The 123,765-nt window shown below is 43.9% G+C and overlaps 1 protein-coding gene across 4 annotated transcripts; it reads left to right on the forward strand.

Moving 5' to 3' along the window:
* Window positions 1–2,130: 2,130 nt before the first annotated feature.
* Elovl6 (ELOVL fatty acid elongase 6) lies at window positions 2,131–103,292 on the forward strand. Of its 4 annotated transcripts, none has more exons than XM_055628081.1 (5): window positions 2,139–2,244; window positions 2,396–2,516; window positions 71,293–71,424; window positions 93,211–93,362; window positions 97,903–103,292. In XM_055628081.1, exons 2-5 carry the CDS (start codon window positions 2,428–2,430, stop codon window positions 98,331–98,333), a joined length of 804 nt encoding a protein of 267 aa, XP_055484056.1. In that variant the 5' UTR covers window positions 2,139–2,244; window positions 2,396–2,427; the 3' UTR covers window positions 98,334–103,292. The 4 variants fall into 4 exon arrangements, with proteins under 4 accessions (XP_055484057.1, XP_055484056.1, XP_055484054.1 ...); XM_055628079.1 differs by lacking the exon at window positions 2,139–2,244 and adding an exon at window positions 11,277–11,374 and having other exon boundaries at window positions 2,411–2,516; XM_055628083.1 differs by lacking the exons at window positions 2,139–2,244; window positions 2,396–2,516 and adding exons at window positions 26,772–26,823; window positions 26,923–27,102.
* The last annotated feature ends 20,473 nt before the right edge of the window (window positions 103,293–123,765 follow it).

Here is a 123,765-nt window from a genome sequence, read left to right on the forward strand (position 1 = left end):
TGTGTGTGTGTGTGTGTGTGTGTGTGTGTGTGTGTGTGTGTGTGTGTAGGTGGGGTTCCTTCCCTGTGCAGGGGAACAAGTCCATGAGGACACCTTGGGGGTATCATTTCTCAAGGCTTCCCCATTTTCCTTTTAGAGATGGGAGCCTAGCTCCAGTTTCATGTTTGAAAGGCAGGCCAGCAAGCACCAGTTTCCTCCTGTCTCAGCCTCCAAGGGTAGCCCTGAAGGCATAAGCTTCTCTGGCTAGCTTTTTGTAGGTTCTAGGAATGGGAACTCGGGCCTCACGCTGAGCCACTTTCCCAACATGGTGGTGCAACGCCTTTAATCCCAGCACAAGGGAGGCATAGGCAGGTAGATCTCTACATTGGAGGTCCTGGTTTACAGAAGGGTTCTAGGAAAGCCAGGGATACAAAGAGAACCTTGTCTCAAAAAACAAAAACAAAACAAACAAACAAAAAGACAGGATCTCCCTCTGTATCCTTGGATGACCTGGAACTAGACCAGGCTAGTTTCAAACTCACAAAGAACCAACCACATGCTTCCAGAGAGTAGTGGGACTAAGGGCATCTGGTTCCTCCCTCGTCTTTTTGAGTTAGTGATGTCACTGTTAAATCCAGACTGACCTCCAATTTTTTCAGTTTCTTTCTTTCTTTCTTTCTTTCTTTCTTTCTTTCTTTCTTTCTTTCTTTCTTTCTTTCTTTCTTTCTTTCTTTCTTTTATTTTGAGACAGGGATTCTCATGTAGCCCTAGCTGTTCTGGACTCGCTTATGTAGACCAGGCTGGCCTGGAACTCACAGAGATCTGCCTGCCTCTGCCTCTGCCTCTCAGGTGCTAGGACTAAAGGTGTGTGCTCCACCAGGCTTTCTGGCAGTTTTACTAGCATCAATCACACCAACCTTCCTGCCTCCAACATCATGCTGGGATTACAAGAAATTACCTAAATTTGAATGAAGTGCTTTCATATTGGTTGGTGGGTGGGGAAATGCACATCACAGAGGGAATTTTCTTTCTGGTCCTAGTGTACATCTTTAAACTAGTAGGTTGTTGGCTGGGCTGTGGTGGAACATGCCTTTAATCCCAAACTTGTGAGTGAGGCATATTTAGGCGGGGGAATGTTTGAGTTCAAGGCCAGCCTGGTCTACAGGGCAAGTTTCCAGGATAGCCAGGGCTACATACACACAAAGAAACCTTATCTCAAAAAACCAAAACCAGTTAAAAAAAATTAAATAGGCTGTTGATCACTATCTTTTGTTTATTTGGATGCAAATTATTATACTATCAGGTAGCTTATTGTCACTTACTTTATTCTCCCGTTTAAGAATAAAAAAATACTATGCCCCAGGAAAATAAGTGGGGTATATGGTAAAGGTAAGATTAAAATGATGTTGCTTCGAACTGGGTGTTCAGAGGGATTGGCATTACAATCACCTCTCTCCTACATTAATCTGTTCTTCTTAATTGCACAAGAATAAAGCAGAACTAAAGTAAAAAAATACAGATAAAGTTTTGGCATTAGACCAGCAGGCCTAATTAAGTACGCCAAATTCCTTTCCTTTGTTCACTAATATCCCCTGGAGGTACCCAACCCCACCATCTAACTCTTCTTTGCCTTTCTTCCTAGTCACCCTTGACTTCCCAGGTCCTCATCTTCAGCATCTCGTCTGCACGTGGTCTAAAGGGCCACTTAGCCCTGCGCCCAAGGTGCCCCGTGGAGGTGGTCTCAGAGGGTACAGCGGGGTCAGGGGGGTACGGAGGCGCGTTCGCCCGACGAGACCCTCACGTTCTCATGCCTGGAGTTCTCAGGCCAGAGACCTGGCCGATTTTACTATTTCCCAATTGTTTGCTCGCCAAGCTTTCGGGTCCACGCGCCTCCCGGCTGCGCCTCGCTCGCTGAAACTTCATTCAAAGGCCATCCAGGGAGGCCCACGAGGTTGCGAATGGGCTGGTGGATGACCTCAAGGCCACTTCCTCCCTCTCGGCGCCCTTCCCCCAGTCCACCAACCACCTTCTAGTAAACAAAACTGTCCCCCAGGGCAAGGGGAGGTCTTGCTCTTCTACGCCCTCTCGCGCAAAGGGTTAATTTTCCCGATCGCACGAGGGGGAGGAGATTTCCCTGTAGACGAGTAAAAAGCGTGATGGACAAACGTGCGGGCACTAAGACCGCAAGGCATTCATTTCCTCCTACGGTGGATGCGGACGCCGGGAGGAGAGCCCCTGAGCCAGGAGCTGGGAGCGGAGGCGCAGGCAATGCTCAACCCTGGATGTAGCTGAGAGGCTGGGAGAGAGATTGGCCAGGAGACTGACGGCGGGGCGCTACCTCGGGGGGTGGGTGGGGAAACAGACAGGAGAGCACTCAAAATAAAAGGCTCTTTACAGATTTTTTTATTTTGTATAGAGAGCACGTAGCGACTCCGAAGATCAGCCCCAATGAACATGTCAGTGTTGACTTTACAAGAATATGAATTCGAAAAGCAGTTCAACGAGAACGAAGCCATCCAATGGATGCAGGAAAACTGGTAGGTGATGCTTTCGCGTGGTACTTGTTCCCGGGAGCGCATTCATGTCGGTATGGCCCGTCTGAGCGTGAGCGGAGCGATGGATTGCTGGCAACAGCCAGTGGGGTCGTGGAGTTCTCGGGTCTCATGCCTGCCGGAGACTCGGAGGCTGCATGGAACGTGAGGTCTGGGGGTGCCCTGTGTGAGCCGCGGCCACGCGGGCATCTTTGTGTGGATTATATAACGTAGAACATACAATGTGTGCCTTGAATGATATACAGGAAACAAGGGAGACAGAGGCACGTTACAATGTAGATACACCCCACCTGTGCTGTCTCCCGGCTTTCGCCTACATTTGGGGGTTCTGCTTGGCCTCCCGCAACTGGAGCGTGCAAGGCAGTGGGGGGAGGACCCCGTCTCCGCTCCCTTTAACCCTCTCCAGCCCTCCTCTTTATGGTGCTTTCCCTCTCCCCATCCCTCGTGTCCTTCCTTTCTCCTTGTAGTTCTCCCACTTCACTGCCCTCGCCTGACTGCCGCCTCCGGCCGTGGATTCCGGGGGTCCAGGACCCCTTCTCCACTCACACTACTTTCTGGCTTCATAAAGACAACACGGGAGGAGGGGACAATGAAAACTGCAGTAAAAATGAATGAACCCGAGCAAGTGGAGCCACGCCATTATTAAGTTTCTGTGTAAAGGAAACGCCTTTTGGACACGCTTCTCAGTGAGGGGCTGCAGGAGTTTGGGTACTGGAAAGCTCTTGCCAGGCCGAATCTTGCGGGGGTCCTTCCCCAGAACTTGCGATCAGGGAAAACATCTTGTTTACTGCGTCCCTTCCGTCTCTTTGAAAAAAAAAAAAAAAATCCCTGTTGCAGGAGGAGATCCAGTGTCACCTTGCAATATTTAACAAGGGAGGTCCCTCCCTCCCCTGGACGGTGTTGTGGTGGGGACGTTTCCCTCGCGTTCAGTGCAAGCCCTGCGGTCCACCCCCCTCCCCTCCCCCCGGCGCCGGGCGCGCGCGCACCCCTGGCCCTCTGCGCAGCGGCCGTCCGTCGGGGGGCTTCCGGGCTCGGGGAGGTTCCGCTGCCGCGTGCGAGGGCGCTCGCGACCCGCCTTCCCTCCCTCCATTCATCAATGGGAAACCGGAGAAGCCGGCGCGCCCTGCGGGGGTGCGGGCGGCGGAGGCCCGGAGTTTGGCTTCCCCTGCCCGGCCCGCGGCGTGCGGCTCGTGGCCACCCCCTTCCCGCCCGCCCGCGGGCCGTACGCGCCCACCCGTGGACCTTTGGCCTGCGAGCCGAGCCCTCGGGCGGTTTGCGGCGGCCGCCGGGAGGAGCCGGGCTCTGGGGTGCGGGAGTTGGGCTGCGGCCTGGCGGCTGCCTGCGTGAGGCCCGAGCCTCGGGGGCCAGCCCGGTGTGGCCACTGGCGTCCTCCCGGACGCCGAGGCCGAGGGCGCTGGCCCGCGTCCGGAGGGTGTTTGCACCCCGGGGAGTCTGGATCGCCCCATGAGGCGGCGATCGCAGGGAGGCCGGGGAGCTGCAGGAAGCCCAGCCTCCTCGGGCTGCCTTTCTGGACTCTGAGAGGTGCACTTCCTCCCGCAAGGGGTTTGGGGGTGACCGAGCTCAGCTCTCCAGCCTGGGGCTGAGGTCTTAATCTGAGACAGTTTGTCAGTGTCCCTTGCACTGCTCTAGCCTGCCTTCCTCCTCCAGGAGCGCGCTGCTCGCCTTTCCTAACAAGTGCTGTCTCCTGCTTGCTGCATCTCTCGCTTGGGCCTGCCTGTGGGGAGTTGGCTTTCCTAGCCTCTGCAGGCGCAGGACACTCACTGCCCTTCGTAGCACCACCCAGGTGCCTGCTGTCTCTGTTGTCCTTTTTTGCCCCTAAGGCTACTTCCTGTTTCTGCCCCACGACCAATTTCCCGCCTCTTTCTCCAGATAGTTAATAAGTGACAGCCACTCTGTCAGAACCGAACAGGTCCTTGGCCCTCGTGGGGTTGAAAATGTCCCAGATATACCAATTTCTTTTCACTTGTTAATCTCGGACCACCGTTTCTTCTCAGCTCCTGATTGAAATGCCAGCCTGCTCGTACTCATGCCTGGAGTGCAGCATGCTTGGCTTACTGCACCTTGAATCCTTCTCTAATCACATTGTAGGATGTATGGCCTTCCCGCCTTTTGATCTTTGTCTTCCTTATTAAAGTGGAAGGACCTATCCCTTCCTTGTGATCCTAACCGCGTTTCCTTTCCACCTCACTAAGTTTCTTCTAGTTCCTTCGCACCCTGATTTTGGAACGTTCCCACCTGGCTCTGAGACCTCGATAAATCCCCAACAATCAAAATGTCTTGAACAAAAGGAGGATTTTTTTTTCTTCTCATGTCACTAGAATGGAGTACACCTCATAAATACCGTCTTAAGAGGGGAGTGGCGGGCTTGAAAACCATGAAGGCCTGTTTTTGAAGTAGCTTCTGGAAGGAAAACATGTAGAGAAGCCTCTGCCCTGCCACTTGAGAACTTATTTGTAAGAGTTCTTTAAAATTCTCTTAGACCTAGTCTAAACAAAGCTGTTGCTAATTGTAAGTTATCTCTAGTGCGTGAGCTGACTTGGGGGGTGGGGGAGAGCCAGGTGTGACGCCTTACATTGCAGGAGTTTGAATGTACCACCTAACATCATTTAGGAGGGCTCAGAATAAGGAGCTGGCAGTTTCTGTGCAGAGTATTAAGTGTGTATTCCCTTGGAAAATCACCCTGTGTGATTTCTCTTCAAACTGCTTGCTTCCTAGTTAAAAATATCCTGGGTAATCTTACCTGGTGCAGTTTCTGACATGAGGTAGAGCTGCTTTTCAGCTCCAAAGAACTTTTTTCTTTTTTAGTTCCAGTTATAGACTGAAAGGCCCTTGAGATTTAACAGCGTTGATGTAGGGACATTTTGTTCTTTCAAGAGATGCCTGGCTAACCTGTTGTGCTCACTAATAGCTGATTCCGTTGGTAAATTCTGCTAGCGAGGGAGCAAAGTCACGCAGCCTTCGGACAGGCCGGAAAGGAGACATAAAATTCATTGAGAAGGAAAGCAGCTGTGCAGGCTGTGCTTTCCCCCGGTCAGTAGCCTGCCAGGTTTGTGCTAACCACAGTGGATGCTAGTTGCTTCGGTTGTAATTGTCTGGCCAATGATAATTATCTTCTGATGTCGGCTGACACGGTGTTCACCAATAGGAAAGCAGGAGGCCTGTGCTGACTGCTGTAACATTAAGTATGTGCGGTGACGTCACCAGAGGGCTTGCCTAGAACCTCCTGAAACCCTCCCCCCTCTCCTGGCATCCTCCACAGATCCAGCTTTGAGTGCTTTGTATATTTTTCTGACTTTCTCCTCGCCCCCTGTGGTGATTTCTAGAAGGCTCTTATTGTTTTTTTTTTCACGTTTGTGTTCTGTATTCCAGGGTTATGAGGCAAGTTTTAGAATAAATACTGTCTAACAGAGGAAGCATTTTTATTCACAAATTTATTCTCACTGAAGGGGGAAAATGGACTTTAAAAGGAGCTGCATGTCTCTGCGTTCTTATGTATGAAGTTTTAAAAGTATATGGTATAGCGTGTCAGGATTCTAGAGCATGTGTTAGCCGGTTTACAGTTTTTCAAATGAGTAGATTTCAGTCGTTTCTCCTGTAGAGAGAACTGCTCTAAATTGCTGCAGAATTTTTTCATGTAACTTGCATGTATCTGAAGAAAGCGCAGAGAAACCATGGCGTCCACAGTGTGGAACAGAATAGGCCAGAATTTTTCTGGGTGGTTATTAATATTACAGAAATGTGATTTGAGTTGGCCGTCTAGGAAAATACTGTGTCTTTATTTAGTTCTGTCTGTTGTTTTTACTTGTTTTCTAGAATCATAGTTCAGGCTAGTGTTATGACTTCGGAGTCTAAGGAACTAACAGCCTCTGAGTGACCTTCAATGCACTCTGGGGAATAGGAGCTGAGTTAAGAGAGATAAGGCTTTCTCTTTTATAGAGAAGAGAATTATGGTTCGTAATGTAACACAGGAAGTAATAAAAAGCTATGTGGGAACTTTGACCTGAGCTTCCAAGTTTCTCCCAAGCATTCACAAGTCTTTCCTTGTTCAGGGTCCCGGGGATGAAAGCTAGTTTAATGCAGATTATGTGTTCATTGTGTTATCTACCTATATGTTTGTGTTAGTATATAGAAAGGTGTTTTTTTGTTTGTTTGTTTGGTTGGTTGGTTTTTATTTCTGTTTTTGTTGGTTTGTTTGTTTGTTTTTTGTGTAAGGCCTTTTGTTAATAGTGGTAGTTTTTTGATTCTGGAAAATTGCTGGTTGGTTGCCTTTCCATTGCTGATTCAGTGATGTTGTGCAGATTAGAATTCAACCCCAAAGTCAACTGACACCATAACCAACAGTCACTTTATGTATTTCCTTGAAAGAAGACTCAACCCAAGAAATTGGAAAGTTTACAAGAGGGAAGGAGACCTTCAAACGCCTAGGAAGAAATAACACAACCACGGAGTCATTAGCCAGCAAAGTAACATGAAGATTAATTTATTCCTGTGACAGTGATCTAGAATTGGGGCTGTGTATTTTCTGAAATTAGTTTTTCCAGAATTTCTTGCCTCAGTGACTTACTTAATATTTCACACATGGACAGGTAAACTGTGCTACACTTTTTTACTAGAAATCAAACACCGGTCCATGAGGCTTGGGTCGGCTTCTGCATTTAGATCCTAAGAGCTCCGGTTTGTTTCCCAGAATCTTTGTTAGGTAACTCAGACATTTGTTTAGGAAAATTATCTGTACAGCTCACAATTCCTGTAGACAACCCGGTGAAATCTACATGAAGCCATCATTTGACCAGAATGTTTCGTTATAGGTAGATACATGTCTGTAATGTTTGTACATTATTCAGATAAGTCTTTAAAAGCATCTCTACTTATATTTGGCCTCCAGTGATGTATTTTACAAATAAAGTGGGCCTTTTTTAAAGAAAAGTATTGCCGTAGGGTAAGAAACTAGGAATTTCTAGTTTTTTTGGTGCAAGATACTCCAAAGTCATGGGCGATGGGAAGTCATCTAAGTTGAAGTCTGGGCATGTATGGTGCCTCGTTTCTACTTTTCTATATTGAGCATTTGTGATTTTTAGTCTTCAGGGTTTTGTCTTGTTTTTGAAACAGGTTCTGGATATATTAAAAGCCAAGCTTGTCTGGTACTTGGAATCTTCCTGTCTCAGTACTAGAATTACAGGTATTTAATTACCCAGCTAGTTTCCTGCTTCTTTTTTTTTTTTTTTTCATGTTTGTTTGTTTATTTTGTTTTGTTTTTCAAGACAGGGCTTCTCTGTGCAGCCTGGCCTGGCACTCACAGAGATCCATCTGCCTCTGCCTTCCAGAGTGCTGGGATTACAGACGTGTGCCACAGCACCTGGCTGGTTCTTTCTTGTATTTTGCACTTGCAGGGAAAGGTAATTAGTGGCACTGACTGCTGTGGAATTGCAGGGTCCCATTTTTGGAGGATTAATGAAAATAAAGAGCTAATGAAAAGATTCGCCTCAAACTTTTTTTTTTTTTTTTAAGTCCTGTTTTGAGACTTCTACTGAAATCCGGAGTACCTTAACTACAGAGGAGCTGGGTTAGCTATTCCTGAGAGGGTAGGAAGCTCATTAGTTGGCATTTTATGAAGAAAAGCACTTTATACATCACCTTTGGCAATTTCCTCTCAACATTATGACTGTTTGGAACAGAATTAGGGATGTAGGAACATAAAATATGTTTCCACCTTCGATACGTTGTTCAGATGTTAGAAGCTGTTGCTTACAGGGTAGGGTTACTTACTGATGGCAAAGTTTCTTTTCAGAGGTTTGAAAAGTGTCAAGTCATCCCTGCACCAAAGCTGTACTGCCTTATTTTTTTTTTTATAATTTATTTATTTGTATTTTATGTTCATTGGTCTTTTTCCTGCATGTATGTCTGTGTGAGGGTGTCAGATCTCCTAGGACAGGAGTTACAGACAGTTAATGAGCTGCCTTGTGGGTGCTGGGAACCCCACATCCTCTGGAAGAACAGCCAGTGCTCTTAACCGCTGAGCCGTCTCTCCAGCCTGCTTAATATTTTTCTATCTGTATGTCTTTCTATCTGTCTGTCTGTCTTTCTATTTATCTATCTGTGTGTGTGTCTGTCTGTCTATCTATCTATCTGTCATCTATCTGTTGAGGCAGGGTTTCGCTGTGTAGCCTTGGTTGTCCTGGGACTCACTTTGTAGACAGGCTGGCCTTGAACTCACAGAATTCCCCTTGCCTTCAAAGGTGTGCACCACCACACCTGGCTGTGTGTGTGTGTGTGTGTGTGTGTGTGTGTGTGTATATATATATATATATATATATATATATATATACACAGAAGAAAGCAGGCACTTTAGGGTCTGATGGGGAAGGGCGTCACAGGCCCAATCATTCTATTATTTAAATATTAATAAGTATGTAGTCACTGTAACAATACACATGAAAACTTAGCTGTCCCCAAACATTCCTGTGGTTTTAGTATAAATGGTCTCTGTCTTGTCATAATTTTCTTTAAGTGGATCCTAAACACATAACAGCCAGAATAACTACAGAAAGCCCTTGTTAGCTTTACTGGGTAACACGGTGAACATAGAGCCATGCGAAGACTTGAACCCCTGAAAGTGTTACCTTCCAAATACTGCTTGTTCCCCGAATTTCAGCACCTTTAATGATATTTGAATTGTAGGACTGACAGTTTCATCTAAAACACTGGCACAGAGAGTTGCAACATCCCTTAAGCTTTGGTCTTTAAGCTTTGGTCTTAAGCTTTGGTCTCTCTCCTCTTTGTGATGTCCACCTAATACACTTAGTGTGGTTCTAGAGCCCGCAGGTGATGCCGCTGGCCATGCTTCCCTGGGGCAGGCTTTGGTTACTTATCTGCTGATAAAAGCAGGAATACAGGCTGGGAATTGCCCTGCTCTCAGAGGTCAGTGCTTCAGTGCTTCGTTTTGCTCTTGAAACCTTTTCCCCAGTTTTAAAGTAACAAAAGTGCTTGTTATGGGAAACATAAAAATCGTTAAAAAAAAAAAAAAAAAAAAAGCCTGTTATAGGAAACAACAACTACTACAAAAAAATCATTAAAAAAAAAAAAAATAGAGCCAGGAGAAAGATACCTTTAATTTTACTAAGTAACCACTACTCTTTTGATACATTTCCTTTGACTCTATTTGCAAGGCTTTTCTCTCAGTTAAGGCATTTGATGATCCATGCCTGGCATTGAACTGGGTATTTGGCATTTTCATACTGCCTCTCCATACCTTTCTATCTTGTTGTTTTTGTCTTTAAATAATAGTTTTTTCTTTTTCTTTTCTTTTTTTTTTTTTTTTTTTTTTTTTTGTATGTTATTAAAACTTTAACATTAGTGGCTACTTAGTATTTTTGTTGTTTGCCTGCTCTTAGGTAAACATTCTTTTTTCTGCCCTCCCTTTGGTATTTGTTGTTTTGAGGCAGGGTTTCTCTGCTTAGCCCTGTGGCTATGCTAGAACTCACTATGTAGACCAGGCTGGCCCAGAACTCACAGAGATCCACTTGCCTCCGCCTCCTGAGTCCTGGGATTCAAGGTGTGCGGTGCTACATCCAGCTTAGGTAAACATTCTTAATATGTAGAATGTTATATTTCTGTTTTTTTGTTATTAGGAATAATTCTCTGGACGTCTTTAGATTTGTTTTTATTTTAGGAGAGTTTGTTAGCATGTATCTGTACCATGTGCCAGCCTGGTGCTGTCAGAAGTCAGAAGAGTGGGCCAGATTCTCTGGGACTAGAGCTACGGGTGCTTGTGAGCCACTGTATGGGTACTGGGAACTAAACTTGAACTAAACCTGGGTTGACTGCCAGAGCAGTAAGTGCTCTTCACCTTCTGAACCCTTGCTCAAGCCCCAAGGTGATGAACATCTTTTCTATTTTTGGTTGTGAGCCTAGCCTTTAACGAGCCATCTCTCCAGCCCAACGAATATCTTTCTATTTACTCAGTGATTTCTTTTGGAGAAATAGTAAGTTCTAATTTAAAAGATTATGATGTTAATGGTAAGGCTGATCTCTAGAGAAGTTGGATCAGTTTGTATTCTGGCAAGGGTGGGCAGTATTTAAGACTTGTAACAGTGAAAGTAATTTCATGTTAAAAAAAAATCTTAGATAAGTTGGTAAGGACAGAATGATATTCTATTGTTTTAGTTTCTATCTCTTTGATGTCTAGAGAGATTCAGGGTTTGTTTGTTTGTTTGTTTGTTTGTTTTCCTTTTTGTTCTTGTAAATTTTTATTCCTGTATTAGGGAGATTAGTATTTTGTCCAGCATGACTTCAGACTTTCTTCTCTGGGAGGATAAGTGTGGCCTTTACTGCCCTGATTACATAGTTGGGAGCAAACACAAAACCAGTTTAGTGGCTGCAGCAGCACACACCTTTAATCCCACACTTGGGAAATGGAGGAAGGCAGAGCCCTGAGTTCAAGACCAGCCTGGTTTACATAGTGAGTTCCATGACAGTTGGACTTGCATAGTAAGACCCTGTTTTAAAAAACAACAACAACAGTAATAATAATACTAATAATAAAGAAGAAACCTGTTTAATATATGCAGTAGAGACATATTTTGTACCAAATCAATTGAAACATTTGTGCTTGTCTGTATAGGTCCGCTGTCTCAGGAAGAAGGGTATTAAATTCATCCTTCACTGTGCATTTATAAAGAATTATTTGTTTCTTTGGACTTTCTGACGGCTGCGTTTATTTTTCAGGTTTTCAAGGGCGTGGCAGCTAGCGCTTATTATGGCCAGATAGTGGTGAGTGCACAGACTGAGGATTCAGTGTTCTTGCTCCGCCTTGGAGAAGCTGGGTGAGCAAACAAACACTCATAAAACAAAAATAAACCTAAAGACATCCAGAGAATTATTCCTAATAACAAAATACTGGTTGTCTCGTCTCCAACCTGGAGATGCTCTTGCCACTCCCTCTTTGGCTTTCAGTGATGCAATGAAGTCAGCTGTCTGCAGGCTGTGAGAATTAAATAAGACCAAGTGTGTTCGGTCTCCAGTGCTGTGCCAGAAGATGCATTTTTATTATAATTACAGTCACCTTCACCACTGGCCCTGTGGGTTCAGGAGAGAAGAAGGGAGTCTCTGTGGAATGCCGTTTCTGAGGTAACTCCAGATGGCTCCACATCAACCCTGCAAACTGATAGGTGTCAGTGGGTAGGCCCTGAGGGACAGGAAGGAAGTATGGCTTCAACTCTGCCTGGGAGAAATCTATAATCCACTTCGAAAGATCTTGGCAAGAGAAAACGTGGTGATATTAACGTGGTTTCATCAGAAGCCCTTGCTGTGCACGTTTGGAAACATTTTGAGAAGCTATGTTTATTCTGCAGTCCTAGCCAATGAACAGTATGAAGGACAGACAGCCCACCGGTAGACAGAATGCTAATATATTTCCTATAAAGGGCCTGGGATTACCTCAGACATCTATCCATCAAATGCTTGCAACCTCTCTACATGTGCCATCAAATTATCTTTTGCTTGGCCAGTGAATGAAATGGTAGTGACTAAACACTTGGGGACTGTGAGTTTACAGGCTTTCATGAAATATTTTTGATATTGATCAAAGAATCTTTCATTTTGGTGGCAGGGACCTAACCATTTTGTTAATGGATTTAAAATTGGACAATATCCCATATTAGTTTCTTTTACTGTTGAACCACGGTAAGGGGACAGACGAGGGTGTTTCTTTCATCTGCTTCAGGCAGGGCCTTGCTAGGTGGGCTGCATTGGAGCCCTTTGGCAGGCCTTGCAACTAAAGGGGAGCAGAGGTAAGGCATGTGTTATCTAATTCTTATCAGTAGACATCCCCCCCCCCCATGGGTAGCTATCTGGTGATTTCCGTTTCAGATTTAGTATTTTATTTAAAATTCATTTTTATCTGTTTTTTTGGATTTTCAACACAAGGTTTCTCTGTGTAGCCTTGGCTGTCCTGGACTCACTTTGTAGACCAGGCTGGCCTTGAACTCTCAGAGATCCGGGATTAAAGGTGTGCGCCACCAAGCCTGGCTAGATTTAGTATTTTAAATCCTTGGTTGTAATAAGAAGTGAAGCAATTCTTCTTAATTCTTAATTCTTTTTAAACACACACACACACACACACACAGACACACGCACCAGATTCATGGATGTTAGGCAAATGCTCTGCTCCTGAACTACGCCCCTAGTAGTGGCTTTGTTCTTGACTTGGTGGTCCAGGTGTAGAAACAGAGAGCTTCCGTAAGTGGCTTTTAATCTACTCCTCTCTGGGCGGCTCTCATGGCTTGAGGTTCTTTGTGACTATGGATTCTTTGCTTACATATTGATCTAAAAGCTTCTAGTTTTTTCATGTTTCTGATTCTGACTATACTCCACTCTTACTGTTGCCAAGGCCACCAGTGCATGTTTTAAAATGCCTTTCTCACCTCTCTCTAATCTCTTTCTAATGCCGTTTCTCAAATGCCATTTGTAGTCCACCGATAAACATGCTTTTAAAAATAAATGGTTCTGGCGTCTTTGGGTTTGAACAATTAAGTCCTTTTTATTAGGATACTGCTATGAGACTTACTGAAGCTTATAAAAATTTGACACTGGTACATTCAAATGAAGGAGCCTGCAGAAAGAAGAGGTGGAGGCTTCCTCCAAACCTCCTATATGAAATTCTAGAAACTGTAAGCATACTGCTTGCTGCTGTTTTTTGTTTTTTGAAGACCAAGTTTCTCTGTGTAGCTCTGGCTGTCCTGGGATTCGCTCTGTAGACCCGACTGGCCCTGCCTCCTGAGCGCTGGGAGTAAAAGCACGCATTGCCACCGCCCAGCCTACTTGGTGTCTTTATGCTGGCATTCTCAGAACCACTGCTGTGAGCCTGCATTTTGTGACTCCTTCCTGATTGTGATGGCACCTCTTTGTTGGACCCTGGTTTTTGTGTTTTTTTTTTTTTTTTTTTCTAGGTCTCTAGGATTATTAAAGTATTTCTGTACTGATTAGGAAGAAACAGGACTTGGGTTTTCACTCTTTAATCTAATCCAGTATCTGGGCCCTACTCACCCCAATTTCCCCTTACTCTTGTACATGTATGCAGGCGTCATCTTGCATATTCAGGCATTTTTCGCCATGCACATTGGCAGGTCTGTGGAGGGCCTCAGGCAGTTAAAGAAGCTCTGCTCCCCCTGACCCGGTGCTGTCCTTCATTCTGGGGCAGGCTCCTGAAGAAGAATTCAGACTCAGCTCACCTTCAGCCGTCCTCTGGGCTGCTCCTCTCCTGTCTGGAGATCACAGGCAAGGTCCTTTCGTGATCTGTTTCCAGTCTCCTTTACTCTGAGGTCATCCTCCTGCCTCTACCACTGTCGTTTCTTCTGTTGCCCTCCCGCCTCCTTCTCTTTAGCCCTCGGTATTATTATCTAAGTCTCTTCTCATTTCATGTCTGCCCTTAAACTTAGAGTGGATTCCCAGCCACTGTTTATGTTTTGAGATGCTCTTCTGCACCTGTGACCTTATTAACTTGGCCTGCTCTGGCCGTCCTCCTCCCAGCCTGTCGTCAGAAGGTCACCGTTCTTTGCCTGTGGCTTGCTCTCACTTGATTCATAAAAAAGACTGCTGTTTTCTCTCCTACCCAGTCTGTGCCAGCCACAGTGTTTATCAATAGTTACACACTAATGTATCGATGGATGGATGTATGCACCAATGCCGAGGGCGCTCACCTCATGTTCAAATGTATCCAATTGTTCTCTGCTACATCTTTTCATTTCCTTAGTGAGTTGGAGAAGATTGTCCAGTGTCTTGAAAATGCATGTCTTACTTCTGTTAGCTGGTTTTATTTTTAAGATGAATAGACATCAGTTTGGCATGACTTTTAAGGGACGCTTGCTAATTTGGGGTTGTTTAGCTCGTCTAGGTACTCACACCATCCATGCCACTCAGAAAAAAAAAAAAAAAATTTAAAAAGGAATTTCCCTGAAACTGGGTGTGGAAGGGCAGAATCAAATGTCCAGGGAGAAAGGTTGGCGACTGGAAGGAAATTTAAGAGTACTGAGAAGTAGCTGTGTAAAGATGGCTGATGTCAGGTAATGTTTCTCTGTGTTGTTATTTCCTGTAGTCTGTAGTGCATGTGACTCCCGAGGTCTTATCTTTATTTTATTGTTATGTCTCTGTTTTTGTCAAGAAAGTTTCAGTTTAGAGGAAGTCTCGATGTATGTGCATAACCTCATCTAGTTGTCAGGTGACAATATGTTCTTTTTTTAAATTAAATTAAATTTATTTATTATTTTTTTTTGAGACAGAGTTTTTCTGTGTAGCTCTGGCTGTCCTGGAACTTGCTTTGTAGACTAGGCTGGCCTCAGACTCAGAGAGATCACCCTGCCTCTGCTTGAGCACTGGAACCAAAGGCGTGCACCACCACGCCCAGCCTGACGGTATGTTTTTAAGTGAATCCATTTAAAGTTAGCATTAAGGCCAGCCTACGGGTAAGTAGAGAAGTAGAGAAGTAGAGGGCTTCTTTATCCCATGTGCTTTCTTGGGTTAGGGCAGAGGGGAGCCAGAGTTTGGTGTTGTATTCAAATCTTTCTTTAGTAATAAATTATATAGTCATTTTTTTTTAAGTAGGAAAGGACCATATTCTTTAAGAGAGAAGGTTAAAAGACATTAATTAACCTTAATATTTTTATGCACAGGCTCAGAAATGGATCTAGTGGTGCTAAGGCTCCCTAGGGATAGAATTATCTAATAGAGATGAAAGATTATACATAAACCTCTCCCTAGAGAGAAAGAATGAATAGCATAATTGGCCGAGGGACCTCTCGGCACCTGGAAACATGCACGCATTCCTGGGAGCTCTCATTAGCAAATATGTCTCACACTGAAAGACACCTAGGCTGGATGGAGAGAAGCTAAAATCAAGGGGCCTTGCTGCTGAAATGGGGGCTGGTAGAGACCAGTGTGTCCCAGGGTATGGAGCCAGGGGGCTGGATGAGCTGGTGGAAGCGTGTGTTCAGCTTCTTCATGGGACTGCAAATTGTTCTAGGCATTGTTTTGGTGGCATCTGTCCGCTTCTAGAACCCCCCTACCGCTTAGGAAGAGACGGAATACATCACTTCCAAGTGTATAGAAAGTAGGGTTGGTTTTAGTTTCAGTTTTTCGTCTTCGTTATCTTGTAGTTATCGAGTTAGCCAGGCTCTAGGAAGTTATGCTAAGTCCATGTCTCACCTTTCCATGCTAGTCTTTTTCTATCCGCTGGCCATGCCAAGAAGCAAGATGGAGGGAGAGGGAAAAAGACATGATGGAAAGCTATTCTAAGTCATCTGAGTACAGTTCTTTAGAAAAACCTGAAAGAAGTCAGTAATAGCCAGGGTTCTTCCCGTTTTCTAAGTTTTAGATGAAATACCATTGTTAAATTACAGATTGAGTTAAAAGCTTTTTGAGTGCAAAAAGCAAACTGTAGATTAGAAAGTAAAATGATGTTTCTGTATAGATTTGTTGTAGAAAATAAATGCTGTAGAGAATCAGTGTCAAGGTGAATTAGTAAGCTAATGATTCGTATACCAGTTGAATTAAGATAATTAATGTTTTAGGCATATTAGACTTTGCTTTTTAAGAACAGCATTAAAACACACTGTTTCCTCACATAACTTATCCTACAGTACTTTAACCATTTAATCTGCTCAACCCTGTGACTCTTGCGTTATTAAAAAAAAAAAAAGTATTCTTTTTCAGTAGTTTTTAAGGGAAACTTTCTTATCATCAAAATTCATTTTTAAACAATTAGCTACCCCAGAGTAAATCATAAAAGTTTATGCATCACTTCATATTCTATAGCCATATATTTTTGCATTTGTCGGTATTAAAACTTCCACTTATTACACTTGGTTTCCTAAGTAGATACAGTTCCTGAATACACAGGCATAGCTCCCATCTGAAAAGGAAGGCTCTGTGCTGTATTTAACTCTAAAACCTTCCAGCCATGTTTTTTAAAATTTCTTTTTCTTTTTTTTCAAGACAGGGCTTTTCTGTGACTAAAGGCATTAAAGGGACGAAAGGCACTTTCAGCTAGTTTCTTTTATTATTTGAGATTACAGCATAATTACATCTTTCCCCCTTCTCCTTCCTCCCTCCAACCCCTCCATGCTTTTTTCAAATTCATGACCACATTTTTTCATTGTTACACACATATATCAATCTGTTGTACATAGATACAACCTGTTCAGTCTATAAAATGTTACTTGTATGTTTTCAGGGCTGACCATTTGCTATTATAACCGGTTTGTATGCTCTTCCCCTGGGAAGACTCGTGTCCTCTGCTCTCAACATTCCTTTATGTAGTTGCCTACAGTCCTTTGTGTAGGGTTGATACCTCTTTGCTTTCACAATTTTCATGTACTAAGATCAAGCTTATTTCAATATTAGTGCCATCTAAACTTCACTCGTGATGGGGCTCATCCCAGCGTGCATGCGGACCTCTTGAGTTTGGCTGTTCCAGTGCCCAGAGCTTGCTCAGCAAGGTCCTGCAGTTTGGCGTTAAGAGTTGGGTGTTATTTCCTGTGGATAATTCAGGCAAGCCTAAGATTTTTTTATTTTATTTTTATTTTTGCTTTACTAGGATGAAATAACACACCCAGGATGTAAGAATTATTTGAATAAGGAATAGGAATCCCAGCTTCAGACCTATGGGTCTGTCATCGGATGAAAGCTTTTGTGGGGAGTATTTCTGACCCACAAGGGACTGGCACCTTTTGTCCTAGCTGTGCCAGAGGTGCAAGGACAGGGACCTGGAAACTGTGGGACTGAGTGTATCTTCCTGTGTCTCAATGGAGTCCATGCAGTAACAAGTAGATGTGAGGCGGACCTTCATCAGGACTGAGTTCACTTGGTGGAAAGGAGCTCAGCCTCTTCTGGGGGTGCTCTCAGAGAGCCTGTATTTTCCTTGGGTAGTTAACAGCGTAACGGCTCCATATGTCTTTTTGATGTGCCATAACTAGGACGTTTGCAGTGCATCCGTTTTCTGAAACAGTTTTCATCGGTCTCTGGCCAGATCTCCAGTAGCTTGCCAGTTGTCGTCCCTTAGTTACCTTAAATTACTGTGTTTGTTGTTGTTTTCCACGTTAAGAGGATGTGCAGTGCTTATGTTTTCCTGGGAGTTCAGCTGGCCTTAACCACTCAGTATGTATACCCAACTTTCTGAGAGAAAACCTTCCAATTTTATATTTGTAGAGGTATTGTTTTATTCATCGATTGCATTTTGTGAGAACTAGAATTAGAGAGATAGACACGAGGTTTGTTTTTGTTGTTGTTGCTTTGTTTTTTTTTTAATGCAGGGAGTACTAGGTTTTAAATTTGTAGAACAAAGATCTGTGTTATCCCAGACAGCTATTTTCACATTAATTTATTTTATGTGTTTGAGTGTTTTGTCAGTGTGCATGTCTGTGCAACCTTCGTGTGCCATGTGCCCTCAGACCAGTGACATCAGTGAGATCCCTTGGGACTGAGATTACCAGTTCTGTCTGTCTGTCTGTCTTGCTCTCATTTTCTTTCTCTCTTGCTCTCTCTTTCAAAAGGGCAGTAACCCATTATTTCTATGTGCAGATGAGAGTTTTCTGCAGTTTACCGAGTTCTAAGAGAATTCAGTGATCATGAAATACAGACAGGACACGGAGAGGATGCCTAATGATGCAGACAGTGCTCTTAACCACTGAGCCATCTCACTGTGCCCTTGGACAATTTTGTTCCTTTTTTTGTTGTTGTTCCTTTGTTTGTTTGTGTGTTTTTTTGTTTGTTTGTTTTTGTTTTGTTTTTCAAGTTGGGGGTTCTCTGTAGCCCTGGCTGTCCTGGACCTCACTTTGTAGACCAAGCATCTTTGGACTCTATTTAGTACTTTTTGCTTGTTATGAATATAGGCCTGGAAACAAGAACTTTAATACATTGCAGAAATTTTGGAAAACATAATTAAGCAAAAAAAAAAAAAAAAAAAAATCACCAAAATAGTGCTTACATTTTAGAACAAATATTTGAAGAACACTCAATCCTTTTTTTTTTCCTTTTAAGCCAGGGTCTCACTGTTCAACCTTGGCTGGCCTTGAATTTATGGAGAATTTGCTACCTGCTTCCTGGCACTGGGATTAAAGGCATGCACCACCACCCCAAGCCCATGTTTTGAAACAAAAGTATTCATTATCTTCCCTTCTCTTACCGTTTAGCTTGTTTACCTCTGTTTGTCTTTTGAGACAGAGTCTGGCTGCATAGCCCCAGCAAGTAAGATAGTCACTATGTAGACCAGGCTGGCCCAAACTTACGGTCTCCCAAATCCTGGGATTCTTGCTGTGCACCAGGAGAACACGGAAAGGATACTTAGTGCGTGGAACAGTGGGTGGAAATGTTTTTTTAATCTAGTTGACACATAAATAACACTCTTGTAATCAGTTTTTGTTTTTCCTGTCTGTCTTCAAAAGGATGGAGAAAGAAAGATAGGAGCTTTAAAAATGTGGATCTCCTCTGGAATAGTAGCATTTCCGAGTTTCCAACCGTGGGCTGCTGATGTCACCCAGTAGAATTTTCTCATTTGAAAAGACCTCTGGTTTCAGTCCTTGAGACCACATAAATCAGGGCGCTAGAAGGCAGGAGGATCAGAAATTTAAGATTATCTTCAGCCACTAGCAAGTTCAAGGCTGGACTGATGTGAGACCAAACAAACAAAGCACTCAACACTCCAAACTACATCACCCAGGAATTTCGCTGTGATCCCTGGAGTACAGAATTTTGTCAACATGGAGATGGAGTCACAGCTCCATGCTGCTGATTGTTCCGCCCAGGTGGAGCCAGAGTTTTTGACCTTGAGAATACATTTCAGTATCCCTTGGTTTTCCTTTGAGTCTGTGTAGCCTAGCCTGGCCTGGCTCTCAGAGAGATACAAGTGATGAGATTAACGATGTGTCACAGTGTCATACCAGGCTGGCCTTGAACTCAGAACTGCCTGTGCTGGTATTAGGGGCATGTGCCACCACGCCCAGCTTTGTTGTCTTAGTAATACTTACACCTATGGTTTTGGTGGTTTCTGAAATTATATTTTTCAGAGTGTTTTTTAGGGACAGGGTGCATGTGAGTGAGTGGGTGAGAGTGTGTGTGTGTGTGTGTGTGTGTGTGTAGAGCCATTTTGCTTACTTCCCTTTCTTTTTAAAGAAAAAGATCCTAGGCTGGTTTTTGAGGCACACTGGATAGGATTACAATTTGAAAAGTTCTTGCTTGTAAGTCACAGGGAAGTTAAGAAACATTTTTGGCTAGCAACAAAATTCCTAGTCTGAGATTTTTCAGAAATTTTCAGTTTATAGCTAAGGAAGGAGAGCTTAAAGTTTGTATATACTTGGGCCTTAAACACGTATGATTCATTGTTATTTTGACATTTTTATTTGAAATATCTTTTTATAGAAAGAGGAGTATTATCTCTATGTAGGCGATCATCCCCAGTGTTTTGTTAATGTCAGAATTTGTATTCTTAGCTATTTTAGAGACTTTAACCAGATGCCAGGCGTGAGGGGCCCTTATCCCTCCCCAAATTTCCTTAATTTTCCTGTCTTTTTGATCTCCTTTATCTTCATATTCTTTTCCCGTACTGTGCCCTCCTGGGTGGTGATTATTCTCAGTTTCCTGTGTAGAGCGTGTTTGCTAATCAAGGACTCTAGAGCTGGTTTGGCTACAAGTTACAGAACTTAAAGCCCAGAACATAAAGATGGTTAGGTATTTTAGGTAACCAGAAAGCTCAATTTGTTCACTGGATTATTGTGTCAAATTCCAGGTTCCATCTGAGTTTCCTGCTCTGTCTACTTTAACCTGCAGCCAGTTTCTGTGTAGTTAACTGATGGCTGCTGTAACGTGCCAGGCTTTCTACTACCTTCCAAACAGAAAGAAGCAAGAAAGTAGGCACTTGTCTCAATTCTTTCCCTCTCAAGGAGAAATGTCTAACATCCTTTGGTGAGATTTGTTTATTTTCATCAGAGTGTGTGTGTGTGTGTGTGTGTGTGTGTGTGTATTCATGCATGTGGAGGTCAGAAGATAACTTGTGGGAGTTGGCTCTCTTCTCCCACCGTGTGAGTCCTGCGGCCCAAGCTCAGATCATCAACCTTGCTTTAGTGGCAGGTCCTTTTGCTGAGACATGTTACTGGTCCCCTAAAATGTTCTTACTCACGTGTTCAAGGCCTTGCCCTTATCACAGAACTGTCTGTCGTCAGACCTGTCAGATCTGGGTCACAGGTCTCACTTGTAGACCCTTTGATGGCAAAGTGCCTAGGCTTTCTTTGCTTTGAACGCATTGCTGGCCTTGAGCTATGTATAGCAGGAATGTCTGTGTTAGCATAGGGCAGCACATGGAAGATGAATGTTGACTGTGCTGGCTAACTCTGAGAAAAAAGAAAAAAAAATTTGGACTGAAAAGAAATCCTATTCATTTTGCACTTTTTATAGAATACACTTAAAAATGTGGAAGCATTGAGTTATGATTTTAAATGTGAATTTTTCTTTAATCTCTAAAAATAGAGCTATAAGTACTGCCTTCCTAATGGAAGTGGGAGAAAAATGCTTATACTGTGGACTCAGCCTTCTGTATTGCTGGAGCAGGAACCATTTCTACATTCCAAAAAGAATCCAGCACCTGTTCCTTTGAGGATGTGGTTATAAAGTTGTACTTCCATTGACTGTTGGTGCAGGAGGAATTACACATGACATTGACCCACTTAGAAAAAGTGATTAATTTGTTTTTGTTTTTTTTTCTATTCTGGGATGAGGGATTTTGTAACTTGGAATCCGCCCTCCCACACACACTTTTCTTTTGTTTAAAGCTATATCAAATCATTCTATTACAGTGTTATTTATTATGTGAATTATATTGGTATATAACAGTGCATCATTTTTAAAAACTCAAAGTGCAAACATTGTTGTAAAGTCTGACGTGGAGCTCAAGGAGGTGCTGACATGGATTGTTGGAGGAATGAGGCTTATTAGAATTATTCATGCCTCGGACGGACAGCAGCAGCAGCATGGTGGGGTCTCAGCATCAGAGACAGACATTGTGGCAGGGTTTCTGAGGAGAGGAATCAGAACCCACGTTGCAGAAGAGAAATCTTTTTTACACCGTTTAGAAGGTGGGGGTGGTTTCACAGCACAAGCCTGGAGCCAGGTCCTGATTCTCAGGCAAGAATGGGAATGGGTGGGGAGCAGGAGTGTGGCCAGGAGTACCCCCTTTGGGTATAAACTAACTTCCCTTCTGAGAGATCCTGGCATCCAGAGTCTGTTAACCTAGGGATTCACAGACATTTTAGTGGGATGCTTGTCTGTATCTGCGAAGGGGCGGGCAGCTACAGTGACTGTGCCGGAGCAGCAGCTGGATTCAGACGTTGTATTCTTACAATTATGAAAGAAAGTTTCACACCTTACATATGAGGAGATGAGATCCTTCAAACTGAGCATTGACAAGGCATCAAGACCAGGCATCAGAATGAATCTTGGAGCATTCACTCAGTACATGAAAATCTTACTCTGCTCTCCAAAGCAGTACTACATCATTAGTATGTTTTTCACCACAGACTGGAGAAAGAATGTGACTCTAGGGTACACTGTGTAGCTTCTGACCCTGGGGTCATAAGTTCTCTCTGAATCTTGTGTCCTCATCTCTAAAGCACTGACCCAATGGTGTTGCACTGCTATCCTGAGCTAATGTATGTAAAGCATTCGGCGATGCTACATCTAAGCTGTAATTATGTTTAACATCGACTTTTTAAAAATGTTTCAATATTAAAAAATTTACCTGGCAGCCTCACATTCTCATGGGCTTCCTGTTAAAACTGTGCAAAGTCAGAACTCCCACCTTGGCTTCATAGGGAGCCCAAAGCAATCCAATACTTGGATGCTTTTACCCTTCCTTCCTTCTTTGCTTCCTTCCTTCCTTCCTTCCTTCCTTCCTTCCTTCCTTCCTTCCTTCCTTCCTTCCTTCCTTCCTTCTCTTGTTTGTTCTGAGCATCAAACCCAGGACCGTCATACATGCTAGGCAAATTCAACCACTGAGGTACAACCTTGAACTTCTTTGGTTTATGCTTAAAAGGGTTTAAAGCCTTTGTGCATGGGTAAGCCAGAGATGCCATTTTCTTAGGCACTGTCTAATTTGTGGTTTTGAGTTCTTAAGCCTATTTTTATTTACCTCTGTGTGTGTTTGTGTGAACATATGCTGTAGAGGAATTTTAATTGAGAAGAACTTGGATGTTCAGGCAAGAGATCACATCCAAAGACCTTCTAGGTCTGTGTGATCCAACTGAAATACAGACACGCCTTTAAGCCTAGAAAACAAACACAAGCATATCTTTGAATTCAAGGCCAGCCTGGTGTAATGCAAGTTTCAGGGAAAGAACAGTTTAGGTTCAGGTGTGGTGGTATGTGTCTTTAATCCCAGCACCTAGGAGACAGAGGCATACAGGTTCTTGAGCTCTAGTCAGTTCTGTTCAGTTTGTTTGAGTGATTTGAGAGGCAGTGCAATGGAGTTGCGTTTGTGTTAGTTCAGTTTGTGGAATTCACAGGCAGTTTTTTTCCAGGAGAGTTTTACAGAGAGAGGCTTAAGAGAGAACAAGCTGGACACAGTGAAGACAGAATGAGCCAGAGAGTGAAAAGGAGCCAGAAGATTAGAACAGACTGCCAGAGTTAGAGGCCAACCAAAGCGATTCAGTGAGAAGCTGAGAGAAGCAGATTGAATCAGTCAGCTTGGAAAGGAGTTTGAGCCAGAACTGCTGAGTTGAACCAGCCTGCCATAGTTCAGGAAAAGCTAGAAAGGTTGAGCTTATTCAGCAGTAAGTCTCAGAGGCTGAAAACACTGTAGGCCTAAATTAGGTTGTATGGAGGCTAGAAGCTTCCAGGACTAGGCCTAAGTTTGCAGACAGAGGCAGTAAGCCTCTAAGATGGCAGCTACCTCAGGTGAATTAAAGTTGCTTTGACAGTATGCCACATATATGCAAGTGCAAAACAAGGCCAGGAGTCAGATGATCTAGAGTTGGAGTTAAAAGTGGTTGTGAGCTGCCTGAGAACAAAACTTGGTTCTGTCCCCGCCCCCTCCACTCCCAAGGTATGTACACCTGCACACCAGAAGAGGGCACCAGATCTCATTATAGATGGTTGTGAGCCACCACGTGGTTGCTGGGAACTGAACTCAGGACCTTTGGAAGAATAGCCAGTACTCTTAACCTCAGAGCCATCTCTCCAGTCCCCACCTTGGTTTTTGAAACAGGCTCCCTCACTGACCTGGAAATTGGTGGTTAAGCAGGGTTGACTGGCCCAGGGAACCGAGGAGCTAGGATTTCACGTGCATGCCTGTTTTTTTGTTTGTTTGTTTGTTTGTTTTTGTTTTGTTTTGGTTTGGTTTTTTTATGTGGGTTCTGAGGATTAAACTCAGATCTTCATTTTTTGCTTGGCAAACACGTTACCGACTAGCCATCTCTTGGCCCCTTTCTTTTTCGATTTTTCTTCCTATATAAATTTTATTTATAATGCAAGCAGGAAATTTCATGTAGAATTTTAATTTTTATACGAGGTGGACCATGACAGTCCCATTGAGAAAGGAATGTTTCACAGTGTCTTAGCAGTTAATTTTACTCAGTGAGGGTCATGTTCACTGTGTCACATTTTGGTCGTGGGTTTAAATGCTGGTCTGGTGACAATGGTGGGAGAGAATGTGGCAACATTCTGGGTGCAAGTGTATCCAGTGTAATTTCCCATCTGTGTCTAAGCTGATGGAACAACGGTCACCGTGGTGAGGCTGTGTTGCTGGTTGGAGGGTTAAGCTTAGGGACTCTAAGGGTGGTGGGAAACTTGGCAAGTTGGGTCTAACTCGATAAGACCGCAGACAAAATCAGTGCAACTGCTTTTACTTGATTCATGATCAAACGTAGAACTCATTATTGTGAAAATATATATTCAGACAGAAAAGCAGACTGGCTTTACATCCCCGTACGTCTTTTAAAAATTACATTGCTGGTGAGGACAGTCTGCTTTTATGTCTTTACTTATTTCACCCAGGCTGCTCTCAAACTTGAGCCTTCCTACTTTAACCTCCTAATATGCAGGGATTTCTTGCTTCTGCCATCACTCCCAACTCCTTAATCCCCACCTGCTATCCTCCACACTCCATGCATAAAGACCAGCCCATTAAGAAAGGTTTTGTTTTGTTTTCTATAGTTCAGGAGTTGTTTTGGCACAATGCAGGCAGGCTGTGTAAAAGAACTTTATTCGCCTGTTTCAAATGTTGTCTCTGTCTGTTAACCTAGGCTTAGTCCTGGAAGCTCCTTAGCCTCTTATACAATCTAACCTGGGCCTAGAATGTTTTCAACCTCTGAGACTAACTGCTTAATAAACTCACCCTTTCTCATTCTGACTGAGTTCTGCTCTGGCTGGTTCAACTTAACTATTCTGACTCTAACGCTTCCAGCTGATTTATTCAATATAACTTTTCTCTCTTGGCCCCGGAATTGCGCTGGTTGACCCTAACCTAACTCCAGCAATCTAATCTTTGGCTCATTCTCATGCTCTGGGTCATTCTGTTTTCACCTGAGTTCTTTTTCTGCAAACTGTCTCTCATTACGGTCCTGGTAAGAACTGCCTTCTTCCCTCTTTGCATTGCCCATTAAGTGGCTTCCCTTTCCTCTTCTGAGAGTTGGGCATATCCTATTCTATCAACTTTTCTCTGATTCATTACGTTTTCTGTCACTCAATTAGACATCACTTTCTACCTTCATAGTTTGGGATTAAAGGCCTACACCACCACACCTGTATCTAAACTTTTCTTTACCTGAAACGTGTTCTAGGCCAGGCTGGCCTTGGGCTCAGAGATTTGTTTGCCCCAGACTCCTGCAATTAAAGGCCTGTCTGCGTTCCAGCTGGATCACACGGACTTAGAAGATTTTGGATGTGATCTTTTGCCAGCTGGATCACACAAGACCTAGAAGGATGTGATGTGATGTGATGTCTTGCAAGAACAGCCATGACTTGGATGATTTAATAACAGGAGAATTATGTTATGGATAGCCTGCTGGATATCATGAAGTCAGGTCAGGAATTAGTCGCTTGCTTTCAGGGTATATCACACTGAATGTCTCGGGATAAGAGAGTGACTAGCCGTGGGTGGTGGCCCTCGGTGCTAGCCATGCATGCTCTCAGGAGCATCCGCGGGGCTTGAGGCGGTTGTGGCTGCCCTGAGACTCACACTCCCAGAAAACTGCTCTGCAGATATCACACGGGCTTGTTCCCTTTTATTGCCTGTCTCGCGCTTGTTCAGGCCTCTCCGAGTGCAGCCTGTTCTGTGTAGGTGGAGAAGCAGGTCAAAGGAACTATTGCAGTACACAGGTGTGCAGGTGGGCCTTGATCTTTCTTCCCAAACCCGTATGTCTGCTCAGCCCATGGTGAGTACTGAACCATTGCTCCCAGGCCAAGTGCAGAGGTAGGTTTCTGCAGTTGTCTGCTCAAGGGCTTCTGACTGACTGATCAAACTGTAGCCTTATTTTAGGAGTGCTTCTGCTAAAGGCGCCTTGCTGCCTCTGTCCCATCAGTTCACTGCCACCACCTCCTGTGACAAGGCAGCTCACTTAATACGTTTCTTGGCAAGGCATGGCACGTCCTTGTGCTCAAGAGGCCGTTTTACAGCATTTCAGTCTTATAGGCGATTTTAAATGAAAATATCGTGACTGAGGAAGCGGTAATGGCTCTAATGTAGTATGAAAGTCAAAGGTGGCAGACCACTGTCAGGCTTGACCTCGGTGGTCGTGGCCATCAAGTCCGAGACTATTCCCTGCCTTGAGCCAATGCAAGCGACCACGAGCGCACACATGCAAAAGAACTGTGAGTTTTTGAAAGAATAAGCTTTTATCCATTCTCTGACAATGGCCTCCATGCATACAGTGTATCTTGATTATACTCACCCAGAGCTATGAAATTTTGAATCTCATTTTTTTTTTTTTGAGGTGAATTCTCAGTAAGGCTCAATCAACCACACTTGTGGTAAGTACCACCCAAACTTTAAGTTTTGTGGGGCTGACGGTGGCCTCGGTGATGGAGCTCTTGCCTACCACGCTCAAGGCCCTGAGGAGAACAAAGCCTAAAAGCAAGTTCACATCCTCATCCTGCCCTGGATGACTGATGTTTATACTGGCAGCCATCACATAAAACATTTTTCCATAGGACGTTGAGAAGATGAGCCTTTGCCCTCTTTCATAGGTTACGAAAGCCTGCTTTTAAAGTCGGAGGTTAGAGAACATAATTAGAGGAGGTAAGAATGAGATCAAAACGAATGCTGTTTCCTTGGAATCCGAAAGAAGAGTGGTTCATTCCAGACCCACCGAGAGCTCTTTGTTGTTCTTTTATGAAGGTGGAAGGAGATTGGACTGTATTTGGTCAAAATGCTTAGTTGAGGACTTGCGTTGGACATTGACCAGGGATATTATGGAGAGCTGCCTACCAGGGGCTCTGGGGATACTCTGCCGCCTTGTGTTTTGTGACGTGGATCCCTGTGATCCTGGAGCCCTGAAGACCGGGTGGGCACAGAGAGGTAAGCAACTTGCAGAATGTTGTGGCTTTGCCAGTCATGAGCAGGTTTCAAAATCCAGTGCTTGGGGGTCCCCAGATAGCTGTGTCCCACCTCTTCCCTTGGACTGAGACTTGGTTTCATACTTGGAGCATCGTGGACACTATCTCTTGAGAGGGTGAGGTGGGTGCATTTCATTAAAGAAGGCTCAGCTCAGTGAAAATACACGAGTTGCCAATTTTGACAGCCTCTCACATCTACTTACCTGTACCAGTAGTCTGTTAATTCATAGCACGTGGTAGAACGTAGGACAGAATGCTGATTCATTCTTCGAAGAATGCTAATGTTTGCCTTTGAATGATTCTTTTTTTATGTCACTTAAATTCTGGTTGTACTCAGAAAGCAACATTTCGACTAAAACATTAATCATGAATAACAAACACTCCCTAACTAGGCCAAAGCACTTAATCTAAAGTAGCACCCCTAAAACACAAGGGAAGCATCCTTAAATGGTCAGATACTTGTCAGCCCTTAAAGGCCTCAAGGAGTTTTATACAAACCATCAGATTAACTTTAAATAGAAACATTTGGTTCTTTTTCCTCTATTAAAAAAAAAAAAAATCAGAGAAATCTACATATTTTTTTTAATGTCATGAGGGCTATTTTGTGTGTTTGTTTTTTGTTTTTTTTTTTGTTTTTTTTTTTTTTTTACAAATATCAACTATATAGTAAAATACCTGCTTAATGAATTTTCCCCAGTTCCCCAATTCTTCAGTAGACCGTTATGTAACCATTAAAATTATGGTATTGAAGAGTATATTTGGACAGGAAATTTACATTATACAATAGGGAGAAGTCGATAGCAGGTGTATGCCAAGGTGTAATACAGCAGGTCTATTCAGGTTATAGAGCACATGTGCCCACGATGTAAAAACATATAGTTAGCATAGGATTGGGACTTAGTGTCTGCACTGACACCATATTCTAACTGTGCTTATCTCAGAGTAGAGGGTAATGTTTCATGTTGTCAGGAGACTAAAAGTAAATCTGCCCACCAAATCCTTGTTCTGGTTCAGAGCTTTGGCCTCCAGCCGCTGTGTGCAGTGAGGCTGTGCAAACTGCCCTTTGGTCAGCCAGCTGGTGAGTGCGGGATGACTGGAGTAGCCTGTTACAGTGGGATACAAGGTTAAGGCAAGGTGGCCTTAAGTCTTTCAACTCACTTAAGTTACTGTCTATCCAGGAAGAAAAAATGTGCGTGCAAAACACAGGTCCGGTGCTGGCATATGGCAGCTCCTGGCCATCTCGAGAGGAAAATGACTGGGTCGTGGGTTCTGTAGGCCACTGAGAAGCTGGGACCTGGGTTTATAGTAGGATTAACGAAGGGGCGGTGGCTGTGGTGGGGTACTTTCATGACAGGAACGGTGGCATGGTGCCTCGTGCTAAAAGCATTGAGGGCTGACCACACTGCGACTGGGTGGCGGTGTGCAAAGAGAGGAGCCCAGAATGGAAGAGTGTTCTTACAACCTGAAAGGACGAGCGATGTCCAATGACTGTTGGAGGGAGCCTTATGCTTTCAGAGGAGGTAGGTTAAGGACAAACAAAGGTATTAAAGACTCGAGGGCGAGTTACAGATGAAAATGTCCAAGAACGGGCAGTCCAGGGGCTAAATTAATATGGGCTTGAGCAACCTTCTGGAGATCTCACCTGATAGCCCATTGGAAGTCACACACAGCGCCTGAGGAACAGATAGTGCTCTTGGTATCTGCTCTTAAGATCAGCTCTGGGCTAGGCTATTTTTTGCTAAGCTGTTGCAGGAGAGTTGTAGCTGTTTATTGACCTAGAGAAGCCTAAGTCAGCCATCTTGCTTGGAGAAGAGAACCCCACTTTCCAACACTTTCCCTGGTATAGGAGAAAGTGTGGTACAGGCGGACCTGTGGTGTTGTCTTTGGGAGTTAGTCTTTGATTTTTCATGGGTAAATGTTCTGTTTTTCCAAGCAGGCATTAAACCCTGAGGATTTCCACATACCTTATTTTGTAAACCTTGATAATCCTGGCAGGAACGCAGTATCATTGTTGGCCTGTAATCCAGCAGGAGAGGTGATTAACTCACCCCTGCCCTACATGGGGTGTGTGACTGAGATCAGAGCTGCCCAGCTCCCGAGATCAGGGCCTACGCTTCCCTGCCCACGCAGCATGTGTCAAAGAGAATTCAGCTAATGTGAAACCTTCTCACGCTTTGTGAGCTGGGCGAGCACATTCGTGCTTATTCTGATTTTTGCAGCATCATTAAAATGCTGATTTGATAAGCATCTACAGCTGAGAGGAGAACCAGCCAGACTTGACTGAGGTTTAAGAGTATTTATTGGGGAGAATGAAGTTGGGTATCTGAGCAGGGCAGTACCAGCAGTTTGGGAGCCAGCCTGAGGAACTGGAAAAAGATACTGTAGACAGACAGGAACCATATGAATCCAAGAAGGAACAGAATGGCCAAAGTGGCTTCATCTGCTATAAACCTAAATAATATTGAGGATGGTGAATACAAAGTGATTTGTTTGGTTCTGTGAAAAGGCCTGGCTCCACCAGACAGGTTTGCCGGTCCTGTTTTCTTCCCAGATTTGCTTTTATGTGAAGGATAATGCAGAGGCTGCCGTCCTGGCCAGCTGCTGCCTGCAGGTATCAAGCAAGCACACAGGCTGTTTGGCTTGTCCAACTAGTTGAAGCCAATTCTCTTTTTGCAAAATAGAGGTCAAGCAAACCTGTCTCACAGGCTTGTGTGTGCCACGCTTTGGGTGGGTATTATAAAGCCTAAATACACAAAAGGGCCACACATGGCAACGGTGCGGAGTTGAAGCAACCCTTCCGTACTGCCTGCTCTCACTGCGTGGCTGACTTGTAAAAGTGCTTGCCTAGCTGCCTTCTCAGAGCGCTCAAGCCGTACCCGCAGCCTTCCTCTTCTAAGATGCCTCTGGCCTCCTCCTTCCTTACCCGGAATTTGTTACCAGGCAAGCAGTGAGTTAATGTATGGCAAACATGGGTCCTTACACAAGTCTATCTGTGACATTGGTTGGTTCATGGACGTGAGTGCAGGCTTTTCTATGAAGCAGGCCTTTTCATTTCTAAGAGCAAAAATGAGATAATCAAACGGGGCTGTGGTAAGAATTATACAGGTTGAGGGGTGTTGATGGCCTACATAGTATCAGACACTGTATAATTCCGCTGTACACAATAGCTCTACCTGTAGGAATGGCAGATACCCAGTAGCCCTGCCCTGCTTTCAGCATATCAACGGTGCCTTTTAACTTCTAAAGGGTGCAGGAAGGCCATGTCACCACCCTGCCCAGGATTTTTCATTGCTGCCACATTACCTATCTATCATGGTGACATGAGTTTCCCATCCTGATATAACAGACTCCTAAGTTCTGCCTCCAGCTCATCATTTCAGCCTTAAAGGTTCCCCTCCCAGCATCAAGCTTTAGGACTCTGGTCAGCTGAGCAGCCAGCATGTCACCTGGAAGATGTCACCTTTTCTTATTCATGCTGCCACCTCATAAAGTCTTTTTAGGCTCTCTGGTAGTTTGGAACTTTGTGTTTGAACTCCCGATTCTTCAGTTTTTGCTTCCTGGTTAGCTTTTCTCACGATCGCATATGCTTAGTACTTTAAGGCTATCGCTGTTGTTGCATTCCTGATAAGACCTGACCGTCAACTACCTTGCATGCAGTAGGTGCAGCCACATTGCAGATTTTCACTGACTCATATGATGGCTGCTGTTTGGCAGATGCTGTTCTAGGCCCAAGACCCCTGTTGTCGTAGGAGCATGCCATGGTGTTAAAGCTATTAAACATGCAAACAAATGAATGCTGTATAACAGGCCAGGAGGGACTATCTAAAGCATTCTCAACCTGTGGGTTGCATATCCTTTGGGGGGGTCAAACAGTCCTTTCTCAGAAGTCACATCTGATATCCTGCATCTCAGATATTTACTTTATTAATCCTAGCATGAACAAAATTACAGATAGGAAGTAGCAACAAAAAATAATTTTGTGGTTGGGGGTCACCGCAGCATGAGGAACTGCATTAAAGGGTGGCAGCATTAGGAAAGTTGAGAACTGCTGCTCTAAACATCACCATCGTTGAGAAGACCGTGGCAGTGCCGAGGCCATGGGAGAGGAGGAAACAGGTGAGGCACAGCAGGTCAGCAGCTTCCTCTCCCTCCGAGCCACAGTAAGCACCAGCTTCGCATTCTGTTTTGTAACATTTCTCAGATATTGATGGCATGTGTGAGTCGGATATTTGAGTTTGTGTATTCTCACTATGGGTCAGAGATGTTTTCATCTCAATAATTGGCTGTTCCCACAGGATGCTGCTTTTCCTTTGCATGTTCTTAGACACAGAACATTTAGTTCAAATCCTTGTTCTCCCTAGGTATAAGTCACACACACCCCACCGCCACACACACCATTACTCAGGCTTCCCGTGTTGAACAGGGTTCCATTCAGTACTTGATGGAGTAGTGAGTCATTAGGTGATGGCTGTCAGGTACCTTGCCATGTGATAGGAGCTCAAAATAGAGTAAAGTCCCTTATGTGTTACGTGTTATGTTTGTGTGCTGCTGTAGTTTGGTACATAGGGGTCTCCCAAAAGTCCATATGGTAAAGTCTGGGGCACAAGCACGTCACCACTGAGAGACAGTGGAAACGATTTTAACAGGGGATCCACCTTATCTCATTCTGAGGGTGTGGGCCAGCATCTGGCTTCAGCACTTCTAGAATTGCACCTTGCCACAGATGGCCTTGGGGGTCTTAAATCTATCGATACACTCCATGTTGCTTGGTGGCCTGCACTAGCCAGCTGTAACAGTGCTGCCCACTGGCTGTTCTGAAGCAGAAACACAGCTGTGCAGAGAGCCGCTACTCACCCTCGCCGCTGGGCTTGCAGATGTAGTGGAGGTGGTCCCTGAGACAACAGCGACCCTGCCATCTTGGATTACCACGCCACATCCCATCTGGCTTTTGGATGGAGAAACTAGTACTGACAGGGCATTGTTTGTGTATGTAATTGTCCTCAATGACTCTGGGTGTCACAAAGCCAGTAGACAGTATTGAAGGGGGGGATCCCTGTCAGTTTCTCCCAGCAGAGCCGTCCTATTTGAAAGATGGACAGGTGCCATGTCCAAGTAGCAGCCATCTTCCTGGCTGCTGGAAGAGAGCAGTGATGCTCTCTTTTCAAGGTAGAGCCTTGGAGTTCTCTGGGGCACTGAAGGCTTGCCCTCTGTGGGACTGCGGGACACAGGGGCATATGACCCTAAACCCACAGGAGTGTACCACCACGGGCCCAAACAAATGGCAAAATAATTCTTAATGGCCCTTCAGATTAGCTACATTAAAGTTCCGAGTCTGACTAAAATCAAGACACATATTTATATAAAGGAAGTTAGAATTAGTCTGACCCTGGATAGTCTCTGAAAAGCATCTGTTCAGTGTTCACCTGTGGGCACTCATAACTTTTGATTTTTTTTTTTAATTCACTTCATAAAATGAAAACAGGACATATACCTAAAATTTTAAATGTTTATAAAATCATTCAGTGAAAGGGTGTTTGTTATGAAGGGCAACAGTTCCCTTTCTTGAGGCACAAGTGGATTACAAATACATTCAGTGCTCGCTCCCAAGTAGCTTGTGGAAAATAATAGTTTTTAACAAAATCTCACATGTTTGACTTTGCCGATAAAGACTTGGGAGCCAGATGCTGGGGTGTTTTGTTTTTCAAGACAGGGTTTCTTTGTGTAGCCTTGGGTGTCCGGGACAGCGCTTGGAGAGGCCTTCATCAGTGTGAGGACCAGGCAGTCATGTTGCTAGAGAGGCAGCTGGTGGCTACAGTCTTCTTGGGGAACGTCTGGTATTTCCCGTCACTATTCCCTCCCTTACCCATATGTCTAGAAAGATATATGGGTGTGATGGAGTTCCTTTGCAGCATTGTGTTTTACGGTTAAGTCCTTAAAGGGCCAGCAGAGAACTGAGGTGCAAAAATCTGACACACTAACCAGTGGACTATGTAAGTTTGAAAAGGGAGGGCTGGTGCAAGGTACTGTTAAGGAACGATCCTCCGGACTCACAGCTATAGTATCGGTTAGGCATTTCCTGTGTTTATGTGCACCTGTGTCTTGCATACATAATGTGTTTGTGTGTGTGCATGCCCACATGCATGGACAATGACCAGTTCATACTCACTTTTTTTTTTATGAGGTACCTATAATGTTAGAAGGTCTTACAGATTCATAAGAAAAAGAAGTGTGAAGGCCTGAATAGGAAGATCCCATAAAAGAGAATATTACTTAGTCTTTTTTTTTTTTTCCTGACAGACATATGAAAAATGCTTAACTACAATCATAACTGAAGAGATAAAGCTGCAGTTACTGTAGGTTTAGGGACACTCAAATTTTTGAGCAATCTCAGTGTTTGGAAAAAATGCTTTTGGAGGAAGTGTGAACTCCTTCACTTTTTCAAGTGCTTTTTGGGTTTTCTACTCGTTAAAAATACCAGTCTCAAGTGTTGGTAAAGAAGATCTCAGAAATATGTCCGGGTGTGTAACAGATGCCAAGTTTTACAGCGATTTGTCATGGTTTCGCATCTGAACATGTATCTATTAATAAATTCGAGTAATGTGAGAGTTTTTATTTTACACTATTACTTTTGACTTAAAAATATCCATATGGGGGCCAGGCGTGGTGGTGCACACCTTTAATCCCAGCACTCTGGAGGCAGGGGTAGGCAGATCTCTGAGTTCGAGGCCAGCCTGGTCTATAAAGCTGATCCAGGACAGCCAGGGCACTGTTACACAGAAAATCCCTGTCTCAGAAAAACAAAAACAAAAACAAACAAGATCCACGTGGAGTTTTTGTAGTAAAGAAGTTCTGTTTCTTAATTATTTGGCTCTGCCCTAGTAACGAGAGTGCGGTGGGTCCCTCCTGGAAGTTCGTTAACTACATAGTGGAAAAAGTGTGTTGGGGTGGAGTGGAAGGAGAGAGGAGTAGAGGAGTGGGTGGGTGTGCACAAGTGTGGAGGCCAGAAGTTCACACTGGGCATCTTCCTTAAACAGATTTTATTCTTTTAAACAGGGTTTCAGCGCTCATTGATTTAGCTAGGTTGGCCAGTGCTGGAGTTACAGGCTGCTTTACATGGGTGGTGGGGAATTGAGCTCAGCTTCTCAACTAAAGTCATCTCCCCAGCAGCATGGAAACGTCTCTTTAATAGCTGTCCATCATCCTATCATTCCTACTATGTTTTTCATACACATAATAAACTTTGCTTTTATAATTAAAAGAGAAGAGATCCTCCACAGATCCCTGAGTGCTTCCAAAAGTGATCAAAGTAGGTTTTAAAAAAATCTGTGCCAAGTACGTTTAGTATTAAAACAGGCTGGGAATTCTGAGTCATGATGAATTGTTTGAATTACCCAGCTTCCTCATTGCTTTTGAGTGTGGTTGTGACCTTTCCCCTGGTTCTTGATCTTGCTAAGGACCTTTGCCAAAGACGTGTTCCTGTCTCAAACTAGAACGTTTCAAGGAAAGTGTAGCTTAATCCTATACTGGCAAAAGAGTTTGGGGTCATGTTTAGTTATTTTGTTGTGTGTGATATTCAAAACAGTGCCTGTTATATTAAAACATGCCTGTGGTGACCCACTTTGTAGCCCCGGTTGTGTACATAACTGTGCTGAGGAGTACGTGATATGAGAAGATGGGCTAGTCCATGACAGAAAGTAGAGCATGGATGTGTAATAGGATTGATTATACGCTACATGCTCTCCATTGAATCGAAGTCAAGAAAATGAGCAGGTTTTGTAGGCGGTACATGTAGCTAACTGACTGGGCACTATGCTTTTTTTGTCATCGGCCCACCCCCACCACCACCACCCGGTACTTAGTGACAAAACACCATGACCAAGGCGACTTATAAAAGAAAGCATTTAATTTGGGTCTCACTGTTGCGGAAAATGAGAGTTCATGTTCATTTTAGCAGGTGGCAGGCGGCAGGCAGCCGGAGCACTACTTCAGATCTTACATCTTGATCCACAGCACCCTGCAGAGAAAAAGCACGTACTGGCCATGGCATAGGCTTTTGAAATCTCTACTCAGTGACACACCTCCTCCAACAAGGCCACACCCCGTAATCCTTCCCAAACAGTTCCACCAACTGACAACCATGTATTCAAACATCAGCATTTGGGAGCCATTTCCATTCAAACCACCACCACTTATATCCGTGAACTTTGTTTTACCTTTGTGTTTAGTATAAAGTAACTGCACATTTAGTTACTATTTAAACGTATCTTCTTGGAGAAAGATTTTCTCCAGTACAGTCTGAACTTTAGAATTATTTGTTTCCTGTTTTCCATTCTTGTTACAATTTACTTAGTATAATGACACAAAGTATCTCATCCATTTCAACCTGAGTGTTTTCCTCAGAGCTTTGCTGTCTGCCACCAGAAAATCTGAGTTTTTGAGGTAGTTGGTACTCAAAATGGATATACAATGGCTCCTGTTATTGTTTTTTCTTCTTCTTCTTAAAGCCATGGTTCTCAACCTGTGCGTCATGACCCCTTTGTGGGTCACGTATCAGACAGATACCTTCCATATCAGATCATTTATCTTACCATTCATAACAGTAGCCAAATTACAGTTATGAAGTAGCAGTGAAATAATTGTGTGGTTGGGGGGGGGGGTCACCACACATGGGGAACTGTATTAAAAGGTGCCACCATTAGGAAGGTTGGAAACCACTGCCTTAAGGGAAGACAAAGATCTTAACTATTTCAGGATCTTGTGTAGTTTGGTTTTCTTCTCTCCAATTATTCTGTGACACTACATAGCATGTGCTGCTCAAAATAGAGTAGTGCTAAGCACTCTTGCCTCAATTGTATATATTGAATTAATTTCTTAGACTCCCTCAGACTTTCCGACTTGGAGCAGAAAGTTGTGAAGAGACCAAGTGCAGTTGGTGGTTGTTTATTTGACAGTGGGTTGTTGAAGCTTGCCTCCTTTACATCTCACCTTTGCAAGGTCTTCGCCTTGCTTAAGGAACCTCTTTGCTAGCTGGCCCCTTCCAGTTGAGCAGACCTGTCAAGCGGCTCAGGGTGCTAGGGAGATGGCTGAGTCATTGCTTCATATGCAATGGCGGCTGTTTGAGTTTAGATCCGAGCATGTTCCACCTGCACCAGCGGCCAGTGGGTGTGTCCCAAGTTCAGTGGTAGACACTGTCTCAAAAACAAGGTGAAGAAGGAACCCAAGGAAGACACTGGGTATCAACCTCCAGCCTTTAGGCACTCCCACACCCAGAGATGGATTTACTGGATACTTTCTGTCAACTGTTGCTGGCTAGATAGTGGCAGAGAAAAGACATCTTTTGCTAGGCTTTGTATGGCTTTTGTTAGCCACAAACAACTAGCCATGGGCTACAGCTACCAGCAAAAGATTCATTGTTGTTGTGGATTTATTTTACCCATGGCGACTCTTCTGTTCGGAGCCCATTCCCTTTACCTGGGGTGTGTCTTTCTTCTTGCCTCTCTTTCTCTTAACTCTTGTGCTAAAAATCTCTTCTAATAAATTCAAGCTCTGCTTCATAGTGGCTCATCATGAAATTCTTACCAACATGGAGAATCCTGGGTTGGCCTGAGTCTGAAAGAAATTCTCTTGGTTGCTACGGGTGATGGTGTGTGCTGTGTCTTCATCTTTGATGCAGCTGATACTGAGATGGAAATGACATTTTACAGGCATACCCCGGCACTGTGAATGTATGTGTGGAGGTGAATCCACGAGGCACAAGAGAAGCGACCCGAGCCCCGGCTCAGGAAAGGATCAGCTGTCCTTGTTTGGCCTTGCTGTGGGCACAGGGACTTGGGTGCTTCATCCCTACAGGGATGAAGATCTATTCTAGTTGAGGTCATTTCCTTCTGTGATGTTCTCCCCTCCCACCTACCCCCTGCCACGACAGATGGAAGGCCATTTTAGCCGTAGGTGACTCTGATCCATTTGGAGAGCTCAGGAGGACCTTGTGGAGTTAGCTAAGACACACGGGTCTGAGTCATAAGTGAATTCTGCTCCTTCCTGCTGTGGCAGGTGGACAGGGCTTGGGAAGACAGGCATCCAGATTAAAATTATGAAAGAAGTCAGTTGGCAGAAAGACTGGAAACCCCTCCTACCTGCATGTAACATAGTGTCAGCCCCCTCCCTGTGTGGGAGTGGAGAGGGAGGGAGGCAGGCACTGTGTAAATGACCTATAAATGATCATGACTTTCATTCCAGGGGCTTTTGAGGTTCACACCTGTCCTGGCCCTTCAGCTTACTTTCCATTCTCAGAAATGCTTTTATCTTTCTTAAACTGTATCTCTATTTCTGTTACTTAAAAAACAACAAAAAAATTTATCCTATATAATATGTCTAATATCCACTTGTAAGTGAGTATATACCATGTGTGTCTTTCTGCTTCTGGGTTACCTCACTCAGGATGATATTTTCTAGTTCCCACCATTTGCTTGCAAATTTCATGATTTCCTTGTTTTTAATTGCTGAGTAGTATTCCATTGTGTAAATGTACCACAGTTCTGTATCCATTCCTCAATTGAGGGACATCTCAATTGTATGTACTCACTTATAAGTGGATATTAGACATACAATTTAGGATAATAATACTAAAATCTGTACACCTAAAGAAGCTAAGAAGGAGGACCCTTGGTAAGATGCTCAATCCTTATTCAGAAAGACAAACGGGATAGACATTGGAAGAAGGTGAAACAAGGATCAAGATAGGAGCCTACCACAGAGGGCTCTGAAAGACTCTATTCAGCAGGGTATTAAAGCAGATGCTGACACTCATAGCCAAACTTTGAGCAGAGTGCAGGGAATCTAATGAAAGAAGGGGGAGATAAAAAGACCTGTAGGGGACAGAAGCTCCACAACATGAGCAACAGAACCAAAAACTCTGGGCCCAGAGGTCTTTTCTGAGACTGATATTCCAACCAAAGACCAGGCATGGAGATAACCTAGAACACCTGCACAGATGTAGCCCATGGCAGCTCAGTGTTCGAGAGGGTACCCTAGTAAGGGGAACAGGGGTTGTCTCTGACATGAACTCAGTGGCTGGTTCTTTGATCACCTCCCCATGAGGAGTGGGGGGCAGCCCAGCCTTACCAGGCCACAAAGGAAGACTATGAAAGAGTCCTGATGAGACCTGATTGGCTAGGGTTAGATGGAAGGGGAGGAGGACCTCCCCTATCAGTGGACTGGGGAGGGGGCATGAGAGGAATTGAGGGGAGAAAAGGAGGGTGGGGGCTACAGCTGGGACACAAAGTAAATAAATTGTAATAAATAAAAAAAAATATTAAAAAAAAAAAACCCAAACAACAGAAACCATGGTACTTTGTTGTGTGGCAGACATTAATTAATCCTATTTATTTTATTAACCAAGGAAATCCCAAATGATTTGCTTACAATTTCCCCTAAAGGTAGCTTAAGTCCTAAAAGAAAAAGATTTGTTCCCTTGCCAGTGAGCCTGTCTTTCTGTTAATGTCCATGGATAAGCTGTTAGATGGAGTCAAGCATGGAAATATCCTTGGGAAAGCCCTTAGCTTGTTCACCATTGAACAGCAGCCCTCTGGGGAGAATCACGTTCTAATTGTAGATCACTTGTTATCTAATCCTTCTCTTCACAACCTCCCGTTGTGAAGATATTTTGGCTTCATGAATTATGTGAGTCTTACCAGCCCTGGCAGGGTCATTATGGCTGCCATGTCCTTGTTTGGGCAGGGTGGCCAGTTCCAAAACTTGCTATTCCACAGCTTTTGATTCCCCTCTCCCCTTGTCGTCTTTATGTTTCTAAAGAGATAGGCTTGATGTGTAGCCCTTGATAGCCTGGAACTTAGATTTTCCTCTCTCCGACTCCTGAGTGTGCCTCCCTGTTTTTCATTCTGCCTTTCTTGCCTTTGAATAGGCATTCGGAGCAATCCAGTCATGGTTGGAGGCCTGCCTGCCAAGGCACTATTTCAAGGGAGTGTTTGTGCAGCACCTTTTTGAAAAATCTTGTACATATTCATTTGTGCACACACATGCCCCTAAGTATGTGTGGAGGCCAGAGGACAATTTGATGGGAAGAGTTAGTTCTCGCTTTCCATCAAGGGGGTGCTAGGGATTGAACTCAGGTCCTCAGCCTTGGCGGCAAGTACATTTACCCACCGAGCCATCTCAGCAGCTTTTTAATGCTGTGTACTTTATTAACCCTGTGCTCTTTGCAACAACAGCCATTTAGGATACAGCGGTCCTTCGCATGATCTGTGCTTTCTACCTGGAAATTTCCTGGAAAGGTTTCCCAGGCACAAGACCAAAATCTTGAAATTTCTTCAAGTGTGTGATGAGAACCAGCTATTAAAAAATATTTAGGCCCCATTTATCTGCTTAGATATTTAAGTGATCGCTTTTAAGTGCCCTCACATGGCATATGGAGCTTCTCTCTGGAAAGAATAGGAATAAAGAGTAAAAATAAGCATTGTAACAAACTTAGTAGCATAATTAATCGCTGACATTTGTGGCACACACACAAAAAAAACTTTAATCTTGTAGAATACTCACTTTGCAATATGATGTAGTTGCGTTACGGTAGGTTAGGGAGAAAAAAAAAGTTTTTCTGATTTATACACAGTACGGTGTTTGGTTGTAGACTAGGTGAGTTACCAGACTCCTGGTCTCTAGCATTAGCACAACTGTGAGCAAATGCGAGATGTTTAAAGTCATGGCCGTGTTTTCATTTTAGAAAAAACAACCTAGACCTGAAAGTTGTAAGTGAAGTGGGTTTGTAAGTGGGTTTTTTTTTTTCCTTTTTTCCTACCCTATATAAAAACATGGTCAGTGTATACTTCAAAACTATATTTTTATGGACCTAAAAATTAAAAATATATTACCAGCTGTCCCCCATATTTGCTTTAAAAATTCCTGTTGGAGCCAAGCAAGAATATGCTACAGGCCTACCATATGCTTCAACTGTGCTAATGTAATAAGGTGACAGTAACGGTTCAAGAAAGGGATGGTTCCGTGGGAAGTGAGGGTCCCAGGCACAGAATAATATCAGCTGTCTCTCTCTCTCTGGGAAGCCTTTACTCTTTCTGCTGCTTCCATGTTTTTTGTTTGGCTTCAAAGCCAGCGTTGCGTTTCCTGTCTATGCGACTGTACCCAAACGTCCATGGCAGAGGAGGATGTAACACACCAGCACTGGTGTCCTGGTGTGTTAGTTACATTTCTTCTCATTGCTGTGGTCAAACCCGAATCAAGAAGCCACGTAAAGGAGGACGTGTTTCTTTTGGCTTACAGTTGAAGGGACACAGCCTCTCCAGTGAAAGGCACGGCAACAGTGTCCTGAGGCAGGACGCCATGTTGCATCCGCAGTCAGGCAGCAAACAGGACAGGAAGTGGGGCTGGGCTAAGAAGCCTCAAGGCCTACCCCCAGCAGTCCACTTCCTTTAGGGAGGCCTCACCTCCAACCTTCTAAAATGCCAACCGCCGCTGTAGCCAGTGGGGGACTCCACATCTTGTCCACTGCGCCCGGACTGCCTTTTTGTAGCGGACCAGGCTTTCTTCGCTGTCCCAGTGGGACCCTTGTGAGAGAAGACTTGGCTGCTGGTTATCTAAACAGTTGGAATTTGATAAAGATATTTAAGAACTAACTTGAGAGCAAGAGTTAAATAACACGTTCAAGGTGGCATTTGGAAATCACTAGTGACCATCCTCAGAGTGGTACTTTTAAGATTCCCAAAGCTACAGAATGAAGTAGGTTTTGCTGATTTTTTAGTTTTGAGCCTCACTGTGTAGCCTAGGCTGCCCTCACCCATCATCCTCCTGCCTCAGCTTGCCAAGGGCTGGGATTGTGATTATTATTTTTAGTAGACAAAAGTCTCCATTTCTGTCTCCTTGTGGGTAAGGTCAAGAATGCTCTTAGGTCAGCGGGGCCAGCTGAGCCTCTGAAAGCCGCTTACATTTGCAGTGAGAAGTTCCATAGTTGAAGAGCCCATTATTCCATCTGAGAGTTATTTCAGGAATGATGGTGGAAGGCTTTGGAGGACCTTGCTTTAAACAAAGATCTGTGGACCCTGGTCCTGTGAACCCAGATTTCAGTTCTTTAAAAAAAAAAAAAAAAAAAAAAAAAGCTTAAGATCATAATACTTTAAGTATTAACATTTTTAAAAGTATAATTCATTAAAATAAAATGTAAACTTTTTAAAGATTATAATTATAAATAATTCCTGATTTGTATGGGATCATCATGAAGTTTGAAAACTACTTTAAGAATGTGATTTACGTGAGGATAAAATGTGTCACTCTGTAGTTTATAAATCTTCAGAGAGTTTATTCCGTTACTTACTTGAGATGGGTGTCTCAGGAGGTGGCCTAGGCTGTCATTCTATGAAACCTTCCCCAGGTTTTCCCACCTCAGCCTAAACAGTGCTAGGATTATAAGCCCTGTGCCATGCCAACTTAAAGAAACATTTATTTTATGCTCTCTCTCTTGCTCTCTCTCTGTCTCCCCCTCCCTCCCTCTCTCTCCCCACCCTTGATTTGTATCAGTGAGTGAATTTCTCATCCTCTGTAAGAGACAAGTTTTTAAATTGTCCTACTATCAGTGGTGTCTTTCCCCCACAGTTTGTAATTACCTACTAAATGCCCACACTAATACTAAAGTAAGAAGCTCTTTCAAAAGCTGGGTGTGGTGCGGCTTGTCCTCCGTCCCAGCATTTGAGAGAAGAGACAGGGTAGTCAAGAACCTGATGTACACTGCATCATGGGGCAGCCTGAGCTGTAAGAGCAAGACTCCCCCATCTCAAAACACTGAAAACCAAACTAAAACAAACCCTCAAAAGTGATAGGCTAAGAAGTAAATGCTATTGTTGGAAATACTTTGAACAAAAAAATTAAGCCACACCGGGTGGTGGTGGTTCACTCTTTTAATCTCGTCATTCTGAAGGCAGAGGCAGATCTCTGAGTTCGAGGCCAGCCTGATCTTCAAAGCGAGCCAAGAACAGAAAGGGTTATTACATAGAGAAACCCTGCCTCGAATCACCCCCCCCCAAAAAAAAAAAAAAAAAAAGAAAGAAAACAAGCAAATGGAAGATATTGTTCCATAAAATACATGCAGCATTGGCTCAGGAGGAAAAAGGTTAGTTTGTTTAGAAATAAACATCCATGTTCTTGCAAGTCCGTCCTCTTCTGACATTGAATCCCATCTTAGACTGGCCTGACAGTAATGACTCTAAATGAGGAAGCACGTAAAACCTTCCCATTACTGTTCTAATTAGTTGGAATCCTTTTGGTAATAATTACACAGAGGCTCTACACACCCACTTGTATCTATCCTATTGGTCACACCCAGTGCTGATCTTATTGGTGGCTTGTTAATGAATCAGTGGGGCTAGAACTGGGCAGTTCCCAGGCAGTCAGGAACTTATGCCATAAAAAGATACAGACCATTTATGACTGGGGAGATAAACTTCGAAGGTCGGACACGAGGACCTTGTTTGACACCCAAATGCTGCATGAAAGAAGCCAGAAATGACACCTGCTTGGAGGTCCAGTACTGCAGAGGAGACAAGAAGGTTTCTGGAACTCTTGGGCCAACCAGAGCTTAATCAGGGAGTGTCAGCCAGTGAGAGACTGTCTCAAAGAACTAAGTGGACAGCTTTTGAGAAATGACACCTAAGGCTGTCCTTCATCCTCCACACATGTGCACAGAAACTGACACACACACACACACACACACACACACACACACACACACACACACACTGTGGGTGGCCAGCACAGACAGAAATAGGACAGAATGGGGCAGAAACTCTAAACATTCAGTTTAGAGTTCGAAAGTTTAATTTTAAAGCCATAATTTTCTTTTAAAACACACACACATATTTAATATGACCAAATAAAAATGCAAGGATCTTTTCAACTCAAAGAGGATCCAAAATCATTTCAGTGTCAAAAAATAAATAATTCAGTTTTAAAATTTGGGGGACCAGAGAAATGGAGCAGTGGTTAAGCACACTGACTACACTTCCAGAGGACCAGGGTTCAATTCCCAGCCCTCACAGCTGTCTGTAGATGTTCTCGTAAATCAGATGTTCTTCAATGGTCTCCTTGAGCACCACACACACACAAACTACACAGGCATGCAGGCAAACAACCCATACACATAAAATAATATAAACTACTTTAAGCCCCCTTTGTGTTAAGAATAGAAACTAGAAGACTAATTTTTTTTTCTAGTTATGACTTGTTGATAAATCATTTCAGAAAGTGGCTGATAGAGGGACCGTATGTCAAGAGTCCTGCTGCAGTGCCAGGAATTACGCTGACAGAAACACAGGCACCCCAGAAATAAGTGATACACAAACAATTAACATTTAAATGTGACCAGTATATTCAGACATCTGTTGGATTGAAAGCCACTTTGAGCAAGTCAGGATTGGTTGATGCAAAGAATCCCAAATGTGGAAGAGTTTTTGTTTCTTGTAGCGTGCCTGTTCAGGTTTGGCTGGAAGTATTCAAGTTTGGCTGGCCAGGCACTGAGAAGGTTGGGTGAACCTTAGTGTAACAAATTTGTGAAGAGAGTTTTATCATATGGATCTTCAGGCGTATTTCAAAATGTCTGAAGTATGGTGCCAAAAAGGAAGAATAGCTTCTATTTAAATTTCTATTTCTTAATGCACGGAAGTGCTCTTTCGTGTCTCATGATGTACTTGATTTAAAGAAAGCTAAGAAGGCTTTAAAAAGCTCCCTAAGCCTGTAGGATTTGATCTTTGACAAAGAATCCATTCATTTGTGTATCAGTTATTTCTGACACACTTGCATCATTCACATAGGCAGTTGGTTTGTATTAGGAAGAGAAGTGGCGAGAGGAAATTAATAGCCACTTCAATATATTGAGAAATCAATCATGCAGGGAAAATGGGTATGTTCGCAATCCTTTTTGTTTGTCAGCCCTTTTGATTTCTCTACCTCACAGCCTTTACAGGTTTAAGGTATTATCTGATTTAGACAAGCCCTCCAAGGTCAGTGATAGAATTTGAGGTCTGGATAGAATCCAAACCCACACCCATTCTAGTCCTAAAACCACATCCCGTATTTAATAAGAACAGTGCTGTTTTCCCACTTGATGTTGGCAGACTAGCCTACAATTCAAGAGCCAACTGGTCTTGATAAAGCCATTCTTAGCCATTTCCTAAGGTGAGAGCTGCTGACCAGCAGCCTTCTCCCTGGATATCCTGTGCATGCGGGTGTCTCATCCTATGGATTAGAGGTTGAGAGAATGGGTGCCTGGCAAGAATTGCCCCAGCAGGCTGGCTGAGCTGTTTCTCCTTTATTTCTGCCAGTCCTGTCAGCCAGGAGCTGGGTCCTAGTTCCCCTCACACAGCCCCTCCGTCTTCTTCCCCGTACTTGACTCTGTCTGCCCTGCTTACCATCCTCAGGCAGACAATTCCCCTCCACCCTGGACCACCTAACTCCTTCCCCAGCTACCATGGCTGAGGCTACTACATTACAGCACACGGAGCGCTGGCCTTCTCCGGCCCTATCAGGGCCATCACACACTTCTGGGAACTTGTGCTGAGTAATGCAGTTTAGACCACGGGAGAAGAAGAGGGGTAGCTGCTTGATGACAAGACAAGAAGAAAGGCTTTCAGCAGGCCGTGGCTTCTGTCATTGAAATTCAATCTCCTTAAGTGCTGGACTCCTCCTCCTCCATCTCTAACCATGTGTTTTTTGGTCCACTTGGAATTAGTTCAGCTTTTCAAAGCAAGCAAAGTCTGTTGAAAAGAGTTGGTAATTCTGTTAGTTTGATTTCTTTTGCCGTGGTAAATACCTTAATCAGGACCAGCCAAGGAGGAAAGGGTTTCTTTGGCTGATACAGTCCATCATGAAGAGGGGCCGGGGTAAGGATTCAGGGCAGTAACCTGAGGCAGGGACAAAAGCAGGGACCATGGAGGAGCACTGCTTATTGGGTTACTCCTTCTGACTTGCTGGGCTTGCTTTCTTACCCGGCCTAGGACCACCTGCCCAGGGGTGGTACCACCCGCTTGGGATTAGGCCCACCCATATTAATTATCAAATCAGTGGAATACCCCCTCCCCCCAGAGACTTGTCTGCAAGCCAAGTGGATTGGAGGCGATTTTTTTTCAATTGAGGTTTCTTCTCGGGTCTCTCCGCCTCATGACACTAACTTGCTAAGCAGCCTGATGAACTGTCTTTTGATGGCTAGCCGTGCTCAGCTAAGGAAAATTGCATTTCCAAGAGATGTTCTTACTCATCAAAGAATTGGAAGAGGAGGTAGGGAGACGTGATCTTTATTCCAGTATAGCATACTAACTGTATAAACATGCTGTTAAGCATTGAGCCAAGTATTTTGGTTTACAATAGAAGAGATCCTATCTATATAAAGTATTCATAGCTACTCCCTGTGGATCTGCATTCTTTTTGAGAGTACCGGCATACAATGCAGGCATCACCCAGTATTATGGGGTGGTTCCCGCAGAAGCAGATGCTGATGTATATAGTTCTTCTCTATATAGTGTGCCCTAGAATATGCCCCTGTCTGACCTTGGGCAACTTTGTGATTACACTTACTGGAGAATTGGTGCCATTTGTTTAAGAAGTTGTATGTTGGTTGGCAATCAAGCCATTCCCACAGTGGAACAGTCCTTGGGCCATTTCTAAATGCCAAAACGAATGCAGGGTTCTTCCCCCGGAAGTCTGCATTTCAAGAGGCAAGTAACTGTACACCTCCCTGTCTTCCACACTCGGTGAACTTGCTGTTTCCCACATCTCTTGGTGGAGGGGTGGTTGATCTACCTCCATCCCCTGGACTGATGCTGTAGCTTGGTTGTGAGGCTTTGGGCAGCCAGGGAACACACAAAAATGTTTAAAATTCTCACTATGCCTTGGCAAAATGTTAGATAAAGCTTGGAAAAATACGCCAGAGACAGACATACATACATACATACATACACATTCATATGCCTTTATCAATTTCTGTAAAGGCCACAGTTTCTTCCTTAGCTTCTAGTATCATTTTTAAATGTTGTTCATGAATATATAATCTGCCTTAAATTTTTTACTGATTTCTCATACAATTTTTACTTAAAATTTTGTACTCAAGCTGAGGCTCATGAAAGCCAGGAACTCCTGTGGTATTATCAATCTGTTGCTTATCTGTGTTCTGTTGACACATTTCCAACCTTTCGGTGGTGTTTTCTTTTCCCATGGAGAACAAGAGAATCATAAAGAAACAGAGCACCCGAAGCATGAAACAGACAGTTCCTCAGGAAAGAGCTTACCAAAGAGATAAACAAAGAAACAGGTTGAGGGCATTACTGCTCATGGAGAAGACCCAAGTTTAGTAAAGTCCCAGTACGGCCATCACAACCATCTGTAAGTTCAGTTCCAGGAATCTGATGCCCTCTTCCAACTTCCACAGGAAATAGGCATATACACATGGCACATAAACATACATGTAGGCAAAACACTCATGCACATAAAATAAGATGATTTTAAAAAAGACACAGTCTTTACATAAAGGACTCTATGTATGGGAGCCAACATGGCTGAGAGACACCATTAGCACCCAGCAATGTGGGCAAGATTGTTTTTGTATTTTGGGGATGACTCCATGTCAAATCCTAATGTTCTTCCTGCACTCATCAAAAATTAAATATCAGCATATATTGCTACATGGTTGTCCTGGCTGGTTTTGTGTCAACTTGACACTAGCTAGAGTCATCAGAGAGGAAGGAGTCTTAGTTGGGGAAATGTCACCGTGAGATCCAGCTGTAAGGCATTTTCTTAATTAACGATCAGTGGGAGGGCCCAGCCCATTGTGGGTGGTGCCGCCCCTGGGCTGGTGGTCCTGGGTTCTGTAAAACAGCAGGCTGAGCAAGCCATGGGGAGCAAGCCAGTAAGCAACACTCCTCCATGGTCTCTGTGTCATCAGGAGATGAACAACCAGGAGATGAACCTCCAGGTTCCTGGCCTGTTTGAGTTCCTGTCCTGACTTCTTTGGTGATGAATAGCATTTATGAAAGTGTAAGCTGAATGTTTCCTCACCAACTTGCTTCTTGGTTATGGTGTTTTGCTGTAGTAATAGAACAAGACAATGGTGGAGAGATGTTAGGTTTTTCATTTTAAAGGATTTTTAAAACATTGTGTGTGTCTGTGTATATGGCCATGGGACTACAGGCCGAAGTCATTGAATCTCTCTGGAGTTGGAGTCATAGTTGGATAGAAGAGGCACACACTTAACTACCCCACTTCTCTAGTGCTATTAACTTTTAATCAGTAGATTTAAGGGTCTAAGGAACCTAGAAGGAGACAAGTCATTCTGTGCACTCTAAAGGAAATAAGTGGGAGATCCGTAAGGGAACTAGCCAGAAAGCCTCTAATTTAAAGAGGTTTTGTGTTGGTATAATTAGTTACATTCTGAAAAGGTATGCCCATGATTAAAAGATAGTCTGTACTGAAAAATCAATAGATTGCACCATGCTTAGTAAGTGTGGGAGGAAATGGTGACTAGCGAGCAAATCTCCCAGCCACAGGGCATTAAGTGGTATAAAAGAGTAGCCTGGGGTTAGTAATTATGTCATTCAGTTACTCATTATGATTAGGTAAATGTCATGTCTGTCCCGAGGAGGAAGAACCAATTTGATTATCAAGAGAGCAAGAGTTAATTGAACTTTCTGGTTGTCATAATAATTAGTTCCTCCAGCTGTATTGTCACAACTTCCTTAAACTGACAGTAGAGACTGAAGGCCCCAGTGGTCAGTGGCTACCGTTGAGGCAGGCCGATGTGGGAACATAAGCTGCCCCTGTAAATTCTCTTTAGAATGGAATCAAACCTAATCCTGCTAGCGTCTTTATTTTTTGAGTTTTATTTTAAAATTATTACTATCGTCGTTATTGTTATTATTTTATGTGTAGGAGTGTTTTGCCTGTATGTATGTCTGTGCACCACTCAGTGTGTGGTACCTACAGAGGCCAGAAGAGGGCATCAGAACCCCTGGGACATGGAGTTTCAGACAGTTGTCAGCCTCCACGTGAGAACTGCTAATCAAATCCTGGACCTCTGGAAGAACAGCCGGTGCTCTTATGCACTCTAACCTGTTGCTAATTTCTTTTAAAGCAGCAGTTCTCAAACTTTGAGTTGCAACTCCATTGAAGTTGCCTAAGGCCATTTGAAAACACAGATATTTACGTTACAATAGAATAACAGGAACAAAATTACAGTTATGAAGTTGGAACAAAAATAATGGTATGGTTGGGGGTCACCACAAACATGAGGAACTATATTAAAGGGTCTCAGCATCAGGAAGGTTGAGAACCACCGTTTTAAAGAAACTGGGCAGGTTTCCTATGACCCTGTGATATCACTAAACATTAGTAAAGGGCAGGCTATCCAGGATGAAGTTCACCACGTCTCAGAAACCCAGGAAACCCAGATGATAGTTGACAGCTAAAGGCCAAGATAAGCTTTGCAGTAAAACGTCAGACCACTTACGCCTCTAACGCGGTCCACCAAGTTCCAGTGGGAATGCTAGCCACGCTGCCAAAATGGCAACACAGCTATCCTTTCAGTGAATGAATATTATCAAAAACATTTTTGCTATGACCCAAATGGCATTGGACTTTATCTAATTAATAAAAAAATTAGGCTAAAAAAAAGAAAGAATGTTTTAAAATTCCAGAGTACAAAATAGAAATACAGTTTAATAGTCTCAGAAAATACGTGTATGAATCAAATGAATCAATTCCTTTTGAGGTTTGAAGCCCAGTTTAATGAAACACAGGCCAGGATCGACAGTAAGCGTAGCACCCTTTAAGCTCCTACACCCTCAACAGTTTCAATGATACCATACACTGTAGAAGCCCTGAGCTTGTTTTTGAGTCAGAGAGGATGCATTTTTACAGCGTGCCAAGTTAATTGAAAGCACCTTGTTGAAATGTGATGTCTTAAAGACACAACGCACAGGGAGGAAATTGCAGATCTGACATTCACAGTCTTAACTGCATGCCACAAATTATTGTTCCTCAGGGGGAAGAAATTTTTTGGATTGGAGAGATAGTATCCTGGGGGTGAAGGAGGTTGCATGCTCCTCACTGTAGAGTGTTATTTCCCACCTACCTGCCATGGCAGAAAGGGCACGTCTGTGGGGATGTGGTAACCTTTTCTTGTGAAGAAAGAAAATACATGGAAAATATTTCACAACCTGTCCGTATTAGAGCGCACTCGCATTTGGAGATCAGTCAGAAAACATCCTATTTAGACAGGAGAACTACTCATTTTAGAATCAATAATTTCATTATATCAGCATGAAGAAGGAGGCTTTTTTCCCCCCATAAGGAGATTAGATTGGAAGCCAAAGTGCCTCTGTAATTATATCAAGTTTCCTTTTTGGTTGTCAGCCTGCCAGCCCCACAGGGCTGTGACACAAAGGGCATTAGCACTCCCGGGAGATCCTAGTGCCACCAATAAAAAGTAGATGGGGAGGCTTGGTGACAGCTGTGGTTTATTAAGGTCACTTCTTCAGACTCGCTGTGTGGCTGCCGCCATTTGAGTGATCAGTGAGGGATCGGGCCTTGAACAGTGAGTGGGGCAGAGTCAGAAAAGTAGAACCAACTCATGGAGAAGTTAAGAAGGGGCAATACAGAAGCAGTGTCAGGCTTTCTGCCGGCTACTGTTTCCATGACAGACAACTCAGTTTGAGGCTCATAGAGCCGCCAGCCCTGTCCTTCTCACAAGTGACCCAGGGAGCAAAGGGCTGAAAACCAACTTGGGGTGAAGCTCACAAGACAGTGCAAGGGTGCGTGCTGGAAGGATGTACCACAAATGAGCCCCATATGATGGCTGCATGGCAACACTGGGGGAACACCAAGCTGACACGAAACAGCCAGCAACGAAGGTGCAATGAGCAGCCCAAAGCATGGGTTGTGTAAGTAAGGTTCCCTGCCAGGGAAGGGTGATTACAGGGCATAGCCTTCTAACACACAGAGATTGCAAAATGGTTTAAAACCAAGTAGCTTGCAAGGGTGGTGACCTCAGGTCAGTTAAGGCTTGTTAGTTGTTGAGAATGTTTAAAGTTGACCCTGGAAGGTGAGCAGAGCTAGGCTCTGGTCCTGATGGAGCAGGGAAATCCTAGCCTAGCAAAGCTAACTTCTGCTTCACAGTTGTGAACCAAGGGCCTGGAAAGATGGCTGCCAATAAAATACCTCGCACATATCATGAGGACTAGAATTTGGATCTCCAGCGCTGGGGAAAGAGAGAGAAGAGGACCCAGGCCCTTGGTTATCAGTCAGATCAAGCTCAAGGTTTTCAGTGAGGGACCCTGTTCCAAAAAATAATTTTGAGAGGAATTGAGGGGGACATGGAACATTGGCCTCTGGCCTCGGAATATACATGTAGACATGTAAGTATGTACATGCACACACAGACACATGAATCTGGACCCACACACGATTCTAAGTCCAAAATATTCTTTTGCTAGGAAAAGCAACATTTATTTTACAGCAGGTCTTTTCTTTGCTTTCAAACCCAATTCCCAAAAGAAAGACAAAGAGTGGACAGAGGAGGGAGGAAGTCTGTGTCCAGCAGAGCATGGAGAAAAATTTTGACGTGTGTGCTTATTCTCACAAAAAGTATGCGCAAGCCATAACCAAAAGATCATCTAAGTAGACAAAAGGGTAGCTTTAGAGATGAGAATGTTGCTTATGCTGCCACGGCCATCAACACTGGCCTGTCTCTGAAGAGTAAAATATTGACGAACAAGATCGCCAAAGGGCTAGGAATGCATCTACTTCTCAAATAAAAACATATTCAGCTCAATTCCAGTGAACATTTTTGGCTCTGATTGGTTTTCATTGCCTAATTTAATCAGCCCATGTAGAATAGAGTTTCATTGTGTTCTTTCCTTAATATGCGCATCCTCAAAATGCGACTTGCTCATAATCTCAGTCTTTTTTTTTTCTTAAAATTTAAATGTGAAAATTGCCTTGAGATATAAAACTCAAGTTTCTCATATGAAAGAGATGTCCCTGTATTCATCAGTGTATCTGCCTCAATAGCTATGATTCTGTAGTTCATTTGTAGTAAAAGTTGATGGCAATATTGACATTTCAGCCTTCTGTGATTGAGCTGTGATGGTGTTGGGCTCAGTTCGGTTATTCCAGCTGTGGCCTTTGGGCAACATGGTCAGGAGGCAGGAGTTTGGCACACTGGACTTTCATCATCCCACCATTTCTCGGCTGGAGAGAAAGATAAATCCTGTTTCTTAGGTTCTCTGGAATGCGTTCCCACCCTGTGGGGCCTCTTCCTTCCATCCAGGCTGTGTTCTGTGATGTTGGCGTATTTGCCATTTCTTGGGGGAGTCATTCCCATTCTCCCTCTAAAGCCATCCCACATAACATCCGCCAGGTTTTCCAGAACCCTGTGTACTCTGCTGAATAATTTATTGTGGGCTACTCTTCTTGGTTCATTGCATAACACCACTCTCTCCCAGTTGTCACAACAAGTTCTATGAAGCTCGTGTAAGTGTCCGTCTTGTTCAGCACTGCGTAGCCAGCTCTCAAATAGGGCCTAGCACATGCTAAGTTTCCAGAAGCATTTATAAGAGTAAAAAGGTTGATGGCACAAACGCAGAATGCCATGAAGAGAGGGTTGTGTCATTTGAGTAGTGCTTCAGAGTTAAGTTTCCACAGGTTAACACAGAGTTAACACAGGTTAGTAGTGTTTCAGAGTTAAGTAATGCCACAGGTTAAGTGACGGAACATGTAGCATTTGCACTGTATGTTTTCTTGGCTATGTGAGTCACCTGTTCTCATGGCAGCAAGGACACCAGCAGCTGACCAGAAGGCAACTCGAGTCAACTTAGTGAGCCAGTGCACTTATCCACAGGAACATGGGTTGTGGTTACTTGAGTATGGGCAACTTACAGGCTTCTCAAGTACCACCTATGAACACCCAGCACCCGTTTACCTGGGGAACCATGCTGCTAGCGTTACTGTCTCTTGAGCCGTATGTTCCTTGCATGTCAACTCATGCCCCCAAGAACTCCCTTTCCTTGGTAAGGAAGCGTTAGTGGCCCCATTTGTGTGTGTGTGTGTGTGTGTGTGTGCGCGCGCGCGCGCGCGGGGGTGGGGGGGTGTCTTTCAGTGACTCTTCAATTCCACATTCTTATCAAGGTGGCTCATGTGCTGAACAGCAGGGAGCAGGAAGGCTCTGCATCCCTGTAAAAGATTTAAGTCGATACTGTGCGAAGAATAAAGGCCCGGTCTGCCTTTGAACCTAGACCTATAATGCACCAGTCATTTGTTAACGAGTCTGTGAACCTCACTCTTCTTACCTGTAAAAGGCAGTAAGTTTGTCTATAAGGATGATGGGAGTGATACGTGAGCTTCCGTTAAATCCCAATGTCATCACTGCTAGGAGTTCTGGGTAGTTCTGCTAACACAACAATAAGAAATGCTGTTGGCATGGAATATGTGTGGTGTCAAAGGACCTTTAGTTAGTGTCATCATTTTGTTAGTTATGTTCTATTGTTACCACTGGCTAAACATTCCACAGATTTTATCAATAAAATCAGAGGACTCTGTTAATACTGACTTGGCACTTTTGAAAAAAATTACCTTTTTAAATCTAGGTAAATTTGATGAGAGCGTAATCGCTCAGAAAGCCAGGGTTGCTGACGTTCCGGAGTGAGTCTCCTCACCAGGTGAAACGTCAGTTGGCTCCGTTTCTGACTGACTTTGACCTTGGCTTTTCAGCCTTGCCCCAGAGCTTGTTAACCAGCTTAATGAACTTAAGAGGAAACTGTCACAAAGAGGAAGGTTATTGTGCTTTGTAAGAAAAACTTTGTTGTCAAGAACATTTGTGTAACATTAGTATTTTGTGAATCATGAAAGCCCAAACAGATTTATGTTTTATTACCATTAGGGGTAAGAAGAAAATCAGTAGTTAAAAGTTCCAGTGACTAGCCAGTCATCTGAGTCATTGCTTATCAGGAAGGCTGCTTTAATCCTGGCTCCAGGTTGGAACCACTGGTTTCTCGTTCTTCCTAGAACTCACAGTTCTTATAAACTCTAAAGTCTTAAGTTCCCTTGATTGATGCTCTTCTAAGGAAATAAGAATTTGTTTTTATTTGTTGATATATATCTGCACATGTAGAGGTATATATTTAAAATTTTCAGAGTTGCTAATTTTCTTTCCTAGCTTTGATGTGTATGGAATTTAATGTCATGGTGCCCTTGGCCTTTCAGCAAAAATGGGTGAGGTAGGTGAGGGAAAACTGCACTTATGTGCTTTCTTGGCTCTCTAGTTGACAATAATCCCAGAAGATATTGGGAGACTTCCGTGATCACGTTTCTTTTTAGGCCTCCGTTCTCTGCTTTCCACCTTCTTGCTCTACCTCGTCCTCTAGGCTCTATATTGTGTTAACACGGGAGACATTTGTTGTTTTAAGAAGAAACAAACACTTGGTGACTTAAAGTACAAAGGTGATCTGAACTCAGAGAACCTTGCCTGCTCCCAAGCCAGCTGTTCCAAGGGTCACACTCCACTTGGTCATTGGGTACAGTCAGAGCAATGAGCGCAGTGGCAGCACTACAGAAATCTGCTCAGGGTAAACACAATCAATGCTCATAAACCTAGGGTGTTTGTGTCTCTGGCTTTCCTAACATTGACGAATGTGCTGTATTTCCCTTGCTATCTATTGATAGCCCTGCCTTAGTCAGAACACAACAGATTTCTTTATTGCTTTTTACGTGCTTCTAAAGCTTCAAGTGAGGATTTCAACAAGGAGTGTGGACTTTTTATTAAAGACAATCCTGAAATTGTATGAATTATATTCAGAAGCGGTATTGGCCTGGCCTTCTGCTCTGTAGGACTGACTGAGCTTAATGGTGAAGCTCAAAGAATCTCTTGGGCCCTCTTCCCACCCCCACAGTACCTACAAAGTCAAAATTGCTGTGTTTGTTTATAATAGAATTCCTAGCTTTTGAAAATGTGTTTGCTCTCTCTCTGTGTGTGTGCGTGTGTGTGTGTGTGTGTGTGTGTGATGTGTCAGGCTGCTTTTGAAGTCTTAATCTTCTTGTCTCTGTCCTCTGTGTGCCAGGGTTACAGGGATGTGATACTACCTGTTTGGAAAACCATACCTGTCTTCCAAGGTCTTATCAAAGGGGCATTTAATAAATATTTTAGAATAAATAAGTAAATCCAAATGGATCCATTCATCATATTGTTGCATTCACATACACAGCAGTAATTTAGATTTGCTGCTGATAATTCTAAAAATATACATTATGTTTATTAAGCAGGCAGTTCTCAGAGCAAAGATTGCTTATCTGTCGGAAAGTGACGTGGGGATTTGGAAATCCTGTGGCCTGTTTTGATCAATATAAACAAACTTCGAATTTATATTTATATCTGAATAGTCCAGGTTTAAAATAATCCACACAGGAGAACTCATTTTCCCAGCACGTTATCTCACAGTGCTCACACATTTTAGAACCTGTACAAAGCCCAGAGCAGCCCACGGGAACAGTAGCGATGCCGTGGCAGATGTTTTCATATGTGTTTCATTATTTTTTTGCCTCACTGTCCAAGGTGCAGAAATGTTAATGAGTTAGGAAGCTTCTATTAGATTGAACAATAACAGTGAAACAGAGCTTCAGACAGAGTCTCTTTCCAGAAGTGGGAGTTCAGCTGCTAATGCTGTTTATACTTGTGAAGCCCGCACACCATCATTTTGAACAGAGTTGCATACTTAGCCAACATTTACGTGACTACATCTCATGCACAGATACAAGCATGTTGCCTTTGGTATCTTAGCGTGATTGCACGTGATGTTCACAGAGACCGACCGAAGACTCCTGGAGCCTTCTAGTCAGGTTGTGTCCCAGTAAATACATGGAGTCATTGCTGTCTTCAGCCCCTGTGACACAGTTTGCTTCAAGTGAACTATCCAGTAGCCACCAGGGTGAGCTATGGCTGAACTGTTGGTTGATTTGAAGATTAGTTATTATGATGTTACTTTAGTTTCCCTAAGGGTTTTCACCGGATCTTTTGTCCTTTCCTTTTTTCCTGGAGGAGGGTGAGGGGGTTTGGGTGAAGTGGGTTGCATCCTGGGTTTTTCTAAGATGATTCTAATATGCTAGTGACTTGACCAAATGGGACTATTTAAGGCCAAGATGCCCAGGAAGTATGTGGAGAGTTTTCTTGCTCTTTCTCATAGGTTAGGTCAGATCAGTGTACTTAGGGAGGGAGGCTGTACAGGTGTCATTGTGTAGGGGTGTGTGTGAGTGATTACTACAGAATTCTTAATACTGTTTGTAGAAACAGAATTTTGTATAATATATTCGAGTTTGAACAGAGTGTTGTGGTTAGGTTGTGCTGGGTGTAATGAAGAATAAACAAGCCACACCTTGATTATTAGAAGGTGGGGGTTTCCTGGTTTCACAAGTCCAGGTAACCTAAACTAGAGCTTAAAGGCTCACTGATGAAATCAGGAAAAACTCTGTGTCTTTCTCACATGTGTTGGCTCGAGGTTCAAGATAGCTGCTATCAGGAGCAGGCCTGAGTCAGGGGAAGGTGGAAGGGAATGTGTCTCCCTTGTGGATACATTTTTCAGATACTTTCTCAGAGGCGTGCTAGTTAGCCACTTCTGTTTAAGTAGTCTTGTTTCAGCTCCGTCATTCCGTTGTTTCCGTTATCACTAGAAGGAAAAAGCAAAGGAGGGCCATGTTGTGGGTGGAGTTGAGTTAACCTGGAGAGGCACAGAGAACCTGCCCAGTGCAATAAGCTCCCATTGGAAGACATCTTGTGGGGCACACGAAGGAGTATATTGTCCGTGCTGGCGCTGTGGCGTCTTTCAGCAAGATTTAAGGACTTCTGAACACTCTGTTTAGCGGCAAGGAGGAAGGGACTGCTAGCAGTTGTATGTCCCGAGGAAATACAGAGCACAGTATTCATATTTGATAGTCACAAGCATTCACTTTTTCTTCAGGGAGGAAAGCTCCTCTCAATATTTTCAAAGTACAATTCAGTTTCAAAAGGAACGTTTATAATCCTTTCCTTGGGGTAGATCTGTCACATATTGGAAGATAATAACTATTTCTATGGAAAAATTGGTCTTATCTTGCCCACTAAATCTCGTATTTACCTGTGCTCATCTGTCCAGCCTTTCTTGGATCTTGTACACGTCCAGGTACTTGAGGGCTTTCTGTCTGTTGGTTGAGAATGTGGGTGACAGTTTTCTTAGACTTGAAACTGGCCCCATTGATACATAGTGGGTGGAGATGTCTGAGCCAGGATTGAGCACCGAAACAAACAATGAAGTGTCAGACTTGACCGTGTGCCCAGCGCTCACCGATAAATATGGAGAGAAGTTGTTTGCAGGAAGCAAGTGTTGAGCCTTATGCACTTCTGCCTCTGTGGAACGTTTGATCCACTACTCAGCCATGATTCCTGGGTGGGGTGTGCTGGCCTAGGAATGTGACCTGACTACACATGGTGCTCGCCTCAGCCACTGCTCTTAAATCTAGGCCACTCCTGGAAGATTCATTCAGGCATTTGCTTTCACTCCATCCCACAAGTCCACAGCCTGTGACTTTCTACTGCTTGGCTTTAAAGGAAACTTCATATGGTCCACTGAAGCTGTCTTGGGGTTTCTATTGCTTTGAAGAGACACCATGCTCAAGGCAACTCTTAAAAAGGAAAGCATTCAGTTGAGGCTGGCTTACAGTGCAGAGGTTTAGTCCATTATCTGACATGGCGGGAAAGCATGTAGGGAGAGGTAGCTGGAGTTCTAGATCCACAAGCAGCAGCAAGAAAGCGAGAACCACTAGGCCTGGCTTCAGTGACTGAAACCTCAAAGCCCACCCCCAGTGACACACTTCCTCTAACAAGATCACTAGTAGTACCACTCCCTATGAGTGTATAGAGGTCATTTTCATTCAAACCATCATGGCAACCCTCGTCTTACTTCCACATACTTTCTGGGGCCTTTATGTATCACCACCCTCTCTCTTTAACTCTTTGAAATTGAAAATTGAGCACTGTAATTGCTATTGTTGTTATTATCGTTTTTGGTGGTTTTTTTTTTCCCTCTGAGACGGGTTTCTCTGTGTAGCCCTGACTGTCCTGGACTCACTTTGTAGACCAGGCTGGCCTCAAACTCCCATCGATCCACCTGCCTCTGCCTCCCAGAGTGCTGGGACTACAGGTATGCACCGCCACCCCTGGCTGAGCACTCTGATTTTTTGAGTAAATAAACACCTTGGCACTCCATTGATGGACTAAATTGTCATCCTCAAGGCAATTCCTAGAAAGCAATGTATTTCACCCAGTATAGCCTATTATTTGTAAGAAGAGATGCCATTCCTAGGTTTCAGTTTTCTGTCCAGAAACAGTAAGGACTCTTGATGTTTTTGTGAGATTTATGTAGGAGAAGATGTGGGAGCTTGGCGAGACACTGGTCCACCTTTGTAGGAGTGGGACCATGGCGGCGACAGAGCCTTGTCCTCAGCCTCGGGATGGTCTACTATGCCACTTTGTCTCACACCCCCCTCTCCCCTTTAAAAGACTTCTTTTTCATTCACAGCCTTTTGTTTTCATTCTCATTCTTTTTGTGTGTGTGCACACAATAGTTAGAAATGTTTAATTTTATTATAGGATATAACTGATTTTGATTTGTGGTACAGTTGCATTATCTTGAAGCTGGGAAATCTGTGTTATTAACATCCATTGAGGTTTGTGGCGGGGGGTGTAGACAGTGGGCCATTTTGAGAAATACTTAAGGTGAAGGTGCTTAGAAAGCCTGACTATGGGCTGGAGAGATAACTCAGTCCTCAGTGCTTGCCAGGCAGACCTGGGGACCTGAGTTAGAGCCCCGTCATCCATGTAAAAAGCCAGAGTAGTGTGTGCGCCCCCAGCCTTGGGGACGCAGAGACACCCTGGAGCTCACTAGCCAGCCGCTATCCGGGCTGCAGGTCTTTTTTTCCACAAAACCACTTAGCTTTTTTTCGATGAAAAGTCGTGCTTTATTCGCTCTCACTAAAAGTCTTCTTTTCATTTCTGCAGTGTCATTCAGCCTTTGCTTCTGAGCATGCGCTGCAGCAGCGCGCACCGTAGTCACCTGTGTACTCAGCTCCTGGCTGACTCACAAAGAAAATTGAAAAATCCATTTCCTTGTCCTTGTCAAGAATCACAATTTCTTCAGTCTTGGACCTAAAAGCAGCTTGTTGGCGAAGCAGAACCAGTGTAGCCAAGCTCTTGTCTAATTAAGTAATTATCTTGGCAGCTTTCTTAAAGAGCCAGCCCTTGTTGGGAGACGGGGTGGCTGGTGCCTACACGAGTGCGTGTGGGTGCCAGACGTTGCCTCGGTTGCCCTCCCCAGTCACTCCTCATTTACTGAGGCAGACTCTCTCACTGGGATTGGAGCTCAGCTGTTCAGTCAGCCAAGCTATCCAGCTTGATCCATGGGTCGCCTGTCGCCATTTCCTAGGCCCTGGGATTATAGGTATGCCGCCGTGCCCACCAGGCTCTTGCAGATGGGAAGCCGGAGATCTGAACTCTGGTCCTCGTGCTTGCGTGACAACCGCTTTGTCCACTGAGCCGTCTCCCCAGCTGCGGCCTTCGCTCTCGTATCCTCAGGTTCGGGTTTGCAAGAGGCGCGAGTGGAAAGAAGGATACGTGCTTTCTTCGCCAAAGAGGATTAGATAAATGTCTTTCGTGGGAGGCTGCGGCAGTGCTTCCTTTCTTTGCTGTTTCTTTAAAGACAGTGTCTCATACATAATGGAGCCCAGCTGTCCTACAGCTTGCTGTTGAGCCCATGTCCCCTTGATCAGGAGTCACATTCACAACTATGCAGAGATAGTTGTATCTACATAACAAGTTAAAGAAAGAAGCAGAATTATTATTCAAAAGCAAAGTTCTGGGCACTAGTTCAAGTGGTATATCAGGGCGTTTATCTTCCCATTTCTGTGAGGGAAGAAAAAAGGCTGAGCTCTAATTTATAGGAAGACTTTTTTGCTCATGTTTTCAGAGGTTTCTGTTCACGATCCTTTGGCTTCATCCTTTCTGGGCCTGTGTCGAGGAAGCATATAGATGATGAACAAAAACCCAGTAGCGGATGTGATCGAAATACATTGTATGTGTGCATGAAATGTCCAAATAGATAAACAAGTTAAGCATAGAAAAAGGGATCAAGTTACTTTGGCGTCACTTACAGCCTCTTCTAGCTGTGTTATCCTACACAGTTATGGGTAAGGATTCATGGCTACGAAGCCCTTAGTTGGGCAAAGGTGCTTTTGTACGGCCGTCTTTTTTTTTTTTTTTTTTTTTTTTTTTTTTTATAGGTTGTTACAACTCAGCGTGGATATAGCCAAGAGTTTGTGACAGAGGAAAACTTAACTGTAAATGGTGAAGGGTGGGGTGGTAGGGGCAGAGAGGAAGTGCCAAAAATAGGAAAATAAAATTAACCTTTTGCCACCCATGGGACATTCTTAAAAGTATCTGTTTGTTTATTTATTTAGTGTGTGTGCGTGTGTTTGTGTCACTATACAGTTGCCAGAGTGAACATGTGAAATCTGAGGACCAGTTGTGGGGTTCTATTGCTACCACACCACCACCACCACATAGGTCCCTGGGATGAAGGTCAGGTTATCAGGCTTGGAGGCAAGTACCTTTGCCTGTTGCCGTCTGGGTAGAAAAGTCCTCCCTAGTCACTGCGTACCCAGATCACGCTGCCCTCGGACAGCTAGACTCATGGAGGGCTGGCAGAGCTGAAGCACTGGGTGTGCACTGTTCCGTTCTCTGCCCTTCCCAGCTCCAGCGAGCACAAAGAGGGTACTGACAGACCAGAGACCTCCCAGACCCTTTCAAAACCTCAGAGTTCCTTTGGTGGTGTGACCGGTTATCCATCACCTTCCTCACTTCTTTTCATAATAAGGGTCTATGGGACTTTACGGGCAAAGGGCAGATGTTGCAAACCTGAGAGCATGAGTTACTAACGGCCCAAAGGTGAAGTGCTACTTCCTGTGAAGAAGCTGGTGTTTGCTGAGGGTCACTTGGGGACACACCCCAGCAGGTGTGCAGGATGAAGGGCAGATCTGAGGATGGCGCCGTCATGCCTAGAGTCCTCCAGCTCGACGCCATTTAAACTCACAGTTGATGACAAAGAGGCAGAGGGCGGTGTTAGACACCTAGTTAGCCTTATGAAAAGTCCTGCACTCTTTACCCCAAGGCAGAGCGATGACCTTTGTAACACTTACAGGCTGTAACACAGTACTCCCAGACGAACAGCCAATCCCGCTCAGCCAGGACTCGCCGGCTTGAAAGGGACTACTGGTTGGTTGTGAAAGGAGTGAGTAGTTTGTTATCTAGGTTTCACGACTGCAAATAATTCGTGTAGATAATCACCAGCATGTCATGGGCCTTTTAACTTTTGCTTGAAACAACTGAGTGGCTACATCTGACTCCCCTTCTCACTGTCATTCAGTAAGTAATTAAATATGTACAGGAAGCCTTCCCCCCCTTTCCGTCCATGATAAATAGGTCAGGAAGGAAAACGCTAAAAAATAAATAAATAAATAAGTAGTTTTTTTTTCTTTTAGAAACACCTCCCGTAGAAGGCTAATAAGAATCGCTTTATCACATCCCTTCCTTATTTTAATGCTTTTAGGTGGCCCCGGTACCTTCAGCACAGATCATGAATGACCCTTCCGGATTAGCTCAGACTCTTGGGACCTGTATGCTGAGTTGAGATTATTTTTTTTTCAATTGTGTATGGGGGAGGGGGTTTCTGTCTGTCTGTGATGTGTGTGCCTGTCGGTGTGGGATTGTGCATGCCAGTGCATGTGTGTGGAGGTCGGAGGACAAACGTTCTCTCCTTCCGCTCTGGGCTCTATCTACAACTTCAACTTACGCCATCAGGCTTGCCTGGCAAGTGCTTTTATTTAACTTGAGCCGGTCCACCACCCCCTGGGAATTTCTTTGAATAAAATATTTTAATTATTGTGGTACCACATCACACCTTTCTGTTTTCAGGATGATCAGAATAAAATGCTTCATGGGAAACCCTCGCTCACCAAAGCGCTTACTTTACGTGTGGTGGCTGAAGAAGAGGACCCAGCTAGCAAAAGAGAGGCTGCATGCCCACAGCACCAATGCCAGTCAGTTATTCCTCTGTCTTTGCTGACTTTAACAGTCACACTGAGAAAATAGTAGGTGGTGTTAGGCCTGCAAGGAGTAGGCATGGAGACGCTGTTTGCCAGCCTTACTCAGCAGTGCCCAGGAGAGCTGCCGAAGGAGCAGCCTGCCTGGGAAAACACAGCAAGCTTTTCACAGATGTTTAAAACAAAACAAGACAAAACAAAAGCTGATGGGGTTACAGTAACTTGCTGGACCCTTTTAGCACCCAGGGAGAGAAAAGCCGTAAAATCAGTTTTTTAGCTGCCTAGACTTAAATTGCAGCGTTTGCATAAATTATCTCTTTTAGTCTCCCAGTAATATATTTTCTTTTTCCTTAAAATATGTCCTCAATGCAAGATCTTATTTTAGAATAAAATCTTACCATGTAAGGCTGTTCCTGCGTAGCCATGGTTGGTCTGGAATTCACTTTGTAGACCTGGCTGTCCTCAAACTCTTAGAGATCAGCGTGCCTTTGTGTCCTGGTCTTAGGATCAGTGGTATGCTCTGTCATATCCATCAACACGAGCTCTTTTAAATATCCAGTATATGATGTATGAATTGGTATAATGGAGAGCCACTTATGTGCAGCTCTGTGATGTCAGGCCCTGGGCATCCAAAATTAAGGAAGACAGCCACAACCCATCCGGAATTTGAAGAGGAGACAACCCTGATGTCTCACAAGAGGTGAATGCTACAGTTGCTGTGTTAAAGAGAAATGAACGCACAGCGAAGATGAAGTAAAGACACTAGAGAATAACTTGGCAGGGATCAGCGAAATGACAAGTTAGAATTTGTGTTTAAATAAATAGAATGGTCGGCTAATAGTGAAGACTGTTACATATAGAAATATAAAATTCCTGCCCTTGTATAACTTCTACTGATACTTTTCTTTGTGATGTGTGCTCAAATTTTCTTCTGTAGTGGGTGTTAGAACAGCAACAACTACGGAATAAATGCATTTAAGTGGTACCACGCACACACCTGTGCGACATACCGATTAAGTTTTGTGTTGTTTGTTTGTAGGTGCATGGGTGCTGGTGAGGTGTGTGTGTGTGTGTGTGTGTGTGTGTGTGTGTGTGTGTGTGTATATATATATATATATTCTTGTTGCCATACACATATGTGTATTCCAGTATTTTAGTGCATGTGTAGGCCAGAGGTCAAGAAATGTTCTCCATCCTGTTTTTTGTTTGTTTGTTTGTTTTGTTGTTTGCAAGGCAAGCTTTCTCCGTGTAGCCCTGGCTGTCCTGCAGTTAGCCTCTGTAAACCAGGCTGGCCTCACACTCACAGAGATCCTCCTGCCTCTGCCTCCCAAGTGTGCCACCACAGCCTGCCCATTCATTGAACTTTTAGCTGATTGAAGGAGGAGGTGTTTACCTGCTGAGGTATCTTCCCCTGCCTCCCAAACATCTTAAATTACATCCTGCCGTTAAGTGATCAAGGAACTCCGGCTGCTGGCACGCCTGGAAAACCTCTGGTGGAAAGCCAGCTGTCAGTTGCTGACTCCCAGTGTGCAGAGGCCAGTGAAGGAACGCTTCTAATCTCTGGACACCATTCTTCAGGTTTTCTTGCATATTTTTCTCCCTGCGAGAATTCAATTGTCTTATAAACACGTAAGACAATTCAATTCGTTTTTCTTAGAGAAAAGGTGGATGTCAGGTGTGCCCTACAGTCTGAAAGCCAAAAATTGGGGCCGGAGAGGTGTCTCATGGGTCGAGGAACCTGCTGGGCAGTGAGAGCCCTGAGCTTGACCCCTGCTACCCAGGTAATGGTGGAAGGAGAGGCCTGACTTTACAAAACTGTCCTGCTCTTGTGAGACCAGTTGTGTGTGTGGGTGCCAGTTGGCCCCTGACACTTGCTACAGTGTGTGTTTTTTAAAGAGGGTGCTCCTGGCAACGTGAAGCATGTTAGCCTTCCAGTTCTCAAGGGAAAGGAGACAAGTTTTCTCATCCTTAAGTGTTTTCCTTGGCTGCCTGAAGAAACCAGCGCCGGCAAAACCGGAGTTTTGGTAATCTTTTCTTTGAAGCCACGCTGAAGAATCAACCCCAGCTGTACATCGGATCCTATCCCAAACATCACCTGACTTGCAAATGATGAAGAGATTACCCGGCTGACTCACAAACTAACAGTACACAGAAACTTACAGATAAACAAAGTCTTCCATTCTCCAAAGAATTGGATGAATGCTTATTTTCCGAGCAATCTTGACATTTTTGCCCGCTAGGAATTCCCCACCCCCCACCCTGCAGGCCCTTTGCATCTTTTTTTTTTTTTTTTTTCCTTTCTTGGCTTTGAAGTTATAAATAAAGGATGAAGGAGGAGGGACACCAAAGTCTTTGGAAAATTATGTGAATAGATATAAAGATAAAAGTTGCCTAAACTAGGAAGATAAAAGGTTCCTGAACCGGCTGGGACACTGTCTGCCAGGATTCACCCAGGTTTCCGAGTAGAAACCGATGACCAGGGCATTCGAGGGGAACTCACTTAGTTATTTGTATCCTCAGTAGAAAGTCGGCCTGCAACACTGCAAACTACAGAGAGGAACAAAAGCCTCCAGGATCTACAAACAGGGTGAATCATTCTTTCTCCCACTTATATATGACCTTGAGTTTGTTCATCACAACCAACACCCACTTTCTTTATAATTCCAGCACTTAAATATGGAGCGATTCCCATAGAAACCTTCTTATCAGATTTTCTTGTCTGGAACAAGAGATCATTCCCATGCTGGCTACCCGAACAAGCAGCAGAGTGGTAGGAACGCTGCTCCCTCCTGAGTTGAGACAGGCTTTTGTAGAATTACCTTGCGAAGTACAAGCTAATGGGAAGATGGAGCACTAGCAACAATGGAACTCTGCTGCAAGAACTTGAACTCTGTGTGGGTTGAGAGAGGGGATGTCTTGGCAGCTATGTCTGCTTCTGTTCAGCTTGCCCTCTCCTCTCCCGTCTGCGGGTGCATTTTCAAATGTAGCTTCAGGTGACCTGCAGAGCAGAGGAGGCCCCGCAGAACTGCAACAGTTTGGATGATTCAATCTAGCAGCCTGTGTGGGTAGCTGGACCACTGTTCCATGGCTGTGAGACTAGGAAATGAAGGGAGAAATGCGGGGCCCGTGTTGGCTGTTCCATCACGCCTTCAATTTTAACTCGGACTGCTGGGTAAGGCCTTGCCGGATGTATCCTGCTTGGAATCTGGCAGCAGAAGGGGAGGTTGAGCTCCCTGGAGCACGGGCTGGACTATCCCAGCAGCAAACATATCTGTGAGGCTGAATGCTAGCTTAACAACAGGCCTTTGAGTTTTCTAATTAATTTCTCCTAATGGTGTTTTTGTTTGTTGGTTTGGTTTGGTTTGATTTTTTGGCTTCTCCAGAGTTTACTGGTCCCAGCAGCTTTGAGACTTCTTTAAGGTCCTGTTTTGTAGTGGATGGCTGGATCTCAGCTTCCTGAGTATCCACACAATAGAAGCTAGGTGTCACCTCCCACTTTCCTGCCAGTTGGAAAATGAAAAAAAAAATATATATATATATATATATATTTGTATGTATGTATATATATGTACATATATATACATACATATATATACATACATATATATATGTATGTATCATCATACATCATGCTAGGAACAGAAAGTATTGCTGCCTAGTGACCTTGATGTTAGTGGAGAAGTCTTTCCATGAGCTCAAGGGTCCCTGCAGCAAACTGGATAAGGGATCCTCACGCATTCAGTAGTCCTCTGTGAATGCTTTGTGTAGCATCAGAGACTGCAGTCATGCTTAGGTGAAGGGATGTGAGATGAAGACATTATTTTCAGAACAAGTGGAGCCAATCAGACCTCATGGGTCCTTGAGACCCGGAGGAGCTTTCTAGGTTGTGGTCATGAATGGTCTCCTAGGCCTGTGGTACTTTCAAGAACCCTGGAAAGGGGGCAGGAAACGGGGTGAGAGTCAGAGAAGTTGACATGGCCATTCCAGCGGGGCTTGGGAGATGAAGATGAGGCAGTGAACACTCAGGACCTCTGTGCTGTGAAGGACAGGGAAGCAGGCTCTGCCTGGAGGCAAAAGGAGGACATTTTAACCACAAGAGACTTGGTTAGAACTTTCAATCTCCACACTGTAATATAAAAACTCTTGTCTTAGCCACCAATTTTTTTTAATCAAATAAAAATCAACTATGTCACCGAATGCTCGGGTTTTGTTTGCTTTTAAGGGTAAGACTAACGGGCTTTTAATTAGTATTGAGAGTGAGGACCTTAAGAATACTTTCTTCACATATTTTGTTAGTTCATGCTCTCACCAATGTTTTTCATTGTGGGAGGGAGCATCCGGATTTTGAATGAAGCTATATGAATATCTGGATAAAATATTTGCCATTGTTTTCAAGAGAAATCAAATGCATAGCCCTTTCCTGGGTAATGGGTAGTAATCTCTTGTGAGAGCAATGCTCAAGTTATTTGTCAGTTTGTGCTGCTGCTTTTTTGCTCAGGCTTAATCTTCACTGTGGTAGATCTATTTCCTCTCTGCCCTAGAAATAGCATTTGGTGTTTTCTCATGGCATACCCATTTTCCTTCTGAATTTTTATATCAAGGAAAGAGTTTAGTGATGGGTGTATTCACTCAGCCAGTGCTTATGATGAAAACATGTTTTCCTGCCTTAACTTTATTTTCTAGCTTGTTTTCAACTGTCTAAGAGACAATAAGATACAGAAATCCTCTGTAGATACAAGGCGGTAGTGACAGATGTGGGCCATCTTTCATTTTCAATACCCAGCCCTTGAGGATAGAGAAGTGCTCAGCAGGCATGGATTTATTTTTTGCCTGTTTATCTAGCTATCTGTGGGGCTGTCATTTTTCTCTGTTTTGATCTGACTCTAGGAAAATTATGCCCAGATTGACTTAATCTTTTAAATCTGAACTCCAGTTTTGTTTCGATTGTCCATATGATATCCTTTTAATGCATTCATTTCCAGTTGGGGTCTCTAGCACTCAGATAATAAATCTAGTTAATTTTTTTAAGGTTTATGTGTGTGTTTTTATACCCACATTTGTTTATGTGCCCCAATAATGTACAGTTACCCATGAATGCTAGATTGTGTCAGATCTGTGGGAGCTTGAGTTACAGGTGGTTTTAAGGCATGCTGGAAACTGAGTCTGGGTTTTTTTTTTCCTTTTTCTTCTCCCTCCACCCCTCCAGGGTTTCTCTGTGTAGCCTTGGCTGTCCTGGACTCACTTTGTAGACCAGGCTGGTGTCAAACTCACAGAGATCCGCCTGCCTGTGGAGTCCAGATTTCTATAAGAGCAATGAGGTCTCTTAACTGCTGAGCCATTTCTCTGGCCCTAAATATATTATCTTTATGGCTTTAAAATGCTGGTGGCTTCTTCATTTTGAAGACAAGGAAGTAGATCTTCCTTCCTTCCTTCCTTCCTTCTCCTTCCCTCCCTCCCTCCTTCCTCTCTTTCTTTCTTTCTTAACCTCACACTTGAAGATCCATATGCTTCTGCCTCTCTACTGCTAAGTCAAAAGTTGTGCACCACCACTGCCTGGCAAGGAAGTAGATTTGTGTATCTTACTTTAAAATAGTATCTGGAAGCCTGTTGTAAACCCACAGAGAAAAGATGTGGTGCCAGATTTGGAGTCTGTTTGTTTGTTTGTTTGTTTGGCTGGCTGGCTGACTGCTGATTGGTTGGTTGGTTGGTGATTGGTTGGCTGGTTTGATTTGAGGTTTTGAGGTTTTTTTGCGGGGAGGGTTGCACAGGTGTGTGCTAATTCATATGCATGCATACCTGTGGAAGTCAGAGGTCAACCTCAGGTATCGTTGTTCGGGAGATGAAACTGGCTTTTTACATGGATGCTGGGGCTCAAACCTCATGCTTAGACAATTTTTGGTGAGGGTCGTTAGATTTTTGAGAGCATTCTCTCTCCCAGATAGTCCTATTTTCAGTTATAACTAGGCACCTTCTTTTATTTTTTGAATATGGTAAATAGGAACCACTGTTTGCCGTCATGGACAGCCTTATGCCAGGTCTGTTCCTACAAGGGCTGGACCCTAATGGGAAGGTGCATGTGGTGTGGTTCAATGTAGTTTCACTAAATGTAGTTATACTTTGGCCTACTTTAAAATAAAAAAACTAAATTACAAAATCATGGTTTTCTCACGTTTAAGAAATACAAGTGATCTCTAAATTAGCACCTGGGAGCAGGAGCAAATGAGAAAGGTGTTTGCACTCAAAGTAGCTCAGAAATCACACATTATTTGGGTTCTAGGGTCAGAACATAACAGATGAGAACACCATTCTTTTCTGTAGTTAATGGCTTTGTCTTGCCGTCTGAAAGCCTCTGTTAATCATGGATGTATTTCTAGCAGTTAAAACTTATTTTTCAAGATTTTGAAGCATGTGTTTAGTTTCTGCGTGTTAAAACACTTAAAACTACTGATAAAATTCTGATTGCTTTCTTAGAAAAAAATATGTTTGTTTGAACTCTTAGAATTCTCAAAAAAAAAAAAAAAAGTAACAGAATTCAGCCATCAGCAGAACATCAAGACTACACCTTGAGGACCTGTCTCAAGAGAAAAAAAAAATTATTCTCTTACCACATTCTTTGCCACATAGACATCCAAAGCAGTGTGCCCTCTCCTTTACTCTCAGGGACCCCCAACTTTCCAAAAACTACTTTCCAGACTGGACCAAAGTTTGAGCCAGCATCTGAACTACAGACATTCACATAAACTCTGTTTTCTTTATTTTTTTTCTCTTTGAGACAGGGTCCTGGCCGTCATGGAACTCACTATGTAAACCAGGCTGGCTTTGACCACACAGAGATCCTCCTGTCTCTGCTTCCCAAGTGCTGGGATTAAACGCAGGCAGTACATGCTCAGGCAGCATAGACCCGTTTTATGAAAGAAGTTAGATCAACCGAACCAGGAGGTGTCTAGATCTAGTCTTTGTTTATTCCCCTCTGGTACTTTACCAGAGAGGTACTGGTGGGCATGCCAGTTCTCAGTCACCCCGGCTGTCCAGTTTGCCAAAGCTTTCAAACAATGGAAAGATATTTATACTCTTTGAAGTAGTTAATAAGTGACCACAGAGGAACGAAGGGAAGGTTTTTATTCTTCCTTGGTTCTTGATTCTTGGTTTCCTCTGGATGGCTAGAATGATATGACATCATTTAACTTTGTTGGTACATGATTACGAGAAATACAACTCATCAATCTAAAACCAGGACCTGAGTTATATTGTGTGGCTAAGAAATAACAATGAGGGGTGGGAGGGATGACTCAGTGGTTAGGAGCACTTGCTGCTCTCACAGATGATCAGTTCAGTTCTTGCTTCCACATGGCTGCTCACAACTCTCTGTAACTCTGGTTCCAGGGGATTCGACACGAGCTGCTGGCCTCCTCAGACACCAGGCAGGCCCATTGGCACACATACACACATGCGAGCCAACACTCAAGCGTACACACAAAATGAAAATAAAGCTTTTCAAAAACGAAAAGTCCATTTGAGGGAATGTTTTGGGTATTCTCAAGGAAGCAAGGAGGATGGGGATGGATATTTCACAGACCTGGGACAGTCAACAGTTGGAACGTGATGGTGTGGATTGAGTGGGTGCCTTGGGCTTTTCACGGTGAATCTGTTTCCTGCTCAGTTACACAGATGTCACCAAAGGAATCCTGACTCAACTTAGGTGACGGCAAATCAAGAACCAACCTCTCTTTTAGCTGAGATCAGGCAAGCCTCAGGGCTTCTTAACCTCTAAGCCCATTTCATTCTCTCTAAAATGGAAGTAGGACTTTAGCTGCAAGGTGAGGCAATTAGGAGGATTAAGTGATAAGGCCTTTTCTCCCGATGTCCACCCAGGAGAATTAAGAAGTAAATAAGGACCTTATGGTGGCAGTCACTTGTTCCCTTTATAATTAAGAAAAGAAGAATTACACTGTTTAATACCACCACTGCCTGCGTTAACCGTAGATTTTGATTTTTTCTTCTTTTAACAAGTCATTGTTTATGCATAGACGTCACATGTTTTATCTGTCTTACCTTCACATGAGTGCTAAAGGAGTGGATCTCGCCCTGTGTGACCTAATACCATACCCTTGGCAGGTTTTAGAGCAAAAACACAGTCCTGTGTGTGCATTGATCTAAGTATCAAGTAGCGCTTGAGAAATTGCTTAGTTATAGTTTTCATGTAATTGCCTCAATATTTTTTTTGCTCTGTTCTTGAGAGGGAAAAAAATGGAGGAGGGAAATGTGCCATAATCTATATTTGAATAGTTTGTTTTTTTTCTTCGGTTGTTTCTAAATATACTGCTGAGGAAATATACTTTCTTTCAGTGTCCCCAACGGCCCGTTTGTTCAGTGTTTACTGAGGACCCGTGGTGTTAGTGTGCTGTTATTTGCCTCCTTCAGAAACGACGAAAGCATGAGATTGTCACCAGGCATTCACTAAGAGCCTACTCTGTGCTGGGACGATGTGTCTCAACAGGCATGTGCCGAGGTTGCAGGTTGTAATTGGAGTAGTTTCCTCAGTGTTTACGGCTTGCTTCCTGGAATCATAGCTTTATAAGGTGGGCTCAGCCGGTAGGTCACTGCATGTATGTGAGTAGCAGTGTTCCTTGGATAAACGGTAATGCGCCACCACTCAGGGGAATCATTAATGAAGCATTTTACATGCTGTGTTCTTTAGCACATGTATGCACTATGTCTTGCAACTTATTCATTGACCATTTTCCTGTTGTCTAGTTGCGTAGGGGGTACTCATTCTAAGAGCTAGGTTTCTGTCTCTGGAAGTGTGCTTAAATGTTTAAATTACTTACAAGGCCTCACCTCACCCCCTCCCATCTCTCGCTCTCATTCCTTGTATGACTTGGCATTATTCTACTGTGTACAGTAACATATCAGCAGTTACTGGGACATGGAGCTCCTGTGCTATCTCGCTGACGTATTTCTGACCTCCACCTGCTGTGAGTGAAACCACAGCAGCTCCAGCAGGGACCACCCTCCCTCGATGTTCTAATAGAGGTCCAAAACACTTACACATATATTTTCCGGTCTAATCATCTTTTTAGAAATATTTATTACGGAATATTTTAAAATGTGAAGTTTTTTGGTTTTTTTGTTTGTTTGTTTGTTTGTTTGTTTTCTTTTTACGATTTTCAGTATGTAAAGAGGCTTCTGTGTGTTTGTAAGAGAGAAGGGGGAGAGCTGATGAGCCCCAGCTCCACCACCCCTTTTGTCATCCCTGGTATCATTTCCCAAACTTGTTTACTTTTGTTTTTTCCTGGGGTATTTTAAAAAAAACAAATCTAAGATGCTATCTCATTCATAAATATATCTCAATGTGTATCCATAATAGACAAATAGCTTTAAAATTCAACAGCACTTTGATTTTATTGCAACTGCATTTTTACACTAGTTTGGTCAAATAAGATTTCTGGAGGTTTTTGTTGTTTGTTTGTTTTGTTTTAACATGTATGTGGCTGTGTCCCTCAAAGTGGGCTTAATCTGATAAGTCCAGGGTCTTCTGATTTACAGCTCACCTGAAGAGATGAATGCAGTCATCCCACAGATGATTAGATTAGAGAGAGTGTGTGTGTGTGTGTCTGACAATTATGCTTTTTATTAATGGTAATATTGAAAGTTAATACTTGCCTTCTTTGAAAACCACGAGTCTACTTTAAATTAATTTATCTGAAAAGAAGAAAGGCAACTCCTCTAGTGAAAAGGTTACTTTTTTATACCTTGGTGCTATGTTGAGTATCTTGATTTTAAGTCCTGAAAAGAACATCTGTTTACCCTGAACGGTGTGTACTGTGTCCTGCTGGCAACCACAGGGCGAATTTGCCAACAGAACATGTCTCCAAGTAAATTAATTTTTCATCAAACTTTAGTACAGACAGGGAAGCTATTGTGAAAAGTGTTTCAGGACTCCTGTCTCATGAGGTTTGGTCCATTTGTTTCTTCATAGGAAGAAATCTTTCCTGTTTTCTGCACTGTATGCTGCCTTTATATTTGGTGGTCGGCATCTGATGAACAAGCGAGCAAAGTTTGAGCTGCGGAAGCCGTTAGTGCTCTGGTCACTGACTCTTGCAGTCTTCAGGTAGGTTGCATCCTCTCATTTGCTCAGAGCTGCCGAGAGAAAGCAATCCTTGCAGCTGATATTTTGATTTTTTTTTTTTTTTTTTTTTTTTTTCAGTTCGCTACAAACATGAAGTCATGTACAGAGATGCTTTGTTCTGGTCACATTGGCTCTTGTGCACTCATTTTTTCATGGGCTGAGGTCTTGGGCCTTCTCTTTTCCTATCCAAGTTGGTCATTCAGTAATGCCAGTTGCATAAACATAAGCAGAAGGTAAAATGCAAAGATACACAAGTAAGTTAAGTCCATTGGAAATCAGAACCCGGTGTCATGGGTGCGCTGTCACTATACTTAACCTAAAGATGGCACTGAGATGCAAGGCCACCAACTGGGTGAAAGTCTGTGCCGGAATCACTAGACCACAGAGCATCCTCCTCTCACTCCCTGCTCTGTCTGGCATGTGTTCATACAGCCTGTCCTTCTGTGTGCCTGGCAGAACTCAACACAGAAGCTGTGGAGTTGACGCACAGCTCCCCAGCTCCTCCAGGGATGTCAGTCAGTCTGCAAGTAAGCACATTCTGCTGGAAGCCTTAAGGAGCATTTCCAGTTTTTAATAATGGGTGATGTAGGCCACCACGAGGCTGATTAGCACCCAGCTGGAGTCCGGGCAGGTGCCAGAATTCATCTACTGCGCTGACAAAGTCACTTGTCCTAATTGTGATTTGCCTTTCAAATCCAACAAAGTTTGTGACTGGGTTGAGGAGAAGGGTTGAAGGAGGCAGAAGAGAGAGAATGTAAGACAAAGCCTGTCACTGTCATCTTACAACCATTCATTTATAGTTTCTGGAACGATAAGCTAACTTTTCTAGCACTAAGAAGAGATGGATGGTGTCATTAAAAGCCTCATTAGTCACATATAGTGTATTAGGATCACTCAGGAAGAGGATTTTTCCATGGAGCTCCAGGAGTTACACAATTGCATTACGCTGGCTGCCTGCATGTGAAGCCCCGATTGCTCATCACTACAGGGTCCTACTTTTCATTGCCCTGGATTTGGGGAGGCCAGTGTCTCAAAGAGCTTGTCCTTGGGTCTATAGATGAAGACTTCCCATTCTTTTCCTGTCAAGTTGGGAGTCTCTAAAAAGAAGTAGCATTTCCATTTGTGTTTATACTTCTGGTTGACTGAGCATGTTCTACCTAAAGAATTTTGATATTAGCAGTGGTGAGTGTGTGTGTGTGTGGGGGGGGGGGAGGTCATTCATATTCTAAAGAGGACTTTTTGAAAAATTGGTTTTTCAATATTCCTTCAAACCCTTCTCCTTTGCTATTGTCTAACCCATAAACAGATTAAAGTACAATGATTTGCCATGCACCCAAATTTTTCTACTTGACTTATAGTTTCCTTTTTATAGTTTGTTTATAAAAAAAAACCTGAACCAAAATGAGCTCTGTGTATGTACTTTCATTCCAGATTTCCTTGCCTTCTTTTTCCCTCCCTCTCCCTCTCTAATGCATCCTTTGAGGAACCTCAACCCTTCACTCTGTATACTTTATCCCGTAGAATTTCCCCTGGGATGGATTTTGCTTGGTTTTATCCTTTTGAACCCTCCATGTCTTAACAGTCGGTTGATTATATTCATGTTTAATACTTCACAAAACTTTCTATAAGAATTTTACCTTACCAGTGTCTAGATGTTAGGGTTTCTGTTGCTGTGGAAAGACTCCATGACCATGGCAACTTTTATAAACGAAAGCATTTAATTGGACCTGGCTTATAGTTCAGAGGTTTAGTCCATTATCATCATGGTAGGAAGCATGGCAAAGCACGGGTAGACATGGTACTGGAGAGGTAGTTGAGAGTTTTATATACAGATCAGCAGGAAGAGGGAGAGAGACACTGAGCCTGGCTTGAGCATCTGAAACCTCAAAGACCACCTCCAGTGACACACTTCCTCCAACAAGGACATTCCTCTTAATAGTGCCACTTTCTATGGGCCTATGGGAGCCAATTTTATTCAAACCACCATAATTAGTAATCTGAAGTGCATACATTTTTCTAGTACCTTGAAATATGTGGTATGGTTAAAATAATAAAGCAAGATATATTGAGGTGTGTTTTAAAAAATTTGCTCAATAATGTACGTGCAAAGGCTATTCATTAACTGTAACATTTGTATATCATTCATTAATAAATGTAAATATTCATAAAAGTCTTTGAAACGATTATAGGAGAAAAATTACATCTTGGAAGGCAAAGGAGACATACTTTCAATTATTTATCTATTTATTTTAAGATTTATTTATTATGTATTGTATGGTTGTGAGCCACCATGTGGTTGCTGGGAATTGCACTCAGGACCTCTGGAAGAGCAGCCAGTGCTCTTAACCTCTGAGCCATCTCTCCAGCCCCCTACTTTCAATTATTAAATACCCACTATTTACTAGAAAAGAAAGCCAAATTTCAATAATGAGAGCTTGGTTTTAGTGGGCCTGCTGTTTTAGAAATTTTAAATTTGTTTGTGTGTGTGTGTGATTCATTATCTTATTGAGAACAAAGCAGATATATTTGTCTTTTATTATTCTTTTTTGAAAGTTGGATGCATAAAAGTTTCCTTTGTAGAATCAGTTTTTTCTCACGCTCTGTTCTTGAAGCATCAAACAGTCAAAATGAGGGAGAAGAACAAAGGAACCATGTTAGCTGACACACATGGGTTGTGCCCGATGTCAAGTCACAGACTCATATGTAACCTCTGCACAAAGATAAATAGGAAGTATCAATGTGCATAAATAAATGAGAAGTATTAAAGCTTGCCGCCATTGAAAAACCAGTATCTCTGTTTGATTTGGCGCCCTCGGTTCTGGCTTTCTGCCTGCAGGATAGACGCCTGCTAACATTTTCAAAACTAAAGACAAGTTTGAACCCAAGTACGTGTTAAACGGTCCTTTTCTAAAATTAGTAAAGGAAATTAAGGAAGGCGATTTACCAACAACTGGTTTACATTTCTTTATAAAAGGGGATAAGACCTATTGAATCTAGAAACAAAAGAGTTTTGAGTATTTCCAAGAAAGTAGTTATTAGATTAAATAAGTAAATTTGCAGTGTGTTCTTGTGGTAGAATGTTATTTTGTTTGTTTGTTTGTTTGTTTGTTTGTTTTTTAAGGCCTAGAATGGGAGTGATTTCCCAGCTGTATATGAGGGGTTTACTAAAGAAAAGTCAGGAAGACAGCTGTAGGTAACCTGCTCTGCAGATGGCACGTGGGCTCTGGCAGTGTGCACAGGTTGCTGTCTTGTGATGGACTTGACCTGCGGGTCATTCTCCTGCATTAGACTTGGAAGCACACAAACCTGACATAGCAGGGCTGTGTCTTCTCGGAGAACAGCCTCTGGTTATAGCCCCTCCCATCTTACAGGCAGGTCACAGTTTCACATCCGATGCCAACCTATCACCAGGAACATTACCCCGTAATTGTAGTGGTTTTTGTTATTGTTGTTATTATTTAGTTATCCAGTAGATTTTTAAATCTTAATTTCTAGTTGTACAAGTTGTTCAAGGAAAAAAAACAAAAAAAAAAAAAAGAAAAGCACACATAGAAAGTCATAAATCTTATTACTCACAGATATTTACTCCTAATATTTTGATGAACGTACTTGCATTAATCTTTTGTCAAAGAATTTTTGAGTTTGTACATGACTCCCATAGCAATTTAAGACAGCACGACCCCCACTCGAGTGTCCTGTAGTCTGCCAACGGATGCCTAGAGTGTTTATATAATTTTTTTGTTCTTTTTGATAGCATAGCTCCTTAAGGTGATAGTTTGAGATCACGCATAGTCAAGGAAAAAAAAAGCCTATTTTCACGACTCAGTATTTCCATTTAAATTGCCTTTGCCTGCTTCCTGCCCTCTCTGCCTGACTTGTGACTGATCCACTGGCCTTCCTTCTGCCCTTGTAATGCATTTACTATTGCTCCTTTCACGGCCAAACACTAAGGTAGGGTTACAAATTGAATGGGATCTAAAGTCAGCTCTAAATCAGGGATGCCAGCTTTCTTCAGGGTCTCCAGAGGAACCACCTCCTCTGTCCTGCCTGGAAGAGCAGCATTACCCCTTTCTGCTGCATCCCAGAAAAGCATGCAGTCACTTTTTGTTAGGATTTACTGTTTTGTTGTTGTTGTTCGTTTTGGTTTTACTCCATGAAATATACAACTGCTGCATCCTAGTGAGGGCCCTACGTAGGCTTTGGATTAAGCAAATTCCATATGCACAGTTCCACGGGCCTCTTTGACGGGAATGCAGTGAGGGCCTAGAAGTTTCCAGACTGAGGATGGTCAGGGTCCTCTCAGCCTGCCTGTGCTCTAGCTCTGTCCGGTTTTCTTAAAAAGCAAACCCTGTGATATGTTAATGCAAATCCTTAAGTGGATTTATAATTTAAAACACAATGTTTAGTAATCATACATGTACCACCTTTGCTTCAGAGGGTAGGGATCTGGTAAAAAGAGAGACCTTTTAACAAAACAAAGTCACCGGAAATCTAATCTACGATTAGAAGTGATTTATCGTGAAGCCACATAAAAACAAAGACCGCTTTTCAAAAATTACTTCTTCCTTCATCCCATCCACTGAAAGTTGCAAAGTATTGTTTCTTCTTGCAAGCCTAGAACTGTGAGCACATGCCTGTCCTTCCACCACCAGGGAGACAGGTGGGAGATTGGAGAGTTCTAGGCCACCTTGGGCAACATAGGAGGACCCTGTCTCAGAAATCATAAAATTAACTAAAAATGCAGATGTGGTTAAGTAACTGTACATGAGTCTTCTTGCTGTGGCATTAGTGGCAGGTGCGCGCTAAGAACCATTCAGATCTCATTTTGTAGAATGGGGAGTGTTGTCAGCAGATGGCTTGGGAATGTTCCCTGAGTCCCTTTATTGTTTCCTGTTTTGGATAAGGTCCAAAAGTCAAAATGATTGCTTTTGCACTGCCAAGTTGTCAGGCTGTTTGGATGACTCTGATCTTTCTCTGGAGGGACTAGGGAGGCCGTGGACCTGAGGTAAACAGGTGAGCATTCTCTACCTACCATTTCTGCAGGAGCCTCCTGCAGGCTGGGTATGTCTGCCCAGGGCAGGGGTGGCTGCTCAGAGCCTACCACACCCAAGCCTTCTGCAGAACGGACAGGAGAGCAAAGGCACAGGAAGACACCCTCCATATTTAGTGGTAAATGCTTGCTGTTCCGAAATTTGTTTTACCCTAATTTAAAACAAACAGCTTTCTTCTGTTGAAAACAGAAAAATTACAGGCTTTCCTCTACAATGTATGTCAGGTTTGTTTGTTTGTTTGTTTGTTTGTTTGTTTGTTTGTTTTATCCATCATCCTACAACCAAACTACAAAGAATATACTACCTAGGTTTTCAGGCTTTAGTTCCAACAGGCAAGTTCTTTCAATATGTCAGAACAGTCGTATTTCTGAACTGCTATAGCTCAAGATTTATTTTTCCCGTGGGAATAAAAACCAAACGGGGATTGTCAGAACGCATAGATCTAGACCCCTGTAACTTCCTGCATCAAAACATAATTTTAAACACAGCGAACATATACTAACAGTAGTTTTCCATCCCCTCGGGGATCCTTATTGTCTAAGCGTGGTCCTCATAGCTGACTTAGCACTACCAGTTAGTGGTGATATGAGTAGCACTGCCGTAGTTCACCGGTGAGTCCAGCACGGTAGCACACCAATGTAGCATAGTGCCAGGGCTTGGGGGCAGGAGAGTTACAAGTTTGAGCATGGTCTGGGCAAAACAGCGAGTCAGGTTGCCGGTGTGGCCCAGTGTACCAGGGCACTTGCTCAGCCCACCCGAATCCCAGAGTTCCACCTCCAGCACAGTTACCACCCAGGTCACGCTGGCCTAATCAACAGAATCGCAGAGTTTGACAATGAATGACAGGGAGAAACTTTCATGCCCTGCTCCTTTGTGGACACTAGCTTTGAAATTGTCTCTTGAATGTAGTTTATTGTTGGGGTACCATGTCATGGAATTGCATGAGGAATATTTCAGAACGTAGTGATTCATGTTCCGATGAAAGAGCTTACAGAGTGGGAAGAAATGTCCCCATAAACAAGTACACAGACATCATGAGCTAACTTGACAGTGCTATTTGCTGAGTTCCCTGTTCTTTGTATAATTGGACAGCCAGAGTTTTGAAGAAGGCTAAGCCGCGAGAGACTAAGAAATTGCAGTTGGAGAGGATGGTTAGGCTGGTCTGTGGTCCACAGGTAGAGTGAAGAAGGCTAAGCTGCGAGAGACTAAGAAATTGCAGTTGGAGAGGATGGTTAGGCTGGGCTGTGGCCCACAGGTAGAGTGCTCTCAAGCCCTGACTTGGCAGCCATTTACATAAAAGCATTGTTAATTAAAAATTGTGCTTTCTGGGTTCTCCCCTCGAGCTGTTAACTTGGAGCCTCTAGTGGCTGAGCCTAAAAATCTGCATTTATTATAACAGCCATGGTTTAACAGTAAGCCACAATTCCATATCATTTTAGGGGCTAACATGACTCACTTTCCACACCCTGGATGTCTCTTTTCAACAGCCAGAGGCTGTGGGACATGTCAAGACAAGACGCCCAGTATGGCCTGCTGTGCTTCAGGGCTGTCTGACTGGAATTCTGGCCCGCTTGGCTTCCTTGTCTGTATTCATAAGCTTCATATTCATGGGCTGACCTCTCTACAGCCATTTTTCTCCACCTCTGTGGACTATTAGCTGGATGCCTTCACCTGAGACAGCAGCACTGCCCTGGTAAACTTTCACTTCAGGGAGTAGCTTTTTTTCAGTCAGCTTCCTGGTTGGCCCAATGCCATCTTGGCAGAGCCAGGAGAGACAGTTACCAAGTAAACTATCTAGTTCCCTCTGGTGACTTCCCGAGAGGGAAATAGCTCTGAATCTCTGCTTCATAGAGGTCTACATTTTCACCAGTAGTTTATCTTGCCTCAAACTTAGCATGCTCCGAAGAGCCTCAGTAAAAGAAAAAATGTTCTTAGTCCACTAAGAATTCCCTAACAAGTTAATGAATCAGTAGAAAACAAGTTAATAATTAAACTAGCTCCCCTTTATCTCAAGACCCCTGTTGCTTAGGCCCGTGACCTTTAGTCTCTCTTCCTTGCTGTGTGACACCCATGGCAGTGATTCAGAGAGCTGCTAACAAATCATCACAAATTGTCTTTCTTTCATGTCTTCTCTTACCAGTGACCAGCACCCTTAGGAATGAGAGAGCTATAGGCCTTTCTAAATGTTCTCTTTAGTTACCCTATCGAGCAAAAAAATAATTCTTTTTAATTTAAAAACCCATAATTGTGTATGGTAAAAAGCCAGAGTTTGCTATCCCATGTTGTGGTCCTTTCTCCATGTGGCAGAAAACTATGTTGTCTCTAAAACAATAAAGCGTATCATATCCCTGGGCTGTGTAAAGCCAAGACAGTGCTCTACAATGCCATTGAGTGAATGACTTCTACTGTTGCTAGTTATTGTGCCTTACAAGATCCTCAGAGGCTCCACACTCTGTGGCCATACCTATCTACAAAGCCATATCTCATCCCCACCCCAGTACAACCAGCCTTTCTGGCCTTGACTGACTTGTCTGCTGTGCCCAGTGTGTTCCTATCAAGGCTGTGACAATACAGGCTGCCTCTCAGGAGCCCATTATCAGCTCACCTGTCACCTCTTTGGCTTCTCACCTCAGTGGATTGCCCTGCCCTCTCTTACGCATCACTGACACTTTGCCAAGATTTGCCATCACTAAGATAGTTAAGCACCGCATGAAATCATTAAGTTACTGTGTGTGTTGTTTGACTTCAGCAAAATATGGATTTCTTTCTTGTCCTAGTCTTTTTAATTTCTGGGATACTAAAGAGAGCCTAGCATGTAGTAAGTATAGAGTAAAACATTTTCTAAAAATAAATCCAGATAGAAACAATCTAACTGAACCAGAGTTTTATGGGCAGCCGTCTATGCTTGCTCTCTAGCTGTTTTCAGGTGGGACACTAAAGCTTGTGTGGCCCTTCAGTTAAAATGAACTAGTTACGGTATTGACACAGAAGTGCCTAAAAACAGAAAGCTTCACTGGTTTGTGATTTTTGCTGCTGCTGCTGTCGTGGGTCATAGCTGGTTCTCTGTTGATCCAGCAGACTTGACCCAGCCATCACAGAGACAGTCCTGTCCTTAGCTGTTCTCGCCCCATGACATCCACACCGGCGTTTCTCTTTTCACTAGTACCCGTATTGAATTCCGTAAACTGATTTGTCGTTGATGCAGAGTCATTATCGAGCCATGGCAACCAAGGCCCCCTCGCAGGCGGCTGGCTGTGCCGAGGTGCTCGGTGTCTCGATGTCTCGAATCCTCTTGCTGTATGCTGTCATGTGTGTTCTGACTTTTGTGGCCCGCCACGGGCCTGTTACAGCTTCAGTGAATCTGTTCGTTTATCTCTTCACTGTTAGAACTTTTGATTGATTTCAAGAAGCCACTTCAGCATTTTTATCGAAAGTGCAGGCTGCTAACTGTGTTGGAGCATGGGACAATGGGTGATGTTTGGACAAAGTCTTGCTAGGTGGCACAGGCTGGCCATTACTTTCAGCTTACATTTGAACTTCTTTTCCCTTTTTCCCCTTAACATCCTAAGTGTCGTTAATCAAGAAACCCGCTTGAGTTGGTTTTATGTAAGGGAGACCTCGAAGCATAAGAATTTAGAGTTTGAGATACTTGAAAGACCCTTTTTCAGTGCAACTCCCCCCCCCCAACTTTTCTCCTTTTTTTTTTCCTCTCTTGATATTTGCCTGTGTGTGTGTTCACCTAAAATGGTTGTGCAACAAAGTTTAGGACTTTTTATCTTGCAGAATTGAAACTGCCAATTAAAAGGTAGCTGTCTGTTTCCACCTCTCTTATCCTGCACCCCGGAAGTCACCACTTTCTTTTCTTTTGGTCTGTACATGTTTGGCTTAAAATCTAAGTCATGTAGCATTTGACTTTTTGCAGTGGGCTTATTTCACTTAATGCAGAGTCCTCGCTGTTTGCCCATTGTTGTCGCTTATGTCCGTTTCTTTTTGCGGCCCATTAATGCATCATTTGAATATTCCACATTTTGCTATGCACTCATTAATCTCCAGGCACCTGAGTTCCTCCCACCTCTTGGCTGTTATGAATAATGTTGCTGGAACACGTGTGTGAAGATAACATCTTAAGGTTTTGTTTTTAGTTCTAGTGGATAAACTGTGCTCCAGGTAAGACCACTACGTTATGTGGTCCTGTGATTTCAACTTTTAGGGGGACTGCCGTACTATATTCTCAGCATTTCCTTCCAGTTTACACCCCTCCCGTCGGCACCAAAGGGGTCCAGCCAGCACCACGTGTTTTCTGATAGTAACCATGCTGGTCATCAAAAACAAGATGGCTTTGCAGGAGGCAACAGCTCTGGGGTGGGACTGGTAGAATGCTGAGCCAGGCTGCAGTCTGAGGTATCAACTGTCAGGCCTACCCGAGCTGTCATGGAAGTCCAGCAGATTGTCCTTCAAATGTTTATGAAGTTTATGAAGAGAAGAGTTGACATCAGCTGAACACCTAGGAAAGCCCAAGCTTGACTGACGTGAGATTGATGGACCTGCATTGGTTTTTCTTCTTAAATCAGACCTGTTAAGCATATTAACATGTGGTAATCTGCACACAGGTTTTCTTTTTCAAAATCATTTTATTGTTCCGTCAGGGCTGCGAGTTTTTACAGCCCTATGGATCCATGAAAGGCTTTGAATTGGGGCTTTAAGTACCACAGGGCAAAAATTGCCAGGCGTCCTTCCAAGGAAAGGGAAGCCTTCAAGTTTAGGTTAGGGTGCCAGGGACAGCCTCGCGGCCATTCACGGATGTCAGGAGGAGCTATGCCGGTATTCTGGAGCTATTAAATTGGGAAACTAAATCTCAGTTGTCTTACAAGTTCAGTGCTGAAAGTGTGGCCTGGTGTGCTCCGCTTGGTATCCGCTCTGCGACTCCGCCACTGACAGGGCCTGTAAGGGTTAACCCTTCTGAGCTCCACGCATGTACACTTCGCAACTGAAAAACCTTAATAGTGAGTTTCCGTTAGAAGGCAAATTCTTGTGTCTGCTTATTTTTATTATGCGTATAAGTGTTTTGCCTACTTGCATGTCTGTGGGCAATGTGTTTGCCTGCTGCCCAAGAAGGCCAGAAGAGGACATCAGGTCCCACTGGGAATTGAACCCCAGTCTTCTGGAAGAGCAGCCAGTGCTTTTAACCTCTAAGGTGTGTCTATCTCTGCCCAGATTCCTGTGGTTCTTTTTAAAAATTATTTATGTTCACTTTATGTGCATTGGTGTTTTGCCCAAATGTATGTGCGAGGGGTTGGCTCCTCTGGAACTGGAGTCACAGACAGTTGTGGGTGGTGGGAAATAATTCTGGTCCTCTGGAAGAGCCCTGGATGCTCTTAACTAACCACTGAGCCATCTCTCCAGCCTGCTCCTGTGATTTTTAAAAATAAAAAAGTACAAAGATTCCCCCCCCCCCACAGGCATCGCCTCTGTTTTTTCTTTCACCCTGCATACTCAGTGTTCTGCAGGATCACTGTCAGATACTAGGAGTTCAGCATCTGGTGGGTCAGTTATGAGCGGTCAACAGGCCAGACCTCTCTATCTTTCTCATCCCAAGGCAGTGGCCTGAGGTGTATGAGAACCACTCAGCTTCAGATAAGGGACCCGGGTGATGCGGAGCTGGCCCTGCCACCTCTGATTGTGCTCATCCGACAAAGCGCTTGCCAGGCCCAGGAAACGATCCTGCGCTCTCAGTTAGGTTTCTGTAGCTGTGGTAAAATGTCCCGATCAAAAGCAGCGTGGGGAGGAAAACGTTTTATTTGATCTTACAGCTCTTGGGTCCCAGTGAGGGAAGTCAGGGCAAAAATTCTGAAGGCAGGAACTGGAATAGAGACCAAGCTGCTTTACAGTTGGCTTTTTTCTACTCCCCAGGACCATCTGCCTGAGGATGGAATCATCCACAGTGGTTCAATCAAAAATCAATCAAAAAATACCCCATAGGCTTTCCCATAGGACAGTGTGATGGGAGCATTTTCTCAATTAAGGTTCCATCTTCTCATATGACTCTAGTCTGTGTCAAGATGACAAAAAGCTACCCAGACTACATGTACTTCTACATATACCTCTCTCTCTCTCTCTCTCTCTCTCTCTCTCTCTCTTTAATCAGCTAAAGATATGGTTTAAGAAGGAATGTCTTTTCCTATCATCTTTCCAGATAACTATTTGGTCAATTGCTTGGTAAATAAAAATGCCTTCTCCAAGGTTTCTCACGTGGGTAGATGCCCGGTTTCCTTTGCAGAGGGTTGAGTACACTAGGGGGAAAATTGAGACTGAGAGGTTAAGTGGGAATCAGTCTAAGATTGAACCTCTGTTCTCTTTAGAAGGAAAGTGGTTTGTTACTTGAGGTAGTTTGTTGTGTCTAGACCCTGGGAATAGTCTGTGTGTGAGTTGGTGACAGGGAAATGCACATTTATGTTTACATTCAGAAGTGAGTGAATATTTTACAGAGCGTGCCCCCACCTAGTAAAAGTAATTGAATATGGGGGGAGCAAAACTAAGCGCTTATTAAGAGTACAGCTTATCACCCAGCGAGCGCTTAAACTTAACATTTGTGGAATGACCATCTTTTGGCTTCACCGTCTTCGATATGCCTTGTGATACTAATGATCCAATTATGTGATGACAGTGCCAATTTCCAAAGGAGTTAATGTGATCAAGACCTGATGGACCTGATGCCCAAAGGAAGAAATTGGATATGTGAAGGGTCAGAAACGTAATGATTTGTGGTTCCTCCCTTCCTCAAAGCTGTAGTATGAGCGCAGGGGAGACCGAAGCTGGTCTCCTGAAGGATATCCCCAGCCCATTCCTTTTAAGAATGTGAGAAACTGAGGACCATGGTAAACCTCACTGTACTCCCTCCTTTTCTCCTCCTCTTCGTTCTCCTCGTCCTCGTCCTTCTCTCCTCTTCCTTCTTTTCCTCCTTCTCCTCCTTTGCTTCTTCCCCCCCCCGGGGTTGGTTAAATTAGGTTGCAGGGAGAGACCACACACAATGTCCTATAGCATGCTTCAAGAACTCTCTCCACGAGATTGTCATTAGTCATCCCTCGGAAGAGTTTGCTTTCCTCTTGCAGCTGTGTAAGCCAGGAAAGCCTGTGAAGTTGTGTTGATGGAACAAGGCAATTGTCACCGGAATCATCATCACTACTTTAATGATCTGCTCATCATCCAAACGTGATGAGTTTTCCTGAAGAACTAAGTTTTCTGGAGAATCAAAATGACTAACCTTTTTTTTTTTTTTTAGTGTTTGTGAGGTGGTTTTTTTTTTTGTTGTTGTTGTTGTTGTTTTATTATGTTCCTTTGTTTTTGCTTTTGGCTTCAGTGTTAATCTTCCCGATATCCTCCTTCATTTCAGGTTCTTTCTAGTCCACATAACTTGGCACTGTTGGTAGTGTTTTGTTTGTCGTTTTCATTACAAAAGTCCAGGCACCTACAAGTCGTTCTTCCCATATGAATTTGAAAATATTTCTTAGGCCTGGGCCAGCCTTCTCTGGAGTGGACTCAGAGGAAGAAAGCACACCTGTTACAAGACACTGACTTTGGAAGGTTTACAGAACTCTCTGAGCCCTCATGCTTCAGATTCAAGAGGAGGGTTCTTGCTTGAATGCCCGTGATCATAGCCTCACGCACAGATTCATGGAGCAAGAGGACAGGCAAGATGGCAACTTGAAACGGAACATCTCCAGAACGTTCTTAGCCTAGGGCTAGCACCAGTCATTGCTCCCAAGACCAAGGGCTAAACTGTCCTTGGGCTGAGCTTTGCCCCAAGCATTGAAATCGGTTTAGGGCTTGCAGGAGATTTTCTTGTCAAATCGAGAGCCACTTCCCTAAGTGACAGTCTGGTGGGTTTTCAGAAGCAGCTCAGAGCTAAGCTGTTGACTGTCTGCTGCAGGAGGAACTGGGGGTCCTTAAGCTAGCCCACAACCCTCTTGCTGCCTGTGTCTTTGCCTATGAGATGATAATACCTCATGGAGCTAGGGATTGCATCATTTAGGGGCTCAACGGAGTTCCTCAAAGGTGAGACATCCTGAGATAGTTGCAGAGTCAAGTTTGAGCCCACCTGAACTGAAGCTGGCATTGTCGGGTTGTGGAAGTGAGGGTGAGTTTAGAGTGGGCTCTTCCCTCATTGGTCCTGGAGGAACTAAAGCCACAAGTTGTGCTAGCCAGGACAGACATCCGTGTGACCCGTGGGGAAACTGTAATGGGAGCTTCGGTAACAGAAGATCTGGCTGTGTTTTGAAAACATGATCCTAAACTAAGGTGTCAGATCCTACAGCCATCCATCCTATTCCCTATGGCAGCTGCTAATGGGCCGCACTGGTACCCGTTGCCCTCATAATTTATTTTAATTTCTTCTTGCTGCTCCCTCCCCACTCTCTAAGGCTTTTTTTTTTTTTATCAAGTTGGTCCTTCAAACTTGGCCTCAAGTGTCAGTTCAGTACTTTGCCAGGTTCTTGGGACAAGTGGGTCATTTTCAAGTTGTACACTCCAGATATAAGCACTAGCTCAGCTATGTTTAACATGCCGGGTCCCTGGGAGACACGGAGTGATCATTTAAACCACATTCGGACCCCTAAGGCTTTCTTTTATTTTTATTTTTTTTCAACTTTTATTAGTTACACTTCATTCACTTTGTATCCCCCCATAAACCCCTCTCTCCTCCCCTCCTAATCCCGACTTCCCTCCTCCTTCTTCATGCATGCCCCTCCCCAAGTCCACTGATAGGGGAGGTCCCCCTCTCCTTCATTCTGATCTCAGTCTATCAAATCTTATCAGGAGTGGCTGCATTGTCATCTTCTGTAGCCTGGTAAGGCTGCTCCCCTCTTAGGGGGAGGTGACCAAAGAGCAGGCCAATCAGTTCGTGTCAGAGGCAGTCCCTTGGCCCATTACTATGTAACCCACTCAGACACTGAACTGCCATGGGCTACATCTGTGCAGGGGTTCTAGGTTATCTCCATGCATGGTACTTGGTTGGAGTATGTGTCTCTGGAAAGACCCCTGTGTTCAAATTTTCTGGTTCTGTTGCTCTCCTTGTGGAGTTCCTGTCCTCTCCAGATCTTACTATTTCCCACTTCTTTCATAAGATTCTGCCCAACAGTTGGCCATAAGTCTCAGCATCTGCTTTGATAGTGTGCAGGGCGGAGCCTTTCAGAGGCCCTCTGTGGCAGATTCCTAACTTGTTTCCTGTTTTCTTCTTCTTTTGATGTCCATCCTCTTTGCTTTTCAGGATGGGGATTGAGCATTTTAGTCAGAGTCCTCCCTCTTGATTAGTTTCTTTAGATACACAGATTTTAGTAGGTTTATCCTATATGAATGAGTATATACCGTGTGTGTCTTTCTGTTTCTGGGGACAGCTCACTCAGGATGATCCTTTCCAGTTCCCACCATTTACCTGTAAATTTCATGATTTCCTTGTTTTTCATTGCTGAGTAATATTCCATTGTGTAGATGTACCACAATTTCTGTATCCATTCTTCAGTTGAGGGGTATCTGGGTTGTTTCCAGCTTCTGGCTATTACAAATAAAGCTGCTACAAACATGGTTGAGCAAATGTCCTTATTGTGTAGTAGAGCCTCTTTTGGATATATGCCTAGGAGTGGTATGGCTGGATCTCGAGGAAGCTTTATTCCTAGTTGTTTGAGAAAGCACCAGATTGCTTTCCAGAGTGGTTGTACAAGTTTACATTCCCACCAGCAGTGGAGGAGGGTTCCCCTTTCTCCACAACCTCTTTATATATACTGGATATTAGCCTTCTGTGTCAGATAAAGGTTGGCGAACATTCTTTCCCAATCTGTAGGCATTCGTTTTATTTTGATGATGGTGTCCTTTGCTTTACAAAAGCTTTTCAGTTTCATGAGGCCCCATTTATTGATTGTTGCTCTCAGAGCCTGTGCTGTTGGTGTTCTGTTCAGGAAGTTGTCTCCTGTACCAATGAGTTCTAGGGTCTTCCCCACTTTTTCTTCTAACCGATTTAGTGTGTCTGGTTTTATGTTGAGGTCTTTGATCCACTTGGACTTTAGTTTCGTGCAGGGTGATAAGTATGGATCTATTTGCATTTTTCTACATGTAGACATCCAGTTAGACCAGCACCATTTGTTGAAGATGCTATAATTTGCTTATATTTATGCATTAAGGGAGTGAAACTGACATATCAGAAAATGAATCAAAGCCAGCCCATCCTATCAACAGAATCAGAACAACTGAGGCAGGGGTTCCCTGACTCATCAATGAGGTGTTGTAAATGGAGACGGCAGCTGGACACTGCATACCCACCAAAGAACATGGGCTACTAGGGCACATTCTGAGCCACTTACAAAGCTTCTCTGTGCTGAGACTTTTTTCCGCGCCGACTGTGGCCTGCACGGACTAGTGGATGCCATACCACAACATGGAGCCTTTCCGTAGCCTAGAGCACATGAAATTGTTCCGTGCCTCTTCTCAGTCACTTTTCGATGTCATGACATATGAAAATGAACTGGAAGCTACTTCATGACGGCAGTGTGATCTTTGGTTTTCCTCCTTATGACCTAGGCTCGCCTCTTACACCCAATACGTTCTTATCACCTGTCCTCAGCTCCAGTTACTCATTTCCATCCTTTTGCTTGATTATTGCTCTTCAGGAAGGAAGTACTATCTGAGTAACATCAGAGCTCCGAAGGTATCTTTTCTTAATCAAATACTAAAAGTGAATCCCAAAGACTAAATATGAAATAAATGTTATAAACATGAGAAATGAGAGTTCCTTCATACAGAGAAATCTATTACCTTGTATGTTGCTTAAAAATAGGATGAAAGAAAACAATGAGAGTTTAGAATTAGTTTTCCAGTAGCTTCTGGGGGGAGAAGAGGGTCCAAGCACACGTGTCATGTCAATTATGATTCATATCATGTACAAATTTTGCCTTTTGTGCCACCATATTTGGGAGATTTTCCAAGTTCCCAATTGAAGTAGCTGGGTTAATATTCCAAGTAGAAATAAATGAATCAACAGGCTGGAAAAGAAACATGGCTCAGTGGTCACGAGCACTGTCTTGTTCCAGAGGACCCAGGTTAAATTCCCGGCATTGACATGATGGTTCAGGATCATCTCTAACTTCAGTTCCAGGGGAATCCAACACCCTCTTCTGGCTTCTATGGGCACTGCAGACCAGTAGCACACAGGCGTACACCCAGCTAAACACCCATACACATAAAATAAGATAAACATTTAAATGAATACATAAAACCTGTAGAAATACTTATCAACCATCTAAGCTAAAGAAAAATTATATAGTTATACACTTCGCATAGTGGAGGGACAGAGTAAATGATCAGCTATCTTGTATTAGCCGCTGGCTTACTGAACAAAAAGAGTTCATGCTTTGGCTTGCCGTGTTGTTGAAAAACAGTTTAGCAAAGGGTAAACAATCGTCCCCTAAAGTTTGTCGTTCTCTACTGAGAATACAGTCTTCTGGGGTGGAGGGGTTCAGACTTCGAGCTATGCAGAGTTATGGGTAGAGATGAGAGGGGCATGGCGATGCCCCATTCTGTGCCATGCTTGTAGTCTCCCCCAGTGTGAATGCGTTAGTTAGTTAGAAAGTCTCCCCCACTGGGAATGCTGGGTGCTGGTTGGTTTGGGGGGTTTGGTTTTGATTTCTCATTTGTTTTATCCTGTTCTGGGATCATTGGGTATTTTACTGTGGATATTGTCTGAGTCTAAGAACAATGTCAGCTTGGATTTTGTTATCAGAAATCAGTGGCCTCTTGTGTTTATAAAAGGGGCTGCTACTGTTGAGTCAGCTGTTTCCATGTTTTAACAACTGAAGAAATCTCAGACACATAAAATGATAGAAGTATCATAAAGCAGTTTCATTACCCAATCTGGAAGTAATTGTATATATACATATATATGTGTACAAATACCTTTGGTAATATATATATTACCTATATATATATATATATATATATATATATTACCTTGCTTTAGCTGCAAGGTATTTGGATTCTGAAATGGTCTCTTTGGGACACTCCAGCCATCCCTGAGGTCTGCACCAAAAGTACAGTTACTTCCAGGATTGGGTAATGAAATTGTTTTATGATGTGTGTGTGCGCTCGCGTGTCAAATGTCATTGTCTCCTACAGTATGTGGCAGAGTTTCTTTGCCCTCCCCATGAGTCCTTCAGTAGCTGATACTTGCTGCTTGTTAAACAGTGGATGGTTCAGTAAAATAATCGGCCTTTTTCTCCAACAGTCCTAGTGCTGGTTTGTGACTAGTCCACAGAGTGTATTGTACACCAAACAGTCGGCCATAAGCCTTGTCGCTAGCACTTCTGTTATTGTTCATTCAGTCTATTGGTGATCAGCCACATTCAAGCAGCTTTTTAAATTCAGTCTAATGCATGGGTTTTGTTTTGTTTGTTTGTTTGTTTGTTTGAGTAAACAATATTAAATGTATATACCTGAAGTATAAAGATCATGGTTCTCTCAACAACCCGCGGCTGTTCCCTTGCCACTTTAGTGTCTACTGGCAACTCCCGGTGGCAGGAGGTTCAAAACACACTTCCTTGCACTTAACTCTGAATCAGGAGGCTAGAAGAGGTACCAGCCCAGCTAGCTAAGCAGGACACTTCACCGACCCAGGGCATTCTGCTCTCCCATCACTGTTAGAAACAGAACTAAGCTTTGCAAGAGAAGGTGCACGCCTTCAGAACTGATAAATAGCTTAGACGATGATGGGTGTGACTTCACAGCAGGAAAAGCATTACTTCGGCGGTCCCCTGCCCTCAGCACCCACTGTCACCCAGACTTGCAGCTCACCTGACTAAATATACCGCACACAGGTTTTCGCTGCTTTTCTGTGCCTCGCTTTCAAGATGCTCACTGGAAAATGCTCATGTCTGTCCAATCAGGAACTTGTTAGCTTACATAGATGGTGGAAAGCTGGCAGACATGGGGTTTGCAGGGAGTCTAGGCCAACCCTAGAGTGCCTCCGCCTCCCCTCTCCTCCTCCCCCGCCCCACCCCCACCCCTCATCAAGTTGAGCTCCTCAGCAGCATGCTCTCAATAGCAACCTCTGCAGGCCACCAGAAGCTCTGAAGACTTCAAAAAGGATGGCTGCCAGTCGCTGCTCCGTAGGCCCAGAAGACTTGAACTCCAGCTGTGGGTAGAGTGTTTCTCTATAAAAAGGACCAGTGATGTGTCCCAGAGAGGGAAAGGGCCTGCCAGGCCTCCCAGGGAAGGGCAGTCACAGAACCAAAGCTGCACTCTTGCTGCTGGGTCACACTGCCTCTAGAAGTGACGCAGCTCACAGACGGAAGAGGTCTCGCCTTAAAGTATATTTTAGTAATGTGTCACAGCATAGCACTTCTGTGAGAGCCACCTGATCCAAAGTACACGTGGCTGAGATGTGGCAGAGGCAGAGCTGGTGGCTTCCCACAGATGAGAGGCACCCCCGCTGGCCGGGCAACCGTACGCTGCTCCCTAGTGGTAGCATTGTCATAGTCCAACAATGCGCCCCTTTGCCCATGAGCACATGGGCCCAATGGCTGGTATTGACAAGGTCCCTCAAAAGTGCCACTGTCCTCAGTTCTGAGGCAGCCTTATTGTTCAGAGCTCAGGGAATGAGGCTTATGTCCAGATATGAGGCAATAGTATGTGCTATACACTTGTCAGCAGTATTGTGGGTCATGGTGATGTAAAAGGTTCTGAGGTGATTTTATTTTACCACCCCCCCCCCACACCCCAGGCTCTATCCCTCAGTCTTATGAATAACTGTTTAACCCCAACTCAAATGCTAGCAAAATGTCTGCTGCATTTCCATGCAATACATACTAAGAGCAAAGAAACCAATCCCAGCCCAAAGCCCCTCTCACACAACAGTGGCTAGAGTTGGTCACATGTCCACCCTATCCATGAAGTCTCCCAGAACCATCAAAAAGGAAAAGAAAAAAACAACAAAATGTTAAGCTAAACAACCGAGGTGATACGTTTAATTATTAACAATTAAAAACTGGCAATAAATTGCAGAGACTTCCAAGATTGGGAAGATTGTTTTGGATCTACTCTGACTATTTGTAGTCAGTCTGACAGCACAGTAGAAAAATGTCTCTGGGCCACATGGGTTTGGGGTATGTATGATGGGCGGAGTATGATGGGGAAGATTGTGATTTATAAAATATACAGAAAAGCCCTAGATCGAGCCAGCCTGCTTTGAAGGAAACATGTGTTTCCTTGCTTTAGACTTAGCAAGTGTCGTTCATTGTTCCTGTACTCCATGGCTGTACGGAAGCAGCTGACGCAGCATGTGCTGTACACGCTGCAGGACCGATGATTCCTGCACAGGCTGTTCAAGAAACAAATCGATTGGGAATCATATCCATGTGTGGTACTCACCTGGGGCTTTCGGGTTTGCAAGTAACAGAAAGTTTCCAAATAGCTTATGCAATGCAGATGTATTTCTAGAATACAGGAAGTCTCGGGCCAGGATAATTAGGACATGACCTCAGCCACATCCAGAGAGACTGTTTTTGCTATCCTGGGTTGACATTGTCCCCATAGCTGCAAAATGCCAGCTGTATTTTCAAGTAGTGACTATTCAAGAGCTAAGGAACCGTTCCCAACCCATCACATTGGCTAAAATTGGCTACGTGTACCCTAACAAATCCCCACTGAGAAAAATGGGGGCGCCAAGGCTGGTTTAGATACTCAAGATTGTGTCTAAACTATGGATAAGGTGTTTGATTTTCTCAGAAGAATAAGATATTGGGACACCCTGAGACAGCTGTCTTTTCCAACGCAGCGGAGTGTCTAAAATGTTAAGCCTTAATTTGGAGATGTTGGAGCCTTTTATATTAAACCATTTTTCTAGGGAAGTAAGGGGAAGAGGGAGGAAAGGGAATCAAGTTAAGAATGAAGGTTTCCATTATCCAACTTGACCAATGAAACACAGACTGCTGCCTGTACATTAGGGCTGTATATTTAACTGTTTAGATGGGTGTCGGTCCCCATCAGGAGATGATACCTCTTTTAAATTTGAAAGGGACAAAGAGCCAGCCTTGGGGTGAACACAGCTAAGCTCCCAGAGCAAAGAGTCCTCAGGAAGTCCTGAGGCAGAGAACATGAAGTGCTCAGCAGTCTGGCACACTGAGCAGAACAGCAGGAAGTGAAGATGAACAGTAAGGACAGCCTTCAGGGTCATGTGGTTCCTGCTGAACAACACAGAGGGGTTCTAGGATCATCAACCAAAAAGTGGCAGTAGTATTAAAACGAGGGACACTGTTCACAGAGAGGCTGCTGACAGTCTCGGCAGAGTTAACTTCTAGTTCTATTTGGTGGACAGGGTTCTCGGTCCGATTTTCCTAGAGGAATGACTTGTTCTAGGACAACTCCAACACAGAAAAAGTGCTCTCTATCTTCTTTTGGAAAGTCCCATTACCCAGTTCAGTGAGGATGCCACTTCATCCCACAGTGGATCATTGCCGTAGCTCCCTCTGACTTGTGGGGTTCTCTGTGGGCAGCAGAGGGAAGGCTGACACATCCATCTCTCCGTGGAGCCAGCCAGCTAGCTCTCTTTGCATAGAGACTGTAGATTCCATACTGGGACACACATGTAAGAGGCTCTCTCACAGTGGCATCTCCTTGCTCCAAGTGCCAAGTCCTTTCATGTTTCCAGTTACATGATTACGTCAAGGTATTCGAAAATGCTCCTGTTTCCTCATCGGGTCCAAGTTGAAAAGGGTTTTTTTTGTTTTTTTTTTGTTTTTTTTTTTTTGTTATGTGTTTATAGAGTCAATAATATTTCCTGTTTATGGAGCATCTGTGACTATGTGGAGACAGACATATCAAAGAATAGTGTTGGTAATTTGCGTACACCATTGAGTGAATATTCAGCTCTCCTAGGGTGAGTGGTAGAGGTAGGGAAGGCACTCCTTCTGATCTGATGAGAAAGATGATCACAGAGCAGAAGGTAGCCAGGGCCAGCGGCTTGGATCCTGCTGCAGGAGGATCCTGATTCAGATGTGGAAGGAGAGTTAGCCTAAAAACACTAACAGACTTTCAAGTATGGGAGCCAATGGGACTTGGCAAGTGACTGGATGTAGACAGAACTGAGGTAATGCCAAGGACCGACAGCTATTCTGTCTCCTGTCCGTGAAAAGGTTCCCAAGCGGAAACAGTTCCACATGAGATGCTGGCGAGGACTGAGTCTTCTTTCCCATGACCTCTTTCTGGAACACTGATGAGGAGCAAATGGTCTTCAACACAAAGTACAGAGTGCTGTGTTAGCTCCTTTACAGGGCATTGGAAAACACACGGAGGCATCTGTGTACTAGCAATCTTCCCTGCCACTGTGACCAGTGGCTAGCCCAATTTCTAGGTACAGTTGTGTTAGCTATACCGCTCATCACTGCGGGACAGAAGTATGTCAGGAGGAGCAATGGGTAACTGGTAATGCTCAATCACAGTTAGGTGGCAGGGAGAAGATAGAAAGTGTGGCTATACAACTTCAGGGCCCACCTCCAGTGACGCACGTCATCGAGGAAGAGGCTTTACCTCGTTAAGATTCCAGAGCCTTCCAGAACAGGCCACCGGCTGAGGACCAGGTGTTCAAAGGAATGGGGGGGGGGAACATTCAGACCGTAGCGAAGGTTACTGTCGTAAGTGACATTGCTTCCCTAACTGTTGTTTCTTTTTTTTCTTACGGAAGTATATTCGGTGCTCTTCGAACTGGTGCTTACATGGTGTACATTTTGATGACCAAAGGCCTGAAGCAGTCAGTCTGTGACCAGAGTTTTTACAATGGACCTGTCAGCAAATTCTGGGCTTATGCGTTCGTGCTCAGCAAAGCACCTGAGCTAGGTGAGTGGCTTTTCTCCTCCCCTCCCCCCACCCCACGCCTCCCCACCTGTTGTTGCAGCTTCACATACAATGGAAAGAGAGTCACACAGTGTATGTGTGTGACTGTCTTTGCTGGTTGCTGAAAACCTAGACTGCACTGAACTTGAAGAACTTGACTGGTTCCCTCCCAGCCGTCCGCTCCCTCCTTAAGAAACTGTGCACTGTGTATATTGACGGGAAGAAAAAAAAAGTTTTCAAGTGCCAGTTTCTTAGCAGTGCTAAAAATAAGCCACTCTTGGGGATGTATGAAATAACACACAGCCTGTTCTCTAAGGCCCATTAACAGCTGAGCTAATATTAAGATAGGTGACAGGAATGAGCAGCTCAGCGATTTTCAAGTCGTGGAGATAAGCGGACATTCCTCTCTGGAGTTAGGATTCAGATTGGGACAGTAAGCTTCGATTTTGGGGTTCATGTTCTCATTAACAAACGCTCACTGTTGAGTTCTGCTGTTTGATTTCATTCACCCTGAGTCTAGCCCTTAGGAAAGTGGATGTGGGCACCTGCTAGAAACTAGTGGAATTCTTGCTCTGCTTGCAGATTCTCTTTGCCCTTTGATGGTCTTGAAAGGAAGGGTGGCATCGTTTGCAGAAGCATTGACCAATGGCCAGGAGTTGGCCTGGGCACAGTTCTCTGGAAACGTGTTCTTATTGCCAGAGTAAGGAATCCATTTGTAAGAGTGGGCTCCGAGTGATGACCACGAGCTCACAAACTGGTCTATAGTCTTCAGGAAGAGAGGTCACCCTTCTCCGTGAGATTCCTAACATTTTTTTAACCCAGCATTAATAATTATGTGGCTTTAGGTCAGATATCTAAAAGGTGGAATCAAAGGGAACAAATGTCCTCTCTTTCTCACAAGACTTGTCAGTCTGTTCTGACACCGGCCTTTTGTAAACTTCACGGTTTGCGGTCGCAGATCCATGCAGAGTAGGTTCTTTCCAACGCGTTGGGGAGCAGCTGAGCCACCTGCTGCGATGTGCTGTATAAGTCAGCTGACGGTTGGAATGATGGCCAGCTGGCTGTCCTCCTAAGTCAGAGATTAAGGAAGAGTGACAAGAAGCTCTGTCTAAAAAACCTTTCCTATAAGCGGGCAGAGCTCTGTGAGTTCAAGGCCAGCCTGGTCTACAAAGCGAGTCCAGGACAGCCAATGCTACACAGAGAAACCCTGTCTCGAAAAACTAAAACAAAACCAAAACATTTAAACCCTATGAGGATCAGGATGTGAACACAGGTCTCCACAGGACTGTGTGTGTGTGTGTGTGTGTGTGTGTGTGTGTGTGTGTGTGTGCGCGCGCGCATATGGTAGGCACATATACGTGCAGCACCATGAACAAATAAATGGGTTGATACTGATTCAGTCAGTCAATGAATGTATATAAGCGCCTCCCATCCAAATTCAAAGCTGCCTTACACAGAATTTTACAATATGAAAACTACAGATCAGGCCACAGGAAATTGTGCGTGGCTGTGGGTGTGTGCACATTGTTGTGTATGAATACAGGTATACACATGCCATGATTTGGAGAAAGAAAGAAGTAAGCCAGGTGGCGGCGGCGGCTCACGCCTTTAATCCCAGCACCCAGGAGGCAGAGGCAGGGGAATCTCTGATCGAGGCCAGCCTGGTCTACAGAGCAAGTCCAGGACAGCCACAGCTGTTTTACAAAGAGAGAGAGAGAAGAGGGGGTGGGAATAAGGTCCCTTTGTTTTTTCCAGTGTCTGCACCATATTAGTTGGTTCCGAAGCTTTCCTCTACCTCTTCCTTACACACTGCACACAGCCTGCTTTTTTATGAGTTCCGAGGACACAGACGTAGGTTCTCACCCTTACTGGAGTTGTTCTCGTTGACTAAGGTAGAAACTGCAACGTGCTGACAGTCCTCCAAGGACGCCAGTGTGAAGATATATTGATCATACAGTTCCAGAGCCTTCGTGGGAAGTAGTTTAAGGTCTGTCTGACTGCACTTTCTCAATGTAAAAACATGGCATCATGGCCTCCACGCAGTCTACAGCTTGTGTAACAGTGGCCTTGTCTCGGGTCAGCCGCTGATAGTCACAGCTCTAAAAGTCCAAAAAGGTGTCCCCTTTTGGCACTTGCTTACACAGTGTGTTTACCTGTGTGCTTTGAAGGTTAAATAACTCCTAATCTTTTGCAATTAGTAAGCCTTACCATTACTAAAAGAGATTTATTCATTGGGATTATTTTTAATTAAGTTTTCTTAACTTTAGGTTCTACCTCCCTTTCTGTATTCTAAGATTTATGTAACCATTTATAAATACCAAAGAGAAAGAAAGACACACACACACACACCATATAATACAACTTCTAATCCCCTCCCCCAAAAGCATGCACCTCTCGTTTTCACTACTCTCTTCTTTTCCTCTGAGGGTTAAGTAGGCAAAATATTCGCATTGTGGCATAACACTCACACCACCCATTTCTGGAACTCTTATATCTCCCCCAGCTGAAACTGAACTCACTCAGCACTGACACCCCCCCCCCCCATCACTAAACTCCTCATGATGGCAATAAGGGCTCTGTGTTTCAGCAGAAACGGTGAACTCATTTTAGTGGCTCTAAAGGACTCCACTCCATGAGAACAAGTGAGGGCAAGAGAACCGCCCCTCTACCCTTTGTGCCAAATTGCCAGTGCCTACGGTTTGAATTCTATTAAAACCTGCTGAGATTTGCTTTTGTTAAAACTTGGAAACATCTGCTCTGAGTCTAGGCCCTTGCTCAGTGGAGCTCTGTCATTGTTTTGAAGCCCTGACTCAGCAGCATGCCAGCTAACTCTGAGAAAAGGAGTTCTGCCCTCTGTGACAAGCCACACACAGAGTTGGCTCTTGGTGGTCGGAATTGCCCGGGGAGGAGAGTTGCTATTGACTTCTCCACAGGCACACAAGATCTCGGGTAAAAGAAACACCGTGTCTTGTCTGCCAGCTGTCTCTTGGCTGAAAAGAGGTGGGCCAGGGGTTGTAGGCGTCACCACAGACAGGTGACCATGAGTCAGAGGGTAACAAAAATGACAAAGCAGACACATTCAAGAGATCAAAGCCCTTTGCTTATACTTGGCCAACACTGATTCCATAATACCAATGGATGTTTGCTCAAGAAAAATTGGCTGGCCAGCATCAACCTCATCATAGTTTGGGGGAGCATGCATTTCTTGGTTCCTCTACAGCTTCTGCCATATTTACAAACTCCATGATTTGGCATGACTCAGGGAAATGGAGAGCATGTGTGCTGGAGCGATTCATCAGAAGTACATTTGCATCACAAGTATGCCTATGCTTGTTTGCTTTTGAGACAAGGTTTCTCTGTGTAGCCTTGGCCATCCTGGACTTGCTTTGTAGACCAGGCTGGCCTTGAACTCACAGAGATCCACCTGCCTCTGTCTCCCTGAGTGCTGGAATTAAAAGCATGAGCCACCGTGGCCGGCTTCTCGTGGATTTTGTTTTCAAGGTTTCATGACAGATTATTCCCCGTTAAGAAATGGGGAACATTCCTCCCAAAGTAACTAGGCCTTCTGAGACACCCCAGCATGCACCCGCCACCCCCGATGGACAGGAGAAGCGCAGGCTACGTCAGCAGGTCCTGTTTCCATTCATCACTGTAAGAGGGACATGACAGAGGGAAGCCTAAAGAGTTAGGCAGGTTGATGAGCTGATTACCTCAATCGGGCACTGTATCAGATTGCTGCATTTTGTGAATGTTGTGACACTCCTTAAAAATCCATCTTGATTAGGACTAACTAGATTTGTTTTGAACGCGAAATCCCTTAGACTTCCACTTTCTTTCTGCTACTAACAAAGGCAGGCTAGAAGTGCCGTGTGCACATTACAATCCGGAGAGGAAAAGGAGGCACGGAGCAGTATAGTTTAAGATGGAAATAGAGTTAGACCCTTAAGTATATGTACGAGAGTGACCATCGCCTTCTGTCTTTTCTTCTGACATGAGAGCATTTTCATAGAAACTTTGTCATAGGCTTAGGAATGTAACCACTGGCAACTTTCGCTTTCTGTTTTAAACAAATATGCAGTGATTCTGTTTAATAATTCAGTAGGGAAATAAAGTAATAGCTCCTGGTAAATGCATCGGGACACTGCTTGCAACCACAGCCAGCAGATCCTTGAGGCTTTCCAAGGCGCCACATTACTTGGCCCTGTCTATACCAAGAACTCTAGGCCATCCACAAAATCTGAGGCGTTAGACTTGGGGGGTGTGCCGGTTCCATTTGCCTGAAATGAAATCTCAGAGCGTTTTGTTAGCCCCTCTCAGGTTGCCTCCTAGTCGTAGTTGCTCTGAGACCAGTCACCCGTCCCCTTCTGCTCATTTTCCCTCTTGTATATGGGTCCGGTTGGTAATGTCCACTTCTGATCAAAAGCTGGAACAATTTTCTGCTGGCCTTCTTGAAAAGTAGCCAAGATGTCTACGCCAGCCCTTACAGAGCTGGCTGCCATCCCTCCCTCACTCACGTACGCTCGCTCTGCTCTATGTCTTCCAGGAGATACGATATTCATCATTCTGAGGAAGCAGAAGCTGATCTTCCTGCACTGGTACCACCATATCACTGTGCTCCTGTACTCTTGGTACTCCTACAAAGACATGGTGGCTGGGGGCGGCTGGTTCATGACTATGAACTACGGCGTGCATGCCGTCATGTACTCTTACTACGCCCTGCGGGCTGCGGGGTTCCGAGTCTCCCGGAAGTTTGCCATGTTCATCACCTTATCCCAGATCACTCAGATGCTGATGGGCTGTGTCATTAACTACCTGGTCTTCAACTGGATGCAGCATGACAATGACCAGTGTTACTCCCACTTTCAGAACATCTTCTGGTCCTCGCTCATGTACCTCAGCTACCTTGTGCTCTTCTGCCATTTCTTCTTTGAAGCCTACATCGGCAAAGTGAAGAAAGCTGCGAAGGCTGACTAGTGTCAGACTTGAGGAGGAAGACATAGCTCAGGGTCATCACGAAAAAAAAAAAATAGACAAAAGAAAATGGCACAAGGAATCACACATGGTGCAGCTAAAACAAAACACACGTAAGAGCAGACACAAACCCCAAGGCAGCTTGGGGGTGGTGATTAGGTTGACTTAACCCAGTAAGTTTATGATCCTTTTCGGGTGAGGACTCACTGAGCGCATCTCCATCTCAAAGCACTGCTGCTGAGGGACCCCTTCCCTCTTACCTGTCAACTCTAGAACACGCTCGATCCAAAGGGAGCCACAGGCAGAGAGTGGAAAACAAGCAAAACACTAGAGGCTGAGGGGGGGAAAATCCATTCAGAGTTCTTCTTTATCCTGAGGATAAGGGTGTTACCCCCTTTTCAAACTATGTGAGCACACACAGACACAATCCTTTCCGTCTTTTCAACATGAAACCAGAGCTGGTAGAAAAGATAAATATGGAAGAGACACAGGGTTTATATCTAGAACATCGATGGGCAGGCAAAAATCAAGGCCTTTTAAAGAAAGGTTAGCGTGTAACCCCTTGACGAAAGATGTCTTAATTATTTTTAGTGCAACTGAAATTAAAAGGATAGATATTTTCCCCTTCACTGCACAGCCTCAGGCTAGTAAGTTTGCTACAACCAAACAGGACAACACTTCCCCGTGATGCTTTCTCTGGGAGAGTGGAAACCATGCAGCCCAAGCCCCAAGAAGGTGACCCCCACAGCAGACCCTCTAGCTGAGCCCTCACGCTGACAACTGTTATTTCTGTTCTTCTGTGAGATACGAAGCGTCCTTTGTTCAGTTGCCCCTGACTTTAGGACAGAAGAGTAAATGCAGAACTGAAATGATAGAAGCTCAACCGGGTGACTTGAAAATGGACTCTTGTGTTGTCTGTTACAAGACTCAGCCAGTCACCACTGGAGGAAGGGCCAGGAGAAGAGCCCAGAGCCCAGGATTCCTCCAGTAGACAGTGTGTTCGCGTCTCCTTCCTGTTCGACTTCACACATGCTTTCTGGCTTTCTAAATGAGGCCCTGTGACACAGTCCGTGTTTTCTATATTTTTTGTGACTTTCAAAACAAAAAAAACAACAGCTCTGCAGGGCTCTGCCTGATTTGGGGGTAAACACTGTGTTTCCTAGGCTTCTGCAGCTGCTCCCTCAGCAATGCAGAGGCGTGTGAATTGCCCTCTGCTGGCCAAGTGAGAAACTACAACAAACACACTTCATAATAGGTTGAAAATAGTTGACCACCAAGGGCCTGCGCAGACTAAACCCTAAGTTTTAAGTGCTGTCAAGACCACCCGTCATACATTTGACCAAATCAGAACAGAACCTCTCTGATTCAAGTAAGCTTCATAAATTTCTAAAGCGACTTTCACTCGGGAACTCAGAAAGTCAATGTATTAAGAGCCATATTCTTAAAAAAAAAAAAAAAAAAAAAAGAACAAAAGAAAGAGAAAGAAAAGAGACAAGGTAGACAATGTTATTTGTAATATTTCAGTCCTCTACAAGCCAAATAAATGTGTCGATGTTCCTAATATTTCAAAGATGCAATTATGTAAAGTTGTTCAATGTGATATAATAGTATAATAATTGGTTAAGTAGATTAATGATTAGGCAGACTAGAAGAAACAAATAGAGGCTACTATGTATGCTGCGTAGATTATACACACCTAGCCACACACACACAGAAGTGTGAGGTGCACGGACCTATAAAGCCCAAATGAATAGTAACACAAGTTTTGGCTAGCAGAAGCTATCACTTACCTTCCTTTACTTGAGAGTGTACAGTAAAAGGGATTTTTTTTTTCAAATTATTTTTATATTATTTTAGCTTTAATTGTGCTGTCATTCCTGAAAGAGCTGCTCCGGCCTTTCTGTGAGAGATGGCATGAGTGTTTTCAGTGGCTTCTTTATTTGTGGAGTTAGGAAAGAATAAGACTTGATTCCATTCTGTGAGAATGGGTTAACCAGTGAACAAAGAGTCCATGCAGATCCATTCATGACTGAAAGAGCAGGGAAGGGAGCCGAGCAGGGGCTGCGGCCAGGGTGGCATCCGTGTTAGCATTGTGTAGTGGCTGATGAGTGAGACAAGATTGGAGGGATGTATTGTTATTAGGGCAGAAACTGACTGGAGCTGAAAGTAGAGAGACACTGCGTCAAGTCAGGACGTAATTGTTTCTTTGAGCTTTGTAAATGCACAGTAGTGTACAATAATAAGCCTCTCCCTTGCCTTACAGAAGAAAATGAGCAAAATAATGAAAATGGAGAAGAGGCCACCTATCAGTTGACTTGAATCTAATCAAAAGGCCAGCCCGAGGCTCATCTTAGTTGAATCAGTTATTCAGATATTTATCATAGAATACAGGTTTCAATATGGAAATAAGCATAAACTTTAAAAAGACTAAGCTATGCTTCCAAAGCACTTTAATCTTAGTGTTCGCTTCATGCTGTGTTCACTTGTAAAATAACTTAGACTTTTTTCATTTGCAGGATGGATATCTAATAAATAGTTTCTAAACCAGCTAACTATATCTATAGGCATTTCCAGTGTTCATCATGGGAAGAAAAAGCCACATTTTTAAAACAAAAACAAAAACAGAATTCTAATATAGGCTCAGCACACTTTTTTAACATACCAGCTTAGCTGCTCCAATTATGTCAAGATACGAGGCTGGATCACCGGCCTATGACACATCTGAAACCTGCCAGAGAACTGACTGCCACATGGATATTCCCGCTATCAGTGAACATTCCGGGCAAGCAAGTTTTTGTAGCTGCCCCACTATGCTGCTGCAATAGAGTATCTTTCTATTGAAGATTTCTCACTGCATTCCTATCCCAGGATGGTGAAAACTTTACTCCTGGATTGAATGAAAACAAATCCGTGGTTTCGTGTAACTGCAGTTTCGTTCACTAGGTCTGAGCATCAACTCAAATGTGTGAGTTCGCAATGAAATTCTAGTGAGAAACACTCCATGCACACAGTAGGGGATTTTTATCTGGACCTTCTAGTGTCACTTGTGAGAAAAGAACAGCTATTATTATTATTTATTTATTGTATTTATGTACAATGCCAGGCCAAAGTATTGAATAAAAATCACAGCTCAAGTTATTTCAGGCAGTCTCCCTGCCCCCATATTTCTAATCCTGCACTATAGAAATTCCAGACTGGAGGAAAAATACATGTATTCATTGCTTCAGGAGAAAGGTTCGTATTGTCCACTGCCTAACATAGCTCAGGCAGAAGCTTCATGTGAATAGACTATCAACAGGAGCCTAGCAGATCACTTCCAAAGAGGAGACCCACAGATTATTTTGTTGTTTGTTTTAGGTCAATTATATCTTCACGATAAGATAGATCCTCCTATTACATTAGAGTTATGAAGCACCATTACACTGGGGTAGAATGTTCTAGAAGTCTGGCTATATTCCCAAACTACTCAATTTCCTGGGAGTGTCCGGTTGCTGTCTTGCTCTGATAGAAGGAGCTTTTACTCAGAGACTGCCAGATGCCGGCACCAAGTCAGCCCCAGCATGTTCTGAGAGCCTTTTCCAGGCCGGTGACTACTGAGTTGCACAAAGGTAGATGAAAAATGGTAAAGATCAAGTAGACTTCTCTGCCCCTGGAGTTCCAAACTTGGAGTTGTGTAGGATCCGTGTCTAGACACATTTCCCTGCGAACATTTCGATTCTGGAGAGCAACAGTTGTGCGAGAATATCATGATGACAGCTTAGAGCAAATGCCTCTCTTTCCAGTCTTTGTTTTGATAGTAAATATGTTGCTATCAGTTTGGGACAGAAGAGCCTATGGTCATGTGAATCATTGTCTTCTACAGCTCAACATTCTTTCCCTGTTATGTACGAAGCCCATTTCCTGGTGGCTGAAATCCCTGCCATCAGAAAGTGATTTGGGTGAGAAATCTCTCGCTTCTGCATATTAAAGTGACTCCTAATAAAAGCAAGGATGCTCTGTTTTGTTCGAACACTCACTATGAAGCTCTGCATCCTCGCTGGCAATTGAGCCAACGTCCTCAGTACCTGATAGTGGCACGAAACAGGTGCCGGTGCCTGCACAGAATTCTCAGTGCCCGTTTTAACAGATTGTACTTAGAAACACATGTGGCAGAATCCATTGATGAAAAAGCCAGTTAAAAGTCGACCTACTCGGCACTACAGAATACCCAAAGGCCTGTTGTATAATCTCCAGAATTCTCAAACACAGATACTTTGAAAAGTCAGTATTCTCAGAGTGGTAGAAACCCATGCTTCCTTTTTCCTTTTCTTCCCCCCTGCAAACATTTTCTAAAGTTATTCTGGTGGGTGCAGAGGGAGCCATCTGGGTGGTTTGGGGGAGACTGGGAAACTAAAAAAACTGAATTGCAGCTCAGACAAAGCCAAATTCAGATATTTCTATGTCACTTACCAGGTGTCCACACCCACCCATAAAACAACTGCATTATCATCAAGTTCTCCTGGGTAGCTGTTTGGTCCCTCAGATCAAGATACAGCCACTAGTTATAATCAGAATGCATAACCTAGTTATACATCGGAAAGGGCCTGACTTACTGGCATTACACTGTTATTTCCCCAATGTTTGGTGGCACTTGAGGGATTTTTGTTGGTTTGTTTTTTTCTCCTGGGTGACAAAGATCAAGGCACGCCCTGATTGTGCCTCCTACTGGTGTGGATGTGTTTCAGTAAGTGAGTCTGAGCATGATCGGGCTGGACTTTTGCTCACTGCTACCCTGAAAATTGACTGGCATTCTGCTTCCTAGGCCCTAAGCCCACATCCAGAGGGAAGCTCCCTATCAAGCCTCACAGGAAATCACAGCAGTGTTGGACTTCTTATTTTCAAGTGCTTATTTCACGACATTAAAAAAAAAATATTTTTGGTGTATTAAGATTTAAAATAAAGTCGTCATAACTTTTGATTTAATACTGTTCTCTGGTTTTTTTGTTTTTCATCTCTGGTATGGAGTCCATCAAAGAGGACACATAAGACACTTCGGGTTAAACAGAATTCTCTGGGAAGCCATTCCTTTATCTATGGGCTGATAGGATACAGGAACGGCTAAATTCGCCTGTGTGTCCTGACAGCCCAAGGGTGACATGCAAGGACTATGAACAGGAGATGCCAATTCTACAGGGTGCCCAGCTCCTCCAGAAGGCTTCTTGTGGTTACAACATCCTACAGATGACATGATTCCCACACCTCTTGGCTCTTCATAAAGTCTTAATGAGGCAGAGAGATGAAATAGGCTGCAGTTAAAACCATGGTGGTGGAGGTGGGAATGAAGACGTACCCTCTTAGAGACTCCAGTTTTGCTCTATCCATTCATTTGAAAAAAATATTTTAAAAAAATTTTTTAATACAAATTCCAGTATTCTGCATCAAGCATTGTCATGTCAAAAGACAATGTTTTCGGGGTAAGATATGTTGGAGAGAAGATTTAGTCATGTCTCAGAATGTCACTCAAGTGCCCACTGCTGCTGGGGCAGCCCAGACCAGCCACTCTTTGACCCTGAGATACTCTAGCCTCGAAGTTTGGGTGCTAACCCACCGTTGCGTGCTTTGTTTGAGGTTCAGCGGTTTACGTCATTCTTCGTGGTTCTTTGGAACCTTGCGGTGAGGCATCTCTGTTTAAAGCCCCAGAGCCTGACGTGCGTGAAGGTTTTCCACAGCCCGATGGTGCTCCTCCCCTCATCTCTGTATCCTTAAGGGAGAACTTTTAAATTCCTCTTATCTAATGTATTTTCTTAATTCAGGGTTGATTTGGAAAAAAAAAAAAAAAAAAAGACCACACTGTATAAAGTATTTTAATTAGCATAAAAAAGGGGGGTAGTAAGCAGGAAACCTAATTTAAATGTGTTACAGTTTCTGTTCTGGTGTGTCTTAAGCAGGTTTCAGAAATTAACTCACCAAGCAAAAATATATACAAGCTTACTCGACCACAGCCTAGCTATGTGTGCTGCAGCGGCTGTCTTTGACACTAAGAAATATCCTAAACAGGTTCCCTACAAAAAAGGAGATCAAAACACCGATGTTAGCACAGCTTGATACTCGGGCAGACTTGGGTTTGGGCTCAGAACTTTCAATTTGGTATCTTAAGCCAGTGGTCGCCGCAAGCCCCCTACATCAACGGTCAGCTCGGTTAAAGTAACCCAGACGGCTCCTCCCCGATGGCCTGCTGTGCCTGGGATCTCCAGGCTTCACCTATCTATATGCTGGGGCTTTGGTGATTTCTGGAAGTGTCTGACACCAAATTGGCAGGCCCCGCCAAACACAGGCATTCCACAAAACCCAACAGAACACACAGAATTGCCAACTTTCCTTCTCGGTCTGCATTTCCTATTTGAGTTGGCTTGACTGTAAGTCTCCGCTGCTTCTACCTAAAGCAGACAGCCAGACAGTCGCAGAAGACAACCTCCACAGCCGCTGGAGTAAGTCTTCCCTCTCCACGTTGACCAGCTCGGGTACCTGTTGCTATAACAAAGCGCCGGTTGATACTAGCCCCTTGGCTCCTTTAAATCGCCCTTTACGTTCTCTGCTTCTCACTATTTTCCACCTAATGATTGGAGGTGGGGTTTCCGCTGTTACGAGCTTACGGAGTTCAGCTTCTTTATGGAAGAAAACAACATAATGTGACACACTTGGAAGCCGCCGCGTGCTGGCCTCCTGACTCAGGCCTGCCTCCTCACACTGAGATTCCGTCTCTCTCTGGTATCTTCAGCCTTCCCGGTGTGGAAATCCTGTGCTCCCCTCTGAGGTTTCACACACAGCTTCTTTTCTTGTTGACTACACTAATTCCTTTCATACTAGAGGGGAAACTCCCCGCCCCGGCGGGGGCCGGGTGTTGCTCTGCTCTGTTTTATTTATGAAAACTCCAGTAGGTGTTGGAGGTAGCCAGCACCTCTGCGAGTAGAGAGACAACTTTGCCATGCATCCTCCTCGGCTCCTTACATATGGGTCTCTCTAAGATGTCAGAGCGGTTTTGCAAAACGAGCACTTGGTCCCCAAGTGAGAAGCAATTCTGATTTCAACTGAGTTTTTAAATAATGAAATCGACAGAACATAAATAAATTGGCTTTCCAAGCTGACTTAAGCAGCCCTGCCAATTCATCTATTCATCTGTATGTAACCTGCCTGGGAGCCACTGGCCTCTGGGGGACAGTTTGGTTTTGTTCGGTTTTGTTTTTCTGGATTGTGGGGCCACGGATAGCCCTGACGTCTGCCAAGTCTCTTGCATCTAACTAGAAATCACAACACAGGGAGAGAGCCAGCTGTCTTGAAGTCTATCAGAGGTCTTCCTCCAAGCCTTATCAAACCCTTTACTGTATTTTTCTTGTGGCCCTGGGAATCTCTCTACAGCGCCAGGCTCAGTGGCCCCCAGACACAGCTTCATCTGTGGTCGGGTAAGATGCCGCTTTCCCCATGGTTAGACGGTCTGCGAGGGAAGTTTTCTCCCTTTATCAGGAGCCGAACATGGGTCCAGAAAGCAGCAGACTGAGTGTGTGAGTGTGTGTGTGTGTGTGTGTGTGTGTGTGTGTGTGTGTGTGTGTGTGCGCGCGCGCACATCATGGAATGCAAACATACTTAGTCCCACACAGGACCAATCTTTGCATCGGGGTTTGGGTTTTTGAATCAAAAGAGCAAGCACAATTGCTGAGATCGTATTGGTTCCTGACTCACGACCAGTGAGCTCCAGGGATCCACCTCACCCGGCTTGTTTTATCTGGGTGCTGGGGATCAAACTCAGGCCCCGATGCTGACATGAAAAGTGCGTCCCTCGCCGAGCCATCTCCCCAGCCCCTCAGTGTTAACTTCTCACCAGCAGACTGTGTTTTGGACCTCTGTATAGGAGCAGTTTCTTACCCCACTGGGAACCTGGCCATCTCCTGTGGTGCAGTGCCTGGGATTACCGAGTGTCTTCTTTCAGGCTTGAAACCACAGGTCTGGCTGGGGTCGGGGATAGTCACTTGACCATTCTGGGCCTCAGTTTCCTCATTTGTGCAGAGGAGATAATGATGTCACTGACTGGGCAGCTGTTGAGAGCCGACATATGTAATACTTACAAAGTGCTTAGCCTGGCTGTTGGTACCTGGTCACCGCTAGATAAATGTCGTCAATGTTGCTGTGTCTACTGTTGTTGTTTTACTCTTCTCCAGCTGTTAGAACTTACTCCAAGCGATGACACGCTAAGTTATCTGTCAATAAAGTTTTCAACTCATTCTTTGTTCAAAATATGAACTATAATCAAAACATAGACGGTGAGCTGTAGATACCGATAAACAACTGCATTTCAATAATTATTTGGGTTGTTTAACATCTGGCTTGACAATCTTGTTTCAGTTTGGTTTTGTGCATTCATTCATGTAAAACTGAGCCAAGACCTTTGAGGGGGGAAGGAAAGAAGGCTTCCCGTGAATGTCTACTGCTGAGTGATATATTTCTAACCTGCCCAAGAATGTCATTTTATTTATTTATTTATTTATTTATTTATTTATTTATTTATTTATTCATTCATTCATTTATTTTTACTATAGGCTCACCTCTGACATTAATATTGTGAAAAAAAAATTAAGACAATAGAAAGTAATTTCTGTATTGTGTAGCTTAAAGATCAGCACTTCTACTTCCAGGCAAACTTCAACACCTGAATTTAAAGTGGGACGGCCTTCCTCTGGCATAGTTTTGATGGTCAAGTTTGTCAAGAGCATGCTTGGATGTGAAGGTGCAGGGTTGCTGGGAGTTGAAGGCCAGATCACATTACCTAACGAGAAACCTGGACTACATAGTGAGGTGTTCAAAGAGAGAGAGAGGCAGGGAGGGAGGAAGGGAAGTAGGGAGGGAGGAAAAAGGGAAGGAAGATCTCCATTCTGTACAGGTTCTCTGCTGAAAGAAACTTGATCCAGGAACATAGGCAACTCCCTAAAGATTAGTATATTCAAAACAACCCAGCCTGCATTTCTCACATAAAATTCTCAGATAACAAAATATGCACTTGGCATCCAAAAACCCATGAGTGCATATTACTCACTTAGAAGTATGATCAAATGCACACTATTTGCTTAGCTTCAGTTTTAAAAATACCCATAAGGACGCCATGGGGAAAAAAAGCTGTCCCGACTGTGAGTTGAGGAATCACATTTATGTATTTGTCCATTCAGAGTAGGTGAGCTATTTATGGAGCCTTCTTTGGCAGTCTGTGTTAACTGTGGGGCTTATATCAAGCTCATCTCTATTAGACATACATTTCCTCTCGGATCTCCGTGCACTTCCTGCTTCTGATTATTTTGCCGTTAGACGACAGTGACTGTATTTCAACTATAAGAGCTGCCCTTTGGCAGCTAGTCAACCGAGGTCAGCCTTCATTAGTGCCCAGACCTCAGACCACAGTCTAGTAGTCACTGCCAACAGAATATTATGAGCTGTTTCCTGCTCTCTCTCTCTCTCTCTTTTCCTTTTATTACATAAATTTTGCTTATCAAGAAAGCCACATCTTACATCCTGAAATTATTTCAGGTCTTACTGAAATGGCTCACAGTAAAAACGACATGTGCCCTTTAAAAAAGCAATGTGACATAGTTACTATGTTTTGAAATGTTGCTGATAGTTCGATTAGGAGTTTCATTGTACCAGCCACCAATCAAACCCTTTATTATGAGAGTTTTAGAATGAAAGGGTGTAGAAGGTGGCGAGAGTATCGCACTGGGTGGCCATATTCCAGTGCATAACTTTTCTACCATATTTATTTTGAAGCAATGCTCAAACATGACATTTCACCTTTAAGCACTATAAAAAGGCTCTCTCTCTCTCTCTCTCTCTCTCTCTCTCTCTCGGTTTTTCAAGACAGGGATCCTCTGTGTAGCCTTGGCTGTCCTAAAACTAACTCTATAGACTGGTTCAGCTTCAAACTCAAAGAGACCCACCTGCCTCAGCCTCCCTGAGTGCTGGAATTAAAAGTGTGTGCCATCACCACCTGGCTCAAAAAGCATTTTTTCAAAGAGACATTTTCTTCCTCTTATATAACCATGCTATCGGTATTATAAAACTTGGCAAACTTAGTACTAGTTTCTATCATGTAATATCCTATCCTTGTTTTAAATGTCTGTGACTGAGCCAGAGAGACAGGTAAAACCACTTGCCAGGAAACCTTACATCCTTGGTTCGATTGCCAGGACAGACATATTGTGGAAGAAGAAAAACTCTTAAAAGTTGTCCTCTGCTCTCCACACAAGCTGTGACACAAGTACACACACACACACACACACACACACACACACACACAAAGGGAACAAAATTTTAAAATAAAACCTATGATTATTTCCAAGATGCCTGTCTGTCTCTTTGTTTGCTTGACAGAAGAGTCTCCTCCTCTTGTAGCCCCGACCGGCCTTGAACCTGTGATCCCCTCGCCTCAGCCTCCTCAGTGCTGGGATGGCAGGTTTGCATATATTAACTAGAATTCTTTTTGTGTTAATTTTTTTTTTAAAATTCCTTATCCTAGGTCACTGGTCCTCACCCTTTCTAATGCTGTGACGCTTTAACACATGTTGTGGTGACCCCAGCCATAAAACTATTTTGTTGCTACTCCATAGCTGTAATTTTGCAACTGTTATGAATCATAATGTAAATATCTAATAGGCAGGATATCAGACCCAAAGGAGTCGAGACACACAAATTGAGACCCACTGCCCTTAGGCAATCTGAACTGAATTTATAGAGAAAGGATGGCAAGTCTCTGACTCTTTGCTTAAATAACCAGTTTCCAGTCTTGAGACATAGCCACCGTAAATGCTTTTGAATCCTGAACTTGCTTCTTTTACTCTTTTGTTATCTTTATGGATGCACTGATTTCTTTATACACAATATATTTGATCCAGCTGGAGTCCTTGATAGCTTTTGACTTCTCAAGTCCTCCCATTTGTGAGCATGTCTTCCACGTTTTCTTGTCATGTCCTCAGTAGTCTCAGAAGACTTCTGTTTTTCTTCTTATTGGTAGTAGGGTGTCTTTTGTCTTGCAGACCCAAACCCAGACCCAACCATTTCCCCCAAAGACTCAAAGTTTCTTTCAGTGGCAAAAACATGAATATTTCCTACGACTTTAAATAACTCAGTTTTTTGAACCAAACTGAGTTGAGCTATGTTGTCAGGTTGGAAACTGAGATAGTTCCGAGACTTAAAACCGCAAGTGTGTCCATGTGCAGTGTCATTCCAGTCAATGGACACACCAAGGTCACACAGTATGATTACCAAAGAGCTTTGCACACTTCCTCCCTTTTTGCAATATTCCCATTAAATTCCTACAAAACCACTGTATCCCCAGTTAACAGGCTGAGCTCACCAGAAGAGCAGAAATCTAATTGTACAATCAGGTACAGGTAAACCACGAGGCCCTGAACTTGTTCTCTCACCATCACAAAAGCAGGTCAGGCTTTGGAGAAATTTCACAAAGCCTACTGCAAGGCACCGTGCAAATGATAATGACAGTTACTTAATTACGTTTTGGTTAAATGAGTTAAAAGTAGTGTTTTGATCATAATTTTAATATTTTATTCTAGATAACACAGAAAGAACGACCAGAGGCATAGTGTCTCAGCAAGGGCAAACATTGATTTATTCAGTCAATAAATATTTATGTGCCTGGAAATCTAAGGCACCCACACTTAGTCCTCCTTGTAGCTGTGAGATGTAAAATTAATTTCTAAAATAGGAACTTTGGAGCTAGAGAGATGGCTTAGCAGTTAAGAGCTCTCTTGCTCTGCAATCATGAGAACCAGAATTTGAGTCCTAGAACTCATGTAATAAGTCAGGACCCTGAAAATGACTGTAACTCTAGCTCCAAGGGACCTGATGGCCTTTTGGCCTGCATACACACGCCCACAAACACACATACACATGCACGCACACACGCATGCACACACAGAGAAAGAGAGAGACAGAGAGGCACACACAGACAGGCACACATACCCCTCCCACATAACATACACTCACACACACAGAGGCACACACAAACATATACACATATCCATCTCCTCCCACTCAACACACACACACACACACAAATGTTTGCTGAAGCTCACATAAACACATTCACGCACAAAATGTTTTTGCAAGTTAAATAAAGATGACTTAAGTTAAAGCTTTAAATAAATAAAATTATGCATTTTGGACAAGGTGGTGCCTATCTGTAGTGGGACGTGGAGACAAGAGGATCAGCAGTTTAAGGTCAGCTTCATCGATGGAAGGAGTTTGAGGTGAGCATGGTCTACGTTTTGAAACTTTCAAAGCAGGGAAGTTTAAGGGAGGACGGACAGGATGGACATGTAAATCAGTTACATTATGGGATGTTTCCACACCGCCAAGGGTATAATGATAGTTTCGTAATACACATAAGCAACACAGAATGAAGGAGTTGCCTGATTTCTCCAACTGACAAAGCCCCAGAGCTCTTGGTCCTTTGTAAGCGATAGCCCCTCACTGCTTTCCCCTGTGGTATGAGCTCAGCTTTCAGGCCATAAAATCTGCTTTATGTTCTTTTGGCTGCCAGCTTGTCATTGTCACTCTTCCCCCAGCCCCGGCTGTCGGGTGTGTCTTGTGGCAGAGTGAATTTGAGCCAGCTGGCTTTTGCTCCAGAAGACTCCCATGGCTGAAGACCCTGGAGACTTCCAGAAGGGGGACTTCCCATTTGACTTTGCCTCTTTGTCAGTAGGTACCTTGTCACCAGAGCTGTGACTTCTCACTGCTTTTTGTTTTGTTTTTTTCCAAGTGTCTGCTGTTGGTCCAGTTATTCAAGTTAAAAGGCTTTATGTGGCTTTAAAGAACTCTGTTCTGGCCAGCTTGAGTCCTGTATTCGCTTTAAGTCCCTCCCTGACCATTTTGTGTGTTCCCAACCTAGCCCCTCACCTTCAATGTGTCACACTCCTCATCTCCAGCTGACCTGTGAGTCCCTTCTCCCAGCTGGAGCCACACCTGCCTCCGTCAATTCATATGGACAGAGACTTACTTGAGGTCAAGTTAAACCAGCTTTTTAGCTTGTACCCATTTAGTTGGCACAGACTCAAAGAAAATCAAGTGGAAATTTTAGACGCATTAGGAAAAGAAACAGCAACTGGGGACTTAGAAACTGACGGCCCTACCTTGACTTCTACCAAAAAAAGACAAAGCTGTGAAACAGTGGATGGAACCCACGCAAAAAGAATTTAGTTCTTCCTGTAACTTTGCCTACAAAGTCCTTCTTCATTATTTTATTTTATTTCTTTGTTTGTTTGTTTGTTTGTGTTTGAGACAGGGTTTCTCTGTGTAGCCTTGGCTGTCCTACACTAATTTTATAGACCCAGGATGTCCTAGAACTCACAGTGCTCCACTTTCCTCTGCCTCCCGGAGTGCTGGGATTACAGGCATGGACCACCACACTCAGCTCCTACAAATTCCTTCTGATATACCCTTGAAACTGCTCAGCAAAAAGTCAAACAGGGTGTGCGTCAGGGTCAAAACATATAGATCTGAAGTCTATCTTCAATGAGCTGTGTGACTTTGGGCAAGCCACTCAGCTTCTTGCTGTCTTGACTTCCTCATCCATCAAACATGGATGGTGATCACCTCTTATTCATAAATAAAGGCCTCTGCATTTGGCATGTTTTCCACCCTTAGCGAATGTTACTCAGCATGTACCATAGCGAGCCTCTACCAGGCTAGAACCCAGGAGATGTCATTTGCATTCAGCAGCTCTCCCACCCCTTCCATCAGTTCTCTGTAGAAGTACTGGAACCACTACATGTCTCACGGCTCACAGAACACCTGGAGAGATGGTTAGATCTCCAATGCAACTTAGAAGAGGCAGCAACTTCTAAATGTCTCAGGCATTTTCCTCAGATTGATACCTGTGCAGCTGCAAATCAGCCAAACCCAGGCTGTGCCTTCTTGAGCTCTTAAGAGCCACTCAATCAAACATTCTTTGGCAAGAAAAGCACTCACTCCTTTTGTGGTTTGGTTTTGTCTTTCCCTCCCTGCCCCCATCCCTGGAAGGGCACAGCTCTTTGTGGTCTTAAGAATATACGTGAATGCTGAACGGTATGAGTTCCATTTTAACAAGATACTATAGCTCATGACCCTGAGACCACAGGCCTCTGTCTCTGTGGCTTCCATTTAACAATGTTCACGAGTGATAGCCTGAACAAAAGCCAAGTGCTTCCTGCCCCCATGTTTGCTACAGCAATTATAATATTTTCATAAGAAGAAATATTAATGGGACTCACTTAAATGCAAATTTTCCCCAGATTCCTTCACGTACACTGAAATCTGGATGGGACTCAGAGCTCCTGTCCAAAACTACTTTTTCCCCTCACTTTTCTGCTATGAGAACTAACCAGAGAAGTCTAAACCTGTAAAAACATGCCTGGGGCTTACTTTCTGGTAAATTATAATTAGATTCACATTTATAGTTCAATAGACCATTCTGGAAATTTCCCAGAAGCTTTCAAGGGGAAAAAAAAATTAGGTGATAAGATTAAATGATTGAAGCAAAACAGACTTTTGTACAGCGAGCATTGATTAATTCCAGTTCCCATATTAAAGCATGTGTCTCGTGAATATGTAATATGGAACCATATCCTTCTTTGCTACTTAGAAGCCACACACACACACACACACATATATGGTAAATTCATTCATCAACTTGGCAACCCTTGCCTGGGTTACAGCAGACGAAGTAAGTGAAGTTGTGCTGCTTTAGAAGCCAGTGAACCTCTTGGGGGAGCAATGTGTATGGTATGTGACAGGAGCCTTTCAGAAAGGGAGACAAGGACACTGCTACCCTGGACCAGCATCCATTTGATGAAATGTGCTAGCCTTTCACTTGACAGGCTTCTGCACTTACAGTGTATATCACAGAAAGAAGAATTTTTTGTTTGTTTGTTTGGTTTTTTTTTTTTTTGCAACTTTTAATTTTACTCTTTGTTGGGGGCGGGGTGTGATTATCTGTGTTGGCATGTATGTAAGCTCATGCAGCGTGGGGGGTACAAGGTGTACATTTTCATGTCAGTGAATGTCTTTCTCGATCACGATCCATGTTTTTAGTTTTGAGGCAGTCTCTCAGTAAACAGGGAGCTCTCCAGCTCCAGCTAGCGTAACCAGCCAGCTTACTCCAGGGCTCTACCGTCTTTGTCTCCAAAGTGCTGGGCTCACAGACAGCTGTTGTGCTTGGTGGTTTCTGTGTGGGTCCTGGGGATTTGAACTCTGGTCCTCATCAGTAAGTTTAGCCCCAGCGGACAGCCACTGACTACAACAATCATTATTGTCCTCACTGATCTATTTGGGGCAGGGGAATTTGGGCTTTTGTAACCTGAGGGGAAAAAAAATTTAATAGTGGCTGCGGAACATGCAATTTCTTCAACAATGTGCTATTCTGAGGCTGGGGAGATGGGTTCGTGGGTAAAGTACTGAGTTCAATGAAACTTAGTGGGGTCTCCAATTACCCTAGAATTTTCAACCTTCCCCATTCAATCGAGCATGCCTTCAGTTCTTCCATGGAGGCAACTGCCGCCTCCTTCACGCTTCCTCCCACTCCTCACTTTGCAGAAAGGGTCTTCACACTTTCCAGGGCTTCCTAGATCCTCCTCCAACCTGCAGAGAAAGGTGTCACACTTTCTATGGCTTCCCAGCTCCTCCTCTTCCTGCTCTCAGCAGTCTTTGCTGATCCCTGTAGACAGGGTTGGCTCCACTAGCATACAGTGTGATTTGTCTTAGTAGTTATAAACCAGTGTGGCCTAGTAACTGTCTCCTCAAACAGACTATTAGCCCATGAAGAGACACTCTTTGTTGTTGTTTTTGAGACAAGGTTTCTCTGTGTAGCCTCAGCTGTCCTGGAACTTGCTTTGTAGACCAGGCTGTCCTCAAACTCACAGAGAGCTGCCTTCTTCTTCCTCCTGAGTGCTGGGACTAAAGGCATGTGCCACCATCACCCGGCAAGGAGACACTTTTGTAGCAGCACTTTGTACAGCTCCTATAACATAAGTGGATATAGCTTTCAATTTGATTTTTTAATTTAATTTGGAGTGAGCATTTACAGAAGCTGCAAGCAAGGAAGAGGTAGAGGTTGGGAATTAAAGGAGGCGATGTCTTAAGGGCAACAGTTCTCAACCTTTAAGGTCACATATTAGATATTCTGTATATCAGACATATATATTCCAATTCACAAGAGTAGCAAAATTACAGTTAGGAGGTAGCAATGAAATAATTTTACGTTTGGGTGATCACCGTAACATGGCGGACTGTATTGAAGGGTTTCAGCATGAGGAAGGTGGAGAACCACTGCTTAAGGGTAAGGACAGGAAAACACATGAAATGTGCAAGAGAAGAGAAATTGTAGGTATAGAAAGGCTTAAGCAACAAGAGGGGAATAAGAGTCGGGGAAGAATGGGGGGAAGGTTAACCAAAGCTAAAGATATTTTAAAAGACTAAATGAAGGGTAACACTTTATAAGCCAGCTAAAGTATATTTAAGAAAAAGATAATTTGAATGGAAATACTCCGCGTGAGTAGATCATGCTGCCCCCAGGAGTCACAGTGTGTTAGAATGGAGATACCTTCCTGTAAGTTGTTGGCCGGGGATGGGAGTGGGGAGGTCAAGAGACTCCCAAAATAATACTTTTTGTTGCCAGGTCTCTTGGTTGCCCACCAGAACTCGATGGTGAGACCCTATTGCTAGAGACTTTGGTTACAGAACACAGACAAATCAACCTAGAACCGAGCTGGCAGCTACCTACCTCCTCTCGAGCTATCATTCATGGAGCTGAGAGGTTCCGGGCAGGCTGCTAAGGAAGAAAAACCACAAGGCTCTTATCTGCCTTTGGACTCCACATGTGTTAGTAACTTTGTACATCACAGACCCAGCTAACGGAGGGGATGTCGTTTTGGCCCACGATTTCAGGCGGTCCATTCATCATGGAGGAGAAGACACGACATGGCAACTTAGTTCATGGTGGTGTAAGCCTATGATGAAGGCCGCTCAGGCTCACAGGGAGCATGGATTCCATATAACTTTCAGTGTTCCCCCCTCCCTGACCTTCCTCTTCCAGCAGGGTGACACTTCCACAGTTCCCTCCCCAAATAGTGTTATACAACTGGGAAGGAGCATTTAAAACCCCCGACTGCATATATCCAAAAGATGCTGAAGTACACAACAAGGACATTTGCTCAATCATATTTGTAGCAGCTTTATTTGTAATAGCCAGAACCTGGAAACAAACCAGATGTCCCTCAACTGAGGAATGGATACAGAAGTCATGGTACATTTACACAATGGAATACTACTCAGCAATTAAAAACAAGGAAATCATGAAATTTGCAGGCAAATGGTGGGAACTAGAAAAGATCATCCTGATTGAGGTATCCCAGAAGCAGAAAGACACCCATGGTATATATCATTGTATATCACTTACAATTGGATATTAGACATATAATATAGGATAAACATACTAAAATCTGTACCCCTAAAGAAGCTAAACAAGGAGGACTCTGGGTAAGATGCTCAGTCCCTATTCAGAAAGGCAAAGAGGATGGACATCAGAAGAGGAAGAAAACAGGGAATAGGACAGGAGCCTACCACAGAGGACCTCTGAAAGACTCTACCCTGCAGAGTATCAAAACAGATGCTGAGACTTATGGGCAAACTTTGGGCAGAGTGCAGGAAATCTTATAAAAAAAGGGGAAGCCTTGAGGAGAGAGCAGCCTTACCAGGCCACAGAGGAAGACAATGCAGCCACTCCTGATGAGACCTAACAGACTAGGATCAGAAGGGAAAGAAAGGAAACCTTCCCCTACCACTGGACTTGGGGAGGGGCATGCATGGAGAAGGGGGAGAAAGAGAGGGACTGGGAGGGAGGAGGGAGGGAACTAGAGGGGGGATACAAAGTAAATAAAGTGTAATTAAAAATAAAATAAAATAAAATAAAAATAAAAATAAAGGGGGACATAGAAAACCTGGAGGAGACAGGAGCTCCACAAGGAGAGCAACAGAATCAAAAACTCTGGACACAGGTGTTTTCTGGGACTGATACTCCAACCAAGGACCATTCATGGAGACAACCTAGAACCCCTGCACAGATGTAGCCCATGACAGCTCAGTGTCCAAGTGGGTTCCCTAGTGATGAGGACAGGGACGGTCTCCGACATGAACTGATTGGGCTGCTCTTTGATCACCTCTTCCTCAGGGGGTACAGCCTTCCCAGGCCACAGAGGAAGACAATGCAGCCAGTGCTGATGAGACCTGACAGACTAGGATCAGATGGAAGGGGAGGAGGACCTCCCCTATCAGTGGACTGGGGGAGGGGCATGGGTAAAGAAGAAGGAAGGAGGGTAGGATTGGAAGGGGGAAAGGGAGGGAGCTACAGGTGGGATACAAAGTGAATAAACTGTAATTAATAAAAATAAAAATTGAAAATGAAAGGGGAGGAGGTCCTCCCCTATCAGTGGACTTGGAAAGGGGCAGGGAGGAGACCAGGGAGGGAGTTGGGGAGGGGGAGGGAATGAAGGAGCGGGATACAGCTGGGACACAGAGTTAACAAATTGTAACTAAAAAGAAAAATAAAAAAATAAATAAATAAATAAAAATTCTCAACACAGCGCAAGTTTTCCTGCCTGTACTACAATCTCATTGTCCTAAATGCGCTCACTGCTTCAGTCTCTTCAAATACCATATTCAACCAAAGCACAACTTCTAGATTCTATCACTCATTGTATCTTTCATGAATAAAACTCTTTCAAAACTGGAAAAAAAAATAAAAATGAAAAAAAGTTGAAAAAATAAAATAAAACCCCAGCATGTCAGAAGCACTTGGGTTTAAAGCTTAACAGCCAGACCTTTTGATCAGCCATCACAGGTTAATGTGACTGTCTTTTCTGCATAACTACCCATCCATATCGTCTCTTTCTGCTCCTAACTCCGCTGAGCCTACCTATTCCTTGATAGCACTCTGTTGCTTTACTATTAGTCTGGGTTCCAGGGTGTTCACCTTAGTAGACTTAGAATGATTGTTACCCAAGAAAGAGCCCTTGGGTTCCAGCTTAGCAGTGTTAAAGGCAACAACTTTAATCCCCCAGTGACTAATCCCAGCGACACCTTCCAGGCACTGTCCACACATCATCCAATAGCATGCACAATCCTCTGAGCCTCGGCTTGCTCGTTAGGAGTAACTGCTCTTTGAGGCTCGAGAGATGCTAACAGGAGTAGGTACGATTATCCCGCTTGGCGCTAAGAAGGAACGTTTACTGATTCTGTGATTAGAAGTTACTAAATATAGACGTGGTAATCTCAGGCTTAGTTCCAGTGCAGCTGGATGACCGCAAGGCACCTTTTCCAGAGGGCCAGCCTGACTGAAGTCAGGTGATTCCATCGTGCTTACAGGAGTCTTAGTCCAGGCAAGGGTGTGAAGTAGGACCTTCGGGAAAGGCCTTGTCAGAGAGTATTGAGACCAGGATGCGAAGGTTCTAGATATCTCCGTAGCAGCAACCAAGAGGGAACAGCCAACTACCAACAGCACATCTTCTGCCTCCCCGAGCCTGTTTGCCTAAGAAATGGTGCCTTGTAATCATCTGGCAGACATGCAACCAAAGGATTACCACATCTGTATTTGCAGTGCCAGGGCAATGGCTGGGAAAGAGCCCTGCTCTAATTCCTCTCACAGCCCGCTCAGTTCCGTCTCACCACGGAATCCAGTTCCCGCAGTGCTTCTCCATAAACTGGCCGGCCTTGTTTCTCTCCAAAGCATCTTCTTCTCTGTTAGACTGTTCAAAAGTGCCTGGTCGTGGCCGCGTCTTCCCCGATAACCAAGACAAACCACCTACAGAAGTTTCAGCAGAGATAAGCGATCACATAAGCACAGCGACACCCTGTCTTTGTTTGCTCTCTATTGCTGTGACAAACACCATAATCAAAAGCAACTTGAGGAGGAAAAGATTTATGGTACTTTACACTTACAGGTGAAGATCTGTTGTTAAGGGAAGCCCAGGCAGGAATTGAAGGCAGGAATCAGAGCAGAAACCATGAAGGAATGCCACTTGCTGATTGGTTCCCCATAACTTGCTCAGCTCTCTTTCTTATGCAGCCTAGGCCCATCTGCCTAGAAATGGTACTGCACAGTAGGCTGGGTCCTCCCCCCAGTAAGAAAATGGTCCACAGACACATGGATGGACAAATGGCCCACGGGCCAATCTGACAGAGGCAGTTCTTCGTTGACGTTGCCTCTTCTAGAGTGACTTGAATTTATGTCAGATTAAAGTCCTTATCGGGAGGGGCAGCTATAAAAGACAGGTACCATACTTAAACTTGTTTAATGGGGTTGAGAGCGGGGGGGGGGTAAATGTCAGTCCAGACTCTGTCCCCAACTCTGCAATTCTCTCCATGGGATTAAATCTCAGGCAGGCTCTCTCTGGAGGATGGAAGCAGGATCATTCTGCCTTATCAGCTTCAGCAGGGAAGCCACTGCTCCTCAAGAGTGCCAGCAGAAATCCCAGGAGTGAGCGCTATTATTGTGGCTGAGATTGGGAGTCCATCTCTGAACCGATCCATGTGAACAGAAGGATGGAAAATGTTAACTGGCCGAACCTTGGTCACAGAGCCAAGGAACAGGGTCAGCCTCACACTGAGAGTTAGGAGGTGCCGGAGCCCAGAAGAAAAGCAACTTGCTATGCTGAGTGAGTCCCGACACAACGTGCCTAGTCTAGAATCTGCCAATCTCTTTGCTTTCCAGAGATAGTTAGTCCCCTATCCCATACCTCAGGTGAGACGTTGGTGCTGATTGGTGTCCCCAGAACAACAATAATAGTATCCTGGCTTTTGGATGGTGATTACAATGTGCTGTTTACACATTTCCACTCAGTGTCCCTCTGAACGCCATATGAAGATGATATTACAATCAATTTCATAAAGAGACTGAAGCAGCAGAAAGCAGTTTGCCAAGGTCACACAGCTGGTAAGTAGTGGACCCAGAACCCAGCAAGCTAACTGCAAAATTCAAATGGATCAGTATCTGGCTACTTTTGCCTTTAGTATCATTGCCTTTTGCTTTGGTTTTACACACTTAGACAGTTTTAAGGCATGACCTCTGTGGTGGTTTGAATAGGTATTGCCCCCACAGACTCATGTGTTGGAATGCTTGGCCCATAGGGCATGGCAGTATTAGGAGGTGTGGCCTTGTTGGAGGAAGTGTGTCACTGTGGGGGTGGGCCTTGATGTTGCTGATGCTCAAGCTCTGCCAGTGTGACACACAGTCTCCTGTTGCTGCCTGGGGAGCTCTCCACGCCTCAGCACCATGTCAGCCTGCATGCCGCTATGATCTCCACCAAGATACAATAATGGTCTGTAAGAGTTGCTGTTGTAATGTCCCTTTGCAGCAATAATCTAGGACAACCTCAAAAGTACCAGGATGACTGAGAAAAGTGTCCCCTGGTTTACATATGTTAAGTGGGGCCTGGTAAGAGGCCACTGACTTGGACAGGTGTGTATACAAAAGAGAGTCAAGTCAACAGCAGAGCTTCAGTGAATAGCAATACCCAGCGAGCCCGCAGTAATTACACTGTCTCTGGGCTTTCCATCTGCTTTCCGTAAAAGCTGGCAGTGGGTACTACTCCTAAGTTTTTCAGAGCCTGATCTGCTCCTGGATGCTTCCTCTTCCCAGATCATATTCATTTGGCTTTGTTTGATTTTTCTCAATTTTGTAGCAACTCTGCTTGACATTACTGCTCTAATAAATTTCCCCTTTTAACACACAGAATCTGACTTAATCTCAAAGCTCAGTGGTCGTACTGAACAGTAGTGGGTTAGGATTTCTGAAATATTGATGTTGATCTGTTTTAAAGCAAACAATCAAAAACATCATGGAGGGCTGGGAAGGTGGCTGTTGGTAAAGTGCTTGCTATGAAGACAGGAGGACTTTGTTCAAATTCCAAGCACCCAAGCAGTCCTTGTTTGAGAAAATAGGGTGTCGAGCAATGGAAAAGACACCCAAAATTGATCTCTAGAGGCCACACACATCACATATACACAAGCACACACACACACACACACACACACACACACACACACACACGGATGGAAATGGAGAATATCTGAAAAATAACCTCCCTGGTAAAAAGCATTCCTCAAGGTGCTCACAGGGCAGTTCCGTAAACGTTGTCACACTTAGGTACCATCCCAGATGTTACTTTCCTGGTGTTTCACTTTTATTTGGAGCCAGGGATTGAGCTCAGGCCTCTGGCTAACCACACTAAGCATTCACTGAGATGTACCCATTGCCTTGTGTTGTACTATGACTCTGTTTGATTGATTTAACATTTACCTGACTCTGCAACCATAAATTTGACATTGTGCTGATATTGTTCTTAAGCATCATTACAAATAAGACATCTGACAGCCAAGTGTAGTGGAATACACCTGTGCTCCTTGCTCCTTAGTGGTAGAGATGGAAGGTTTAAGGCTTCAAAGTCAGCTGCCACCACAAAATAAGTTCAAGGCTCTGTCTCAAAACAAACAAACAAACAAACACCTGGGAAATGCAAAACAACCACTGTGAGCTACCAGTACTTTGCCAGAGCATGTAAAGCTAAAACAGAACAACTCAATCTGCCTGCATTATGGGCAGAATTAAAATTGATAATAGCCACAGGAAGATTCTGTATGAGGCTATTCTATGAGCCTGTAATTACATTCCTTCTCAAAGTATGAAAAAAATTGAGAATGTTTACAGTAATTTTATTCAACATAGCCAAAGAAAAGAGGAGTCGGTCACGCAATGGAGTGTCATCCAGCCACAAAAAGGAATGAATTGCTGGTACACAGAACAGGGATACATAGAAGAAGGCAGCTGGAATGAAAGGAAACTTACCCATGGAGCGCACAGCTTATAATTCTGTTTACTAGAAGTTGTACAGTAGACTTTTCATCGATGGTGGATGTGGTAGTTTGAATAAAAATAGCCTCCGTAGGCTCAGAGGGAGTGGCACTGCAAGGAGGCGTGGCCTTCTTGGAGGAAGTGTGTCACTGGGGTGAGCGTTGAGGTTTCAGATGCTCAAGCCAGGCCCAGTGTCACTCTCTTCCTACTTCCTGCCGCTCTGGATATAGCATTCTCAGGTCCTCCAGCACCATGTCTGCCTGGGTGCTGCTATGTTTCCCACCATGATAACAATGGACTAATAACCCTCTGAACTGTAAGCCAGCCCCAATGAAATGTTTTCCTTCTGTGTGGTCATGGTATCTCATCAAAGCAATGGAAACCCTAACTAAGACAGGTGGGAGCAGAGGGTTGAGAGGAAGGCAAAGGAGCCTTCTGAGCTGATGATAATATCTACATTTTAATAGGAGCTTAGGTTGCATGGGTGTATGTGTCCATTTCCTCAAACATAGTAGGTTTTATGGTGAAAGAAACAAACGAAGCAAGTACTGAACTCTCTTATTGATGATCTATAACTGAACTATTTTGGGGAAATGTACCATTGTCTTCAACTTAACAAGAAATATATTAAAACTAAGATTCTTGGTAACTGGATTAAAGGACTGACGGATGTTAGAGATGTGACAAACACATAATAAAATGTTAGTGGTAGACTCTCAGTGGTTTATGGCTGTTCACTGCAACAAGTTTTCTACTTAGGCACTTTTGAAAACCTTCACGGCAAAATACTGCATTAAAAAAAAAAAAAAGCACCTGATCATTCAAATAAGCTGTTCATGGCCAGATGTGATGGTGAGCTTTAAATGTCAGCTTGCTACAAGTCTTAGAATAATCACCTAGAAAGAAAGCATCGACTGAGTAATTGCCTTTGTCTGTGGGCATATCTATGGAAGACTGTTCATTGATGTAGAAGGGCCCAGTTCACGGAGGGTGGCACTGGGCTCCACCTGGTGATCCTGGACTATAGGAAAATGCTGGCTGAGCATGTCTCTGCCTGCCATCCAGAAAGCAGCGTCCCTATGGATTCTGCCATGCTCCTTTGGCTGTAAAGTGAGGTCTGTGGCTGGAGGTGATGCTGTGTGAAATAGCAAGTGGGCTGGTCCTCAGGTTCCAGTGTTGATGTCCCTCAGCGATGGAATGTGACTTGGAATTGTAATAAACCCTTTTCCTTCCCTGTGGCCAGAGTGGTTTACCACCACAACAGAATTAAAGTAGGACACGGGTATGGTGGTACATGCCTCTACTGCTAACAACCGGAAAGCTGAGGCAAGGATGGTGAGGTTGAGGCCAGTCTTCTGTACATAATGAGAGCATGTTTCAAACAAATAGAAAGTAAACATACACTCCACTCATACACTAGCATGGGCTCTCCACCCACAATGCTTTAGTGGGCACTAAAGCATTTTAGACCCGCAAGAGAATCATCACTTTCAGTCTGTAAAGTTAAACAGAAAATTTATAGCTTAGATTCACATCCATCTCTCAGCTTTTCATGTCAAAAAAGTATACATTTCTTCTAACTTCAGAGTGTTCCAAAACAAAGGAAGAAGTAGCTGGGACCTGTGAGTGAGCTCGCTGCTTCAGGAAAGGCATTATTTAGGAAAAGAGTTGAGGAGTCTCAGTCACTGCACAAATATGTCTCCAGCTTGTAGGCAGAGTGGAAAGGCATCAGAGCTGATCACTCCGGGAGCCCGGTGGAGACTGCTATATGAAGCATCGCCTGAGATGCCAACCAAGTCCAGCCAGAAGGGCTCAACTAGAGCAACGTTTGCATCTAATGATAATTCAAATCAATAGTAATTTGGACCAAAATATTTTTTTCTGACAAATCAATGGCAGCCATTCACAAAATTTAAACAATCCATAATGAGAACAAACAGAAATCTAAAAACAGCAAAGCAAGCAATAGAAAAACAAATTAGAGTAGGCGACTTAGAACGTGGACCAGATAAACAAAATGGAAAAAAAAAAATTAGCAGTAGCAATTACTATCTTGGCCAAGAAAACAAAATGTCCTAAAGACAAACACTCAGCAGTCAGAAGACTAAATAGCAATTCATGTCAATAGAATAAGTAGGAGAAAAGCAAAAATGGCACATGGCTCTCTTTTTTTGCTACAGCATCCAAAGCTTCAGTGCCCGAGAAGGCAGAAATCTTTCTAATTCAGCAGATAGAATGCCTGCTTATTAGAAGGCCTCATTGAATGCAAGTGCCCTTCTATAAACTACAGCATTAAAATTATTAAACTGCGATTAGAAAACACAGGCTGGGGAGATGCTGGGTGGCTAAGAGCACTTGCAGTACAACCAGAAGGACTTGAGTTCAAGTCCTCAGAACTCATATAAAAAGCCAAGTGTGGTCACATAAACGTATAAGCCTGGTGCTGGTGTGGGGGAGGAAGGAAACAATAGGAGTGTGTGTGTGTGTGTGTGTGTGTGTGTGTGTGTGTGTGTGTGTGTG

The sequence above is a fragment of the Psammomys obesus genome, unplaced genomic scaffold, assembly GCF_907164565.1.
Source record: "Psammomys obesus unplaced genomic scaffold, mPsaObe1.curated_primary_1811, whole genome shotgun sequence".
Lineage (NCBI taxonomy): Eukaryota > Metazoa > Chordata > Mammalia > Rodentia > Muridae > Psammomys > Psammomys obesus.

Bases quoted from the DNA above. Each gene is read 5' to 3' on its own strand.
- Elovl6 (XM_055628079.1), top strand. The intron at 11,375-71,292 runs GTGAGCAAACAA...GTTTCTTCATAG, and splicing joins CTCCGCCTTGGAGAAGCTGG to GAAGAAATCTTTCCTGTTTT. The intron at 71,425-93,210 runs GTAGGTTGCATC...TTCTTACGGAAG, and splicing joins CTGACTCTTGCAGTCTTCAG to TATATTCGGTGCTCTTCGAA.